This window comes from Salvelinus fontinalis, chromosome 42, assembly GCF_029448725.1.
Source record: "Salvelinus fontinalis isolate EN_2023a chromosome 42, ASM2944872v1, whole genome shotgun sequence".
Classification (NCBI taxonomy): domain Eukaryota; kingdom Metazoa; phylum Chordata; class Actinopteri; order Salmoniformes; family Salmonidae; genus Salvelinus; species Salvelinus fontinalis.
In genome coordinates this window covers 362,354-497,091 of record NC_074706.1, presented here as the reverse complement: position 1 = coordinate 497,091, position 134,738 = coordinate 362,354, and the positions used below count along the sequence as shown (strand labels likewise).

The window sequence follows — 134,738 nt, the reverse complement described above, 5'->3', positions numbered from 1 at the left end:
TTCCACAGTGGTGATGTCATGTTGTTCCAGAGTGACATGTTGTTCCAGAGTGGTGATGGGATGTTGTTCCACAGTGGAATGTCATTTTCTTCCAGAGTGGTGATGTCATGTTGTTCCAGTGATGTCATGTTGTTGTTGTTCCAGAGTGGTGATGTCATGTTGCTGCAGAGTGGTGATGTCACGTTGTTCCAGTGATGTCATGTTGCTGCAGAGTGGTGATGTCATGTTGTTCCAGTGATGTCATGTTGATGTTGTTCCACAGTGGGGATGTCATGTTGCTGCAGAGTGGTGATGTCATGTTGTTCCAGTGATGTCATGTTGATGTTGTTCCACAGTGGGGATGTCATGTTGTTCCAGAGTGGTGATGTCATGTTGTTCCAGAGTGGTGATGTCATGTTGTTGTTGTTCCAGAGTGGTGATGTAATGTTGTTCCAGAGTGGGTGGATTTATTTAAGTCAACTAACCAGGATGTCTAGCTGTTCATGTACAGGCATGGCATACTAACATGTATTTAGTCTGGGTACTTTACTCTGCAATTTGACAGGATTGTGGGGGAGGTGTGTGAGAGAGATGAAAGACTTGTGTGACAGAATGAATGTTTATATGTTGTAATCTAAGTGAGAATTTTTTTAATATATACGCTGCCTTCAATGCTGATTGGCTGACATCTAACCTCTAACCTCGTGCGCACCCCCCCATCCCATCCCCACCTCACCCCAAATGAACTTGCCATGACACAGTTCTACTGTTGTTATGTTGATATCATAGTCTGATTAAATCATTAAATGGTATCTTTAAACCACTGGCTTTCACCCGCCTGACTTTGGCTTTGGCATGCCTGTGTGTTTTCAACAGGCCCTGTCTGTCGGAATTGCACAAGTGCTCAGTCATACCAAGACCTGGTCTGGTATGCAGCTAGGGGATATACTACAGCAACAAGTTCTGACATGTTGTTGCCACAGGAGGGAAAACCAAATGTTTTGACAGAGATCAGATCATCCACTGATACTCTACTCCTCATGAAGCGCTAGAGAAAACATGAGGAGGATATAGAGACAGGAAGTGGTGCTTCAACAGTAGTAAGAGGCTATATATAGTAGAGGGGTGGGATTCATATTCACACACTCCTCATGTTTTCTCTACTTCTACATCATCAGAGTTAACAGAGACCTAACAGCTGGGGAGAGTTAACAGCACATGTTTCATTTGCAGTGGGCATTACTACCAGTCCTCAAAGATGAAATGACCCTACTGTTTGAGAATGTTTGACATTTTCATCACGTTCTCTCATCAAAGTAGATAAAAACACCCACAGTCAGGATGATCTGATCTCTGTCAAAACAAAAAAGATTTGAAAAGATTTGGTTTTCCCCACTGTGACAACATGTCAAAACATGTAACACACTCCTTCCCTGCTTCCTCGGTACCCAACAGTAAGACGTCACGACATAGAGAGAGATACAGAGTAATACAAATACTTGAATCACCTTTTACTGTCAAACGGATGTTAATTTCTTTGTCTGAGTAGATATTTTTGCAGTTTGCATATTTCATGTTTCAGATTATTATATGATTTACATATTCAGGTTACTTGGTACAGTTGCAGACAGTTAGATGGGTCATGATTTACATATTCAGGTTACTTGGTACAGTTGCAGACAGTTAGATGGGTCATGATTTACATATTCAGGTTACTTGGTACAGTTGCAGACAGTTAGATGGGTCATGGACACTCAAGGTCATGGGACATTTTTACATTGTACAAAGGCAGTGTTTCTCAATCCTGGTCCCGGGGACCAAAAGGGGTGCGCGCACTTCTGCCTCCGTCCCACAACACACCCAACCTCAATGAAAGGCTTTAGGATTAGTAGAATAGAGAGTGTGAGATGTGTAAATATAATCAATTCGTCTCAAAGTTTATGAGACAAAATCAAATGTTTTCAAAGACAGAAAAAAACAAAGGTTTTGACAGAGATCAGATTATCCACTGACTGGGGGTTTGTTTTTACTTTGATGAGAAAACATGATGAACATTTCAACCATTCTCAAACAGTAGTCATTTCATCTTGAGGACCTACAGTAATGCCCACAGCAAATTAAACATGTGTTGTTAACTCTCCCCAGCTGTTAGGTCTCTGTTAACCCTCCCCAGCTGTTAGGTCTCTGTTAACTCTCCCCAGCTGTTAGGTCTCTGTTAACTCTCCCCAGCTGTTAGGTCTCTGTTAACTCTCCCCAGCTGTTAGGTCTCTGTTAACTCTCCCCAGCTGTTAGGTCTCTGTTAACTCTCCCCAGCTGTTAGGTCTCTGTTAACTCTCCCCAGCTGTTAGGTCTCTGTTAACTCTCCCCAGCTGTTAGGTCTCTGTTAACTCTCCCCAGCTGTTAGGTCTCTGTTAACTCTCCCCAGCTGTTAGGTCTCTGTTAACTCTCCCCAGCTGTTAGGTCTCTGTTAACTCTCCCCAGCTGTTAGGTCTCTGTTAACTCTCCCCAGCTGTTAGGTCTCTGTTAACTCTCCCCAGCTGTTAGGTCTCTGTTAACTCTCCCCAGCTGTTAGGTCTCTGTTAACTCTCCCCAGCTGTTAGGTCTCTGTTAACTCTCCCCAGCTGTTAGGTCTCTGTTAACTCTCCCCAGCTGTTAGGTCTCTGTTAACTCTCCCCAGCTGTTAGGTCTCTGTTAACTCTCCCTAGCTGTTATGTCTCTGTTAACTCTCCCCAGCTGTTAGGTCTCTGTTAACTCTCCCCAGCTGTTAGGTCTCTGTTAACTCTCCCCAGCTGTTAGGTCTCTGTTAACTCTCCCTAGCTGTTAGGTCTCTGTTTACTCTCCCCAGCTGTTAGGTCTCTGTTAACTCTCCCTAGCTGTTATGTCTCTGTTAACTCTCCCCAGCTGTTAGGTCTCTGTTAACTCTCCCCAGCTGTTAGGTCTCTGTTTACTCTCCCCAGCTGTTAGGTCTCTGTTAACTCTCCCCAGCTGTTAGGTCTCTGTTTACTCTCCCCAGCTGTTAGGTCTCTGTTAACTCTCCCCAGCTGTTAGGTCTCTGTTCACTCTGTCTTCTTCTCTGACTATCGGTCTGTCTCTGAGCGTGCGGACGTGCAGATGTGCATGACTGTGTCTGTCTCACTGACTCACTAAATTAAATCAACTCACTGGTGCAATTATGCAACAATGTCTGTCTTCCAATGAATTAAAATGTTACATTCATTTCTGTTCAAAATCCACCAAGACAGAAAGTCCAATGATTCCAACAGCAAATAATTTGTAAAAGTATGGATGTCACCAGTTCTGGTCAGTCAGTACACAGTTGTCCAAAATAAATAATCCACATGATGAAACCCCAAATATATTCCAGTAGGACTAAATGCGTCCACATACACATGTTCTGTTTGCTCCTAACAGAACTTGGCGAAGCGAAGTGACTGTCTCATGCTCCCTAAAGACCTTCGCATGTAAAATTTGAAAAAAGCAGCAATATTACTGTTGTTTGTTCCTCTTGAGCCACCGTAGCAACAGCATAGACAGAAACAGCCAGAAACAGCAAAGCCAGAAACACTTCCTCAAAATTAATCTAGGCTAAAACAAGAAATCTGTCATTAATTTTGACGTTTTCGCTAAAGGTCTAAAGGTCTTAGTTGCGCAATTTTACATCGAGGTAACACTTCATGTTCCCCAACTTCTACTAGGAGTAGTAGTGCTGACCAATCACCAATGACTTCGGTTACCTAACCCTAATCCTAACGAAAAAAATGTAAGTGCACGAACAGCGGAAGACCAAAACTAACAAAAACATCATAAAATGTTATCATAATACATGCCCAAACTGTTTCAAATGTAAAGCAGACGGTAAGCTTAAGAAACAGCCATCCAAACTTGCAGTAACAGTAACAGGTGTGAGCAATCAGTTGGCACAGTCATTCCCATGAAGGACTACAATACTTGCCATTGTTTACGAGTACAGTATTTTTCCCAGTAAGGTTTTGCAAGCAGGAGAATAAGGGTTCCAAGGTTTCCAAAACACATGAACAGGAAAAGACTTGGTCCACCCCACATCAATGATGAGGATCTTAAAGTTGTTAATACTGTAGTTGAATGTTATCACAGTTAATGTCGTGAGTCATGAGTACCCTATTTACAAGTGGATTATTTTATGTAATTGAAAAAAATATAGGCCCAGTAGTGGCTTTCTGCCCACTAGAGTACCTGTATGGTACCTGTCTGTCTGTCTGTCTGTCTGTCTGTCTGTCTGTCTGTCTGTCTGTCTGTCTGTCTGTCTGTCTGTCTGTCTGTCTGTCTGTCTGTACATGGAAAAGAGTCATGGGTAATGTCACCAGATGCCACAATGACATTACATGTCACTCATCTAATTCTCCCTCCCACCTCTTTCTGTCACTCTCTCTCTCTCACTATTTCTCTCTTTCTGTCACCCTTTATCCTTATCTGTGTCTCTCTGTCTCCCCCCCCCCCCTCTCTCTCTCTCTCTCTCTCTCTCTCTCTCTCTCTCTCTCTCTCTCTCTCTCTCTCTCTCTCTCTCTCTCTCTCTCTCTCTCTCTCTCTCTCTCTCTCTCTCTCTCTCTCTCTCTCTCTCTCTCTCTCTCTCTCTCTCTCTCTCTCTCTCTCTCTCTCTCTCTCTCTCCAGAGCCCTACTGTCTAGCTCCTCCTCCTCTCTGGTCTGCCCTTTCTACAACAGCATATATACCACCCATTCATCTTTCCCTCCAGAGCCAAGACTTCAAACTCTCCTCCACCTCCTCATCACTCTCCTCCAGGATGTTCAACTCCTCCTCCTCTGCGGTCTGTCCTCTCCTCCAGACCATGCTGAACCACTCTCTGAACAACAACACAGGGGTCAACCTGGTGGTGGTGTGTGTCCACGGCCTGGTCTCCTGTCTGGGTATCCTGGAGAACGCTCTGGTCCTCTGGGTGGTCGGCTTCCGCCTGCGCCGCCGGTAGGTTGGCTGGTGGTGTGTGGTTGCTGTGTGTGTGTGGCGGGGGGTTTCTTTGTGTGTGTGGGGGGCTTGCTGTGTGTGTGTGGTGGGGGGTTTCTTTGTGTGTGGGGGGCTTGCTGTGTGTGTGTGGGGGGCTTGCTGTGTGACAGTGTGCATGTGTGTTCACAGCAGGGTTTGGCTCAATTCTAAAGGAAGGCAGTCAGTTCAGGAAGTGATTTGAATAAACAATGCAGAAATGTAAATCCTTTTGAAAGAAATAGCTTCTGCTTTTCAGTTTATTGAGAAGTTACTGAAAATAAATGTCCTTATTTTATACTATTGATTTGTAATTTTAGTTGACTTCCTGAATTGTCTGCTGCTTTCTGCCCTGATTCACAGGTAGTCTCAGTGTAGTGTTTTCTGCTTAGACAGTGTGTGTGGCGTCCGGAGGGACCAGAATAATGTTGTCAATAACGTGAATCCCCTTATTTTCTCTTCACAGGACCGTGGCCTCTGTGTGGGTTCTCAACCTGGCCCTGTCAGACTTCCTGGCTACTCTGACTCTCCCTCTCTTTACACACTACCTGCACTCCTCTCACAGCTGGGAGCTGGGAGGTAGGCCCATATATCAGTCACCATTAGCGGAGCTGCCAACAACCAGTTGGGAAATAACAGTTCAGGGATATAACCTAGCTTCCTTTTCTGCTCAAATCCAGAGGTGGGAACTCTGCTCAGGCATTTTATTCTATAACCGCTGCGTTGGGTAGATGTGAATTCTACTTCTATGTGACGTCCTAATAATAGCGGGTCCCAGATAAAATGGCGGACAAATTCTGCCATTCTGATGACATGGGGCTTTATGACATCAGCCTCTCCATTGTTGTGTCTATAGGTACGCCTACATTGAAATACATTAACAGCAATACGTAGGAGCTAAACTAGTCAGCCACTGACAGTGTGCATTAAATATATATGTATACTGTATGTACAAGATATGTATGGCATGGGTATTGGTAATGGGACACTACATACACAAAAGTATGTGGACACCCTTTCAAATTAGTGGATTTGGCTATTTCAGCCACACAGGTTTATAAAATCAAGAACACAGCCATGCAATCTCCATAGACATTTGCATTAGAACGGCCTTACTGAAGAGCTCAACGTGGCAACGTCATAGGATGCCACCTTTCCAACAAGTCAGTGTCACATTTCTGCCCTGCTAGAGCTGCCCCGATCCACTCTAAGTGCAGTTATTGTGAAGTGGAAACGTCTAGGAGCAACAACGGCTCAGTCACAAAGTGGTAGGCCACACAAACTCACATAACGGGACTGCTGAGGCGCGAAGCGCATAAAAATTGCCTCTGGAAGCCACTTCAGCACAAGAACAGTTAGTCGGGAGCTTCATGAAATTCGTTTCCATGGCAAAGCAGCCGTACACAAGCCTAAGATCACCATGCGCAATGCCAAGCATCGGTTGGAGTGGTGTAATGCTCGCTGCCATTGGACTCTGAAGCAGTGGAAACGCTTTCTCTGGCCTTATGCATCACGATTCAACATCTGGCAGTCTGATGGACGAACCTGTGTTTGGCAGATGCAAGGAGGACACTACCTGCCCCAATGCATTGTGCAAACTGTACAGTTTGGTGGAGGAGGAATAATGGTCTGGGGCTGTTTTTCATGGTTCGGCCTAGGCCCCTTAGTTCCAGTGAAGGGAAATCTTAACGCTACAGCGTAAAATGACATTCTCGACAATTCTGTGCTTCCGACTTTGTGGCAAAAGTTTGGGGAAGGCCCTTTGCTGTATCAGCATGACAATGCCCCCGTGCGAGTGGAGGATGTTATAGCAGCAAATAGGGAACCAACTCCATATCGATGCCCGTGATTTTGGAATGAGATGCTTGATGAGCAGGTGTCCACATACTTTTGGTCATGTAGTGTATAGATAGACATGCTAAATAATAGTGTATGTGTCACATTTTTTATTTAACCTGTATTTAACTAGGCAAGTCAGTTAAGAACAAATTCTTATTTACAATGACGGCCTACACCGACCAAACCCTCCCCTAACCCGGACGACGCAGGACCAATTGTGCGGCGCCCGATGGGACTCCTGATCACGGCCGGTTGTGAAACATCCCGTGATCGAACCCGGGTCTGTAGTGACGCCTCTAGCACTGCGATGCAGTGCCTTAGACCGCTTCGCCACTCGGCCCCACATGAGATACGCCATTGTTGTTTACTATACAGCAGTATAGCAGTACTGTTTTCCCTTCAGGAACAATAAAGTTGATCCTATCCTCTAGGTCCGCTGTGCACCGCCCAGTCCTCAGTCTTCTTCCTCAACATGTTTGTGTCAGCCTTCCTCCTGGCGGCCATTTCTCTGGACCGCTGTCTCCTGGTGGCGCGGCCCGTCTGGAGCCAGAACCACCGCTCCATTAGCGCCGCCTGGAAGGTTTTACTTTCTGTTTTGTTACGTCATTAGTTCTGTTACGTCATTAGTTCTGTTACGTCATTAGTTCTGTTACGTCATTAGTTTTTTTACGTCATTAGTTCTGTTACGTCATTAGTTCTGTTACGTCATTAGTTTTGTTCCGTCATTAGTTCTGTTACGTCATTAGTTTTGTTCCGTCATTAGTTCTGTTACGTCATTAGTTCTGTTACGTCATTAGTTCTGTTACGTCATTAGTTGTGTTACGTCATTAGTTCTGTTACGACATTAGTTTTGTTACGTTATTAGTTCTGTTACGTTGTTAGTTTTGTTCCGTCATTAGTTCTGTTATGTCATTAGTTCTGTTCCGTCATTAGTTCTGTTACATCATTAGTTCTGTTATGTCATTAGTTCTGTTACGTCATTAGTTCTGTTACGTCATTAGTTTTTTTACGTCATTAGTTCTGTTACGTCATTAGTTTTGTTACGTCATTAGTTCTGTTACGTCATTAGTTCTGTTACGTCATAAGTTCTGTTACGTCATTAGTTGTGTTACGTCATTAGTTTTGTTACGTCATTTGTTCTGTTACGTCATTAGTTCTGTTACGTCATTAGTTTTGTTAAGTCATTAGTTTTGTTACATCATTAGTTCTGTTACGTCATTAGTTCTGTTACATCATTCGTTTTGTTACGTCATTAGATTTGTTACATCATTAGTTCTGTTACGTCATTAGTTTTGTTACGTCATTAGTTTTGTTACATCATTAGCTCTGTTACGTCATTAGTTCTGTTACATCATTCGTTTTGTTACGTCATTAGTTCTGTTTTCGTACGTTGATGATGTAATTATATAATGTATTATGATGACCTGTGAGCGTTTCCAGTGTCTCTGTGTCTAATCATCAATAGGGTGTTGCCCGTTGTTGTAATATTGTGGACACTTTAATAATAACTATGTCTAAGGGGCATAAAGCAGAAGACGTTCTGTTAGACATCCATGCACTGGACAATAAAGTCATCTTCTAATCTTCTTTCTCTTCTTCCAAGGTGTGTGCTTTGGGCTGGTTGTGGGCGGCGGCCAACACCTTCCCTTACTTCCTGTTCCGGGCAGTGACGGAGAAGACGGACGGAAGGAAGCTCTGCTACCACCATTTTGGATTGTACTCGTCACCAGGGACGCTAGAGAGGGACTGTAGGGTACGGCAGGCGGCAACCGCCGTGTCCAAGACGTTCCTGGCGTTCCTACTCCCCCTAGTGGTGATTGCAGGGAGCTACGCTCTCTTTGGCATCAGTCTGAGCCAGAGGAGGAAGAGGAGGAGGAAGTACAGCAGTAGTAGACTCACCGGGGCTTTGATTGTTACCAATGTGGAACGCAGAGAGTCAAAACCCAACACAAACACAAACACCAAACGCTCCACCCCCAACCCAAAAGGCTCCACCCCTACCGCCACTTCCGAGCCCGGCCTATCCCGTGGCTTCACCAAAATGGTGACATCAGTCATCGCGACGTTCGCCCTCTGCTGGGCGCCCTATCACGTGTTCTGCCTCCTCGAGGTTGCCGCCCAGTACTGGCCGACCAAGGTCGTGTTGGTGGAGGTAGGGTTGCCAATGGCGACGACCTTTGCCTTCCTGAACCCGGTGTTAAACCCGGTGCTGTACGCGTTCAGCTGTCCCAACTTCTGCGTCCGGATCAGACAGAGTCTGGGGGCGCTGATGGAAGGACTGGTGGAGGAAGGAGGGATGGGTGGAGCAGGAGGAGGGGGGCTGAGTATCAGGAAGGGGTGGAGAAAGGGAAGGGGGAGCCTGGGGGGGAACTCATCATCGTCACCAAGCTGTCTGGGGACGCCAGGTTCTCCGTGTCTCCAGGTAGACCATCTGCCCTCCTCTGCCTCCATCAACCACAACTCCAAAGCCAGTTGTGGACACCTGAAGCAAGGAGAGGACACTCTGAACTGACTATATACTCTGAATGAGACAACGTTGTTGACATCAACTGAGACAATAAGAATCACCTCTGTTGTTCTGCTGGCCTCCAGGAGTCCTTCCTGTGCTGTATGTTACTACATCCTGTCCTAATGTTTAACTGCTCCAGTCCTTCCTGTGCTGTATGTTACTACATCCTGTCCTAATGTTTAACTGCTCCAGTCCTTCCTGTGCTGTATGTTACTACATCCTGTCCTAATGTTTAACTGTTCCAGTCCTTCCTGTGCTGTATGTTACTACATCCTGTCCTAATGTTTAACTGGTCCTCAACAACTGTGAGTGTTTAACAAGTTGTTTCTGTTTAACTTGAATTAGATTTTTTTTTGTGACCGTTTATAGAATATTAATATGATAACTAAATGATCTGGCACTTCACAAAGAGTTCATTCTCTGAAATCATTTTGGTGGATACTGTGTGTGTGTGTGTTCTTGAAAGCAGTTGTCTATCAATAAAGGAATCAATCAGAATGTGATAATCAATCCCTTTTTACATCAGCAGTTTCACTCTCCAGAGCGGTCTGTTTTCTGTATTTATATTGTGTATGATGCTGTTGACCATGTTGACTGCGTGTCTGTATTCTGTCTGGTCATTGTCTGTTGCTGGCAGCACCTGGCCACTAAGTCACATTCTGGGTTTGTGTTAATGTTCTTGGCAAATAAAGTGATTGTGATTGTATCACACCCAGAGAGCAGTAGATACATAATAGTAGGACCTGTCACATCCCAGACCTGTAGGCTAACAACACTCTCTGTTTAAACAGCTGAACCTTTCATCACATTTCAGCACGGTTGGTTTGGATGAATTAAATATATGATCCTCTTTAGCTTCTACCTGTTTCATCCTGCAATTGCTTTCTGCTTCACCTCTAGGTAATGTAAAATCATGTAAAACATGTTTTGATAAGGTATTGAATTTGGCCTTTACTACTAAAGCCTATAGTCACACATTAAATAATCCATTCATCATGTCAAAACGTTAGGTTTTAATGTGTCTGTCCTATATCTAGGAGATGTAAGAAAGCTCAGGAAATACAGTACCAGCCAAATGTTTGGACACACCTACTCATTCCAGGGTTTTTCTTTATTTTTTACTATTTTCTACATTGTAGAATAATAGTGAAGACATCAAAACTATGAAATAACACATATGGAATCATGTCGTAACCAAAAAAGTGTTGAACAAATCAAAATATATTTTATATTTGAGATTCTTCAAAGTAGCCACCCTTTGCCTTGATGACAGCTTTAGACACTTGGCAAAGAGTCTGGTTCTGGGGATGTCTTCTAGTCTGATTAACAGCGCTGTAGCTCTGCTATTTTCCACCTCAGATGTGAAGGCCGGTACAGGATTGAGACGTATTCCAAACCCCTGATATGTCTAGTTTAAACTGACAGATTTTGATGGGGATTTTTGCATTATGTTCAATAGATTCTTCATCAACCCTATCGCTTCTCTCTCTGTCTCTCTCTGCCTCTTTCTCTCTGTCTCTCTGTCTCTCTCTGCCTCTCTCTCTTTGCCTCTCTCTCTCTCTGCTTCTCTCTCTCCGCCTCTCTGTCTCTCTCTGCTTCTCTCTCTCCGCCTCTCTCTCTCTGTCTCTCTCCGCCTCTCTGTCTCTCTCTGCTTCTCTGTCTCTCTTTGCCTCTGTCTCTCTTTGCCTCTGTCTCTCTTTGCCTCTGTCTCTCTTTGCCTCTGTCTCTCTTTGCCTCTCTCTCTCCGCCTCTCTGTCTCTCTCTGCTTCTATGTCTCTCTTTGCCTCTGTCTCTCTCTGCTTCTATGTCTCTCATTGCCTCTGTCTCTCATTGCCTCTGTCTCTCTTTGCCTCTCTCTCTCCGCCTCTCTGTCTCTCTCTGCTTCTATGTCTCTCTTTGCCTCTGTCTCTCTCTGCTTCTATGTCTCTCTTTGCCTCTGTCTCTCATTGCCTCTGTCTCTCATTGCCTCTGTCTCTCATTGCCTCTGTCTCTCATTGCCTCTCTCTCTTTGCCTCTCTCTCTCCGCCTCTCTGTCTCTCTCTGCCTCTCTGTCTCTCTCTGCCTCTCTCTCTCCGCCTCTCTCTCTCTGTCTCTCTCTGCCTCTCTTCTCTCCGCCTCTGTCTCTCTCTGCTTCTCTGTCTCTCTTTGCCTCTCTCTCTCTGCCTCTCTCTCTCCGCCTCTCTGTCTCTCTCTGCCTCTCTCTCTCCGCCTCTCTCTCTCTGTCTCTCTCTGCTTCTCTGTCTCTCTCTGCTTCTCTCTCTCCGCCTCTCTCTCTCTGCCTCTATTTCTCTCTGCCTCTCTCTCCCTGCCTCTCTCTCCCGCCTCTCTCTCTGCCTCTCTCTCTCCGCCTCTCTCTCTTTGCCTTTCTGTCTCTCTCTGCCTTTCTGTCTCTCTCTGCCTCTCTCTCTCCGCCTCTCTGTCTCTCTCTGCTTCTATGTCTCTCTTTGCCTCTGTCTCTCTCTGCTTCTATGTCTCTCTTTGCCTCTGTCTCTCTTTGCCTCTGTCTCTCATTGCCTCTGTCTCTCATTGCCTCTGTCTCTCATTGCCTCTGTCTCTCATTGCCTCTCTCTCTTTGCCTCTCTCTCTCCGCCTCTCTGTCTCTCTCTGCCTCTCTGTCTCTCTCTGCCTCTCTCTCTCCGCCTCTCTCTCTCTGTCTCTCTCTGCCTCTCTTCTCTCCGCCTCTGTCTCTCTCTGCTTCTCTGTCTCTCTTTGCCTCTCTCTCTCTGCCTCTCTCTCTCCGCCTCTCTGTCTCTCTCTGCCTCTCTCTCTCCGCCTCTCTCTCTCTGTCTCTCTCTGCTTCTCTGTCTCTCTCTGCTTCTCTCTCTCCGCCTCTCTCTCTCTGCCTCTATTTCTCTCTGCCTCTCTCTCCCTGCCTCTCTCTCCCGCCTCTCTCTCTGCCTCTCTCTCTCCGCCTCTCTCTCTTTGCCTTTCTGTCTCTCTCTGCCTTTCTGTCTCTCTCTGCCTCTCTCTCTCCGCCTCTCTGTCTCTCTCTGCCTCTCTCTCTCCGCCTCTCTCTCTCTCTGCCTCTCTCTTGCGCCCTCTCGTGCTCTCTTCCTTTCTCTTTCTCTCTACAAGTAGTGCACCATTGAGGGAATAGGGCCATTTAGGACACAGGCAGACAGAGAGTGGAATCTCTAATCCCTGTGGAGGCAAGCCAGGTCAACACAACACAGAACCATGTTCACTCAACTCTGCTTTCACCCAGCATGGACAGATTATCCTCTCTCTCTCAATTCAATTCAATTTCAATTCTCTCTCTCTCTCTCACATGCCCCCTCTCTCTCTCCCTCTTTCCTTTCCTCCCTCCCTCTCCCTCTTTCTTTCTCTCCCTCCCATCACCCCTTCTTTCTCTCTATTATCCACCACATGCACGCAATGATCACTCAAGGAAAGAAGTAATTTCTAGTCGATATCATATTTCTGGGTTCCAGGAAAGAGCTAGTGATGACAGAGGAGTATGTTGTTACGAAGCCAGTCTCTCGTGACAGAGGGAAACATGCAGAGATCATTAAAACAACGGCAGTAAAACTCTTCCAGACCCTGGGGGTTGTCTGTTCCTAGGGGTGTGAGGTTGAGGGCAAGAGGTTACTCAAGGGTCTGTTACGAAACCACTCAGCCAGCCGACTGATGAACCCAGCCTTACTATGTATAGATCTTAGTATTGGACAAAGAATAAACACTTTCAATGGAGAATCTGCTTTGAACATGCTTTTTAGTCTAGGATTAGATTTAAATCTGGGAGACCCTAGGTATCCTAGCCCTTTTTACATCGACATCCGCCGAAACATCTACTCTATTACAACAGTGCTGAATGTCACTCTGAACTATCCATTCTAACCATGGCAGAGACAGAGAGAGGGCGGACAAACTCTCCAACAGAAACTAACTTTCCAACAGAGATCAGGATGAAAAACTGAGCGTAAATATATATATTGATTGCAATTATTCCCGAATGAGTGAGCGTTCATGTGCAAAGGATTAGCATTTAAATTGTTATAATTATCAACTTTGTAGTGTCTCATCTCAGTCGACCTCCACTTCCCTTTTGTTTAACAAGCCGCCATGCCGGTTTAGCCCACTAGGGCACATTCCCCTATCATTTCCTTGTAACCATATCTACTGTTTGATTGTGCATTCCTGTGATTATTTAGTTAGTAAATACATTATTTAAGACAATGGTATTGATGACTCATAGTGAAGACTGGGTTCGTGCAGATAACCAACAATTTACGACGTTTGGAATGAGACTAACGTGAGGTAAAGAATAATTCATTAATGAGAAGACTAATTGATCAGATATTAAAATATCTGAAAGTTATATTAGGAAGATTATAACTTTGTAATCTGAATATTTTCCTTGGTGCCCCAACTTCCTAGTTAATTACATCTACCTGATTAGTTAATCACGTAATAATAATTACAGAGAATTGATTTGATAAACTACAAATAAGTCTTCAGTTTAATGATGCCAAAGACATGACAGAAGTTAACTAGTTATGAGCTCTAGTTAGTTAACTAGTTATGAGTTCTAGTTAGTTAACTCGTTATGAGCTCTAGTTAGTTAACTAGTTATGAGTTCTAGTTAGTTAACTAGCTATGAGTTCTAGTTAGTTAACTAGCTATGAGCGCTAGTTATTTAACTAGCTATGAGTTCTAGTTAGTTAACTAGCTATGAACTCTAGATATTTAACTAGCTATAAGCTCTTGTTAGTAAACTAGTTATGAGTTCTAGTTAGTTAACTAGTTATGAGTTCTAGTTAGTTAACTAGCTATGAGTTCTAGTTAGTTAACTAGCTATGAGCGCTAGTTATTTAACTAGCTATGAGTTCTAGTTAGTTAACTAGCTATGAACTCTAGATATTTAACTAGCTATAAGCTCTTGTTAGTAAACTAGTTATGAGTTCTAGTTAGTTAACTAGCTACAAGTTCTGTTAGTTAACTAGCTATGAGCTATTGTTAGTTAACTACTTATGAGCTCTAGTTAGTTAACTAGCTATGGGCTCTTGTTAGTTAACTAGTTATGAGCTCTAGTTAGTTAACTAGTTATGAGCTCTAGTTATTTAAGTAGTTATGAACTCTTGTTAGTTAACTAGTTATGAGATCTAGTTATTTAACTAGTTATGATCTCTTGTTAATTAACTAGTTATGAGCTCTTGTTAGTTAACTAGCTATGATCTATTGTTAGTTAACTAGTTATGAGCTCTTGTTAGTTAACTCGTTATGAGTTCTAGTTAGTTAACTAGTTATGAGCTCTTGTTAGTTAACTAGTTATGAGCTCTAGTTAGGTAACTAGTTGTGAGCTCTTGTTAGTTAACTAGTTATGAGCTCTTGTTAGTTAACTAGTTATGAGCTCTAGTTAGGTAACTAGTTGTGAGCTCTTGTTAGTTAACTAGTTATGAGCTCTTGTTAGTTAACTAGTTATGAGCTCTTGTTAGTTAACTAGCTATGATATCTTGTTAGTTAACTAGTTATGAGCTCTTGTTAGTTAACTAGTTATGAGCTCTTGTTAGTTAACTAGTTATGAGCTCTTGTTAGTTAACTCGTTATGATCTCTTGTTAGTTAACTAGTTATGCATTCTAGTTAGTTAACTAGTTATGTGCTCTTGTTAGTTAACTAGTTATTAGCTCTAGTTAGTTAACTAGTTATGAGCTCTTGTTAGTTAACTAGTTATGCATTCTAGTTAGTTAACTAGTTATGTGCTCTTGTTAGTTAACTAGTTATGAGCTCTTGTTAGTTAACTAGTTATGAGCTCTTGTTAGTTAACTAGTTATGAGCTCTTGTTAGTTAACTAGTTATGGGCTAGTGTTAGTTAACTAGTTATGAGCTCTTATTAGTTAACTCGTTTTGAGTTCTAGTTAGTTAACTAGTTATGAGTTAGTGTTAGTTAACTAGATATTAGTTATAGTCAGTTAACTAGTTATGGGCTCTTGTTAGTTAACTTGTTATGAGCTCTAGTTAGTTAACTGGTTATGAGCTCTTGTTAGTTAACTAGCTATGAGCTCTTGTTAGTTTACTAGTTATGATCGCTTGTTAGTTAACTAGTTATGCATTCTAGTTAGTTAACTAGTTATGTGCTCTTGGTAGTTAACTAGTTATTAGCTCTAGTTAGTTAACTAGTTATGAGCTCTTGTTAGTTAACTCGTTATGATCTCTAGTTAGTTAACTAGTTATGAGCTCTTGTTAGTTAACTAGCTATGAGCTCTTGTTAGTTTACTAGTTATGATCGCTTGTTAGTTAACTAGTTATGCATTCTAGTTAGTTAACTAGTTATGTGCTCTTGTTAGTTAACTAGTTATTAGCTCTAGTTAGTTAACTAGTTATGAGCTCTTGTTAGTTAACTCGTTATGATCTCTTGTTAGTTAACTAGTTATGAGCTCTTGTTAGTTAACTAGTTATGAGCTGTAGTTATTCATACGCTACAACTAGGAGCCAGATCAAGTGACATGTAAAAACTCCTGGCCTGGTGTTTAGTTTGTTTGCTTTCATTGTATTATTGACTTGACTGTATTTGTTAACCAGCTAGGTGTGGTCACTGACGTGTGTGGTTACTGACGTGGAGCTAAGGTGGATTGAGACAGAAAACCGCATGACGAAAGAAATGGAGTGGGGGCAATCAGATATATATATATAGAGAGAAATATATATATACAGAGAGAGGTAAAGGGAGACAGAGAGAGAAAAAATGGAGTGAGAGAGAGACCTGGACCTGCTAGAGGAGTACTGCCAGACCTGGGCCCTGGCAGTAAACCCCAAAAATACTCAAATAAAGATTTTCCAGAGAAGATCTAGATCTCAGGGAATTAGACCAAAGTTCTCAAATGGAACAAAATATATAGAGTACTGCACACACTACAATAACTTAGGTTTAAAAATAAGCTCAACTGGACACCTTAATGAGGCAGTGAATGAACTGAGAGAGAAAGCATGCACGGCATTCTACGCCATTAAAAAGCCAATTCAAATTGAAATACCTAAAATTTGGCTAAAACGAATTGAATATGTCATTGAACCAATTGCACTTTATGGCAGCGAGGTGTGGGGTCCACTTGCAAAACAAATTTTCACCACATGGGACAAACACCCCATTAAAACCCTGCATGCAGAGTTCTGTAAGATTCTCCTACATGTCCAGAGGAAAACTACAAACTATGCATGCAGGGCAGAATTAAGCCAATATCCACTAATAATAAAAACTCAAAAAGAGCAATTCCGTTCTGAAAATGTCTAAAATACAGTGACCCCCTCTCATATCATTACCAGAACCTGCAATGCAAAGACCTGAGCAAAGAAAAGAGTCCCCTCATCCAGCTGGTCCTGAGTTCACAAACCAGTTCTACTAACACACTGAAGCCTGAAGACCAAAACATCAAATCAATCAGGATAAACCAAATTATAAGACAGTCAAAACAAAACTGCATTTCTTATTGGAAAACACAAGCACAAGCACAAAGCAAAATGCAGTGCTATCTGTCCCTAAATCAACAGTACACCGTGGCAAAATATTTGGAGAGAAGCAGATAGCTGTGGGTTGGCAGCGCACTACATTGCTAACTGCCTCAAGATGAGGGACAGTGTCTGACAGACCAACCAACCTGCACATGTCCTCTGTGCTTATTGTTATTGTTGAATGTAGGGTTATTTTGACCCTTGGTTACTGTTGCTACTGTTGTCCCATTGACAATTTTGATTCTTATTATTTGAATATTGTAGATATCTAAAGTAAGTGAGAGAGAGAGATAGAAAAAAGGGAGTGAGAGAGAGAGAGAGAGAGAGACAAAAGGGAGTGAGAGAGAGACTGAAAAAGAGAGGAAGGAAAGTGATATAGAGGGAAAGGCAGAGACAGAGAGGAGAGAGAGAGTAAAGGGAGACAGAGAGAGAAATAGGGGTTAATGCAGAGGGTTCACTTACTTATAGACAGACAGATGCACATGTGGTATTAAGGCCGAGTCGCGTGTCAGAGATACCGCTTAGATCACACACACACACACACACACACACACACACACACACACACACACACACACACACACACACACACACACACACACACACAAACACACACACACACACACACACACACACACACACACACACACACACACACACGTTTGATTCATGATTTGGAATGGCCTGAACCATCTCTAACTCCATCAGTTGGAAAACAATTTGAGTGTTTACATGCTCCAAATGTTAAATACGCAAGAGTATACGCATGCGCATGTGTGTGAGTGTGTGTTGGCACGCACGTGTGTGACTGTCTGTGTGTGCGAGCATTGTGTGGATTGACAAACAAACAAAAAAAATCTGCAAAATAACAATACACAGGAGTATGGAAATGTAAGAGGATTGGGGACAAATGAAGAGCGACAGAAAGCACCACTGCAACACAGAAAATAAGGGATTAATAGTGACATGTCACAGAGAGAGAGAGAGAGAGAGAGAGAGAGAGAGAGAGAGAGAGAGAGAGAGAGAGAGAGAGAGAGAGAGAGAGAGAGAGAGAGAGAGAGAGAGAGAGAGAGAGAAAAAGAGAGAGCGAGAGAGAGAGAGAACAGGGGAGAGAGAACAGTCTTTTTTTAATCTAACATTTCTACAGATGTCTTACTGACTCATTTGACTCCGACTACAACACCATTATCATTATGTTACAACATTTACATGACAACATAACACTTCCCATATATCATCAGGAGTCACGTAGAGAATAGACAGTGTTCTCACTGAGTCACTATAGTTATTTTATAGTTAACACTTCCAGACATAGTAGGGTGACTCAAAAATAAACAGAGACAGAAGTCAGATACACACCATGATGAGATGGAAGTGAAGAGGAGGAAGAGATGAAGAGGACTTGAACAAAGACACACATTGACAGAGGTAAGGGATTAGTTCATTCGTTGATATAAACTATGACATTCTGCTAAGCTGAGTGGTGAGAGAGAGACCGAGAGGGTGAGAGCGGGGCAGAGAGAGAGACAAAGAGAGACAAAGAGAGAGAGAGAGAGAGAGAAAGAGAGTGACAAAGAGAGAGCGACAAAGAGAGAGCGAGAGCGAGAGAAAGACAGAGAGAAAGACAGAAAGAGAAAGTGAGAGATACAAAGAGAGAGAGACAAAGAGAGCGAGAGAGAGAGAGAGAGAGAGAGAGAGAGAGAAAGGAGTGAGGGACAGGTGACAGAGATGGGAGAGATGCTCCACAGATGATCAACAGTGGCAGATGTACAGGGAGCGATATAGACGGAGTGGACAGAAGAACGAGAGAGTGACAGAGAGAGTGACAGATGAGACAGAAAGACATAGAGTGAACAAACGAATGTGAGTGAGAGTGACAGAACGAGACAGAGAAACACTATTTGAGTGACAGATGAAATTAGCCTGATATTTGTATTCGTTTGTTTAGAAGGATGAGTGAAGCCGGAAGCATCTTAACCCTGGAAGACATCCCTGAAGGAAGGTTGGAGAAAAAGGTAAGAGAGTGTGTCTGTATGTCATTTATGAAGTAGAGTCATTTGGACACTCCAATCATATCCATCTCACGCAAAACAAAGCTCAACACCTCATTTGAAATGCCAAGCCAATGATTCCATTTAAATGGTCATCTCTGTTAAGGTCATATACTGTCATGGAACATTTCCCTTAATAAATTCCGTAATCCTTGTTAGACACTGAATTGTTCTGTGTTTGTGTTTAAAGCTAGAATCTTCATCTGAAACAATAACAAAGCGTATTCCCCGGCCCTGTTTCGCTAAAAAGATAAGGGATGGGGCTGGAGAAATGTAACCACTCTCAAATTTATAGACAGAGCTATGGATGCAGGGGACTGAGAGTTCATCACATAACAATTATAGTTTTAACCATGTGTTGAAGCCGTTTGTTTACATTTATGTTGTTGAAAAACAGAGATAACAGGCTTACTTTGGGTTCTGATGGGGTACGACAGTTGAACTGAGCTCATGAGGCATTAGATTATAGTTAAATTCTTCAACAATCACTGGGTATTTAGAATAGCATTACTTTATACATCCTAAAACATATGTAGAAACTAAGGATTCTATCTTTAAGATTAAAAAACATGCACTATCCTGTTTGAATGCATGAAATAACTAGCAACTTCTAGTACAGTAGTATAGAGCCCTATTGTGAGTCTTCTAGTACAGTAGTATAGTGCCCTATTGTGAGTCTTCTAGTACAGTAGTATAGAGCCCTATTGTGAGTCTTCTAGTACAGTAGTATAGAGCCCTATTGTGAGTCTTCTAGTACAGTAGTATAGAGCCCTATTGTGAGTCTTCTAGTACAGTAGTATAGAGCCCTATTGTGAGTCTTCTAGTACAGTAGTATAGTGCCCTATTGTGAGTCTTCTAGTACAGTGGTATAGTGCCCTATTGTGAGTCTTCTAGCACAGTAGTATAGTGCCCTATTGTGAGTCTTCTAGCACAGTAGTATAGTGCCCTATTGTGAGTCTTCTAGCACAGTAGTATAGTGCCCTATTGTGAGTCTTCTAGTACAGTAGTATAGAGCCCTATTGTGAGTCTTCTAGTACAGTAGTATAGTGCCCTATTGTGAGTCTTCTAGTACAGTGGTATAGTGCCCTATTGTGAGTCTTCTAGCACAGTAGTATAGTGCCCTATTGTGAGTCTTCTAGCACAGTAGTATAGTGCCCTATTGTGATTCTTCTAGTACAGTAGTATAGTGCCCTATTGTGAGTCTTCTAGTACAGTAGTATAGTGCCCTATTGTGAGTCTTCACTCACACCTACTACATCACTGGAGGCTATATACTTTCTGTATCAGAACATACAGCACTGACAGTGTAACGGATTTGGTTTCTTTGCCGCTGTGGTTGGTTCCTCTCACGCTGCTTGATCCTAGGTTGGTGGGTGGTTCTGTAACGGATTTCGACAAAAATGCAGTGTTGGAATATGACATAATGATTTACTAAACAAGACGAAAACGAAACGAAATACACTTGATAAACTACAAAACAAATAAACGATGTAGACAGACCTGGACACGAACTTACATATAACGTGAAGAACGCATGAACAGGAAACAGACTACATACAAAACGAACGATACCGAAACAGTCCCGTGTGGCGCGACAAACACAGACACAGACACAGGAGACAACCACCCACCACAATCAATGTGAAAACATCTACCTTAATATGGCTCTCAATCAGAGGAAATGAAAACCACCTGCCTCTAATTGAGAGCCATACCTGGTCACCCTTTAACCAACATAGAAACACATAACATAGACTACCCACCCAAAATCACGCCCTGACCGTCAAACACATACAAAATAACAGAAAACCGGTCAGGAACGTGACAGACAGTTAATAACTCTCAGTTTGGATCCTGTATCAGAACATCAGTTACCTCTCTGTTTGGGTCCTGTATCAGAACATCAGTTAACTCTCAGTTTGGGTCCTGTATCAGAACATCAGTTACCTCTCTGTTTGGGTCCTGTATCAGAACATCAGTTACCTCTCTGTTTGGGTCCTGTATCAGAACATCAGTTAACTCTCTGTTTGGGTCCTGTATCAGAACATCAGTTAACTCTCTGTTTGGGTCCTGTATCAGAACATCAGTTACCTCTCTGTTTGGGTCCTGTATCAGAACATCAGTTAACTCTGTGTTTGGGTCCTGTATCAGAACATCAGTTAACTCTCTGTTTGGGTCCTGTATCAGAACATCAGTTACCTCTCTGTTTGGGTCCTGTATCAGAACATCAGTTAATAACTCTCTGTTTGGGTCCTGTATCAGAACATCAGTTACCTCTCTGTTTGGGTCCTGTATCAGAACATCAGTTAACTCTCTGTTTGGGTCCTGTATCAGAACATCAGTTAACTCTCTGTTTGGGTCCTGTATCAGAACATCAGTTACCTCTCTGTTTGGGTCTTTTATCAGAACATCAGTTAACTCTCAGTTTGGGTCCTGTATCAGAACATCAGTTAACTCTCTGTTTGGGTCCTGTATCAGAACATCAGTTAACTCTGTGTTTGGGTCCTGTATCAGAACATCAGTTAACTCTCTGTTTGGGTCCTGTATCAGAACATCAGTTAACTCTCAGTTTGGGTCCTGTATCAGAACATCAGTTAACTCTCTGTTTGGGTCCTGTATCAGAACATCAGTTAACTCTCTGTTTGGGTCCTGTATCAGAACATCAGTTAACTCTGTGTTTGGGTCCTGTATCAGAACATCAGTTAACTCTCTGTTTGGGTCCTGTATCAGAACATCAGTTACCTCTCTGTTTGGGTCCTGTATCAGAACATCAGTTAACTCTCTGTTTGGGTCCTGTATCAGAACATCAGTTAACTCTCTGTTTGGGTCCTGTATCAGAACATCAGTTACCTCTCTGTTTGGGTCCTGTATCAGAACATCAGTTAACTCTCTGTTTGGGTCCTGTATCAGAACATCAGTTAACGCTCTGTTTGGGTCCTGTATCAGAACATCAGTTAACGCTCTGTTTGGGTCCTGTATCAGAACATCAGTTAACTCAGTTTGGGTCCTGTATCAGAACATCAGTTAACTCTCTGTTTGGGTCCTGTATCAGAACATCAGTTAACTCTCTGTTTGGGTCCTGTATCAGAACATCAGTTAACTCTCTGTTTGGGTCCTGTATCAGAACATCAGTTACCTCTCTGTTTGGGTCTTTTATCAGAACATCAGTTAACTCTCAGTTTGGGTCCTGTATCAGAACATCAGTTAACTCTCTGTTTGGGTCCTGTATCAGAACATCAGTTAACTCTGTGTTTGGGTCCTGTATCAGAACATCAGTTAACTCTCTGTTTGGGTCCTGTATCAGAACATCAGTTAACTCTCAGTTTGGGTCCTGTATCAGAACATCAGTTAACTCTCTGTTTGGGTCCTGTATCAGAACATCAGTTAACTCTCTGTTTGGGTCCTGTATCAGAACATCAGTTAACTCTGTGTTTGGGTCCTGTATCAGAACATCAGTTAACTCTCTGTTTGGGTCCTGTATCAGAACATCAGTTACCTCTCTGTTTGGGTCCTGTATCAGAACATCAGTTAACTCTCTGTTTGGGTCCTGTATCAGAACATCAGTTAACTCTCTGTTTGGGTCCTGTATCAGAACATCAGTTACCTCTCTGTTTGGGTCCTGTATCAGAACATCAGTTAACTCTCTGTTTGGGTCCTGTATCAGAACATCAGTTAACGCTCTGTTTGGGTCCTGTATCAGAACATCAGTTAACGCTCTGTTTGGGTCCTGTATCAGAACATCAGTTAACTCAGTTTGGGTCCTGTATCAGAACATCAGTTACCTCTCTGTTTGGGTCCTGTATCAGAACATCAGTTAACTCTCTGTTTGGGTCCTGTATCAGAACATCAGTTAACTCTCTGTTTGGGTCCTGCATCAGAACATCAGTTACCTCTCTGTTTGGGTCCTGTATCAGAACATCAGTTAACGCTCTGTTTGGGTCCTGTATCAGAACATCAGTTAACTCAGTTTGGGTCCTGTATCAGAACATCAGTTAACTCTCTGTTTGGGTCCTGTATCAGAACATCAGTTAACTCTCTGTTTGGGTCCTGTATCAGAACATCAGTTAACTCTCTGTTTGGGTCCTGTATCAGAACATCAGTTAACTCTCTGTTTGGGTCCTGTATCAGAACATCAGTTAACTCTCTGTTTGGGGCCTGTATCAGAACATCAGTTAACTCTCTGTTTGGGTCCTGTATCAGAACATCAGTTAACTCAGTTTGGATCCTGTATCAGAACATCAGTTAACTCTCAGTTTGGGTCCTGTATCAGAACATCAGTTAACTCTCTGTTTGGGTCCTGTATCAGAACATCAGTTAACTCTCTGTTTGGGTCCTGTATCAGAACATCAGTTAACTCAGTTTGGGTCCTGTATCAGAACATCAGTTAACTCTCAGTTTGGGTCCTGTATCAGAACATCAGTTAACTCTCTGTTTGGGTCTTGTATCAGAACAACAGTTAACTCTCTGTTTGGGTCCTGTATCAGAACATCAGTTAACTCTCAGTTTGGGTCCTGTATCAGAACATCAGTTACCTCTCTGTTTGGGGCCTGTATCAGAACATCAGTTAACTCTCTGTTTGGGTCCTGTATCAGAACATCAGTTAACTCAGTTTGGATCCTGTATCAGAACATCAGTTAACTCTCAGTTTGGGTCCTGTATCAGAACATCAGTTAACTCTCTGTTTGGGTCTTGTATCAGAACAACAGTTAACTCTCTGTTTGGGTCCTGTATCAGAACATCAGTTAACTCTCTGTTTGGGTCCTGTATCATATGGTATCATGAACTTATCTCCATCTCTGTCTGTGTGTCTTTACCCAAGACACATACATGTCAACGTTCGTCTGTCTTTGTCTCCGTTTCCAGGACAGATGTGCTATCTTAATTTGACCCTGCTTTTCACAGCAGAAAACTAATCCTGCAGCAACAGGAAATGTATTAACTAATGGACATGTAGGGATTGATACATTTTAGTGGAAATTACAAACTTTAGAAGCCTTTTAAAACCTTGAATACACTACAATTTGCATTTTGCTGAGCAGGAAAATGATAGAGTGATCAAAATAAGATAGCACATCTGTATATTCTAACATCTCAGTCTGAGCGTCTTTACCAAGGACATACACTGTATCCTGATTCACATACGTCTCTGTCTCTGTCTCTGTCTTGGTCTGTGTCTGTCAGGGCTCCATCAAGAAGAAGATAGAGAAGTTGAGGAGATGGAGCTCCTGCAGCATAAAGAGGCCTTCTAAGAAGACTACGACCAGAAGCCTGTCCTCCGCTACAGAGGCACCAGAGGAGACCTGGGGGCTCAAGACCCCCGAGAGGAGGAGGCTCAAACCCATCATCGCCTCCGTCTTCGGACAGGTAAAATACTGGGACAGGTGGAGCGACTCAACTGTTGGAGTCTTTACCTGGGGGAGTCCTTACCTGAGGAAGTCCTTACCTGGGGGAGTCTTTACCTGGGGGAGTCCTTACCTGAGGGAGTCCTTACCTGGGGGAGTCTTTACCTGGGGGAGTCCTTACCTGAGGGAGTCCTTACCTGGGGGAGTCTTTACCTGGGGGAGTCCTTACCTGAGGAAGTCCTTACCTGGGGGAGTCTTTACCTGGGGGAGTCCTTACCTGAGGGAGTCCTTACCTGGGGAGTCTACATGGGGGAGTCCTTACCTGGGGGAGTCCTTACCTTGGGGAGTCCTTACCTGGGGGAGTCCTTACCTGAGAAAGTCCTTACCTGGGGGAGTCCTTACCTGGGGGAGTCCTTACCTGGGGAAGTCCTTACCTGAGAAAGTCCTTACCTGGGGGAGTCTACCTGGGGGAGTGCTAGCCTGGCAGTGTACTTGTCAAGGCATTTACTTGTAGGTCACTTGACTTGTGAGAATCCTTATACTTCAGGGACATCTTAACTGTTGGTCTGTCTCTGTACCTTTGGGTCTGTCGCTGTACCTTTGGGTCTGTCTCTGTACCTTTGGGTCTGTCTCTGTACCTTTGGGTCTGTCTCTGTACCTTTGGGTCTGTCTCTGTACCTTTGGGTCTCTTTACTTGGGACTTCTTTCAGTCTGGTTTCATGTGGTCGTATAGAAAAGAAGTTGGAGCACTCTGTTGTGATACAATTAAATGAGAGAAGACACTCACACACAAATAACAATTGTTTAGTCTGTTCAAACACTTTTCCTGGGTTTAGTTCCCAGACGGGGAGTACCTTCACCAAGACCAGAGACAGAGAACAAGAGAACGAGAGCAATATAGAGACGGGGAAATAAAGAGAAAGAGAAGAGACAGAATGAATGTCAGTGTCACTGACCCATTGTTCCCTGGGCCCAGTTGTCTGCAGGATTACATGCATTGAACATTTTTGAATAGAACAGGCATCCCCATTGAAGTCAATGATACGACAGTTCCATTAATTCTATTTCTAATCATCTAATCCTATCAGTGACCTCTTGTTCTCAGGGCATAATGAGTCAGACAAAAGTAATCACCCCAGCGTTGGGATGTAGCTAAATCAGACCTAATCAAATGCTCTCCGCACCCAACTGCCAGATTGGGAAAAAGCTGACTCAATAAAAAAATTCTGATTATGACACCAGGGTTGACCATACGTACGGAAGTGTGGTTATCTTATGTAAGCACTGTTCTTAGGGTTTATAGACAGAGAAAGCAGTAGAGTGTTTATAGACAGAGGAAGCAGTATAGTGTTTATAGACAGAGGAAGCAGTATAGTGTTTATAGACAGAGGAATCAGTATAGTGTTTATAGACAGAGGATGCAGTATAGTGTTTATAGAGAAAGCAGTATAGTTTTTATAGACAGAGGAAGCAGTATAGTGTTTATAGACAGAGGAATCAGTATAGTGTTTATAGACAGAGGATGCAGTATAGTGTTTATAGAGAAAGCAGTATAGTGTTTATAGACAGAGGAAGCAGTATAGCGTTTATAGAGAAAGCGGTATAGTGTTTATAGACAGAGGAAGCAGTATAGTGTTTATAGAGAAAGCAGTATAGTGTTTATAGACAGATGAAGCAGTATAGTGTTTATAGAGAAAGCAGTACAGTGTTTATAGACAGAGGAAGCATTATAGTGTTTATAGAGAAAGCAGTATAGCGTTTATAGACAGAGGAAGCATTATAGTGTTTATAGAGAAAGCAGTACAGTGTTTATTGACAGAGGAAGCAGTATAGTGTTTATAGACAGAGGAAGCAGTATAGCGTTTATAGAGAAAGCGGTATAGTGTTTATAGACAGAGGAAGCAGTATAGTGTTTATAGAGAAAGCACTATAGTGTTTATAGACAGAGGAAGCATTATAGTGTTTATAGAGAAAGCAGTATAGTGTTTATAGACATAGGAAGCATTATAGTGTTTATAGAGAAAGCAGTATAGTGTTTATAGACAGAGGAAGCATTATAGTGTTTATAGAGAACGCAGTACAGTGTTTATTGACAGAGGAAGCATTATAGTGTTTATAGAGAAAGCAGTACAGTGTTTATTGACAGAGGAAGCAGTATAGTGTTTATAGACAGAGGAAGCATTATAGTGTTTATAGAGAAAGCAGTATAGTGTTTATAGACAGAGGAAGCGTTATAGTGTTTATAGAGAAAGCAGTATAGTGTTTATAGAGAAAGCAGTATACTGTTTATAGACAGAGGAAGCAGTATAGTGTTTATAAAGAAAGCAGTATAGTGTTTATAGAGAAAGCAGTATAGTGTTTATAGACAGAGGAAGCATTATAGTGTTTATAGACAGAGGAAGCAGTATAGTGTTTATAGAGAAAGCAGTATACTGTTTATAGACAGAGGAAGCAATATAGTGTTTATAGAGAAAGCAGTATAGTGTTTATAGACAGAGGAAGCATTATAGTGTTTATAGAGAAAGCAGTATAGTGTTTATAGACAGAGGAAGCAGTATAGTGTTTATAGAAAAAGCAGTATACTGTTTATAGACAGAGGAAGCAATATAGTGTTTATAGAGAAAACAGTATAGTGTTTATAGACAGAGGAAGCATTATAGTGTTTATAGAGAAAGCAGTATAGTGTTTATAGACAGAGAAAGTAGTATAGTGTTTATAGACAGAGGAAGCAGTATAGTGTTTATAGACAGAGGAAGCATTATAGTGTTTATAGACAGAGGAAGTAGTATAGTGTTTATAGACAGAGGAAGTAGTATAGTGTTTATAGACAGAGGAAGAGGTATAGTGTTTATAGAGAAAGCAGTATAGTGTTTATAGACAGAGGAAGCATTATAGTGTTTTTAGAGAAAGCAGTATAGTGTTTATAGACAGAGGAAGCAGTGTAGTGTTTATAGAGAAAGCAGTATACTGTTTATAGACAGAGGAAGCAGTGTAGTGTTTATAGAGAAAGCAGTATAGTGTTTATAGACAGAGGAAGCATTATAGTGTTTATAGAGAAAGCAGTATAGTGTTTATAGACAGAGGAAGCAGTATAGTGTTTATAGAGAAAGCAGTATAGTGTTTATAGACAGAGGAAGCAGTATAGTGTTTATAGACAGAGGAAGCAGTATAGTGTTTATAGAGAAAGCAGTATAGTGTTTATAGAGAAAGCAGTATAGTGTTTATAGACAGAGGAAGCAGTATAGTGTTTATAGAGAAAGCAGTATAGTGTTTATAGACAGAGGAAGCAGTATAGTGTTTATAGACAGAGGAAGCAGTATAGTGTTTATAGACAGAAGAAGCAGTATAGTGTTTATAGAGATAGCAGTATAGTGTTTATAGACAGAGGAAGCAGTATAGTGTTTATAGACAGAGGAAGTAGTATAGTGTTTATAGACAGAGGAAGCAGTATAGTGTTTATAGAGAAAGCAGTATAGTGTTTATAGACAGAGGAAGCAGTATAGTGTTTATAGAGAAAACAGTATAGTGTTTATAGACAGAGGATGCAGTATAGTGTTTATAGAGAAAGCAGTATAGTGTTTATAGACAGAGGAAGCAGTATAGTTTTTATAGAGAAAGCAGTATACTGTTTATAGACAGAGGAAGCATTATAGTGTTTATAGAGAAAGCAGTATACTGTTTATAGACAGAGGAAGCAGTATAGTGTTTATAGACAGAGGAAGCAGTATAGTGTTTAAAGACAGGGGAAGCATTATAGTGTTTATAGAGAAAGCAGTATACTGTTTATAGACAGAGGAAGCAGTATAGTGTTTATAGACAGAGGAAGCAGTATAGTGTTTAAAGACAGGGGAAGCATTATAGTGTTTATAGAGAAAGCAGTATACTGTTTATAGACAGAGGAAGCAGTATAGTTTTTATAGAGAAAGCAGTATACTGTTTATAGACAGAGGAAGCATTATAGTGTTTATAGAGAAAGCAGTATAGTGTTTATAGACAGAGGAAGCATTATAGTGTTTATTGAGAAAGCAGTATAGTGTTTATAGACAGAGGAAGCAGTATAGTGTTTATAGACAGAGGAAGCAGTATAGTGTTTATAGAGAAAGCAGTATACTGTTTATAGACAGAGGAAGCAGTATTGTGTTTATAGAGAAAAGTGTGGTGTTTATAGAAAGAGGAAGCAGTATAGTGTTTATAGACAGAGAAAGCAGTATAGTGTTTATAGACAGAGGAAGCAGTAGAGTGTTTATAGACAGAGAAATCAGTATAGTGTTTATAGAGAGTGTAGCAGAGCAGCATAGATAGTAGGATTTATTGTTCAAATCAAATCAAAATCACATTTTATTTGTCACATACACATGGTTAGCAGATGTTAATGCGAGTGTAGCAAAATGTTTATGCTTCTAGTTCCGATCATGCAGTAATAACTAACACGTAATCTAACCTAACAATTTCACAACAACTACCTTATACACACAAGTGTAAAGGAATGAACAAGAATATGTACATAAAAATATATGAATGAGCGATGGCCGAACGGCATAGGCAAGATGCAGTAGATGGTATAGAGTGCAGTATATACATATGAGATGAGTAATGTAGGGTATGTAAACATTATATAAAGTGGCATTGTTTAAAGAGAATAGAGAGCAGAGAGCAGAGAGGTCAGATCCTGCATTTTTCAGCATTTTCTTTAAAAAATATAGATTTAGAGTTAGTTAAACTTGGATTTTTTGTCAGGAACACATACAGGATGCTACCCTCTACAACATAACCCTAAATTCAAATCAAAACTCAAAACCTACATCCTGATTTTGGACGGAATTACGGAATCACCTGAAAAATTCACAAATACCAAGGATTATTACACAGCAAATTCTCTGGAAAACAACAGAAACCTGAAAACACCACCCAACCTGGAACTGAGTGAGTAATGTTTAGTCTGAAACTATATTCTATTGCCAAAAGCCAAGAAGAAAAATACATGACATTACTTTATAAGCATTGAATGAAACATAATTGCCAAGCTTGACACAGCTTCAACTAGCACTGACGTGTCAAGTGAGAGGTGTCAAAGACCATTAGCCCAACAATGGCAGGAGAGTTGAATAGTCTACCCCAAACAAAGGGAGAGGCCTTAGAAGCTGCCTCCCGCTGTTCAGAGGTAATTGAAATACTCTACCCTGGGAGTGTGAAGAATGACAAGGCAAGAAAAGAGCACAAAATGAAGCTCCTTATGGAAAATCAAGAGACACTTTTTGCTGACTATTATAGAAATAGGAACATCAGCAACCTTATCTTCCACACAAACCATCCCCTGGCATGGCACAGTGCTATATTAGCACACTACCCCTCTGTTAAGAGAGGGGGGGTTAACGAGGGGTGGAAACTCAGGATTCTTGACAACGAGGACGAGGAGTCAGCTAATATAAATCTTTATAAGTCTGGAACAGTATTGGTACAGGGCAACCCAAAACAGTTTCAGCTGGACTTTCACCTAATCAAAGAATTAGCCCAGCAGGAGAAGCTCTCCCTTGATAAAGATACCCCCACCCCAAGCGGGTCAGACCAGACCTCCTCATCAGGACCCACAGACGAGCAACCCTCAGCAGACAGTCAACCTCCCAGCACAGAGTACTTCCCCCTCATTGAAATGAAGGATAAATTCACCCAGCTGGAGGTAAGGCAGGTTGAGCTGGAACAGCAGGTGATTACACTCCAGTCAGCACAGACCCAGACAACAGTCCAGCACAACAACACCCCCTTAACCAGACCTGGAGAGCTGGAGGTGGAGAGAGACATATCTGCACTCTGGACTGTGGTGAGACAATTTCAACAGGAGAAAGAGCAGAAGCAGGAGCAGAACAGAGCACTAGAGGAGAGGATCAGACTGCTGGAGGAGAGGGAGAGGGGGATGGAGGAGAGGATCAGACTGCTGGAGGAGAGGTGGAGGGGGATGGCATGTGACAGAGAACAACCCACTAGGGAGGTGGCCATCCCCACAGAGACCCTAGCAGAACAGCCCACCTCAGCACCCGACAAAAGTCTCAATACCACAGAAGAACAGTCCACACCAGACCCTGACCATAGAGTCGACATCACAGCAGAACAGACAAAAGAAAAACCCCAAGCCCAGCAGCTCTCACCCCCTCTGAGCACCCCCCCGGTCAGCCACCCTGATAGCCCTCCTGATAACCCCCCCACACCCACTGAGGACAAACACAAGACACAGATTGTCCTCCTTATGGACTCAAATGGTAAATTTATAGAAGAAAAAAAAACTTTTTCCCAAACACAGTGTGTCTAAACTCTGGTGTCCAAACACCCAGCGCGCCCTAGACCTTCTGTCTGAGGACAAACTAGGCTCACCTAGCCACATAATTATACACACAGGCACAAACGACCTGAGAGCACAGCAGGAAAGGGTGGCCACAGCACTGAAGGGAGTGATTGAAAAAGCTTCTTCTACGTTCCCCAACGCACAAGTGGTTATCTCCACCCTGCTACCACGAAAAGACTTCCACCCTGCTACAATACAGCGGGTAAACGCAAGCATTTCCCGTGACTGTGCTTCAAAACCAAATGTCTTTCTGGCCCACCACTCCACCCTGGACTTGAACAGCCTCTATGACCAGGTCCACCTCTACAAGGCAGCAGTGCCCACCTTTGCCCGGACTCTAAAGGACATCGCTCTCAAACGCAGCCCCAACAGCAACAGATCAATAGACACCCCACCCAGACCAGCGAGACAACCTCCAAGAACTTCAGGACCCCCCCCCCTGGACGTACACATAGAGGACCCACGCCAAGAGGACTTACATCCAGACCACAGCACCCCCAGACACATCCACACCCCCACCCCAACCAATCAACACCCCCCCACATCAACCATGCCCACACCCCATTTAGGCCCCCTCAGATCAGACCTATGCCACTCCTGCCCACCCCATGCACCCCACCCCCGCAAAGAGGGAATCAACATGGAAGTCACACATACGCCCAGGTAGTGAGCGGGCAAACAGGCCCAACCCTCACTCTTACACTCGTCCAAGCCAACGGCATGTACCAGATGCTCAGCAGGCTCTGCTCACACTTACTGGCCTGAGGCCAAACCATGACCAACAACATTGGACACTTTATGGAACAAAAAGCCTTCACTATATCATCCTGGAATATCCAAGGCCTGAGGTCATCTGCCTTTGGCCTAAAGAGCAAGAACCCGGACTTCACCAAAGAAATCGGTAATGCAGACATTGTCATCCTGCAAGAAACCTGGTATAGAGGAGACGGACTCACTGGTTGCCCTCTAGGTTACAGAGAGCTGGTAGTCCCATCCACCAAACTACCAGGTGTGAAACAGGGAAGGGACTCAGGGGGAATGCTAATTTGGTATAGAGCAGACCTAACTCACTCCATTAAATTAATCAAAACAGGAACATTTTACATTTGGCTAGAAATTCAAAAGGAAATTATCTTAACAGAGAAAAATGTCCTCCTGTGTGCTACCTATATCCCCCCACTAGAATCCCCATATTTTAATGAAGACAGCTTCTCCATCCTGGAGGGGGAAATCAATAATTTCCAGGCCCAGGGACATGTATTAGTCTGTGGCGACCTAAATGCCAGAACTGGACACGAACCTGACACCCTCAGCACACAGGGGGACAAACACCTGCCTGCAGGTGACAGCATTCCCTCCCCCATATGCCCCCCTAGGCATAACTATGACAACATAACCAACAAAAACGGGTCATAACTCCTGCAGCTCTGTCGCACGCTGGGTATGCACATAGTCAATGGTAGGCTTCGAGGGGACTCCTATGGTAGGTACACCTATAGCTCATCTCTTGGCAGTAGCACTGTAGACTACTTTATCACTGACCTCAACCCAGAGTCTCTCAGAGCGTTCACAGTCAGCCCACTGACACCCCTATCAGATCACAGCAAAATTACAGTCTACTTGAACAGAGCAATACTCAATCATGAGGCATCAAAGCCAAAGGAACTGAGTAACATTAACCTGTTGGGGATGGGGGCGCTGTTTAGACTATTTATGCTAATGTGGCTAATTTTTTAAACGGCTTCCCACAAAATCCTTGATCGTACAATATGCATATTATTATTATTATTGGATAGAAAACAGTCTATAGTTTCTATAGGAGTTGAAATTTTGTCTCTAAGTGGAACAGAGCCCATTCTACAGCAATTTCCCTGACATGGAGTCAGATTTGAGAAATGTTGGCCACTTTTCTGAAGTCAGTTAAAAGGGCACTGTCGTTGCTATGACTATACGGACACTTCTTACGTCTTCCCCTGGATGCCTTTACGTGATGACGATTCCAACGGGCTCGATTGCGCGTTCACAGGCCCTACAAATGAAAAAACTCTGAAGCTAGTCATTCTTTGGGAGCTGCGTAACGCGCGTGGAAGACACCGACCCTCTCCTGTTCCAAGCGTTAGTTTAGCCTGTTATATTTCTCCGGTCATCTTTTCACTCGTTATAGGAGTTACAAACATCACAAAGTAGTTAATTTAAAGCGTTTTATAGCAATTTATATCCGTTTAGTGCGATTTTGGGACATTTATTTTTGCAACGATGTGAAAAGTTGGGCACGCTTTTCAGTTCATCCCGAACGTAGTTGACATTTCCACATGGCAAGAGGACAGCTTTCCACCAAAAGACGATTTCTCCCAAGAAAGGATCCTTTGCCCAAGATACTGATGGAAGAACAGCTCAAGGTAGGACATTTTTATTATGATAAATCGTGTTTCTGTCGAAACATTTTAGTGGCTTAGGACGCCATGTTTTTTGACGTAGCTTCGCTTGGCGCAAACTGTATTGAAAAGTAAGGATAAATTAAAAAATGTAATAACGCAATTGTATTAAGAATTAAATTGTCTATCAATCCCTGTCCACCCTATATTTTTTAGTCACGTTTATGAGTATTTATGTATAAGAGTAGATCACTGTCTAAGTGGCGCAAGGACATTTTGTGACCAGCTGAGCTACATTTCACATTGTCTAACCATGATTTTGGTGGCTAAATATAAACATTTTCGATCAAACTGTATATGCATGTTGTAATGTGATGTTACAGGAGTGTCATCGGAAGAATTCTGAGAAGGTTAGTGAAAAAATTAATATCTTTTGGCGATGTTGACTTTTATCGCTCACTTTGGCTAGAATCAATGCTGGGCTGCTAATTGCTATGTGCTAAGCTAATATAACGATTTATTGTGTTTTCGCTGTAAGACACTTAGAAAATCTGAAATATTGTCTGTATTCACAGGATCTGTGTCTTTCGATTCGTGTATGCTGTGTATTTTTACGAAATGTTTGATGATTAGTAGTTAGGTAAACACGTTGCTCATTGTAATTATTCTAGTCCATTTGTGATGGTGGGTGCAATTGTAAACTATGCCATATACCTGAAATATGCACTTTTTTCTAACAAAACCTATCCCATACCATAAATATGTTATCAGACTGTCATCTAATGAGTTTTTTTGTTGGTTAGGGGCTATAAATATCTTAGTTTAGCCGAATTGGTGATGGCTACTGGTGTTGGTGGACAAATAAAAGATGGTGGATTATGCTAATGTGTTTTTAGGTAATAGATGTACATCTTTACATATTGTGTCTTCCCTGTAAAACATTTTAAAAATCGGAAATGTTGACTGGATTCATAAGATCTGTGTCTTTCATTAGCTGTATTGGACTTTAATGTGTGAAAGTTAAATATTTTAAAAAAATATTTTTTTTGAATTTCGCGGCACTGGTTTTTCAGTGGGGGGGGGGGGGGGTGCCGCTAGCGCCACGCTGATCCTAGACAGGTTAAGAAATGCTATAGATGGAAGGAATGCAGTTTGGAAACCTACCAAAAAACAATTAGGCAACAGCAAATCCAATCCCTTTTAGACAACTTCCTGGGTAAAACGTTCCACTGCAATAGTGAAGGTGTAAACTTGGCAGTAGAAAATCTTAACAGTATATTTGACCTCTCAGCTTCCCTATCAAATCTAAAAATCTCAAATAGAAAACCGAAGAAAATGAACAACAATGACAAATGGTTTGATGAAGAATGCAAAAATCTAAGAAATAAATTGAGAAACCTGTCCAACCAAAAACATAGAGACCCGGAAAACCTGAGTCTACGCCTTCACTATGGTGAATCACTAAAACAATACAGAAATACACTACGGAAAAAGAAGGAACAGCATGTCAGAAATCAGCTCAATGTAATTGAAGAATCCATAGACTCTAACCAATTCTGGGAAAATTGGAAAACACTAAACAAACAACAACACGAAGAATTATCTATCCAAAATGGAGATGTATGGGTAAACCACTTCTCCAATCTTTTTGGCTCTATAACAAAGAATAAAGAGCAAAAACATATACATGATCAAATACAAATACTAGAATCAACTATTAAAAACTACCAGAACCCACTGGATTCTCCGATTACCTTGAATGAGTTACAGGACAAAATAAAAACCCTCCAACCCAAAAAGGCCTGTGGTGTTGATGGTATCCTTAATGAAATTATCTAATATACAGACAACAAATTCCAATTGGCTATACTAAAACTCTTTAACTTCTTGATGATAGGGTGCAGAATTTTCACTTAGGGAAAAATAGCGTGCGCAATTTCAACTTCGTGCTACTCATCCCCAGAATATAAGATATGCATATAATTAGTAGATTTGGATAGAAAACACTCTGAAGTTTCTAAAACTGTTTGAATCATATCTGTAAGTATAACAGAACTTATATAGCAGTCAAAACCCTGAGGACTAACTTTTTTATTGTTAAGTTCCTCTATGTTCAATGGATTGTTTTGGGCAAACCAGAATTCTAATCAGTAAATGCGCAGTTTCTACTGCTTCCACTGGATGTCGCCATTGTATGGAAAATGGTTAAGGTTTTTTCTTAGTGAGGTGAACAAGATATTGACCCGGAAGTGGAGGGACGTCGTTTGTTTATGTTTGAGATTTGGGCAAGACGTGAAATGTTCCGTGAGTTTGTTGATATCCTGTATTGAAAACAGATTGACCTGTCTTCAATTTGATCGATTATTAACGTTTACAAATACCTTAAGCTGTATTACAAAGTACTTTGAAATGTTTTGGCAAAGTTTAGAGGTAATTTTTTTTAGATATTGTGTCGTGATTTTGTTCAAATTGAACGCTGTTTTTCCTGGTACAACGGCGCCAAATAAATGGACAATTTGGATATATATGGATGGAATTAATCGAACAAAAGGACCATTTGTGATGTTTATGGGACATATTGGAGTGCCAACAAAAGAATCTCGTCAAAGGTAATGCATGTTTTATATTTTATATTAGCGTTTTGAGTAGCGCTAGCATGGTTGAAATAGGCTACACTCTCTTGTTTACATTGGGCTATCATCAGATAATAGCATCTTATGCTTTCGCCGAAAAGCCTTTTTGAAATCTGACATGTTGGCTGGATTCACAACGAGTGTAGCTTTAATTTGATATCTTATATGTGTGATTTAATCAAGTTTAATTTTATATAATTTTTTTGAATTTGGCGCTCTACATTTTGACATGGCTGTTGGGACGCAAGCGTCCCATCTATCCCAGAGAGGTTAACCTGTCTAGGATGAGGGTGCCGCTAGCGGCACACCCCCCTCACATTCCACTGAAAAGGCAGAGCGCGAAATTCAAAAAAAATATATTTTTTAAATATTTAACTTTCACACATTAAAGTCCAATACAGCTAATGAAAGACACAGATCTTGTGAATCCAGCCAACATGTCCGATTTTTAAAATGTTTTACAGGGAAGACACAATATGTAAAGATGTAAATCTATTAGCTAAAAACACATTAGCATAATCCACCATCTTTTATTTGTCCACCAACACCAGTAGCTATCACCAATTCGGCTAAACTAAGATATTTATAGCCCCTAACCAAGAAAAAAACTCATCAGATGACAGTCTGATAACATATTTATGGTATGGGATAGGTTTTGTTAGAAAAATGTGCATATTTCAGGTAGCTGGCATAGTTTACAATTGCACCCACCGTCACAAATGGACTAGAATAATTACAATGAGCAACGTGTTTACCTAACTACTAATCATCAAACATTTCGTAAAAATACACAGCATACACTAATCGAAAGACACAGATCCTGTGAATACAGACAATATTTCAGATTTTCTAAGTGTCTTACAGCGAAAACACAATAAATCGTTATATTAGCATAGCACATGTGCAAACATTACCCCAGCATTGATTCTAGCCAAAGAGAGCGATAACGTAAACATCGCCAAAATATATTATTTTTTTCACTAACCTTCTCAGAATTCTTCAGATGACACCCCTGTAACATCACATTACAACATACATATACAGTTTGTTCGAAAATGTGCATATTTAGCCACCAAAATCATGGTTAGACAATGAGAAATGTAGCCCAGCTGGTGAGAAAATGTCCGTGCGCCATATTAGACAGTGATCTACTCGTATACATAAATACTCATAAACGTGACTAAAAAATATAGGGTGGACAGCGATTGATAGACAATTTAATTCTTAATACAATCGCGGAATTACATTTTTTAAATTATCCTTACTTTTCAATACAGTTTGCGCCAAGCGAAGCTACGTCAAAAAACATGGCGTCCTAAGCCACTAACATTTTTCGACAGAAACACGATTTATCAAAATAAAAATTTCCTACTTTGAGCTGTTCTTCCATCAGTATCTTGGGCAAAGGATCCTTTCTTGGGTCTAATCGTCTTTTGGTGGAAAGCTGTCCTCTTGCCATGTGGAAATGCCAACTGCGTTCGGGATGAACTGGAAGCGTGCCCAGAGATTCACAGCGTCTCAGAAATAAATGTCCCAAAATCGCACTAAACGGATATAAATTGCTATAAAACGCTTTAAATTGACTACCTTATGATGTTTTTAACCTCTACAGAGTACCTAACCCGGATCCGGGAGCACCCCCCACACCCCCCACACTGATTAGCATCGCTAGCATAGCGTCACAATTAAATAGTAGCATCTAAATATCATTAAATCACAAGTCCAAGACACCCAATGAAAGACACAGATCTTGTGAATAAAACCACCATTTCAGATTTTTTAAATGTTTTACAGGGAAGACACAATATGTAAATCTATTAGCTAAACACGTTAGCAAAATGACACCATTTTCTTACTCCAACAGTTTCTTACTCCATCAGGTGCTATCACCAATTCGGCTAAACTAAGATATTGATAGCCACTAACCAACAAAAAAATTCTTAAGATGACAGTCTGATAACATATTTATGGTATAGCATAGTTTTTTTTTTTTTAAATGTGCATTTTTCAGGTATAAATCACAGTTCTACATTGCAGCTGCAATCTGATATAGTGCTGATGCAGCTAGAACAATTACAGAGACCAACGTTATATAACTAATTACTTGTCTTAAAACATTTCAGAAAAAATACACAGCGTACAGACATTGAAAGCCCAACATCTGGTGAATCCAAACAATATTTCAGATTTTTTAAATGTTTTATAGCGAAAACAAAATGTATCGCTAATTAGCATAACCAGGCCAGCCAGAACCGGCTGGACGCGCCCGACCAGTTCACATGCACGACAGATATATGAAATAACATCGTAAATTGGGTCTTACTATTGCTGGTCTTTCATCAGAATGTTGATCAAGGTGTCCTTAGTCCTGATGAGTCGTTCAATCCATTCACAATGGCAACCTCCCCTCTTCATTTAGCCTGGGTACTGGTCGACTGGCACGGTCAATTCCCAAAGTTAAAAAACTCAAAGAACGGAACACGGCAAAACTCCCGAAAAAATTCTAATAATCTGATTAAACTATATTGAAAAAACATACATTACGGTGATATGGTCACATGTAGCAAACAAACTTCGACACGGAGATAGTTTTCATCCGTAACGTCAGCATAACAAAAGACAATGCCACCTCTGAAAACGCGCATCTCAGAAACCGGAAGTTGTCGGTCACGCTAAAGAAATAAGTCTTATTTCACGTCAGTACAAGATAAACAAAAAATTTCTCCTCTGACGTCTTCCAGACACCCGGAGGAAGAAGAAGGAAGTGTCATTCGGGTCATAGGTGGCGTGACCATATATAGGCAGAGCTTTGAAGCGAGCATACACATCTTGCAATCTTTTTCAGGCTCAGGGAAAGTGCTGTGAAATGACCTGTGTTTGACTCAGAGACTCAATTGGAACGGTTTTAGAAACCGTAGCTTGTTTTCTATCCAATGCTATATGGTTATATGCATATAGTAACAGCAATAATTGAATAAGAGGCAGTTTAGTCTGTAGAGGCAATTATGCTAATGCGAAATAGCACCCCCTGTATTCTCAAGAAGTTTTAACTCCTATAACGAGTCTTAACATGACCGGAGAAAGATTACTCCCAACACTAATGCTTGGAACAGGTGCGGGTCGTTGTCCTCCACGCGCATGACGCAGCTGCAAAAGAGTTACTAACTACAGGGTTTTTTAATTTATAGTGTCTGTGATTGCGCAATCGACCCCATTCAAATCGTCATCACGTAAAGGCATCCAGGGGAAGACGTAAGCAGTGTCCGTATACTCATAGGAATAACATTGGCTTTAAAACTGACTCCAGAACAGTGGCCAAAATATCTGAAATCTGACTCCATGTCAGGGAAATTGCTGTAGAATGGGTTCTGTTCCACTTAGAGAGAACATTTCAACTCCTATAGAAACTATAGACTGTTTTATATCCAATAATAATAATAATATGCATATTGTACGATCAAGAATTTTGTAGGAAGCCGTTTCAAAAATTACACGATTACCATAAATAGTGACAACAGCGCCCCCAGCTTTAACAGGTTAACATCGTCCTTAGCTCTGGCATCTTCCCCAATATTTGGAACCAAGGACTGATCACCCCAATCCACAAAAGTGGAGACAAATTTGACCCCAATAACTACCGTGGAATATGCGTCAACAGTAACCTTGGTAAAATACTCTGCATTATCATTAACAGCAGACTCGTACATTTCCTCAATGAACACAATGTACTGAGCAAATGTCAAATTGGCTTTTTACCAAATTACCGTACAACAGACCATGTATTCACCCTACACACTCTAATTGACAACCAAACAAACCAAAACAAAGGCAAAGTCTTCTCATGCTTTGTTGATTTCAAAAAAGCCTTCGACTCAATTTGGCATGAGGGTCTGCTATACAAATTGATGGAAAGTGGTGTTGGGGGTAAAACATACGACATTATAAAATCCATGTACACAAACAACAAGTGTGCGGTTAAAATTGGCAAAAAACACACACATTTCTTCACACAGGGTCGTGGGGTGAGACAGGGATGCAGCTTAAGCCCCACCCTCTTCAACATATATATCAACGAATTGGCGCGGGCACTAGAACAGTCTGCAGCACCCGGTCTCACCCTACTAGAATCCGAAGTCAAATGTCTACTGTTTGCTGATGATCTGGTGCTTCTGTCACCAACCAATGAGGGCCTACAGCAGCACCTAGATCTTCTGCACAGATCTTGTCAGACCTGGGCCCTGACAGTAAATCTCAGTAAAACCAAAATAATGGTGTTCCAAAAAAGGTCCAGTCGCCAGGACCACAAATTCCATCTAGACACCGTTGCCCTAGAGCACACAAAAAACTATACATACCTCGGCCTAAACATCAGCACCACAGGTAACTTCCACAAAGCTGTGAACGATCTGAGAGACAAGGCAAGAAGGGCATTCTATGCCATCAAAAGGAACATAATTTCAACATACCAATCAGGATCTGGCTAAAAATACTTGAATCAGTTATAGAGCCCATTGCCCTTTATGGTTGTGAGGTCTGGGGTCCGCTCACCAACCAAGATTTCACAAAATGGGGCAAACACCAAATTGAGACTCTGCATGCAGAATTCTGCAAAAATATCCTCCGTGTACAACGCAGAACACCAAATAATGCATGCAGAGCAGAATTAGGCCGATACCCACTAATTATCAAAATCCAGAAAAGAGCTGTTAAATTCTACAACCACCTAAAAGGAAGCGATTCCCAAACCTTCCATAACAAAGCCATCACCTACAGAGAGATGAACCTGGAGAAGAGTCCCCTAAGCAAGCTGGTCCTAGGGCTCTGTTCACAAACACAAACACACCCCACAAAGCCCCAGGACAACAGCACAATTAGACCCAACCAAATCATGAGAAAACAAAAAGACAATTACTTGACACATTGGAAAGAATTAACAAAAAAACAGAGCAAACTAGAATGCTATTTGGCCCTAAACCGAGAGTACACAGTGGCAGAATACCTGACCACTGTGACTGACCCAAACTTAAGGAAAGCTTTGACTATGTACAGACTCAGTGAGCATAGCCTTGCTATTGAGAAAGGCCGCCGTAGGCAGACATGGCTCTCAAGAGAAGACAGGCTATGTGCACACTGCCCACAAAATGAGGTGGAAACCGAGCTGCACTTCCTAACCTCCTGCCCAATGTATGACCATATTAGAGACACATATTTCCCTCAGATCACACAGATCCACAAAGAATTCGAAAACAAATCAAATTTTGATAAACTCCCATATCTACTGGGTGAAATTCTACAGTGTGCCATCACAGCAGCAAGATTTGTGACCTGTTGCCACAAGAAAAGGGCAACCAGTGAAAAACAAACACCATTGTAAATACAACCCATATTTATGCTTACTTATTTTAACTTGTGTGCTTTAACCATTTGTACATTGTTACAACACTGTATATATTTAATATGACACTCGTAATGTCTTTATTGTTTTGAAACTTCTGTATGTGTAATGTTTACTGTTAATTAGTTTTGTTTGTTTCACTTTTGTGTATTGTCTACCTCATTTGCTTTGGCAATGTTAACACATGTTTCCCATGCCAATAAAGCCCCTTGAATTGAATTGAATTGGATAGTGATACATTTATTACATCAATTTTTCATTATTAAAGTGGCTAGAGATGAGTCAGTATGTTGGCAGCAGGCACTCAATGTTAGTGATGGCTGTCTGATATCCTTGAGATAGAAGCTGTTTTTCAGTCTCTCGGTCCTCGTTTTGATGCACCTGTACTGACCTGGCCTTCTGGATGATAGCGGGGTGAACAGGCAGTGGCTCAGGTGGTTGTTGTCCTTGATGATCTTTTTGGCCTTCCTGTGACATCGGGTGGTGTAGGTGTCCTGGAGGGCAGGTAGTTTGCCCCCGGTGATGCGTTGAGCAGACCTTTCTACCCTCTGGAGAGCCTTACGGTTATCGGCGGAGCAGTTGCCGTACCAGGCGGTGATACAGCCCGACAGGATGCTCTCGATTGTGCATCTGTAAAAGTGTTTTTAGTGAGAAGCCAAATTTCTTCAGCCTCCTGAGGTTGAAGTGGCGCTGTTGCACCTTCTTCACCACGCTGTCTGTGTGGGTGGACCATTTCAGTTTGTCCGTGATGTGTACGCCAAGGAACTTAACACTTTCCACCCTTTCCACTACTGTCCCGTCGATGTGGATAGGGGGCTGCTCCCTCTGCTGTTTCCTGAAGTCCACGATCATCTCCTTTGTTTTGTTGACATTGAGTGTGAGGTTATTTTCCTGACACCACACTCCGAGGGCCCTCACCTCCTCCCTGTAGGCCGTATCATCGTTGTTGGTAATCAAGCCTACCACTGTAGTGTTGTCTGCAAACTTGATTATTGAGTTGGAAGCGTGCATGGCCACGCAGTCGTGGGTGAAAAGAGAGTACAGGAGAGGGCTGAGAACGCACCCTTGTGGGGCCTCAGTGTTGAGGATCAGCGGGGTGGATATGTTGTTACCTACCCTCAACACCTGGGGGTGGCCCGTCAGGAAGTCCAGGACCCAGTTGCACACAGCGGGGTCGAGACTGGGATATGTTCCGCATAGCGTCGAACAACAACATTGATGAATACGCTGATTCGGTGAGCGAGTTTATTAGCAAGTGCGGTGATGTCGATGATATTGTACCCACAGCGTCTATTAAAACATTCAACAACCAGAAACCGTGGATTGATGGCAGCATTCACGCAAAACTGAAAGGGCGAACCACTGCTTTTAATCAGGGGAAGGTGACCGGAAACATGACCGAATATAAACAGTGTAGCTATTCCCACCGCAAGGCAATCAAACAAGCTAAACGTCAGTATAGAGACAAAGTAGAGTCGCAATTCAACAGCTCAGATACGAGAGGTATGTGGCAGGGTCTACAGTCAATCACGGACTACAAAAGAAAAACCAGCCCCGTCGCGGACCATGATGTCTTGCTCCCAAACAAACTAAACAACTTTTTTGCTTGCTTTGAGGAAAATACAGTGCCACTGCCACGGCCCGCTACCAAAACCTGCGGGCTCTCCTTCACTGCAGCCAACGTGAATAAAACATTTAAACGTGTTAAACCTTGCACGGCTGCCGGCCCAGACGGCATCCCTTGCCGCGTCCTCAGAGCATGCACAGACCAGCTGGCTGGCGTGTTTACGGACATGTTGTCACGCCCTGACCTTAGAGATCCTTTTTATGTCTCTATTAAGGTTGGTCAGGGCGTGAGTTGGGGTGGGCATTCTATGTTTTGTGTTCTATGTTTTCTATTTCTATGTGTTTGACCGGGTGTGGTTCTCAATCAGAGGCAGCTGTATATCATTGTCTCTGATTGAGAACCATACTTAGGTAGCCTTTTCCCACCTACGTTTTGTGGGTGTTTTCTGTTTTGTGTCTGCACCAGACAGAACTGTTTCGTGTTGTTCTATCTTTTGGTTATTTTGTCTCAGTGTTCTGTTTTAATAAAGAAAGCATGAACACTTACCACGCTGCGCTTTGGTCCACTTCCTCATGCCACGATGACCGTTATACATATTCAATAAATCCTTATCCCAGTCTGCTGTTCCCACATGCTTCAAGAGGGCCACCATTGTTCCTTTCCCCAAGAAAGCTAAGGTAACTGAACTAAATGACTACTGCCCCGTAGCACTCACTTCTGTCATCATGAAGTGCTTTGAGAGACTAGTCAAGGACCATATCACCTCCACCCTACCTGACACCCTAGAACCACTCCAATTTGCTTACCGCCCCAATAGGTCCACAGACGACGCAATTGCAGTCACACTGCACACTGCTCTAACCCATCTGGACAAGAGGAATACCCATGTAAGAATGCTGTTTATCGACTACAGCTCAGCATTTAACACCATAGTACCCTCCAAACTCGTCATTAAGCTCGATCTTTCTGTTGTAATCGCTGTTCATCAGCCCTTCATGTTAACACACCGTACACTGAGAAACAACAGATTACGTGGTGGTGGAGGAAATTAACCATAATGCTTTGACCATGAAAAATAAAGCTTTGAATAAAATACAATGTTAATGTTCAATGTTCACTTAAAGAAGGAAGGAAGAAACCAGGATATAATATGATGCTCTTCAGCTCTTTATGTTCAAACTCCAGAGTGAAGATGAATGGACAGACACCTGAAGTAGATGGAACTGAAGATGAGATGAATGGACAGACACCTGAAGTAGATGGAACAGAAGATGAGATGAATGGACAGACACCTGAAGTAGATGGAACAGAAGATGAGATGAATGGACAGACACCTGAAGAAGATGGAACAGAAGATGAGATGAATGGACAGACACCTGAAGTAGATGGAACAGAAGATGAGATGAATGAACAGTCACCTGAAGTAGATGGAACTGAAGATGAGATGAATGGACAGACACCTGAAGTAGATGGAACTGAAGATGAGATGAATGAACAGACACCTGAAGTAGATGGAACAGAAGATGAGATGAATGAACAGACACCTGAAGTAGATGGAACAGAAGATGAGATGAATGGACAGACACTGGGAGAGAGAGAGAGAAAAAGAGGGAGGGAGAGAGAAAAAGAGAAAGAAAGAGAGAGAGAAGAGAGAGAAAATGAGAGAAAGGGGGAGAGAGAGCGAGGGAGAGGGAGAGAGAGAGAAAGAGAAAGAACGAGAGAGAGAGAACGAGAGAAAGGGGGAGAGAGAGCGAGAGAGAGGGAGAGAAAGAGAGAGAGAGAGGTGGGAGAGAGAGAGGGAGAGTAGTCATGTTCTTTATCTAGCATGTCCACAGATGTTCTACTGACTCATTTGACTCCAACTACAATATCATTTTCATTATGTTTCTACATTTACATGACAACATAAGACTTCCCATATATCATCAGGAGTCATGTAAAGAATAGACAGTGTTCTCACTGAGTCACTGTAGTTATTTAACACTTCCAGATCTAATAGGGTGACACACACATAAACAGAGAGAGAGAGATGGACTGTTGTCATTCAGAGAGAGAGAGAGAGAGATGGACAGTTGTCATTCAGAGAGAGAGAGAGAGAGATGGACATTTGTCAGTAATACTATGACTCCTGAGACTTCTCCTGAATGGATACAATGCTAGGGGCCTGCCAGCAATACGGACAATCAGACTGAATGGTACCATTAAAGGTGTGTTGTTATGGTAACAGTCATGGGTCCAGATTAGTGTTTTAGTGAGGGCTAGGCGAGTGTCTCAAATGGCTCCATATTCCCTACATAATGCACTACTTTGAAGGAGATCCCATAGGGTTCTGGTCAAAATTAGTGCACTATGTAGGGAATAGGGTGCCATTTGGGACACAGTTAGGTCAGTATAGAGTTACAGCAAAAAAAAAGATTTCAAAACATGATTTCAGAAAAGGGTGATTTCTATCTTTCATTCTTTCATTCTGCCTGTTTCTCTGCAAGTCATTGATCTCCATGGCAACAGAAATATTGACAGAAGGACAAAAACAGGAAAAATGGACAGAAAAGCTTGACATTGACATTTTAGTCATTTAGTAGACACTCTTATCCAGAGAGACTTAAAGGAGCAATGAGGGTTAAGTGCCTTGCTCAAGGGCACATCGGCTGATTTTCCACCTAGTCGGCTCCGGGATTCAAACACTCTCAACCGCTAGGCTACCTGCTGCCCTGGGATGAGGGAGAGGTGAGAAAGGGAGGATAGATTGATTGGGAAACATTGTGAGGGATGGAGGGAGGGTTATGGTGGTGAAATTAAACCACTCAGAGGATAAAATGATCTCTTTACAGACAGATTCACTCTCAGCTGAGACTAGGAGATGGTAATAGACTAGTCTTAGGACCTAGCATAGGAAAAACTACAGGAAATAGTTCAAATTAACACTTAGGACCAACTACAGGAAATAGTTCAAATTAACACGTAGGATCAACTACAGGTAATAGATCAAAATAACACTTAGGAAAAACTACAGGAAATAGTTCAAATTAACACCTAGGAAAAACTACAGGAAATAGTTCGAAATAACACTTAGGAAAAACTACAGGAAATAGTTCAGAATAACACTTAGGAAAAACTACAGGAAATAGTTCAAAATAACACTTAGGATCAACTACAGGAAAAGTAACATTAAGAAAGGAGATGGTTAAAATCTTTATGAGTTGATTGACACACTTGTCTGTTTAAGCTGGAGATATCTAACATGATGGGGTTCTCTGTTTTGCTCTAAGACCCGGGACAGGACTCGTCTGAAGGTAACCTGAAGGTAAACTTCCATTCAAATTATGAATGGAAGTATGGAAGTGACACAAATAAGGAGATAACGATGTGTCGAACAAATAAATATACACAGTATTTCCTGAGCTTCCTTGTGTCTCATAGATATAGGACAGACACTTCAAAACCTTATGATTCATTTTTGGACTGTTTGTTTTGCCTTTTTATGAATGTGTTAATTAATGTGTTTCTCTGGGTTATAGTAGTAAAGGCCATAGCTGTGGGAAGTACGGGTGCTGAAGGTGCTGTAAAAATAAGATAAATCATAAATATATACAGACAGACAGACAGACAGACAGACAGACAGACAGTTGAAACAAGCTGAGCTGATCTGACATAGTCGTTTGACAGCTGTCATACAGAATATAAGTGATTATCTCTCTCTATTTCTCTATCCCTCCCTCCCTCTCTCTCACTATCTTGTCTATCCCTCTGTTTCTCTATCCCTCCCTCCCTCTCTCTCACTGTCTTTCTATCCCACTGTCTTTCTCTCTGGTCTCGCTCTCCTTCTGTCATTGGGGCCCTATTGTAATCCATTCCAATCATTCTAGAACATACCAGACAACCCAAATCTCATATACAGTAGATAAAGAAAACACAATCATACGACACACTACAGGTCTACAGGTCTACAGGTCTACAGATCTACATGTCTATAGGGAATTATGGAGAATGTGGGAGTATCAATGGGAAATATGGAACAATCCAGTGAGAGAGAGGGAGAGAGTGAGGGAGAGAGAACGAGAAATAGAGAGTGAGAGAGAGAGAAATAGAGAGAGAGAGAGAGAGAGAGAGAAAGAAAGAGAAATAGAGAGTGAGAGAGAGAGAAAGAGAGAGTGAGAGAGTGAGAGAGAGAGAAATAGAGAGAGAGAGAGAGAAAGAAAGAGAAATAGAGAGTGAGAGAGAGAGAAAGAGAGAGTGAGAGAGTGAGAGAGAGAGAAATAGAGAGTGAGAGAGAGAGGGAGAGAGAGGGAGAGAGAAAAAGAGAGAGATAAATAGAGAGAGCGAGTGAGATGGAGATAGAATAGATAAGAAGAGAGAGAAAGACAGGAAGAGGGACCAAATTGTTAAAAAGTAACAGACTAGATCAGGGGTACGTAACCCTGTACCAGGAGTGCTGCAGGAACTGCAGGGTTTTGTTCCATCTAGGCTCCACACCTGACCAACTGAGCTAATTGATCAATTCAGTGATTGCCTAAATACAACACAAATAACTGCATAACCTAGACATGTACAATATTAGGAAAAGCCATCACTGTTGTGCTACAGCTTCCATCCACAATGGACATCTTTCACATCGTCTACATGTAAATAGAGAGATAAACACATGGGAGGGATATCCCAGTGCGTTAACAGTGTATGTATTAAACCGGCCCAGAGTGTACAACGCTATACATGCATGTACCTACACATGCAAGAACAAACACAATATATATATATATATATTGTGTTTCGATGCTGTTATCCTCTGTGATGACAATCGAAAACCTGTCAACTTCCATTTGAACCAGCAACGATATGCTGCTGCTGCTGTTGGCCTCAATTACTATACTATGTGTGTGTGTGTTTTTTTCACAGTTCATTCTGAGATATCTGATGCCTGGATATGTGTACTAGAGAGAGAGGAGGTAGGAGAGGAGGAGACGAGAGCAAGGAGAGGAGGAAAGAGAGGAAAGGTAGGAGAGGAGAGGAGAGAAAAGAGAGAAGGAGAGAGAGGAGAGGGGAGGAGGAGAGAGAGGAGAGGTAGGAGAGAGAGGAGAGGAGGAGAGAGGGGAGAGGTAGGAGAGAGGGGAGAGGTAGGAGAGAGAGGAGAGGAGGAGAGAGGGGAGAGGAGGAAAAATCAGGGCGATGAGATGTATCTTGCTGTGGAAAATATATGAATGTGTATTTTGATGTAAAACCCATGAGACAGATGAACTAGTGAATGAATGAGTGATGTGTGAGTCAGTAGGACTAGACAGATGATGACTAGATGTTACAACAGATGACACACACACACACACAAACCACAGCAGACTATTGCAGTTAACTTGATTAAAGATCCGCTCAACCTTCAAGAGGCTCAAAGGAAAGGGTCAGGAAGCAGTCACACACACACACACACACACACACACACACACACACACACACACACACACACACACACACACACACACACACACACACACACGCATACACACCTCTGTGCCTTTCCAGCATTATGATCCAGAGTCCAGGTTAAACCAGGGTCAGGATGGTATGTTGGGGATCCTTTCTTCTGAACACCGTCATAAAGTTGTTGACTTTGCGATATGAGATTGTTATTAAAATGTGTTTCTACCGTCTCTCCCATCATCCTACTATGTCTAAACCTGCGTCCCATTCTGGCACCCTATTCTCTACATAGTGGACTATTGGGCCCTGGTTAAAAGTAGTGCACTATATAGGGAATAGGGGTGCCTTTTGGGATACACCCTAAGACATCTGGTGTGTTTAATGCCGTTGAAAAGAGGAGACAATCACATTTCCTCAGCTGTTTGATCCGGGGTTACATGTGTTGTTACTTGACTGTAGGCTTTTTCCTCAGCTGTGAACACAACATGAAATTACACTGAGAGTCCGAGGACTATGGTTTTACATGTGAAGTTCTCTGCTGTTTGATGAATGTGGACGTTCTTTCCCTGTTCTGTATGTAGCCCTTCAGTTGTCAGACATTGTCATTCAGGGGTCGTTCCACAAAGAGTGCCTTTTGTCTCCCTTTGATATTTTAAGTAGAAATGATGCACGAATATTGAATTGTAAAATCTTGTTATATTAATTGAAGTGCCGTGTAATATAGACCACATGGAGAATTCAATAAATCAGATTTCTTTCTACGAATACTAAGTTGCTCCGTGCACCCTCTGTGACCTCTAGGAAGGTTTTAACCCACCTAACCCCCACATTTCTCCAAGTTTTCAGCATCATTGTAAAAGCCCTATTTATTTGTTGCTTTGAGAAAGTAATTTCTGAATATTATTATTTATTTGATGTGATTAGTGATTAATTTACATCTGTCTCTCATTTTAAAATCAACACCGTTACGTGAACTGAACTCTCCTTTTAATAAGATGAAACTATTCTCTTTCTTTTCTAAAGAAACGAGAAACGATCTTGTAAAAGCAGGTGAACTGGTTCTACTCTTCCTGGTCATTTTCTGCTGTTTTGTTTTGTCGAGCGTCCACCTGTAAACCATTAGACAGATAGAAATGCTTGATGAATGTAATGAAGAAAATACATATAGTGGGTTTAGTTGTCACTCCCTGTTGCACACAACACACTTCCATTCCTCCTGTCACAAGGAGATTTAGGGCAGACGAAATCGTCAACCCTGTTACAGTCAACCCTGTTACGGTCAACCCTGTTACAGTCAACCCTGTTACAGTCAACCCTGTTACAGTCAACCCTGTTATTTTATTTGACACTTACTAAAGTCATTTTTTTTAGTTAACCCTCATGAGATGGAAAACATGTTTTTTTATGAAGTTGAACATGTGCTCTTTACAGTGGAGGCTGCTGTGGGGAGGACAGCTCATAATACAGGCAGGAAACCATGTGTTTTATGAAGTTGAACATGTGCTCTTTACAGTGGAGGCTGCTGTGGGGAGGACAGCTCATAATACAGGCAGGAAACCATGTGTTTTATGAAGTTGAATATGTGCTCTTTACAGTGGAGGCTGCTGTGGGGAGGACGGCTCATAATACAGGCAGGAAACCATGTGTTTTATGAAGTTGAACATGTGCTCTACAGTGGAGGCTGCTGTGGGGAGGACGGCTCATAATACAGGCAGGAAACCATGTGTTTTATGAAGTTGAACATGTGCTCTACAGTGGAGGCTGCTGTGGGGAGGACGGCTCATAATACAGGCAGGAAACCATGTGTTTTATGAAGTTGAACATGTGCTCTACAGTGGAGGCTGCTGTGGGGAGGACGGCTCATAATACAGGCAGGAAACCAAGTGTTTTATGAAGTTGAACATGTGCTCTACAGTGGAGGCTGCTGTGGGGAGGACGGCTCATAATACAGGCAGGAAACCATGTGTTTTATGAAGTTGAACATGTGCTCTACAGTGGAGGCTGCTGTGGGGAGGACGGCTCATAATACAGGCAGGAAACCATGTGTTTTATGAAGTTGAACATGTGCTCTACAGTGGAGGCTGCTGTGGGGAGGACGGCTCATAATACAGGCAGGAAACCATGTGTTTTATGAAGTTGAACATGTGCTCTACAGTGGAGGCTGCTGTGGGGAGGACGGCTCATAATACAGGCAGGAAACCATGTGTTTTATGAAGTTGAACATGTGCTCTACAGTGGAGGCTGCTGTGGGGAGGACGGCTCATAATACAGGCTGGAAACCATGTGTTTTATGAAGTTGAACATGTGCTCTACAGTGGAGGCTGCTGTGGGGAGGACGGCTCATAATACAGGCAGGAAACCATGTGTTTTATGAAGTTGAACATGTGCTCTACAGTGGAGGCTGCTGTGGGGAGGACGGCTCATAATACAGGCAGGAAACCATGTGTTTTATGAAGTTGAACATGTGCTCTACAGTGGAGGCTGCTGTGGGGAGGACGGCTCATAATACAGGCTGGAAACCATGTGTTTTATGAAGTTGAACATGTGCTCTACAGTGGAGGCTGCTGTGGGGAGGACGACTCATAATACAGGCAGGAAACCATGTGTTTTATGAAATTGAACATGTGCTCTACAGTGGAGGCTGCTGTGGGGAGGACGGCTCATAATACAGGCTGGAAACCATGTGTTTTATGAAGTTGAACATGTGCTCTACAGTGGAGGCTGCTGTGGGGAGGACGGCTCATAATACAGGCAGGAAACCATGTGTTTTATGAAGTTGAACATGTGCTCTACAGTGGAGGCTGCTGTGGGGAGGACGGCTCATAATACAGGCAGGAAACCATGTGTTTTATGAAGTTGAACATGTGCTCTACAGTGGAGGCTGCTGTGGGGAGGACGGCTCATAATACAGGCAGGAAACCATGTGTTTTATGAAGGTGAACATGTGCTCTTTACAGTGGAGGCTGCTGTGGGGAGGACGGCTCATAATACAGGCAGGAAACCATGTGTTTTATGAAGGTGAACATGTGCTCTTTACAGTGGAGGCTGCTGTGGGGAGGACGGCTCATAATACAGGCAGGAAACCATGTGTTTTATGAAGGTGAACATGTGCTCTTTACAGTGGAGGCTGCTGTGGGGAGGACGGCTCATAATACAGGCAGGAAACCATGTGTTTTATGAAGGTGAACATATGCTCTACAGTGGAGGCTGCTGTGGGGAGGACGGCTCATAATACAGGCAGGAAACCATGTGTTTTATGAAGGTGAACATGTGCTCTTTACAGTGGAGGCTGCTGTGGGGAGGACGGCTCATAATACAGGCTGGAAACCATGTGTTTTATGAAGTTGAACATGTGCTCTACAGTGGAGGCTGCTGTGGGGAGGACGGCTCATAATACAGGCAGGAAACCATGTGTTTTATGAAGGTGAACATGTGCTCTACAGTGGAGGCTGCTGTGGGGAGGACGGCTCATAATACAGGCAGGAAACCATGTGTTTTATGAAGTTGAACATGTGCTCTACAGTGGAGGCTGCTGTGGGGAGGACGGCTCATAATACAGGCAGGAAACCATGTGTTTTATGAAGTTGAACATGTGCTCTACAGTGGAGGCTGCTGTGGGGAGGACGGCTCATAATACAGGCAGGAAACCATGTGTTTTATGAAGTTGAACATGTGCTCTACAGTGGAGGCTGCTGTGGGGAGGACGGCTCATAATACAGGCAGGAAACCATGTGTTTTATGAAGTTGAACATGTGCTCTACAGTGGAGGCTGCTGTGGGGAGGACGGCTCATAATACAGGCAGGAAACCATGTGTTTTATGAAGTTGAACATGTGCTCTACAGTGGAGGCTGCTGTGGGGAGGACGACTCATAATACAGGCAGGAAACCATGTGTTTTATGAAGTTGAACATGTGCTCTACAGTGGAGGCTGCTGTGGGGAGGACGGCTCATAATACAGGAAGGAAACCATGTGTTTTATGAAGTTGAACATGTGCTCTACAGTGGAGGCTGCTGTGGGGAGGACGGCTCATAATACAGGCAGGAAACCATGTGTTTTATGAAGTTGAACATGTGCTCTACAGTGGAGGCTGCTGTGGGGAGGACGGCTCATAATACAGGCAGGAAACCATGTGTTTTATGAAGGTGAACATGTGCTCTTTACAGTGGAGGCTGCTGTGGGGAGGACGGCTCATAATACAGGCAGGAAACCATGTGTTTTATGAAGGTGAACATGTGCTCTTTACAGTGGAGGCTGCTGTGGGGAGGACGGCTCATAATACAGGCAGGAAACCATGTGTTTTATGAAGGTGAACATGTGCTCTTTACAGTGGAGGCTGCTGTGGGGAGGACGGCTCATAATAGTGGAGGCTGCTGTGGGGAGGACGGCTCATAATACAGGAAGGAAACCATGTGTTTTATGAAGTTGAACATGTGCTCTACAGTGGAGGCTGCTGTGGGGAGGACGGCTCATAATACAGGCAGGAAACCATGTGTTTTATGAAGTTGAACATGTGCTCTACAGTGGAGGCTGCTGTGGAGAGGACGGGTCATAATACAGGCTGGAAACCATGTGTTTTATGAAGGTGAACATGTGCTCTACAGTGGAGGCTGCTGTGGGGAGGACGGCTCATAATACAGGCAGGAAACCATGTGTTGGATGTTGTTGATACCTTTACACTTATTCCGCTCCAGCCATTACCACGTGATCGTCCTCCCCAATTAAGGTGCCACCAGCCTCCTGTGGCTCTTTATGACAGATTGTTAAAATTAAATCTGATCAAAAGTGTTTTTGGGACCAAAAAGCTACAATTGTCAAAAGGTCCTGAACTGGTACAACGATCTTTATTTATTTACCCTAAGAATGGGTCAACCGGAGGAAGACATGTATATACATTGCTCAACAGCATTCACTATGATCTGACAGAGCTGGCCTGGTTGGAACCCAAGCTTGCACACTCAGTAGTCCTCAACCGGAGAGTCAGCCGGTGACCATTGATCTTCTGATTGTGTTAGACTGCCATCTAGTGGGGATTCTCTAGAATGACTGTCATCTAGTGGGGATTCTCTAGAATGACTGCCATCTAGTGGGGATTCTCTAGAATGACTGCCTCTAGTGGTCTAGATTGAGTACTGCAGCCTCTCATGCAAAACTGGGCTTGGTGCTGTAGTTAGTGTTGGGACGTTCCATTGCAGTTTGCTATAGATTGATACATAGAGGGGGAGAGGGAGGGAGAGAGCTCTATCAAAAGATGGAGATACAGAATACAGGAAGGGAGAGAGAGAGAGAGGCAGAGAGAGTGAGACAGAGGGAATGGTAGAGGGAGTGATAGAGGCAGTGATATAGGGAGAGAGAGAGAAGAAAGAGAGAGGGGGTGATACAAAGAGCGATAGAACAAGACAGAGAGATACAGAGGGAGGAGTGTGTGTGATTGCCTTTCCAATGTGACAATAGGGATTAGTGTTGTGGTGCCCAGCTCTACTCTAATGGCCTGGACACATTGCTACTCTCTACTGTAGTCACCACACTGCTGGGGGAGCACACACACACACACACACTTTCAGCACAAACTCACACTTACTCAAATTACATTGACGAGGATTTTTTTTTACCATTTCTCAAATGATCATAATGTACAACTTGAACATATTCCAGCAGCAATTTCAGGGCTTATTTGATCATGAAGATATGAAGTACATAATCGTTTTTCATAATACAACTATTACATCATAATTCACTGTGACATTTTCACCCTAATATTCTTCATCCATTTCTCATAATGCTGATACCATCTGTCTCATTTGTGCCGGAATCTTCTTCCCAATCATCCACGGCAAAACGAGACAATGTTGGCTTCTAAACGTTCCTAGACATTCTAACTGTTCCTAGACATTCTAACTGTTCCTAGACATTCTAACTGTTCCTAGACATTCTAACTGTTCCTAGACATTCTAACTGTTCCTAGACATTCTAACTGTTCCTAGACATTCTAAATGTTCCTAGACATTCTAACTGTTCCTAGACATTCTGAACATTCCTTGACATTCTAAACATTCTTTGACATTGCATTCTAAATGTTCTAAAGCAGTAGTCTCATGTAACCCCTGCTGGTTTAAGCAGTATTTAAACTGTATTACTACGGTGGTTGTTTGAATACAAGTAATGCCTTTATCTTCTGTTGGAACCCAAGTCCTGCTGGGTAGATCCACATAGAAAGAACAGCAGGCCAAGAACCCTAAACATCTGCAAGAGGAGAATATAGAAATAGAATAATGAGGTGTGAGGTTGACCATGAGGATATATTTTAACAGTGAGGAGGCAAAATGAGGTGTGAGGTTGACCATGAGGTTAGATTTTAACAGTGAGGAGGCAAAATGAGGTGTGAGGTTGACCATGAGGATATATTTTAACAGTGAGGAGGCAAAATGAGGTGTGAGGTTGACCATGAGGATATATTTTAACAGTGAGGAGGCAAAATGAGGTGTGAGGTTGACCATGAGGTTAGATTTTAACAGTGAGGAGGCAACGTGAGTTGTGAGATTGACCATGAGTGTCACGATCGTTATAAGACGAATGAGTGGACCAAGGCGCAGCGTGAAAGAAAGACATCTTCTTTTAATGAAGACAAACAAAACACTTATAAACGAACGTGAAGCTAAAACAAACTACGTGCACACATGCAACATAGACATAGACAATAACCCACAATCACCTAAAGCCTATGGCTGCCTTAAATATGCCTCCCAATCAGAGACAACAATAAACAGCTGTCTCTGATTGAGAACCAAACCAGGCAACCATAGACTTTCCTAAACCTCTCTACTGAACACAATCCCATACACTATACACAAACCCCTAAACAATACACACACCCTAAACTAGACAAAACACACAAACATCCCATGTCACACCCTGACCTAACTAAACTAATAAAGAAAATCAATATAACAGAGGCCAGGGTGTGACAATGAGGTTATATTTTAACAGTGAGGAGGCAAAATGAGGTGTGAGATTGACCATGGGGTTAGATTTTAAAACAGTGAGGAGGCAAAATGAGGTGTAAGGTTGACCATGAGGTTAGATTTTAACATTGAGGAGGCAAAATGAGGTGTAAGGTTGACCATGAGGTTAGATTTTAACATTGAAGAGGCATAGGAGGAAGATGTGCTTTATCTTGCCAATGTGAGGCTTTTTATTTGCAAAGGGAGGATAAACGAGCCGGGGAACTGTACAATTACTTACAAAATCACATAGGTGCTTCTACACCTGCATTTCTTGCTGTTTGGGGTTTTAGGCTGGGTTTCTGTACAGCACTTTGAGATATCAGCTGATGTAAGAAGGGCTATATAAATACATTTAATTTGATTTGATGATGAACAAAAAGGCAGGTCTGATAAACTGACACGATTAACATAAAACTCTAACAGAAGAACACCAAGGCTTCAATGCCTGTAAAGCCAGTAGCATGCCTGTCACGTTCCTGACCTGTTTTCCTTTGTTTTGTATTTGTTTTAGTTGGTCAGGGCGTGAGTTGGGTGGGTTGGTCTAGGTTTGATTTTCTATGTTGGGATTTTGTGTTCGGCCTGGTATGATTCTCAATCAGAGACAGCTGTCAATCGTTGTCCCTGATTGAGAATCATACTAAGGCAGCCTGGGTTTCACTTGTGTTTTGTGGGTGTTTGTTCCTGTGTCAGTGTTTTGGCCACACAGGACTGTTTCAGGTTAGTCACGTTTGTTGGTTGTTGTATTTTGTAGTGTTTGTTGTTTTCCCATTAAAATATGAATACTTACCAATCCGCATCTTGGTCCGATCCATGCTCCTCCTCGTCTGAGGAGGAGAACGACTACGACAGCCGTTACAGAAACACCCACCATAACAGGACCAAGCGGATTGGAGAAGGAAGGCAAGAACAACAGCAATGGGGAAAGGAGGAATGGACTTGGGAGGAAATCCTAGACGGTAAAGGACCCTGGGCAGAGCCAGTGGAGTGTCGCCGCCTCAAAGCGGAGCTGGAGGCAGCGAAAGCGGAGAGGAGGTATTATGAGGCGAGAGCAAGGCAGAGCGGCTGGAAGCCCGAGAGGCTCACCCAAAAATTTCTTGGGGGGTGGCTAAGAGGTAGTGGGCCGAGGGCAGGTAGGAGACCTGCGCCCACTTCCCAGGCTAACCGTGGAGTGCGGGAGTACGGGCAGACACCGTGTTACGCAGTAGAGCGCACGGTGTCTCCTGTACGTGTTCATAGCCCGGTGCGGGTTATTCCACCTCCCCGCACTGGTAGGGCTAGATTGGGCATTGAGCCAAGTGCCATGAAGCCGGCTCTTCATATATGGCCTCCAGTACGTCTCCTTGGGCCGGCTTACATGGCACCAGCTTTACGAATGGTGTCCCCTGTTCGCCTACATAGCCCGGTGCGGGTTATTCCACCTCCCCGCACTGGTCGGGCGACGGGGAGCATTCAGCCAGGTAAGGTTGGGCAGGCTCAATGCTCAAGGGAGCCAGTACGCCTGCACAGTCCGGTATTTCCGGCGCCACCTCCCCGCCCCAGCCCAGTACCACCAGTGCCTACTCCACGCACCAGGCTTCCAGTGCGTTTCCAGAGCCCTGTTCCTCCTCCACGCACTCTCCATGTGGTGCGTGTCTCCAGCCCAGTGCCTCCAGTTCCGGCACCACGCACCAGGCCTACTGTGCGCCTCAGCAGGTCAGAGTCGGCCATCTGCCCAACGCCGCCTGCGCTGCTTGCCTGCTCAGCGCTGCCTGAACTGTCTGCCTGCCCAGCGTGGTCTGAACTGTCTGCCTGCCCAGCGCTGTCCGTCTGCCCAGTGGCATCTGAGCCATCCGTCTACCCAGTGCCATCTGAGCCATCCGTCTGCCCAGTGCCATCTGAGCCATCCGTCTGCCCAGTGCCATCTGAGCCATCCGTCTGCCCAGCGCCATCTGAGCCATCCGTCTACCCAGCGCCATCTGAGCCATCCGTCTGCACAGCGCCATCTGAGCCGCCCGTCTGTCCCGAGCCGTCAGAGCCGTTCGTCAGTCAGGAGCCGCTAGAGCCATTCGTCAGTCAGGATCTGCCAGAGCCGCCAACCAGACAGGATCTGCCAGAGCCGCCAACCAGACAGGATCTGCCAGAGCCGCCAACCAGACAGGATCTGCCAGAGCCGCCAACCAGACAGGATCTGCCAGAGCCGCCAACCAGACAGGATCTGCCAGAGCCGCCAACCAGACAGGATCTGCCAGAGCTGCCAACCAGACAGGATCTGCCAGAGCCGCCAACCAGACAGGATCTGCCAGAGCCGCCAACCAGACAGGATCTGCCAGAGCCGCCCAACCAGGATCTGCCAGAGCCGTCCAACCAGGACCAGCCAGAGCCGTCCAGCCAGGACCAGCCAGAGCCGTCCAGCCAGGACCAGCCAGAGCCATCATCCAGCCAGGATCCGCCAGAACCAGCCAGCCAGGATCCGCCAGAGCCAGCCAGCCAGGATCCGCCAGAGCCAGCCAGCCAGGATCTGCCAGCCAGCCAGGGTCAGCCAGCCAGTCCGGTGTTGTCCCTCAGTCCGGAGCTGCCCCTTATCCTGGTGCTGCCCCTTATCCTGGTGCTGCCCTTTATCCTGGTGCTGCCCCTCAGTCCGGTGCTGCCCCTCAGTCCGGTGCTGCCCCTCAGTCTGTTAATGCTTTTTGGAATAGTGGGATTGACATGGAGGGTGGATATTGGGAGGAGGCCACGGAAGCGGGGGTTGACTATGGTGGGGTGGGGACCACGACCAGCGCCAGAGCCGCCACCGTGGACAGACGCCCACCCCGACCCTCCCCTAGACTTTGTGCTGGTGCGCCCGGAGTTCGCACCTTAAGGGGGGGGGTTCTGTCACGTCCCTGACCTGTTTTCCTTTGTTTTGTATTTGTTTTAGTTGGTCAGGGCGTGAGTTGGGTGGGTTGGTCTAGGTTTGATTTTCTATGTTGGGATTTTGTGTTCGGCCTGGTATGATTCTCAATCAGAGACAGCTGTCAATCGTTGTCCCTGATTGAGAATCAAAATAAGGCAGCGTGGGTTTCACTTGTGTTTTGTGGGTGTTTGTTCCTGTGTCAGTGTTTGGGCCACAAAGGGACTGTTTCAGGTTAGTCACGTTTGTTGGTTGTTGTATTTTGTAGTGTTTGTTGTTTTCCCATTAAAATATGAATACTTACCAATCAGCATCTTGGTCCGATCCATGCTCCTCCTCGTCTGAGGAGGAGAACGACTATGACAGCCGTTACAATGCCGTCCTGTTATATGTCTGTCTGTCTGTCTCTCTCCAACAATGGCTTGCTTCTTGTAGCAATACTTTTTACCCAGAATGCATCGCAAAACCTACCAATTACCTAATTGACAATCAACTTCAATAAAGGCATGAAAATGGTACACAAACACGTTCAGGTCATAAACATACATGTTACCATCAAACCACACTTTCAATAATGGTGTTCCCATGCTGTAAACATCAACAACATATGTCCCCGTGAATAAGCTACTACCGTAAAAACCCTTACCGCAAAAACCCTTACTGCAAAAACCCTTGCCTCCATTTGACATCACAACTATGAGCAGGAAATGGACCGAACCCTCTTGTGTCAATGAGTCAATAAAAGGTAATCGTTTACATTTATTTTGTTCTTGTAACGGCAGCCGTCCTCCTCTTCGGCCGATACATGGAGCTGGAATGTACCGCACCAGGCTAAGCACACGTACAGGAGACACCGTGCGCTTTTCCGCATACCAAGGTGTCTGCCCGTACTCCCGCTCTCCACGGTAAGCACAGGAAGTGGGCGCAGGTTTCCTACCTGACTTCGCCACACTCCTCTTTAGCCCCCCCCCCCCAAGACATTTTTGGGGTTTCTTCTCGGGCTTCCAGCCACGCTTCTGTGCTGCCTCCTCATACCACCGTTCCTGGGCTTTAGCTGCCTCCATCTCTTCACGAGAGCGGCGATATTCTCCAATGTTAGCCCAGTGTCCTTTACCCTCCAAAATTTCCTCCCATGTCCATGAGTCCTGTGTACTGGGCCGCTGCTGCTGCTGTTTCCCGTACCCACGCTGCTTGGTCCGAGATTGGTGGGTGGTTCTGTAACGGCAGCCTTCCTCCTCTTCGTCTGAAGAGGAGGTGTAGCAGGGATCGGACCAAGACGCAGCGTATTCCGTGTTCAACATGATTTTAATAAACAAGACGAAACTGTGAACACTTACAAAATAACAAACGTGGCTTACCGATACAGCCCTATCTGGTGCAGAGAAAACACAGAGACAGGAAACAACCACCCACAAAATCCCAACACAAAACAAGCCACCTATATATGATTCCCAATCAGAGACAACACAAAACATCTGCCTCTGATTGAGAACCATATTAGGCCAAACATAGAAACAGACAAACTAGACACACAACATAGAATGCCCACCCAGCTCACGTCCTGACCAACACTAAAACAAGCAAAACACACAAGAACTATGGTCAGAACGTGACAGTTCCACTATGCATGCAACTTGTGATCACTGAATGCACCCACAGAAAGAGTTATATTAACTGGAGATGCACCCGCTCAACTTTGGTTTTAGAAATGGGGGGGCATAACTGCTCTCTGAGGCGTCCGCACGGTCCTGAAGCACATGTTTTGTATCACAGTGCAATGATAAAACTGGGGGGGACAAACTTGCAATTTGAGAATGCCCCTGTGGAGATGCACAACAAAAGGTTTCAGCGCCAAACCAATAATCCTGACGCTCCAAAGTCAAACTCATAACAGGCAGGTTTCTTTGACAGGTGATCAACAATAACATGACTAACCCCACATTAGTACAATAAATACATGTGATTCTCAACCCCTACACCATGTCTGGTCATTTATAACAGCATGTCTTTAAATCAGGTGTCGTATGACATTATGACAATAGTCACATGGGGATTGTTATCAAAAGGCTTTAGGAAAGGCAAAACGCTTGTTCACTGAAGTAGCTACAACAGTATTTGTGTAGAGGACCATCAGCCTCACCTTTCTCCCATCCAATCTACAATGAACTCATCTCATATCCTTTCTTTCCTTTCCACTTTCTTTTTCTTCTTCCTTGTGAATTCACTCTTCCTATAGCTTATGTCCTGTTAGTATCTCTACATGTCCTTCCTCTCCTCTCTGATAGGTTACACTACCTATCATCCCCTCCTCTCCAACCCTGTGTTGCTCTCTTCTCAGGGCCAACCCCTCACTTTACCTCCCCCTCCTCTCTATCCCTCCCTTTCCTCTTTCTAGCATCCCCTCCTCCCTATCCCTCCCTTTCCTCTTTCTGACATCCCCTCCTCTCTATCCCTCCCTTTCCTCTTTCTGGCATCCTCTCCTCTCTATCCCTCCCTTTCCTATTTCTAGCATCCCCTCCTCCCTATCCCTCCCTTTCCTCTTTCTGACATCCCCTCCTCTCTATCCCTCCCTTTCCTCTTTCTGGCATCCCCTCCTCTCTATCCCTCCCTTTCCTATTTCTAGCATCCCCTCCTCTCTATCCCTCCCTTTCCTCTTTCTAGCATCCCCTCCTCTCTATCCCTCCCTTTCCTCTTTCTAGCATCCCCTCCTCCCTATCCCTCCCTTTCCTCTTTCTGACATCCCCTCCTCTCTATCCCTCCCTTTCCTCTTTCTGACATCCCCTCCTCTCTATCCCTCCCTTTCCTCTTTCTAGCATCCCCTCCTCCCTATCCCTCCCTTTCCTCTTTCTGACATCCCCTCCTCTCTATCCCTCCCTTTCCTCTTTCTAGCATCCCCTCCTCTCTATCCCTCCCTTTCCTCTTTCTAGCATCCCCTCCTCCCTATCCCTCCCTTTCCTCTTTCTGACATCCCCTCCTCTCTATCCCTCCCTTTCCTCTTTCTGACATCCCCTCCTCTCTATCCCTCCCTTTCCTCTTTCTGGCATCCCCTCCTCTCTATCCCTCCCTTTCCTATTTCTAGCATCTCCTCCTCTCTATCCCTCCCTTTCCTCTTTCTGGCATCCCCTCCTCTCTATCCCTCCCTTTCCTCTTTCTAGCATCTCCTCCTCTCTATCCCTCCCTTTCCTCTTTCTGGCATCTCCTCCTCTCTACCCCTCCCTTTCCTCTTTCTAGCATCTCCTCCTCTCTATCCCTCCCTTTCCTCTTTCTGGCATCCCCTCCTCTCTATCCCTCCCTTTCCTCTTTCTAGCATCCCCTCCTCCCTATCCCTCCCTTTCCTCTTTCTGACATCCCCTCCTCTCTATCCCTCCCTTTCCTCTTTCTAGCATCCCCTCCTCTCTATCCCTCCCTTTCCTCTTTCTAGCATCCCCTCCTCCCTATCCCTCCCTTTCCTCTTTCTGACATCCCCTCCTCTCTATCCCTCCCTTTCCTCTTTCTGACATCCCCTCCTCTCTATCCCTCCCTTTCCTCTTTCTGGCATCCCCTCCTCTCTATCCCTCCCTTTCCTCTTTCTAGCATCTCCTCCTCTCTATCCCTCCCTTTCCTCTTTCTGGCATCCCCTCCTCTCTATCCCTCCCTTTCCTCTTTCTGGCATCTCCTCCTCTCTATCCCTCCCTTTCCTATTTCTGGCATTCCCTCCTCTCCATCCCTCATTTTCTACTAGTCCCATCGCTCTATTCCTTTAATCTGAAATGTTGAGGATTAAAAAGGCTTCCCGTTTTCCCCTCTAATTCTCCCCCCCCCCCTCCCTCCCTCTCAATTCTGTCAAACTGGTGATTTGCAGAGTGAGTGAGTAAAAGAACGGTAAAGGGCTGATATGGACTACATTGAAGGGTAATCAAGGGAAAATAAATGGAGTGAAAGAGTGAGAGAGAGAGAGAGAGAGAGAGAGAGAGAGAGAGAGAGAGAGAAATAAACTGACAATAGAATCACCTTGCTCTCCTAACTTATCCTGCCAGTAGCACCATGTGTGAGGGTTTCCATCAATTCAAGGAGCTTTGACCAGAGACACATGGCGACCGCATGGCAACATAGTCTCTCAATAGACCAATTGGATCTTTGATTCAGCATTTAGGAGGACCTCATTGGCTGGATTATCATCTTCATTATCATCAACATCAGTAGTGTTCTGTTGGTGGCTGAAGAGCTCAATTCTGGGATAGATTAGAACTTTAGGTTTGGACCGGGACTTTGTCTGGAGAGGTTATGTAATAGCTAACTGGAGAGAGGGAGGGAGAGAGGAAAGGAGAGGGACGGGACAGAGGGAAAGAGAGGGGGAGGAGAGGAGGACTCAGATATAAAGAAAAACTGATGGGAAATAAGAGAAGCAAAATGAGGAAGGTAAGGGATTATTCTGCAATTATTTATTGTCGTTTAGATTATTTGGGGATTTAGTATTGGAGATCTATTGATTCTACAGATGTGTGAGAGACAGACGTATGTTTTCTTTTTTTTTTTTACTGTAGGCGGTGTAAAATTAACGTTTCTAAGACTTGCAATGTGCATGACTTTAAAAAATCAACATTGTTTCTTGTACATTGACTTTTAGCTGAATTTTAAATGTTTATTAGCATTGACGACACTGAGTTAACTGTACAGAATATTGGTTCATACACGCTGCTAGGAATGACTGAAACCAGGAAGCATTGCTACTTTAGTGACAGCATACTGGTTCATACACACTGGTAGGAATGACTAACACAAGGAAGCATGACTACTGTAGTGATCTAGTCTACAGCCTAGTGTGTCTTAGAACAATAAGGAACAAGGTTGAAGAACTACTTCACTCACCTGCCATTTTTATTGGCTAAACACACATTTTCTTATCATTCTGATTGGTTGGCATGTGGTTGGTTAATCGATTTGATTGGTTCCCCTCCCTAAGGGTGTATTGCCCTCGGAGGGGAGCGGAGCCCCATTGGCTGCGGCGGCAATGCTGGGGGGTGTGGGGCACTTGGAGGAAGAAGAGGAGGAAGATGAAAGGAGAAGAGTGTTTGAGGAGCCGTTGTGTGCTGTGGTCCAGAACTGCACCGTTCTACACAACATCGTGGGCCCCGCCTGCATCTTCCTCAGAGAGGCGTTCATTCAGAGCCAGCTCGTATGTAACCTTACAGAGATACACACACACCCTCTCTCACACACACACACACATACACACACACACACACACACACACACACACACACACACACACACACACACACACACACACACACACACACACACACACACACACACACACACACGCACGCACACACACACGCACACACACACGCACACACACACGCACACACACACGCACACACACACACACACACACTAATGTAAACAACATACTATACTGATATAATAGTCATCCATTTATCAATTTCAGACATTTTGTCTGAACAAATCACCAGGTTTCTGTGGTCCTTGACTAGCTTTTACAAGAGTGTAACACCATATGAGCTTGTACGTTCACCAAGACCTTACATCCATCCCATAATATCATTACCATCATGATCACTTCATCAAACATCACCCTGTCCACAGCTCTGATCCTATCCACAGCTCTGATTCTATCCACTCACCACCCTGTCCACAGCTCTGATCCTATCCACAGCTCTGATTCTATCCACTCACCACCCTGTCCACAGCTCTGATTCTATCCACTCACCACCATGTCCACAGCTCTGATCCTATCCACTCACCACCCTGTCCAGAGCTCTGACCCTATCCACAGCTCTGATTCTATCCACTCACCACCCTGTCCACAGCTCTGATTCTATCCACTCACCACCATGTCCACAGCTCTTATTCTATCCACTCACCACCCTCTCCACAGCTCTGATCCTATCTACAGCTCTGATTCTATCCACTCACTGCCCAGTCCACAGCTCTTATCCTATCCACTCACCACCCTGTTCACAGCTCTGACCCTATCCACTCACCACCCTCTCCACAGCTCTGACCCTATCCACTCACCACCCTCTCCACAGCTCTGATCCTATCCACTCACCACCCTGTCCACAGCTCTGATCCTATCCACTCACCACCCTGTCCACAGCTCTGATCCTATCCACTCACCACCCTCTCCACAGCTCTGACCCTATCCACTCACCACCCTCTCCACAGCTCTGACCCTATCCACTCACCACCCTCTCCACAGCTCTGATCCTATCCACTCACCACCCTGTCCACAGCTCTGACCCTATCCACTCACCACCCTCTCCACAGCTCTGATCCTATCCACTCACCACCCTGTCCACAGCTCTGATACTATCCACAGCTCTGATCCTATCCACTCACCACCCTGTCCACAGCTCTGATCCTATCCACTCACCACCCTCTCCACAGCTCTGATCCTATCCACTCACCACCCTGTCTACAGCTCTGATCCTATCCACAGCTCTGATACTATCCACTCACCACCCTATCCACAGCACTGATCCTATCCACTCACCACCCTCTCCACAGCTCTGATCCTATCCACTCACCACCCTGTCCAGAGCTCTGATCCTATCCACTCACCACCCTGTCCACAGCACTGATCCTATCCACTCACCACCCTCTCCACAGCTCTGATCCTATCCACTCACCACCCTCTCCACAGCTCTGATTCTATCCACTCACCACCATGTCCACAGCACTGATCCTATCCACTCACCACCCTGTCCACAGCTCTGATCCTATCCACTCACCACCCTGTCTACAGCTCTGATCCTATCCACTCACCACCCTGTCCACAGCTCTGACCCTATCCACTCACCACCCTGTCCACAGCTCTGATCCTATCCACTCACCACCCTGTCCACAGCTCTGATCCTATCCACTCACCACCCTGTCCACAGCTCTGACCCTATCCACTCACCACCCTGTCCACAGCTCTGACCCTATCCACTCACCACCCTGTCCACAACTCTGACCCTATCCACTCACCACCCTGTCCACAGCTCTGATCCTATCCACTCACCACCCTCTCCACAGCTCTGATCCTATCCACTCACCACCCTCTCCACAGCTCTGATCCTATCCACTCACCACCCTGTCCACAGCTCTGATCCTATCCACTCACCACCCTCTCCACAGCTCTGATCCTATCCACTCACCACCCTCTCCACAGCTCTGACCCTATCCACTCACCACCCTGTCCACAGCTCTGACCCTATCCACTCACCACCCTGTCCACAGCTCTGATCCTATCCACTCACCACCCTGTCCACAGCACTGATCCTATCCACTCACCACCCTGTCCACAGCTCTGACCCTATCCACTCACCACCCTGTCCACAGCTCTGACCCTATCCACTCACCACCCTCTCCACAGCACTGATCCTATCCACTCACCACCCTGTCCACAGCTCTGACCCTATCCACTCACCACCCTGTCCACAGCACTGATCCTATCCACTCACCACCCTCTCCACACCTCTGACCCTATCCACTCACCACCCTGTCCACAGCTCTGACCCTATCCACTCACCACCCTGTCCACAGCTCTGACCCTATCCACTCACCACCCTGTCCACAGCTCTGATCCTATCCACTCAATATCAGGTTATATTTCTATGACACCAGCATCTCCCCTGTGACAACATCTCCCCTGTGACATCCTCATCACCATTACAATCCCGAGCAGCATGGTTGGATTGGAGTCATCTCCACCAAAGATCATCTGCTATCTCTGTGAGTGTCCCATATCCATTGATGCTGCTATACATTGTTTTTAGTGATGACTTACTGTATTTACTTTACATATAGAGCACCGTACAACATTATTTTAGCAAGCAAAACTTTCTACGATAGACCACATCCTGCTGTTTTTTTATATTATAATCTCCCATCACGAGGTTGGAATAATACTGTGAAATTGTAACAATTATGATATTGTCCTATTAGTGTAAGAGCTGTTTGAAAAGAGCACCTGAAAATGCAGCTTGTTTTGCATGGGTGGATTTTTGGCCTGCCTGGCGACATCACCAGTTGATTTCAGTTAATTAACCAATAGCAAAGGGAGTTTCAAACCTCACTGCCAATAACAGCTATTTTTCAGGTTACATATCCCTCCCTTTTGCCTCAATTATACCCCTTGCTCAGACCACTCCCAGACATTTCTAGCAAAAGTATTGCTTGATAAATGTAATTTTGCTAAAAAGCCACTTTTGTTTATTTTTGATCATTTTAATTAAAAACAATTACAGTAAGGGATACTTCGGGATTTTTGCACTTCCCAAGAGTTAGATGAACTTGTGTATACCATTTGTATGTCTGCATGCAGTTTGAAGAAAGTTGCTAACTACCGTTAGTGCAATGACTGCATGCTAGCTGTACCTGTAGACTTCCAGCCATTGCTCTAACACTACTTAGCATTGGCTCGCAAAACTACCTCTAACTTCCTTAATACTGGACGCAGAGACATACAAAAAAAGGTATCAACGAGTTGATCTGACTCTGGGGAAGTAGATACAGGCAACATTGCCAACATCTCGAAGGATCCCTTTAATTGATACCTAGAAAGGATTTGATCGAGATAAAATCCTTTAAAGGTTCTACGTTTTGAGTAGAACAAAGAAAGATAAAAGAGAAGGACGGCCTAGAACAGAATGTACTATAGATGTTGTCGAAGAGTGTGTGGCGATGCCATGGTCAGTGCTCAGCCTGTTCCTCAACGTTGTCATTTAGACGATGGATTCATCTCCTGGTCACCGAGCGAGCAGCGTCTGATATGGCCTCCTATTCCAGATTAATGTCTTTGTTCGAGTGAGAGGAGATCATATTGGATTTGTCCCAAGTGGCACCCTATTCCCTATTTAGTGCACTACTTTTAACCAGGGCTCTGGTCAAAAGTAGTGCACTACATAGGGAATATGGTGCCATTTTATACACGCCCATAATCACACACACAGGGGAGTAATTTCCTGATAGCAACTATGCTAGGCTAATGCTAAGCGCTATTAGCTGGGTGTTTTGCCATTTGGGCCAGGTACTTAGAGTGACTGTGACTGACGAGCTAGCACTTGATAGTGGATCTGTCCTTAGATGGACTGTTGAGGAGAAATATAACATTATGTGGGGAGATGGTGTGGTTTTGATTCCGTCATTGTGAATTGGAGATGCTTATTAGTGGTGGGTATTTCCTGAACTAACGGCCTTTTTTGAACGGCTCTTTTTGATGAACGTTGGAAATCGAATCGCATCAGTGAAAGAGCTGTTCATTTGGCGCCCTGATTTGCATACTGCTGCTTTATGAGCTCAAAACAATGATTATCTGCAGATACGTTACAGCAACATTATCTAACGTTACAACATTATCTAAAGAAGGTGAATCCTCACTGCAGAAACAATACATAGTGGGGAGAGCACGTCATTCTGGTCGCTCATTTTAGCAATGCGTTAAAAAAAATTGTAACGGATCTACGTTAACACTTTGGCCAGGTAAAAATGCATTTGAATATGCATATAACAGTCTGATATAATGGTAGCATACTTTTTTGGCTTTACGTTAGAGATTTTCAATGTGTTCACGGTTCTAGGATTTTCAAGCATTTTTGAATGAAGAGCCGTTCGGCATCCAAACGATGCGACTCACAGAAACGTTTCAGGAACGCCCATCACTCATGTTTATGGGAGGCCAGGATAGAGACATGTGGGCAGTGATTGGTCAATTTGAAAGCGTTGGACCATTTGAACCAATCATAGAGTGTAGTACTGCTATCTATACAGGGCTGCCAATCAATCAGATCATTAGAACGTATTCTACACAGGTTTGACCTAAAAGCTACAAAGGCGAGGAGGGTAAATGGCAGGGTATTGGACCATTTGAACCACTCATGGAATTATGAGTTAGAATGGCATAAGGGTTAATAGTCTATTGATATGAAACACAAAGTACTGGTTATGTAATCCTACAATCCTCTGTTCTCTGAAATGGAGATGAAAGCTGATCTCATGTCTGAGACCAGTTGGAGGTGTCTGTAGGTCCAGAGTGGACTAAGAGCTGTGATGATGCATGTTGCTGGGGATATAAACCTATAAGAGCTATGATGGTGCATGTTGCTGGGGATATGAACCTATAAGAGCTGTGATGATGCGTATTGCTGGGGATATGAACCTATAAGAGCTGTGATGATGCGTATTGCTGGGGATATGAACCTATAAGAGCTATGATGATGCGTATTGCTGGGGATATGAACCTATAAGAGCTGTGATGATGCATGTTGCTGGGGATATGAACCTATAAGAGCTGTGATGATGCTTATTGCTGGGGATATGAACCTATAAGAGCTGTGATGGTGCGTATTGCTGGGGATATGAACCTATAAGAGCTATGATGATGCGTATTGCTGGGGATATGAACCTATAAGAGCTGTGATGATGTGTATTGCTGGGGATATGAACCTATAAGAGCTGTGATGATGCGTATTGCTGGGGATATGAACCTATAAGAGCTGTGATGATGCGTATTGCTGGGGATATGAACCTATAAGAGCTATGATGATGCGTATTGCTGGGGATATGAACCTATAAGAGCTGTGATGATGCGTATTGCTGGGGATATGAACCTATAAGAGCTATGATGATGCGTATTGCTGGGGATATGAACCTATAAGAGCTGTGATGATGCGTATTGCTGGGGATATGAACCTATAAGAGCTGTGATGATGCATGTTGCTGGGGATATGAACCTATAAGAGCTGTGATGATGCGTATTGCTGGGGATATGAACCTATAAGAGCTGTGATGATGCGTATTGCTGGGGATATGAACCTATAAGAGCTATGATGATGCATGTTGCTGGGGATATGAACCTATAAGAGCTATGATGATGCGTATTGCTGGGGATATGAACCTATAAGAGCTGTGATGATGCGTATTGCTGGGGATATGAACCCATAAGAGCTGTGATGATGCATATTGCTGGGGATATTAACCTATAAGAGCTGTGATGATGCATATTGCTGGGGATATTAACCTATAAGAGCTGTGATGATGCATATTGCTGGGGATATGAACCTACAGTATAAGAGCTATGATGATGCATGTTGCTGGGGATATGAACCTATAAATCCAACCAAGCCCCAACAACTTGGTTGGAAGGTGAAAGTCTAAATACAATTGTGTGTGTAAACAAGTCGATGGGCATAGTGCCGGCAGACAAATGAATGATCCAAATTAGGAGAAAAAACTATAATCATTAGTAATTTATCTCGATACAGTTTAGCATACATATAATCGCTGTCCTGTTCGCTCTAATCCAATCCTGTTGTATTACTATTCCTGGTGATGTGATTGGCTGTCAGTCACAGAACAGAGCAGAAGACAGAACACGTGTGAAACAAGGCTATTGGGACACATTCCAAACTCTCCAGACACTCTAGAAACACACGGCCGGGAGAAAGAGGGTGTGCTTAGGCAAATTGTTTCAACAAAAGTAGAGAAAAACTCTCAATTGCTGTGAATTAGAATCCGTTGTGCATTTAGATTACATTACATTACAAACACGGACGTCTCGGCTCATCAAATCAATCAAATCACATTTTATTTGTCACATACACGTGTTTAGCAGATGTTATTGCGGGTGTAGCGAAATGCTTGTTTGCGTGACAAAGAATGACAAAGCTTTTGATATCATTGAGATAAATGATGGACCTTGAATTTATGAATGAGAGATTTGTGCCTTGACTTTTAGCAAGCAGATGTTGCTTATTTGTCTGCGTCATCACCACAGCATCAGCTGAAGTGTTGTAACTATCCTCCACCATCAAAACTCAATATCTGACTGTAACATGCATCCTATAGAGGTATCTCTGGTTTAGGACTGAGGAGGTACAGGCTTGGTGCTATTAAAGAAGGTTTTCTGAGTGCATGCGTATGTGCACGTGTTCCTCACTTTTACTAAACACCCCAAATCTCCTCATCTCCATTTGGTGCCTGGCAACTCTGGCTCTGTAATCTGTTTGACATATGACCCTGGCTGCATGGCAACTCTGGCATGTAATCTGTTTTGACCTATGACCCTGGCTGCATGGCAACTCTGGCACTGTAATCTGTTTTGACCTATGACCCTGGCTGCATGGCAACTCTGGCTCTGTAATCTGTTTGACCTATGACCCTGGCTGCATGTCAACTCTGGCACTGTAATCTGTTTTGACCTATGACCCTGGCTGCATGTCAACTCTGGCACTGTAATCTGTTTTGACCTATGACCCTGGCTGCATGTCAACTCTGGCACTGTAATCTGTTTTGACCTATGACCCTGGCTGCATGTCAACTCTGGCACTGTAATCTGTTTTGATCTATGACCCTGGCTGCATGTCAACTCTGGCCCTGTAATCTGTTTTGACCTATGACCCTGGCTGCATGTCAACTCTGGCCCTGTAATCTGTTTTGACCTATGACCCTGGCTGCATGTCAACTCTGGCCCTGTAATCTGTTTTGACCTATGACCCTGGCTGCATGTCAACTCTGGCACTGTAATCTGTTTTGACCTATGACCCTGGCTGCATGTCAACTCTGGCACTGTAATCTGTTTTGACCTATGACCCTGGCTGCATGTCAACTCTGGCACTGTAATCTGTTTTGACCTATGACCTTTACTGCATGATGAAATGTTATTTGTCACATGAATGAAATATTATTTGTAACATGCTTAGTAAACAACAGATGTAGACTAACAGTGAAATGCTCACCTGGTCACTGACAGAACCCACTGAGTGAGTGAGTGAGTGAGTGAGTGAGTGAGTGAGTGAGTGAGTGAGTGAGTGAGTGAGTGAGTGAGTGAGTGAGTGAGTGAGTGAGTGTGCGTGTGTCCAGTCATTGGCAGAACCTACTGTTGTGTGTTTGAGACTGACTACAGTCCGATTGCACAACATCACTGATTACTCTACAAATCCCCTTGCAACAAACTGATCCCCTCTAACACGCTGCCTGTGTCTACCTCACACTGCTACATCCCAAATGGCACCCTATTCCCATATAGTACACTGCTTTGGATTGATGAGCCCTGGTCAAAGTAGTGCACTATACATGGAATAGGGTGCCATTTGGGACATAACCCCTTCGATGTAGCCTACCACTGACAGACAGAGCAGTGCAGCCAATCACAGGGGATGGAATAGGACTGTGTTGAGCGAACTGAGGGGTTGCTAAAGCCAGTCGGATCACATGCTGTGTAATCCTGTAACAAATCGCCAGTCTGGCTGCGTAACATGAATTGATGGGGTTTTAGAGATGAGGGAGGGAGGGAGGGAGGGAGAGGGAGAAGGAGGGAGGAAGGGGGGAGAGAGGGAGGGAGGGAGAGAGAGAGAGAGAGAGAGAGAGAGAGAGAGAGAGAGAGAGAGAGAGAGAGAGGGAGAAGGAGGGAGGGAGGAAGGAAGGGGGGAGAGAGGGAGGGAGAGAGAGAGGGAGGCAGGGAGGGGAGAGAGGATGCAACTTGTATGAGAGAGAAGTGAATGAATCCTCTGTATTTAGGTTTCTGCTGTCTCTCACTCTCAAACAATTCCCTATCAAATGATTCCCTATCAAATGAGTCCATATCAAATGTTTTACTACCTTCCAGGTCAGTCCGCAACATTCAGATGGAGCTAAATCAAAGATGTACAGTTCTCTTTGTTTTTATGAGGATGTTTCTCTGTCAGTCATTGTGTGTGTGTGCATTTCTGTTCATCTACACTACAGTATATTCAGTGTCCTTATCTTTGTGTGTGTGTCTGTGTCCGTGCGAGCTAACACACTGTGTCTGTCACTCTGTGTGTGTCCCCTCAAATCTGAAACCCTGCAGGACAGAGACCTACGGCCAGAAGAGATTGAAGGTACAGATATAAGAGACATTACACAGAGCCAGTCAACACCATCATCCTCCCTCCGTCATCCTCCCTCTGTCCCTGTTTCTCTCAGTCAACACTGTCATCCTCCCTCTGTCCCTGTTTCTCTCAGTCAACACCGTCATCCTCCCACTCCCTGTTTCTCTCAGTCAACACCGTCATCCTCCCTCTGTCCCTGTTTCTCTCAGTCAACACCATCATCCTCCCTCTGTCCCTGTTTCTCTCAGTCAACACAGTCATCCTCCCTCTGTCCCTGTTTCTCTCAGTCAACACCATCATCCTCCCTCTGTCCCTGTTTCTCTCAGTCAACACCGTCATCCTCCCACTCCCTGTTTCTCTCAGTCAACACCGTCATCTTCCCTCTCCTTCTCTGTTTCTCTCAGTCAACACCGTTATCCTCCCTCTCCTTCCCTGTTTCTCTCAGTCAACACCGTCATCCTCCCACTCCCTGTTTCTCTCAGTCAACACCGTCATCTTCCCTCCATCCCTGTTTCTCTCAGTCAACACCGTCATCCTCCCTCTCCTTCCCCGTTTCTCTCAGTCAACACTGTCATCTTCCCTCTCCTTCCCCGTTTCTCTCAGTCAACACTGTCATCCTCCCACTCCCTGTTTCTCTCAGTCAACACCGTCATCCTCCCTCTCCTTCCCCGTTTCTCTCAGTCAACACTGTCATCTTCCCTCTCCTTCCCCGTTTCTCTCAGTCAACACTGTCATCCTCCCACTCCCTGTTTCTCTCAGTCAACACCGTCATCTTCCCTCCGTCCCTGTTTCTCTCAGTCAACACCGTCATCTTCCCTCTCCTTCCCTGTTTCTCTCAGTCAACACCGTCATCCTCCCACTCCCTGTTTCTCTCAGTCAACACAGTCATCCTCCCTCCATCCCTGTTTCTCTCAGTCAACACCGTCATCCTCCCTCTCCTTCCCCGTTTCTCTCAGTCAATACTGTCATCTTCCCTCTCCTTCCCCTTTTCTCTCAGTCAACACTGTCATCCACCCTCTCTCCCTGTTTCTCTCAGTCAACACCACCATCCTTCCTCTCTCCCTGTTTCAATCAGTCAACACCACCATCATCCCTCTCACCCTGTTTCTCTCTCCATCTTCCTGTCTTTTCCATGCATACTCATATTTTCAACATACTGTATTTACTCCCAGACAACACCAATAATCCCAGTGATCTGGCTCTACTGTGTTGTCCTCCCTCAAACTTAAAGATACTTTGATGTGGCTGCAGGTGTTTCCACTGCTCATACAGGAGTAATAGAGACCTTGTTCACAATTGTGTATAACAAAATGTATCAGGGGGGCTGCAGGACCCGCATCACTCCTACTTCCTGCAGCTATGGGTGTGGCTTGTCCTCAGAGCCTAAAATGAATATAAGAAACAATGTCTATTTTTCTCATTTCTATTCAACACCCCTCCGCTCTCCCCTCCCCCCATTCCCCCATCCACCTCTCCTCACCCTTATCTACCCCTCTCTCCTCTCCCCCATTCCCCTCCTCCCTGTGCAGAGCTGAAGGAGGCGTTCGGGGAGTTTGATAAGGATAAAGATGGCTACATCAGCTGTAAGGAACTGGGAGAGTGCATGAGGACTATGGGGTACATGCCTACTGAGATGGAGCTCATCGAACTCAGCCAGAACATCTGTGAGTCACACACACACACACACACACACACACACACACACACACACACACACACACACACACACACACACACACACACACACACACACACACACACACACACACACACACACACACACACACACACATACATGCACACATTGTGAGTGTGCACACATGCAGCACACACACACACATTAACCAGAGAAGGCGAGGGCAGATCCTCTGTGTATAGTATTTGAAGCTCTTCAGCTCTTCATCACCCCTGTGACCATTTCTGTAATGACTCTTGTTTCCATCTAGGTGGCGGCAGAGTGGACTTTGAGGACTTTGTGGAGCTGATGGGTCCTAAGATGTTGGCAGAGACAGCAGACATGATAGGAGTGAAGGAGCTCAGGGATGCTTTCAGAGAAGTACGGAGAGACAATATTCATCTTATTATATCTGTTTATAATATAAGACCACAAATTAAATGACAAGTTATTTTCTCTTAACCTGCTCTTTCTATTCATTTAATCTCTCCTCTCCCCTCCCTTTCTACTACACTCTTCCCCTTTTTCTGTCCCTCGCTCCCTCACCTCACTTTACTTCCTCCTGTCCTCCTCCTCCTCCTCCTCGTCCTTCTTCTTCTCCAGTTTGACTCTAACGGGGACGGTCAGATAAGCCTGGCTGAACTGAAGGAGGCCATGAAAAAGCTGGTGGGGGAGCAGCTCAACCAACCAGAGATCGACGAGATCCTCCGAGATGTCGACCTCAATGGGGACGGCCTGCTCGACTTCGAGGGTGAGGGGAGGGGAGGGGGGGGGGGGGGATGAGGGGTAGAAAGTGAGGGGAGAATGGGAGGAGAAAATGGGACAGTTTGGGGGACTATGAGGGGGATGGGAGAGAGGTGGAGTAGGAGGGGAGAAAGGGGGAGGGAAGGGAGCGGGAGGAAAGGGTGTGGAGAGGAGTATGAAGAAACTAATAGAGAAAGAAGGAGAGAGAGGGGATAAGGGGAGAACTAATGGATCAGAGAGGAAAATGTGACATTGAGATACAATGCTATGTTCACCCTGTTTCACCATACTAAACTCACTATGTTGTGACAACCATGCTCACCATGTTGTCACTATTCTATTACTCACCATATTGTCACTATTCTATTACTCACCATGTTGTCACTATACTAATACTCACCATGTTGTCACTATTATTGCTCAGCATGTTGTCACTATTATTACTCACCATGGTGTCACTATACTAATACTCACCATGTTGTCACTATTCTATTACTCACCATGGTGTCACTATACTAATACTCACCATGTTGTCACTATTCTATTACTCACCATGTTGTCACTGTACTAATGCTCACCATGTTGTCACTATACTATTACTCACCATGTTGTCACTATATTAATACTCGCCATGTTGTCACTATACTATTACTCACCATGGTGTCACTATACTATTACCCACCATGTTGTCACTATACTAATACTCACTATGTTGTCACTATACTAATACTCTCCATGTTGTCACTATACTATTACTCGCCATGTTGTCACTGTACTAATACTCACCCTGTTGTCAATATACTAATACTCGCCACGTTGTCACTATACTAATACTTACCATGCTGTCACTATACTAATACTCACCGTGTTGTCACTATTATTACTCACCATGTTGTCACTGTACTAGTACTCACCATGTTGTCACTATACTAATACTTGCCATGTTGTCACTATACTAATACTCACTATGTTGTCACTGTACTAATACTCACCATGTTGTCACTATACTAATACTCACTATGTTGTCACTACTAATACTTACCATGTGGTCACTGTACTATTACTCACCATGTTGTCACTGTACTAATACTCACCATGTTGTCACTATACTAATACTCACCATGTTGTCACTATACTAATACTCACCATGTTGTCACTATACTAATACTCACCATGTTGTCACTATACTAATACTTGCCACTATACTAATACTCACCATGTTGTCAATATACTGATACTCACCATGTTGTCACTATACTAATACTCACTATGTTGTCACTATACTAATACTCACTATGTTGTCACTGTACTAATGCTCACAATGTTGCCACTGTACTAACACTCACCATGTTGTCAATATACTAATACTCACCATGTTGTCACTATACTAATGCTCACCATGTTGTCACTATACTAATACTTACCATGTTGTCACTGTGCTAATACTCACCATGTTGTCAATATACTAATACTCACCTTGTTGTCACTATACTAATGCTCACTATGTTGTCACTATACTAATACTCACCATGTTGTCACTATACTAATACTCACCATGTTGTCACTGTACTAATACTCACAGTGTTGTCAATATACTAATACTTACCATGTTGTCACTGTACTAATACTCACTATGTTGTCACCATACTAATAAAAATGTAGCTCATATTTTGTGTTCTTTCTACAGAGTTTGTCAGGATGATGTCTCGCTGACTCGCTTGGCCAGAAGATCATGATGACGTGACTTTTAGAGACTAGTAAACAACAAAACCTCCTCTGTTAGATGTTATGGACCAGTCCTCAGTATGTTGTTGAACATGTAATTACAGTACTATTGATGTACAAATATTTCATGTTGTTTTTAGGGTATTTGTTCTAACTTATTTTCATTACTATAGCAACAATTCCTCCTAATACTGTATGTTTTTGTTGTGTAACTGTAACATTGTAAAAAAAAATATATATATATTTGTAAAGTGCTTTTCATGTATTATGTTCAAAGTGCTACACTATGTTATCAGTTAGTATTTTTGTATAGTTTCAGCCAGTAATTTTAAAAGTGTGTATGTGTATTACAGCATCCATTTTGTATGATTTGTTACGTCCTACAAAATATCCATATAAAAAAAAATATATATACACAGTTGAAGTCAGAAGTTTACACACACTTAGGTTGGAGTCATTAAAACTCGTTTTTCAACCACTCCACAAATTTCTTGTTAGTGAATTTTGGCCCATTCCTCCTGACAGAACTGGTGTAACTGAGTGAAGTTCGTAGGCCTCCTTGCTCGCACACACTTTTTCAGTTCTGCCCACAATTTTTCTATAGAATTGAGGTCAGGGCTTTGTGATGGCCACCCCAATACCTTGACTTTGTTGTCTTTAAGCCATTTTGCCACAACTTTGGAAGTATGCTTGGGGTCATTGTCCATTTGGAAGACCCATTTGCGACCAAGCTTTAACTTCCTGACTGATGTCTTGAGATGTTCCTTCAATATATCCACATAATTTTCCTACCTCATGATGCCATCTATTTTGTGAAGTGCACCAGTCCCTCCTGCAGCAAAGCACCCCCACAACATGATGCTGCCACCCCGGTGCTTCACGGTTGGGATGGTGTTCTTCGGCTTGCAAGCCTCCCCCTTTTCCCTCCAAACATAACGATGGTCATTATGGCCAAACAGTTTTATTTTTGTTTCATCAGACCAGAGGACATTTCTCCAAAAAGTACGATCTTTGTCCCCATGTGCAGTTTCAAACCGTAGTCTGGCTTTTTTATGGCGGTTTTGGAGCAGTGGCTTCTTCCTTACTGAGCGGCCTTACAGGTTATGTCGATATAGGACTTGTTTTACTGCGGATACATATACTTTTGTACCTGTTTCCTCCAGCATCTTCACAAGGTCCTTTGCTGTTGTTCTGGGATTGATTTGCACTTTTACGTTCATCTCTAGGAGCCAGAACACATCTCCTTCCTTAGCGGTATAATGGCTGCGTGTTCCCATGGTGTTTATACTTGCACACTATTGTTTGTACAGAGGAACGTGGTACCGTCAGGCATTTGGAAATTGCTCCCAAGGATGAACCAGACTTGTGGAGGTCTACATTTATTTTTCTGAGGTCTTGGCTGATTCCTTTCGATTTTCCCATGATGTCAAGGAAAGAGGCACTGGGTTTGAAGGTAGGCCTTAAAATACATCTACAGGTACACCTCCAATTGACTCAAATTATGTCAATTAGCCTATCAGAAGCTTCTAAAGCCATGATATCATTTTCTGGAATTTTCCAAGCTATTTAAAGGCACAGTCAACTTAGTGTATGTAAACTTCTGACCCACTGGAATTGTGATACAGTGAATTATAAGTGAAATAACCTGTCTGTAAACAATAGTTGGAAAAAATTATTGTGTCATGCACAAAGTAGATGTCCTAACCGACTATAGTTTGTTAACAAGAAATTTGTGGAGTGGTTGAAAAATGAGTTTTAATGACACCAACCTAAGTGTATGTAAACTTCCGACTTAAACTATATATATATATATATATATAGTTTATTACGAATTGGAGGTGCTCCTCTTAATAAGGATCGGCCCCTTTTTTTAAAATGTTGCCTAAAATGACATACCCAAATCTAACTGCCTGTAGCTCAGGCCCTGAAGCAAGGATGCATATTCTTCGTTCCATTTGAAAGGAAACAGTGAAGTTTGTGGAAATGTGAAAGAAATGAAGGAGAATAAAACACATTAGATCTGGTAAAAGATAATACAAAGAAAAAAACAACTGTTTTTTGTAATTTTATTTGCACCATCATCTTTGAAATGCAAGAGAAAGGCCATAATGTATTATTCCAGCACAGCTGCAATTTAGATTTTGGCCACTAGATGGCCAGTGTATGTGCAAAGTTTCAGACTGATCCATTGCATTTCTGTTCAAAATGTTATATCAAGACTGCCCAAATGTGCCTAATTTGTTTATTAATAACTGTTCATGTTCAAAACTGTGCACTCTCCACAAACAATAGCATGGTATTCTTTCACTGTAATAGCTACTGTAAATTGGACAGTGCAGTTAGATTAACAAGAATTTAAGCTTTCTGCCAATATTAGATATGTCTAAGTCCTGGGAAATGTTCTTGTTACTTACAACCTCATGCTAATCGCATTAGCCTACGTTAGCTCAACCATTCCGCAGGGGACCCACCAATCCTGAAGTAGATCTCAGACTGCATCTTTAAGAAATGCAGATTTATTGAACAAATTGTACATTCTTTTCAGATTATTGATCAGATACTAAGAACAGTGTAACTGTCTGATTATATAATTGTGATGTAATTCACTAGAATTACAATAAATGTTCATTCAAGTAGTTTCATAAATAATAAAATGTATGTGTTTAATTTCCTAAAAGGGAAAAAATTAAAAATAACTTTGTGTCAATAAAATGTTTTCGTTAACAATAAATGTTGAACTATACATCCTTGTTAGTTTGATGTTTGGGAGAGGAATCATACAATGTTACATGCATTTTTCTACAGTAAAATAATGCTGCAATGTTTTTATTAAATCAGAGGTAAACACATTCTTTACGTTTGACAAAACTGACAAAAATAAACAAAAGAATAATGAACTTGTTACATAATCTTTTAGCATGCATGCAACTACAGTAGCCCTTAATACAATACATTTCAATACATTTGTATCAGACAAAGACCAGGACTATAAAGCCTTTTCCAATGTACAGTATGTATGCATCTGTTTGAGGCTTGTTGTCATGGTAATCTAAACATAATCACATGTCCATAGGTATAAAACTCTAATGGACCATTGACAATAACATGATGTACATTCTGTATGACGTTAGGATCCCTTTCAGCCCATCATTGGGCTGGTCTTTCAAATACTAAATGAATGACATACAATATCAAACTAAATCAAATCAAAGACAATACACAATATCAAAGATAAAGCAAAAAAATTACCTTAACTTCATTTTTACAGAGTTACACATTTATCTTGCACTGATATACTTGTAATCACAATCAACATTATCTACATTCACTTCTAATCAAGATGGTTATAAAAACAATTGTGAATATATTTGTCTAACATTGTGATTGAAGACTATACTCCAGTCCAAGTCAACAAGTAGTCAACAGTATGATTATAGTCTCTACTCGGCACAGCTAGAAGAGGACTGGAAACCCCTCAGAGCCTGGTTCCACTAGGTTTCTTCTTAGGTTCCTGCCTTTCTAGGGAGTTTTTTCTAGCCACCGTGACTCTACGTCTGCATTGCTTGCTGTTTGGGGTTTTAGGCTGGGTTTGTGTATAATTATCTGCTGATGTAAAAGGGATTTATTATAAACATTTGATTGATTGTGTATGTATGGTATAACTCCTCCATCCTTACTATACTGCAGGTATCTGTCAGTCTACAGTATGTATGGTATAACTCCACCTTCCTTCCTATACTGCAGGTATCTGTCAGTCTACAGTATGTATGGTATAACTCCACCTTCCTTCCTATACTGCAGGTATCTGTCAGTCTACAGTATGTATGGTATAACACCTTCCTTCCTATACTGCAGGTATAAGTCAGTCTACAGTATGTATGGTATAACTCCTTCCTTTCTATACTGCAGGTATCTGTCAGTCTACAGTATGTATGGTATAACTCCACCTTCCTTCCTATACTGCAGGTATCTGTCAGTCTACAGTATGTATGGTATAACTACACCTTCCTTCCTATACTGCAGGTATCAGTCAGTCTACAGTATGTATGGTGTAACTCCACCTTCCTTCCTATACTGCAGGTATCTGTCAGTCTACAGTATGTATGGTATAACTCCACCTTCCTTCCTATACTGCAGGTATCTGTCAGTCTACAGTATGTATGGTATAACTCCACCTTCCTTCCTATACTGCAGGTATCTGTCAGTCTACAGTATGTATGGTATAACTCCACCTTCCTTCCTATACTGCAGGTATCTGTCAGTCTACAGTATGTATGGTATAACTCCTTCCTTCCTATACTGCAGGTACCTGTCAGTCAGTGATGTCCACTCAAACACTACCCTTGCTACAAGGCCTTGATGAAGGTGTTTCCTGCAGCGACATGTGTTCCTACACTAATATGCCAATATAATAAAGGCTTTTTATCTGCAACTATCTGGTAAGATTTCCATGGTGTCTTTTGGATGGTCAGTATCCTAGTTTAGTCTAACATTTTCAATTTTTTTATGATTGTGAAAGGTGGTACCTTTTGATCAACAGTTGCTTCCTTCAACAGACCAATCAAGGGAAGGGAAAGGGAAAAAGTACCTGATCAGCAGTGCGATGGTGAAATTGTATTGGAATTAATTTATTTCACAAGTTCTTGGATCTGGCTTTTTGATAAGAAACGTTCATGCTTGGTGAGTTATTTCTGGTTGCCATGTCTGAAATCTTTAATAGGTCAATTTTATGTTTAAATCAAAAAGAGTCATGCTATTGTTTTCCACTTTATTTCACGTTGAACGCGTTTTTCAAGCTCTTCAATGCGTCATCACTTGTTAATGCCTTCCAGTCCTCTGGGATATCAGCAGGAAGTGCATTTGTGTCTTTAGCGATTCTCTCATTGAATGTGGCCATCACATACTTCCAGTAGTCTGAAGTCTTAATGCTGGGATCTCCAGTTATGGTCCAGTCAGGGAAATATGTCTGGTAGTCTTTGTAGAGGTGAGGTTTTCCTTTCCTTGTGTTGAATTGTCTGTCACTAATCACAGAGGATGAACAGATGTCAGTTCTTAACACACCTGTATTTAAATTCCTCCTACCACAGACACCTTGTGGACGGTGAATAGAGGTAGAGTGTTTGGTATGCTCCTTACCTCCTGCTTCACAGGGTGCACAGCAGAAAGGACATTGTTCTCCACATCCAAACAGACTGGTGAACATCATGTCCTGAGGCTTGAATGGCAGAGATCTGAGTCTCTTTTTGATGTCTCCTCCCTTATCATACTCAGCTGCCAGTGACTGTTCCATTTTTCCCACAAATGCTGTAAGGTCGTCAGCAAACTGTGCTATGTTAGTAGAATAGTTCAGAGTTATGATGGAATCCAGAGCATTCTTTGGAAAAACAAGCTTTTCTTCAAGGGCACAGCACATTTTCTGAATGAATGTCTTGATATCTTTTATAGTGCTTGTATTTGTAGTGCTTGCAGTGCTTGTATTTCTAATCGTTGAAATTGATTCAGTGATTATCTTGACTATCTCTGAAAGATGTTTCTTCTCCAATTTCTCCAGACTGCTGTTCTTTGAGAGTTGTTGGACAATCTGGTCAAACAGCCTGTCCTTCACAAACCTTTCATAATGGTTTATGTATTCTCTATATTTCTCATATTCTCCATCAATCAGAAGTTGTTGTAAAATGGAGAACTGGAAAGCCCCTCGGGTGCTGTAATCCTTTGACCCTTCACCCCTCTTCACTTCATCAACCACATCAGAACCAATCATTTTGGTCACATAGTCCTGTACAGCTGGCAGTAAGAGATGTGTGAACTCTTCAGCTTTGTTTTGGCACTGGTCTTGGTTATGAAACAAGTCTTTGAACTCCGTAAGATACTTGTTCTTATACCTCTCCAGACACTTCCGAGGGTCATTAAATGCAATGAAATGATTAATCATCTTCTGAAACTCTCTGGTTGCAATGCCACAGATGTGTAGCTTTAGACAAAGCTCACATTCTTCACTAACGTTACAATTCTTTCGTTGTTTCAATGTTTCAATCATTTTCAGCAGTTCTTTGATGTAAGTACTATGATAGCCTGTTTTGCTTCCCACCTTCTGGGTTATAAAGTCCTGACACTGGGTTATGATGTCATCACAGAAGTCCTGCTGTTTTTTCCTGTGATGGTCTGGATCCCAGTGCACCAGAAAGCCTTTAGCCTTCTCCCACAAACCCCCTGATTCAACAACAAAGACTGTTTTCCCACAATTCACCAAACGGCTTTCTACCAACATTTTATTGACATGACTGCCCTTTGTTGATAAGTTATCACGTAACATGAGGAAGGCATCCTGAGCCACATCTCTCTCTGGCAGTCCGCTAAAGTTGATCTCAGACAGAGTTTCCTCCCACATACCTTCAAACTCTTCTCTGAGGTCCTGTTCTGATAAATCAGATTTTTTCTGTCTACATGTTTGCAGAAAAGCCAGCACCTTATTTGCAAGTGTATTTGCCTGTGAACTATTGATGTCATCCAGTTCGGCCATTCCCTCTTTGATTTCAACAGCTCCTTGCAGTTTGTTCCTCACTGTGTTTTCTGTCTCTCGTCTCAGTATTTTAGCACTAGACACAAAGTCCTCCTTGTATTTTTCTACCAGATTTACATGGTCATCTGGATTTTCAAAGTATTTCATTAGATTGTCTTGGATTTCCATTTCTCTAACTGCCAGCTTCTCAGATGCTTCCATCAACAAGTCATTCAGCACATCTCTTATGCTCATTTGGGGATTTGGATCTGTTATGCCAAAATTTGAAATTTGGGTTTCAGCACTTACAATCCAGGAATATATCTCCTTCTGGAAGGTCCATTCCCAACCATTGTACTCCGAGCATAAACTGGAGTATGCATCTGCAACCAAGCTGTTTCGGAAACTAAAGATGAATTTCTCACATTTTACAGACTCCCACAAGCTTTCTGTCCACTTCAGGAAATGTGTAATGTCATCATTACTCGGACATTGTCTGAAATCCTCCATCAAGCTCTTCTTGAAGTCATACACAGCCTCACTGTAGCCAGCATTGACTGGAGCCATCGGGGGAGTCCCGTGCCAGAGTCCTGGGATATACCAGCTGCTTGTGTCTGGATCATACTCCATCACATCAGTGAACTTGGTGATATTCTCCTCCTTCTCCATTCTGGCTGCTGCCTGGGTCATTTGATTCATATGTTCCACCAACCTCTTCCTGTCCCTCATGTTGTTGTTTTGAGCAGATAGGTCAGGCACATTTTGGTGCACAAAATGACATATCGGCTTCTTCCCCACTTCCTTCATCCTGATAAAAGCATGAACAACAATCTGTAGAATGTCTTTCATCTCTGTGGAGTTCTCCATGGAGATGTTGATAATTGTGACATCACTGAGTCCTATCACCAGTGTGGCCAGTTCATTGTCATGTTCATAACTGTCATCTAGTTGAGACAACTCTGGTGATTTCAACCCCTCTGTGTCAATGATCATGATGAAGTCACATTTCAGCTCCTCCTTGAGGTCTTTGTTGACTTTTATCAGTAGCATGAAGGCCCCTCTGGTGCATCTTCCACTGCTGACAGCAAACTGGACCCCAAACATGGTGTTGAGGAGAGTGGACTTCCCTGTGCTTTGGACCCCTAAAACTGTGACCACCCGGATCTTGCTGTTAGAGTCCACAAGAGTATGAAGCTGAGTCAGTACAGCTGATATCCATTTCAGAGGGATATTTGATGCATCTCCATCCACAAGCTCAATGGGGAAACCATCCAACAGCATCTGAGCACACAATCCAGGGAGATGCTCCATCTGTTTCCTTTGAGGACTGTCTTCAGGGAGGGAGCAGGCAGCGTCATACAGCTGGCCCAACTCACGAATGAAGTGTTCAAGTCCCAAGGAACAATCAGACATTTGCCTATCTAAATCTGCAATGGCTTTTTTCTCTGGATGATTTTGGCAAAGATCTTTGTACTGCTCTCGCAAACCAGACAGGTTCTGCCGAGACAGATTGTCCAGATGAATCTGCATCCATTTGAGGAAATGGGATCGCTCCGCTTTTGAACTTGACATGCCAGTTATGAACTTTGTCATTGTGTCTGTCATACCAAAGCTTTGTTGCTTCTCCCTCAGTTCTTTTTCCTTTTTATTCAGAGAGCTCTTGTAGTGTTCAATTTCTTGACCTCCTGCTTTTCTCAGTCTACACCTCTCTTTTTCTAACTGGGAAAGCTCTTTCCAGATTGTTCCTTGTAAGGGTAGTTGATGGTCTTTGAATTTCACTGTGTCTTTGATGTTGCTGGTAATTGCATCTGCCATCTTCCTGGCATTCTGACACTCATCAATGTCTTCATCAACCAGAATCCCACTCTGACGAGCTACGTCAGCCATGTTTTCAATTGTCAATCTGTTTGGACTTGTTTTGATGATGTCACCCATAGTTGACTGCAGGGTTTTTACAAATTCTGCATCATTTTCAATTTCCTTAACAATCACATGTGCTGAATTGATACTGAATTCAGTGGTAAATGTCCTCAATTTGTCTTTGCTGAATGCTTTTCTCTGAGAGTTGACAACCAGAAATAACTCTGCTTTTGAGTCATCTTCCAAAACCTCAGAATCTGCCTTTAAATCATCACTGAAAATGAACACTGCAGCTGATATCTGACACAGAAAGTTAAACAGTTTTTTAAAGGAACTGATGTCTCCTCTGAGATTGGCCACCGCCACAGGCTTAGATAACCTATCTATGTTTCTGTTCCCACACGGGAGGTACCAGCTGATTTCAACCAGTCCATCTGAGATTCTGCGAGGGACGTTCCCACATTCCATATCATGATGAACAAATGTGTCATTGTGCTGTTGAGGGTTACTAAGCAGTTTGTTCAAGATCTGAGACTTGGACAAGCTACTTTCTCCTAACCTAACAAAGGACACCATATGAAGATCAGAGAGTACAATTATTTCCTCCACAAAAGCCTTTGTGGCCGTTTGGGAAGAGGGTCTAAACCTCTTCACTATGTCCCTCAAGGCCCACAGCATCAAAGTGCTTTGTTCTGTGTCACAGTTGGGCAGCAGCAGAGGAACAGCAAACTGACACATGGACATTTTCTGGATCATCTCCTGCTGCAGGAAACCATCTGAGCACAGACACAGGGCTGTGATAAGGTCTAGAGGGTTTACCTTCATTTGATCCTCCTTATCATTGGTGATGTACTTTACATCCCTTGCAGACACGTTCATCCTCATCAGTTCTTTCAGAAAACACCACGGTAGAGATTGAGGACTCAGAGTATGGTTCTTTCCTAACGTTAGGCTACTGATTGCAAGCACGGCATTCAGCGATAGTTTCTCCTCAAAATGCTGTGTCAGTCCCAACTTCTGCATAAAAAGTTTCAGAGGGAGCTCTGCAATAACAAAGGGAATTTTTTATATATTTTTTATATTCCAGTTCATTTTCATCTTGAAACTGCAATTGATTACTTACTTGTATGTAGGTTAGTACAGACTGGTTCACTCTCCATATTTCTCTCGTCAATGGTGCAGACAGTGATGGTGTACTTCTTCCCTGGTGTCAGATCAGTGACATTTCCACAGTTTTCTTCGGTGGTGAAGAACTCAATTGGACTGGCATTGTCACACCATGTCACCCTGAAGTGGTGCTGGATGTCCTCCATGCCATCAGGACGATCCCAGATGAGTTTGGCAGAGGTCGCACTATAAGACCTTATAACAAGATTTCCTGGAGGAGTAGGGTCTGTAGAACAACAGAAAAACACTGCATGAAAAGAGGGCTTTCTGAAAATGTTTCAACCTGTACACATTCCGTAAAATCTGATGTGCAAGCATTCAAACAGCACTGGTAAGATCCCATTGAACATTCACAGCTACCCTGTATACTAATACTGGGCTATACTGTATGCTCCAAAAAATGTGAACATTATATTATTTTACACTAATACAATTGCTCAGAGAAAGAGATTTTTATTTAGCAAGTAGGTATGGGGTTAATAGCCTTAATTTCTCAGAACAAGAATACACTGACGAGTTTCAGAAGAAAAGTCTTTGTTTCTAGACATTTTGAGCCTGTAATCGAACCCACAAATGCTGATGCTCCAGATACTCAACTAGTCCAAAGAAGGACAGTTGTATTGCTTCTTTAAATCAGGAAAACAGTTTTCAGCTCTGTTAACATAATTGCAAAAGGGTTTTCTAATGATCAATTAGCCTTTTAAAATGATAAACTTGGATTAGATAACCCAACGTGCCAATGGAACACAGGAGTGATGGTTGCTGATAATGGGCCTCTGTACGCCTACGTAGATAGTCCATTAAAAATCAGCTACAATAGTCACTTACAACATTAACAATGTCTACACTGTATTTCTGATCAATTTGATGTTATTTAATGGACAAAAAAGGTGCTTTTCTTTCAAAAACAAGGACATTTCTAAGTGACCCCAAACTTTTGAACGGTAGTGTATGTATTCTTAATTCCATTCCATTACTTTGGATTAGTGTGTATTGGTTGTATTGTTGTGAATTTGTTAGATATTACTGCACTGTTGGAGCTAGAAACACAAGCATTTCGCTACACTCGCAATAACATCTGCTAAACACATGTACTGTATGTAACTAATACATCATTTTAATTTCAGGGGGATTATTTAGACACCAAACCCACCAATGGTGTGCGTGGCCAAAGAGCCCAATTGTCATGTTATCCAACAAATGTAAATGCCTGGAGTTTGCTAAATGGCATTGGCACTTGGATTTGTACCGGTGCCATTGTCAGATTACCTTAAAATAGAGCTCTTTGGTCAACCACACTGGCGGTGGGTTTGGTGTCGAATGCATAAGCGCAAAAGAACCCCAAACCTACTGTAAAATATGGTGGTGGATCGTTGATGTTATGGTACTGTTTTGCTTACAATGGTCCTGGGGCCTTTTGTTAAGGTCGATAAAATAATGAATTACCAGCACATTTTAGCCAAAAACCTGGATGCCTCTGCCAGGAGGCTGAAACTTGGCCACAGTGACACGGAGCTTTTTTTCTAAAATGTTTTATGAGATTGGAGAACACATTGGGAGGGATCTTAGACCATTCCTCCATATATAATCTACCCAGATCCTTGGTATCCTTAGTCTGCGCTTATGGACTGCCCTCTTCAAATCAAACCACTGGTTTTTAATGAGGTTAAACTAACACTCATTAAAAAATATTGTGTCTTTACACATGATAGTGTCTTTATGTTTATTAATGCATTAAATCATACATAACAATATTATTTTATGTATTTACGCTGCCTCAAGAACAATGTTGGACTGTTATTGACTAAGCAACCCAGCCTGGCAAAGAAGGAGAAGCTGCATGGCGGAGTTGGAGGCGTGATAGTAGAGAGACAGACTGAAAAGCGCAGACCTTGATTTGGAGGCGTGATAGTGGAGAGACAGACTGAAAAGCGCAGACCCTGATTTGGAGGCGTGAGGGTGAGGAGACAGACTGAAATAGCGCAGAGCCTGCACCAGACACCTAGATTGTCAGGTCCAGCTTGGAAAAGCTCATCGGAAAAGTAGCACCAACTCTCCCAAGGCCATATCATCACAGCCAGTGTAACGTTCCTGACCTGTTTTCTGTTGTTTTTGTATGTGTATATGGTCAGGGCGTGAGTTTTGGGTGGGCAGTCTATGTTTTCTGTTTCTATGTTGGTTTTGGGTTGCCTGGTATGGCTCTTAATTAGAGGCAGGTGTTTTGCGTTTTCCTCTAATTAAGAGTCATATTTAGGTAGGGTGTTCTCACTGTTTGTTTGTGGGTGATTGTCTCCTGTGTCGTCAATGTATGTACCATACGGGACTGTTTGGCTGTTCGTTTGTTTTGATGTAGTCTGTTCCTGTCCGTGAGTTCTACGTTTAGTTAGTTTAATTCATGTTCAGGTTTCGTCTACGTCGTTTTCTTGTTTTGTAATTTTGTAAGTGTTTGTTTTCGTGTTGCCATCGTTTCAAATAAAGAGATGGCTTATTTCCCTAATGCTGCGTATTGGTCCACTGATCCTTCTCTCCTCTCCTCATCTGAGGAAGAGGAGGACAACACCCCTTACAGAATCACCCACCAACCTAGGACCAAGCGGCAAGGGAATGCTCAACAGAGCAACCAGGACTTCTGGACTTGGGAGGAGATCCTGGACGGTAAAGGACCCTGGGCTCAGCCAGGGGAATATCGCCGTCCCAAGGCGGAGTTGGAAGCAGCGAAGGCTGAGAGGCGCTGGTATGAGGAGGCAGCGCGGCGACGCGGTTGGGAGCCCGTGAGTCAGACCCAAAAATTTCTTGGGGGGGGGCACACGAGGAGTGTGGCACACGAGGAGTGTGGCAAAGCCGGGTAGGATACCTGAGCCAACTCCCCGTGCTTACCGTGGAGGTAGAAGGCGTCGTACTGGTAAGACACCGTGTTATGCGGTAAAGCGCACGGTGTCCCCAGTACGCGTGCTTAGCCCAGTGCGGGCTATTCCACCTTGCCGCACTGGGAGGGCTAAGTTGGGCATCGAGCTGGATGTCATGAAGCCGGCCCAACGCATCTGGCCACCAGTGCGTCTCCTCGGGCCGGCATACATGGCACCAGCCTTACGAATGGTGTCCCCGGTTCGCCAGCATAGGCCAGTGCGGGCTATTCCACCTTGCCGCACTGGCAGGGCTACGGGCACCATTCAACCTGGTAAGGTTGGGCAGGCTCGGTGCTCAAGAGCACGTGTCCTCCTTCACGGTCCGGTATACCCGGTGCCACCTCCATGTACCAGTCCTCCGGTGGCAGCCCCCCGTACCAGGCTGTCTCTCCGGGTTCTCTCTCCAGCTGTTTCCTCCTCTCCAGCGCAGCCAGTGCCTATACCACGCACCAGGCTGTCTCTCCTTCTCCTCCCTACAGAGCCGTCCTGCCATGACCAGCCAGTGCCGTCCTGCCATGACCAGCCAGAGCCGTCCTGCCATGACCAGCCAGAGCCGTCCTGCCATGACCAGCCAGAGCCGTCCTGCCATGACCAGCCAGAGCCGTCCTGCCATGACCAGCCAGAGCCGTCCTGCCATGACCTGCCAGAGCCGTCCTGCCATGACCTGCCAGAGCCGTCCTGCCATGACCTGCCAGAGCCGTCCTGCCAAGACCTGCCAGAGCCGTCCAGCCGGGACCTGCCAGAGTCCCTCAGCCGGGACCTGCCAGAGTCCCTCAGCCGGGACCTGCCAGAGTCCCTCAGCCGGGACCTGCCAGAGTCCCTCAGCCGGGACCTGCCAGAGTCCCTCAGCCGGGACCTGCCCCTTGTCCCGGTGCTGCCCCTTGTCCCGGTGCTGCCCCTTGTCCCGGTGCTGCCCCTTGTCCCGGTGCTGCCCCTTGTCCCGGTGCTGCCCCTTGTCCCGGTGCTGCCCCTTGTCCCGGTGCTGCCCCTTATCCCGGTGCTGCCCCTTATCCCGGTGCTGCCCCTTGTCCCGGTGCTGCCCCTTGTCCCGGTGCTGCCCCTTGTCCCGGTGCTGCCCCTTGTCCCGGTGCTGCCCCTTGTCCCGGTGCTGCCCCTTCTCCCGGTGCTGGCCGTTCATTTAGGGGATGTTAGTTTGAGGGTGGTCATTGGGAGGGGAAGACAGAAGCGGGGAGTGACTATGGTGGTGTGGGGACTGCGTCCGGAGCCTGAGCCACCACCGTGGTCAACTGCCCACCCAGACCCTCCCCTGGACTTTGTGCTGGTGCGCCCGGCGTTCGCACCTTGAGGGGGGGGTTCTGTAACGTTCCTGACCTGTTTTCTGTTGTTTTTGTATGTGTATATGGTCAGGGCGTGAGTTTTGGGTGGGCAGTCTATGTTTTCTGTTTCTATGTTGGTTTTGGGTTGCCTGGTATGGCTCTTAATTAGAGGCAGGTGTTTTGCGTTTTCCTCTAATTAAGAGTCATATTTAGGTAGGGTGTTCTCACTGTTTGTTTGTGGGTGATTGTCTCCTGTGTCGTCAATGTATGTACCATACGGGACTGTTTGGCTGTTCGTTCGTTTTGATGTAGTCTGTTCCTGTCCGTGAGTTCTACGTTTAGTTAGTTTAATTCATGTTCAGGTTTCGTCTACGTCGTTTTCTTGTTTTGTAATTTTGTAAGTGTTTGTTTTCGTGTTGCCATCGTTTCAAATAAAGAGATGGCTTATTTCCCTAATGCTGCGTATTGGTCCACTGATCCTTCTCTCCTCTCCTCATCTGAGGAAGAGGAGGACAACAGCCCTTACAGCCAGGTCTTAATAATTTCATATTACATGGGTTTGAAATATGTTTCAGGGAAAGTAGGTACTGCTTACTATGTTGATCTTTAAGGAATATATACATGTCTATTCAATATTTAAACCCTTGCAAAGAAGAACCATACATACTGTCGTGGCCAAAAGTTTGGAGAATGACACAAATATTAATTTTCACAGTCTGCTGCCTCAGTTTGTATGATGTCAATTTGCATATACTCCAGAATGTTATGAAGAGTGATCAGATGAATTGCAATTAATTGCAAAGTCCATCTTTGCCATGCAAATTAACTGAATCCCAAAAAAAACATTTCCACTACTTAGCATTTCAGCCCTGCTACAAAAGGACCAGCTGACATGTCAGTGATTCTCTCGTTAACACATGTGTGAGTGTTGATGAGGACAAGGCTGGAGATCACTGTGTCATGCTGAATGAGTTCGAATAACAGACTGGAAGCTTCAAAAGGAGGGTTGTGCTTGGAATCATTGTTCTTCCTCTGTCAATCATGGTTAACTGCAAGGAAACACGTGCCGTCATCATTGCTTTGCACAAAAAGGGCTTCACAGGCAAGGATATTGCTGCCAGAAAGATTGCACCTAAATCAACCACCTCCTAAAGTTGTTTCAGCTGCAAGATCGGGGCACCACCAGTACAGAGCTTGCTCAGGAATGGCAGCAGGCAGGTGTGAGTGCATCTGCACGCACAGTGAGTCGAAGACTTTTGGAGGATGGCCTGGTGTCAAGAAGGGCAGCAAAGAAGCCACTTCTCTCCAGGAAAAACATCAGGGACAGACTGATATTCTGCAAAAGGTACAGGGATTGGACTGCTGAGGACTGGGGTAAAGTCATTTTCTCTGATGAATCGCCTTTCCGATTGTTTGGGGCATCCGGAAAAAAGCTTGTCCGGAGAAGACAAGGTGAGCGCTACCATCAGTCCTGTGTCGTGCCAACAGTAAAGCATCCTGAGACCATTCATGTGTGGGGTTGCTTCTCAGCCAAGGGAGTGGGCTCACTCACAATTTAGCCTAATAACACAGCCATGAATAAAGAATGGTACCAACACATCCTCCGAGAGAAACTTCTCCCAACCATCCAGGAACAGTTTGATGACGAACAATGCCTTTTCCAGCATGATGGAGCACCTTGCCATAATGCAAAAGTGATAATTAAGTGGCTCGGGAAACAAACATCGATATTTTGGGTCCATGGCCAGGAAACTCCCCAGACCTTAATCCCATTGAGAACTTGTGGTCAATCCTCAAGAAGCGGGTGGACAAACAAAAACCCATACATTCTGACAAACTCCAAGCATTGATTATGCAAGAATGGGCTGCCATCAGTCAGGATGTGGCCCAGAAGTTAATTGACAGCATGCCAGGACGGATTGCAGAGGTCTTGAAAAAGAAGGGTCAACACTGCAAATATTGACTCTTTGCATCAACTTCATGTAATTGTCAATAAAAGCCTTTGACACTTATGAAATGCTTGTAATTATACTTCAGTATACCATAGTAACATCTGACAAAAATATCTAAAGACACTGAAGCAGCAAACTTTGTGGAAATTAATATTTGTGTCATTCTCAAATCTTTTGGCCACGACTGTAGATGTTCATATTGGTCCATTCTCAGATTCTCAAATAGTTCAGGGAATTTGATGGTTAAAAGATATTTGAATCATACCCTTCCATACCCAAATCATTACACATATTATTTTCTTGTTTAATCACCCCCCCTTCCCCCCTCCCACTCCAAAGGATTCACTTGACACCAGCTATAACAGTTATAAAAAGCATCTGCCAAATGGTATATATTGATAATAGTTAACTAAGTACATACATGTATTAAAGGTTGTTGACACCAGTTGACTTTGCACCCCATTTTCCAGCACAGTGCAGACAGTGACAGAGTACTGAGTACCAGGTTTCAGGACATGGAGAGTGTTGCTTTGTAAGGATGTAGTAATGATGTGTTTCTCTTTCCCAGTGCGGTGGTAGGAGATCTGGTAATGGTGTTGGGTTTCTTCAAATTCATGTGACTGGTTCCATCTCACAGTAGCTGATGAGGTGGTTACTGAGTGAACATTCAGACTTTCTGGAGCAGGAACAACTAGGAGCAGAGAAGTATTGTAATTTACTGAATAGTTATTAGTGAACTACAAACATCTATGACTAAAAGTAAAACAGAGCCAGGGTAAACATTGGTCTCTGTATAAGTGGCTAAAGTGCTTTGAAAGGCGGGCAATTGGCTTCAGACCAAAACGCTTAATTAGTGTTGTTAATTAGTTGTGATAAAGACATCTGTCACTTGCTCCACTCACATTCTATTGTCCACAGTCTTCTAATGAACTAAAACAAGATGAGGCAGATCTCTTACTAGTGTAGATGGTTGTAGAGATGGGTTCACTCTGTTTCCCATTGTTCAGCACAGTCGAGACATTGATGGTGTACTCAGTACCAGGTTGTAGATAGGATAATGTTTTGTGGCAGTCTTCAGTATGTATTGCCTTGAGCCCAGTTCCTGGGCTGCAGTAGGATATGAGGAAGCGTTGTGTGACTTTATCGATTCCTTCAGCCTTGGTCCAGCTGAGAGTGAAGGAGGTGTCTTTCAACTGGTCTATATTTAAGTCTCTGGGAGCTGGCACCACTGGAATGAAAATTACAATTTGTTACAAGGAATGGGTGCAGAGTTTGTTTTCATTTGAGAGATAATATCAAAGATATTCCATAATGATATATCTCCAAAACCTTTAAGACAAGTTACTGTACCTGTGAATACAGATCCCGAGACACATCTACTTAAACTTCCATCATTCCCCTCAGTGGCTACGTTGAACTGGTACTTTTCACCAGGTTTCAGTCCATCTATTTCCATTTGATGCATGTATTTCACATCTAGACTGTGATGTTCCCCATCACTACATTCCCAGGTCACTCTGAACTTCTGTGGTCCTTTAACCCCCCGAGGAGAACCCCAGCTCAGAGACACAGAGTCTGACTTCACCGACAGGAACTGAATCTCACCAGGAGGGGGCAGCACTGGCAAAGGAGTGAATAAGCAATATAGTCCATACGGTTGTTAATTACAAATCATAATCTCAAAAACATCAACATATTTCTGTAATGACTTACTATTTGCTTCAACTAAGACAGTGAAATATGAGTTTTCTAAAGCTTGAATACCAACCTTCAATTAAAGTCTGACTTTGGTCATGGTCTTCATCTTGAGTCTTTGGTGGAAATAAATGTTAATTAAGAAAAAGCAGAATTTGTTTTAGCATAATGATACATTTAAAATCTTTAAATTAGTAGATAAATGTAATATCCACTGTAATTCTGACAATATGGTTAGTGAGAATTGCCTTGTCATATCAACATAACCAATATTGGCCTTGCTTAATATCCAGAATGCAGGCATTGAGATCTTTGAACATTGCATTCTACTGATCTGATATGACTCTGCACTAATTTGCTTAGCAAATATTAGATTTTACATGATGATGACATTGTGCTACAAATCACACAAACAAGTAAATGCTGCAGCCTCAAAAGACTTGAATTATATCCTGCCTTTTCTTTAGGAACTGGGTCTCACACTAGTACTGGAATCCTAAGATACAAGCATACTATATTACTTTGTTTATCTCAAGAAAGAGCACAAAGGCGTAGCCCCTACCTGTCTTCCAGCTTGTTTTATCTCCTCATAGACTACATCATGTCCTTTGTGCTTTGTCACAGAACACAGACTGCAGATCAGTATCTGGTCTGTCCTGCAAAACACCTCCAGAGCTCTGTGGTGTTTCTGACAGAGTCTCTCTTCCAGGTCTCCAGTCACCTCCACCAGGGTGTGTCTTTGTAGTTTAGGTACTGTGTAGTGCTTCTTAACGTGGGTCTCACAGTAGTACAGGTTGCAGGTCAGACAGGACTTCACAGCTTTGACCTCACAAATATCACAGACCACCTTTCTTGGCCTGATGATACAGAAGTGGAATACCACACAATTATCAACATTATAATATATTTAATAAAATACATTATTCTATTAGATTCCAGTCCTAATTCTTCCCCCCTCCTTCCTATAAACACAAGTCTAGCAGCCTTGTCTTCATCACAAGTTTATGCCTTTGTCATACTGTTACATCCTTGAAAGTGTTGTGAAGTACACTATATATACAAAAGTATGTGGACAGCCCTTCAAATTAGTGGATTTGGCTATTTCAGCCACACCCGTTGCTGATGGGTGTTTTAAATCGAGTACACTGCCATGCAATCTCCATAGACAAACGTTAGCAGTAGAATGACCTTACTGAAGAGCTCAGTGACTTCAACGTGGCACCACCATAGGATGCCACCTTTCCAACAAGTCAGTTTGTCAAATTTATACCCTGCTAAGGCTGCCAGGTCAACTGTAAGTTGACTGGGTGACCTTCTATTGTGAAGTGGAAACGTCTAGGAGCAACAACAGCTCAGCCGTGAAGTGGTAGGTCACACAAGCTCACAGAACGGGACCGCCGAATGGTGATGCGTGTAGCGTGTAAAAAACACGAGTCCTCGATTGCAACAATCACTACCGAGTTCCAAACTGCCTCTAGAAGCAACGTCCGCACAAGAACTGTTCATTGGGAGCTTCGTGAAACGGGTTTCCATGGCCGAGCAGCCGCACACAACCCTAAGATCACCATGCACAATGCCAAGCGTTGGCTGGAGTGGTGTAAAGCTCTCCGCTATTAGACTCTGGAGCAGTGGAAACGCGTTCTCTGGAGTGATGAATCACGCTTCACCATATGGCAGTCCAACCGATGAATCTGGGTTTGGCGGATGCCAGGACAACGCTATAGGCCGGAATGCATAGTGCCAACTGTAACGTTTGGTGGAGGAGAAATAATGGTCTGGGGCTGTTTTTCATGGTTCGGGCTAGGCCCCTTAGTTCCAGTGAAGGGAAATTTTAACGCTACAGCATACAATGGCATTCTAGACGATTCTGTGCTTCCAACTTTGTGGCAACAGTTTGGGGAAAGCCCTTTCCTGTTTCAGCATGACAATAACCCAGTGCACAAAGCGAAGTCCATACATAAATGGTTTGCTGAGATTGGTGTGGAAGAACTTGACTGGCCTGCACAAAGTCCTGACCTCAACCCCATCGAATACCTTTGGGATGAATTGGAATGCTGAATGCGAGCCAGGACTAATTTTCCAACATCAGTGCACGACCTCCCTAATGCTCTTGTGGCTGAATGGAAGCAAGTCCCCGCAACAATGTTCCAACATCTAGTGGAAAGCCTTCCCAGAAAAGCTGTATCTGTTACTGTGCCTGCTCTTTACTCAATGCCATTCTGGATTAAAAAGGCTGAACGATCAATGGGTGAGTTTATTATCTTCGCCTTATTCCCTACAATTTGCAAACTCTCCAACGAGACCATCATATCAATACCACCAGGAACTTGTTCTCTCTCTGCAATTACATGTGTACCACTCTCAAGCACAACTGGACCTACACTTGATGGTATACTTCCAAAATCTCAAACTATTGAATTACTTTTTTTCTGTGTCGAAAGTCTCGGTTCGTTTTATTGACAATGGTGCAGGCTCCACCAAGTCCTCACGCATTGGGCAACTGAGATATATTGTTATGCTATTATTGTTGATCTCTGGTAACGTGCGACCAAACCCTGGGCTGGTAGATACCATGCAATCTCTACTGACTCCCTATGATTGTAAAATCAGAGCAGGTTTTGGCCTCTTGCATGTTAATGTCAGATGTCTATTTCCAACAATAGACATGATTAGAATATGGGCCAAAACGATGAATGCAGACATAATGGTTTTATCAGAAACTTGGCTAAAGAAATCTGTGTCAAATAACTTGATTTATATTGTTGGGTACATGGTTTGTAGAGCTGATCGAATGAGTAAAGGAGGAGGGTTTGCAATTTATGTTAAATCCGAGTTTAACACCTCTGAAATTCTCTCGATTACCAAAGCCAAACATTTTGAATTGCTTGCGGTTAAAGTGAAAGTATATAAGGACTCCCACATCACTGTAGTCAGCTGCTACAGACCGCCCTCAGGTTCGGAAGACGCACTTAACTCTTCCTGATATCCTGCACAAGTTAAATGACTCTGAATTCGTTCTTTTAGGAGATTTGAACTGGGATCGGACTATTTTAAAGAACCGTGTGACTCTGAATCTCGCTCAATTAATTCATGCACCTACAAGACCGAATCCCAGAGCACCTAACAAATCAACTCTATTGGACATTATTCTAACGAATACCCCTCACAAATACACATCGACTGGGATATTCTGTAATGTTGTGATCACTGTGCAATTGCTTGTGTTAGAATTACAAAAATTACCAAAGCCAAACCACATTATATTTTTAAAAGACATTTTAGACAGATTGATGAGCAAGCGCTCTTATATGATCTGTACCATAATATTGACAGAGTAAGTCTGATTCCTGATGTTGACACTGCCTGGGACTATTTTTATATGAAATTTGTGTCCATTTTTGATAAGCATGCCCCTGTGAAGAAATGTTTAATCAGTGGTAGGGACAATCCCTGGTTTTCAGATAACTTGGCAGAATGAATTAGAAAGGGAAATGTCTCTTGGGCTCAAGCTAGACATACAAATGCTCCTGTTGACTGGACCTCCTTCAGAGCACTAAGAAACACATGCTCCTGTTGACTGGACCTCCTTCAGAGCACTAAGAAACAAATGTTCCTGTTGACTGGATCCTCCTTCAGAGCGCTAAGAAACAAATGCTCCTGTTGACTGGGCCTCCTTCAGAGCACTAAGAAACAAATGCTCCTGTTGACTGGGCCTCCTTCAGAGCACTAAGAAACACATGCTCCTGTTGACTGGGCCTCCTTCAGAGCACTAAGAAACAAATGTTCCTGTTGACTGGGCCTCCTTCAGAGCACTAAGAAACAAATGCTCCTGTTGACTGGACCTCCTTCAGAGCACTAAGAAACAAATGTTCCTGTTGACTGGGCCTCCTTCAGAGCGCTAAGAAACAAATGCTCCTGTTGACTGGGCCTCCTTCAGAGCACTAAGAAACAAATGCTCCTGTTGACTGGGCCTCCTTCAGAGCACTAAGAAACACATGCTCCTGTTGACTGGGCCTCCTTCAGAGCACTAAGAAACAAATGTTCCTGTTGACTGGGCCTCCTTCAGAGCACTAAGAAACAAATGCTCCTGTTGACTGGGCCTCCTTCAGAGCACTAAGAAACAAATGCTCCTGTTGACTGGGCCTCCTTCAGAGCACTAAGAAACACATGCTCCTGTTGACTGGGCCTCCTTCAGAGCACTAAGAAACACATGCTCCTGTTGACTGGGCCTCCTTCAGAGCACTAAGAAACAAATGCTCCTGTTGACTGGGCCTCCTTCAGAGCACTAAGAAACAAATGCTCCTGTTGACTGGACCTCCTTCAGAGCACTAAGAAACAAATGTTCCTGTTGACTGGGCCTCCTTCAGAGCACTAAGAAACAAATGCTCCTGTTGACTGGACCTCCTTCAGAGCACTAAGAAACAAATGTTCCTGTTGACTGGGCCTCCTTCAGAGCGCTAAGAAACAAATGCTCCTGTTGACTGGGCCTCCTTCAGAGCACTAAGAAACAAATGCTCCTGTTGACTGGGCCTCCTTCAGAGCACTAAGAAACACATGCTCCTGTTGACTGGGCCTCCTTCAGAGCACTAAAAAACAAATGTTCCTGTTGACTGGGCCTCCTTCAGAGCACTAAGAAACAAATGCTCCTGTTGACTGGACCTCCTTCAGAGCACTAAGAAACAAATGCTCCTGTTGACTGGACCTCCTTCAGAGCACTAAGAAACAAATGCTCCTGTTGACTGGGCCTCCTTCAGAGCACTAAGAAACAAATGCTCCTGTTGACTGGGCCTCCTTCAGAGCACTAAGAAACAAATGCTCCTGTTGACTGGACCTCCTTCAGAGCGCTAAGAAACAAATGCTCCTGTTGACTGGGCCTCCTTCAGAGCACTAAGAAACAAATGCTCCTGTTGACTGGACCTCCTTCAGAGCGCTAAGAAACAAATGCTCCTGTTGACTGGACCTCCTTCAGAGCGCTAAGAAACAAATGCTCCTGTTGACTGGACCTCCTTCAGAGCACTAAGAAACAAATGCTCCTGTTGACTGGACCTCCTTCAGAGCGCTAAGAAACAAATGCTCCTGTTGACTGGGCCTCCTTCAGAGCGCTAAGAAACAAATGCTCCTGTTGACTGGACCTCCTTCAGAGCACTAAGAAACAAATGCTCCTGTTGACTGGGCCTCCTTCAGAGCACTAAGAAACAAATGCTCCTGTTGACTGGACCTCCTTCAGAGCACTAAGAAACAAATGCTCCTGTTGACTGGGCCTCCTTCAGAGCACTAAGAAACAAATGCTCCTGATGACTGGACCTCCTTCAGAGCACTAAGAAACAAATGCTCCTGTTGACTGGACCTCCTTCAGAGCACTAAGAAACAAATGCTCCTGTTGACTGGGCCTCCTTCAGAGCGCTAAGAAACAAATACTCCTGTTGACTGGACCTCCTTCAGAGCGCTAAGAAACAAATGCTCCTGTTGACTGGACCTCCTTCAGAGCGCTAAGAAACAAATGCTCCTGTTGACTGGACCTCCTTCAGAGCGCTAAGAAACAAATGCTCCTGTTGACTGGGCCTCCTTCAGAGCACTAAGAACCAAATGCTCCTGTTGACTGGGCCTCCTGCAGAGCACTAAGAAACAAATGCTCCTGTTGACTGGACCTCCTTCAGAGCGCTAAGAAACAAATGCTCCTGTTGACTGGACCTCCTTCAGAGCGCTAAGAAACAAATGCTCCTGTTGACTGGGCCTCCTTCAGAGCACTAAGAACCAAATGCTCCTGTTGACTGGGCCTCCTTCAGAGCACTAAGAACCAAATGCTCCTGTTGACTGGGCCTCCTGCAGAGCACTAAGAAACAAATGCTCCTGTTGACTGGGCCTCCTGCAGAGCACTAAGAAACAAATGCTCCTGTTGACTGGGCCTCCTGCAGAGCGCTAAGAAACAAATGCTCCTGTTGACTGGGACTCCTTCAGAGCGCTAAGAAACAAATGCTCCTGTTGACTGGGCCTCCTGCAGAGCACTAAGAAACAAATGCTCCTGTTGACTGGGCCTCCTGCAGAGCACTAAGAAACAAATGCTCCTGTTGACTGGGCCTCCTGCAGAGCACTAAGAAACAAATGCTCCTGTTGACTGGGGCTCCTTCAGAGCGCTAAGAAACAAATGCTCCTGTTGACTGGGGCTCCTTCAGAGCACTAAGAAACAAATGCTCCTGTTGACTGGGCCTCCTTCAGAGCGCTAAGAAACAAATGCTCCTGTTGACTGGGGCTCCTTCAGAGCGCTAAGAAACAAATGCTCCTGTTGACTGGGGCTCCTTCAGAGCGCTAAGAAACAAATGCTCCTGTTGACTGGGGCTCCTTCAGAGCGCTAAGAAACAAATGCTCCTGTTGACTGGGCCTCCTGCAGAGCACTAAGAAACAAATGCTCCTGTTGACTGGGCCTCCTTCAGAGCACTAAGAAACAAATGCTCCTGTTGACTGGGGCTCCTTCAGAGCACTAAGAAACAAATGCTCCTGTTGACTGGACCTCCTTCAGAGCACTAAGAAACAAATGCTCCTGTTGACTGGGGCTCCTTCAGAGCACTAAGAAACAAATGCTCCTGTTGACTGGGCCTCCTGCAGAGCACTAAGAAACAAATGCTCCTGTTGACTGGGGCTCCTTCAGAGCACTAAGAAACAAATGCTCCTGTTGACTGGGCCTCCTTCAGAGCGCTAAGAAACAAATGCTCCTGTTGACTGGGCCTCCTTCAGAGCGCTAAGAAACAAATGCTCCTGTTGACTGGGCCTCCTTCAGAGCACTAAGAAACAAATGCTCCTGTTGACTGGGGCTCCTTTAGAGCACTAAGAAACAAATGCTCCTGTTGACTGGGGCTCCTTCAGAGCACTAAGAACCAAATGCTCCTGTTGACTGGGGCTCCTTCAGAGCACTAAGAACCAAATGCTCCTGTTGACTGGGGCTCCTTCAGAGCACTAAGAACCAAATGCTCCTGTTGACTGGGGCTCCTTCAGAGCACTAAGAAACAAATGCTCCTGTTGACTGGGGCTCCTTCAGAGCACTAAGAACCAAATGCTCCTGTTGACTGGGGCTCCTTCAGAGCACTAAGAAACAAATGCTCCTGTTGACTGGGGCTCCTTCAGAGCACTAAGAAACAAATGCTCCTGTTGACTGGGGCTCCTTCAGAGCACTAAGAAACAAATGCTCCTGTTGACTGGGGCTCCTTCAGAGCGCTAAGAAACAAATGCTCCTGTTGACTGGGGCTCCTTCAGAGCACTAAGAAACAAATGCTCCTGTTGACTGGGGCTCCTTCAGAGCACTAAGAAACAAATGCTCCTGTTGACTGGGGCTCCTTCAGAGCACTAAGAAACAAATGCTCCTGTTGACTGGGGCTCCTTCAGAGCACTAAGAAACAAATGCTCCTGTTGACTGGGGCTCCTTCAGAGCACTAAGAAACAAATGCTCCTGTTGACTGGGGCTCCTTCAGAGCGCTAAGAAACAAATGCTCCTGTTGACTGGGGCTCCTTCAGAGCACTAAGAAACACATGTTCCTGTTGACTGGACCTCCTTCAGAGCACTAAGAAACACATGCTCCTGTTGACTGGGGCTCCTTCAGAGCACTAAGAAACACATGTTCCTGTTGACTGGGCCTCCTTCAGAGCACTAAGAACCAAATGCTCCTGTTGACTGGGCCTCCTTCAGAGCACTAAGAAACAAATGCTCCTGTTGACTGGGGCTCCTTCAGAGCACTAAGAAACAAATGCTCCTGTTGACTGGGGCTCCTTCAGAGCACTAAGAAACAAATGCTCCTGTTGACTGGGGCTCCTTCAGAGCACTAAGAAACAAATGCTCCTGTTGACTGGGGCTCCTTCAGAGCACTAAGAAACAAATGCTCCTGTTGACTGGGGCTCCTTCAGAGCACTAAGAAACAAATGCTCCTGTTGACTGGACCTCCTTCAGAGCACTAAGAAACAAATGCTCCTGTTGACTGGGGCTCCTTCAGAGCACTAAGAAACAAATGCTCCTGTTGACTGGGCCTCCTTCAGAGCACTAAGAAACAAATGCTCCTGTTGACTGGGGTTCCTTCAGAGCACTAAGAAACAAATGCTCCTGTTGACTGGGGCTCCTTCAGAGCACTAAGAAACAAATGCTCCTGTTGACTGGGGCTCCTTCAGAGCACTAAGAAACAAATGCTCCTGTTGACTGGACCTCCTTCAGAGCACTAAGAAACAAATGCTCCTGTTGACTGGGGCTCCTTCAGAGCACTAAGAAACAAATGCTCCTGTTGACTGGGCCTCCTTCAGAGCGCTAAGAAACAAATGCTCCTGTTGACTGGACCTCCTTCAGAGCGCTAAGAAACAAATGCTCCTGTTGACTGGGGCTCCTTCAGAGCACTAAGAAACAAATGCTCCTGTTGACTGGGGCTCCTTCAGAGCGCTAAGAAACAAATGCTCCTGTTGACTGGGGCTCCTTCAGAGCACTAAGAAACAAATGCTCCTGTTGACTGGACCTCCTTCAGAGCACTAAGAAACAAATGCTCCTGTTGACTGGGGCTCCTTCAGAGCACTAAGAAACAAATGCTCCTGTTGACTGGGCCTCCTTCAGAGCGCTAAGAAACAAATGCTCCTGTTGACTGGACCTCCTTCAGAGCGCTAAGAAACAAATGCTCCTGTTGACTGGGGCTCCTTCAGAGCACTAAGAAACAAATGCTCCTGTTGACTGGACCTCCTTCAGAGCGCTAAGAAACAAATGTTCCTGTTGACTGGGGCTCCTTCAGAGCACTAAGAAACAAATGCTCCTGTTGACTGGGGCTCCTTCAGAGCACTAAGAAACACATGTTCCTGTTGACTGGGCCTCCTTCAGAGCACTAAGAACCAAATGCTCCTGTTGACTGGGCCTCCTTCAGAGCACTAAGAAACAAATGCTCCTGTTGACTGGGGCTCCTTCAGAGCACTAAGAAACAAATGCTCCTGTTGACTGGGCCTCCTTCAGAGCGCTAAGAAACAAATGCTCCTGTTGACTGGACCTCCTTCAGAGCGCTAAGAAACAAATGCTCCTGTTGACTGGGGCTCCTTCAGAGCGCTAAGAAACAAATGCTCCTGTTGACTGGACCTCCTTCAGAGCGCTAAGAAACAAATGTTCCTGTTGACTGGGGCTCCTTCAGAGCACTAAGAAACAAATGCTCCTGTTGACTGGGGCTCCTTCAGAGCACTAAGAAACACATGTTCCTGTTGATTGGGCCTCCTTCAGAGCACTAAGAACCAAATGCTCCTGTTGACTGGGCCTCCTTCAGAGCACTAAGAAACAAATGCTCCTGTTGACTGGGGCTCCTTCAGAGCACTAAGAAACAAATGCTCCTGTTGACTGGGGCTCCTTCAGAGCACTAAGAAACAAATGCTCCTGTTGACTGGGGCTCCTTCAGAGCGCTAAGAAACAAATGCTCCTGTTGACTGGGGCTCCTTCAGAGCACTAAGAAACAAATGCTCCTGTTGACTGGGGCTCCTTCAGAGCACTAAGAAACAAATGCTCCTGTTGACTGGGGCTCCTTCAGAGCACTAAGAAACAAATGCTCCTGTTGACTGGGGCTCCTTCAGAGCACTAAGAAACAAATGCTCCTGTTGACTGGGGCTCCTTCAGAGCACTAAGAAACAAATGCTCCTGTTGACTGGACGTCCTTCAGAGCACTAAGAAACAAATGCTCCTGTTGACTGGGGCTCCTTCAGAGCACTAAGAAACAAATGCTCCTGTTGACTGGGCCTCCTTCAGAGCACTAAGAAACAAATGCTCCTGTTGACTGGGGCTCCTTCAGAGCACTAAGAAACAAATGCTCCTGTTGACTGGGGCTCCTTCAGAGCACTAAGAAACAAATGCTCCTGTTGACTGGGGCTCCTTCAGAGCACTAAGAAACAAATGCTCCTGTTGACTGGACCTCCTTCAGAGCACTAAGAAACAAATGCTCCTGTTGACTGGGGCTCCTTCAGAGCACTAAGAAACAAATGCTCCTGTTGACTGGGCCTCCTTCAGAGCGCTAAGAAACAAATGCTCCTGTTGACTGGACCTCCTTCAGAGCGCTAAGAAACAAATGCTCCTGTTGACTGGGGCTCCTTCAGAGCACTAAGAAACAAATGCTCCTGTTGACTGGGGCTCCTTCAGAGCGCTAAGAAACAAATGCTCCTGTTGACTGGGGCTCCTTCAGAGCACTAAGAAACAAATGCTCCTGTTGACTGGACCTCCTTCAGAGCACTAAGAAACAAATGCTCCTGTTGACTGGGGCTCCTTCAGAGCACTAAGAAACAAATGCTCCTGTTGACTGGGCCTCCTTCAGAGCGCTAAGAAACAAATGCTCCTGTTGACTGGACCTCCTTCAGAGCGCTAAGAAACAAATGCTCCTGTTGACTGGGGCTCCTTCAGAGCACTAAGAAACAAATGCTCCTGTTGACTGGGCCTCCTTCAGAGCGCTAAGAAACAAATGCTCCTGTTGACTGGACCTCCTTCAGAGCGCTAAGAAACAAATGCTCCTGTTGACTGGGGCTCCTTCAGAGCACTAAGAAACAAATGCTCCTGTTGACTGGGGCTCCTTCAGAGCACTAAGAAACAAATGCTCCTGTTGACTGGGCCTCCTTCAGAGCGCTAAGAAACAAATGCTCCTGTTGACTGGACCTCCTTCAGAGCGCTAAGAAACAAATGCTCCTGTTGACTGGGGCTCCTTCAGAGCGCTAAGAAACAAATGCTCCTGTTGACTGGGGCTCCTTCAGAGCGCTAAGAAACAAATGCTCCTGTTGACTGGGGCTCCTTCAGAGCGCTAAGAAACAAATGCTCCTGTTGACTGGGCCTCCTGCAGAGCGCTAAGAAACAAATGCTCCTGTTGACTGGACCTCCTTCAGAGCGCTAAGAAACAAATGCTCCTGTTGACTGGGGCTCCTTCAGAGCGCTAAGAAACAAATGCTCCTGTTGACTGGGCCTCCTGCAGAGCGCTAAGAAACAAATGCTCCTGTTGACTGGGGCTCCTTCAGAGCGCTAAGAAACAAATGCTCCTGTTGACTGGGGCTCCTTCAGAGCGCTAAGAAACAAATGCTCCTGTTGACTGGGGCTCCTTCAGAGCGCTAAGAAACAAATGCTCCTGTTGACTGGGCCTCCTGCAGAGCGCTAAGAAACAAATGCTCCTGTTGACTGGACCTCCTTCAGAGCGCTAAGAAACAAATGCTCCTGTTGACTGGGGCTCCTTCAGAGCGCTAAGAAACAAATGCTCCTGTTGACTGGGCCTCCTGCAGAGCGCTAAGAAACAAATGCTCCTGTTGACTGGACCTCCTGCAGAGCGCTAAGAAACAAATGCTCCTGTTGACTGGGCCTCCTTCAGAGCGCTAAGAAACAAATGCTCCTGTTGACTGGACCTCCTTCAGAGCGCTAAGAAACAAATGCTCCTGTTGACTGGACCTCCTTCAGAGCGCTAAGAAACAAATGCTCCTGTTGACTGGGGCTCCTTCAGAGCGCTAAGAAACAAATGCTCCTGTTGACTGGGGCTCCTTCAGAGCGCTAAGAAACAAATGCTCCTGTTGACTGGGGCTCCTTCAGAGCGCTAAGAAACAAATGCTCCTGTTGACTGGGGCTCCTTCAGAGCGCTAAGAAACAACTGATCCTGTTGACTGGGGCTCCTTCAGAGCGCTAAGAAACAAATGCTCCTGTTGACTGGGGCTCCTTCAGAGCGCTAAGAAACAAATGCTCCTGTTGACTGGGGCTCCTTCAGAGCGCTAAGAAACAAATGCTCCTGTTGACTGGGGCTCCTTCAGAGCGCTAAGAAACAAATGCTCCTGTTGACTGGGGCTCCTTCAGAGCGCTAAGAAACAAATGCTCCTGTTGACTGGGGCTCCTTCAGAGCGCTAAGAAACAAATGCTCCTGTTGACTGGGGCTCCTTCAGAGCGCTAAGAAACAAATGCTCCTGTTGACTGGGGCTCCTTCAGAGCGCTAAGAAACAAATGCTCCTGTTGACTGGGGCTCCTTCAGAGCGCTAAGAAACAAATGCTCCTGTTGACTGGGGCTCCTTCAGAGCGCTAAGAAACAAATGCTCCTGTTGACTGGGGCTCCTTCAGAGCGCTAAGAAACAAATGCTCCTGTTGACTGGGGCTCCTTCAGAGCGCTAAGAAACAAATGCTCCTGTTGACTGGGCCTCCTTCAGAGCACTAAGAAACAAATGCTCCTGTTGACTGGGCCTCCTTCAGAGCACTAAGAAACAAATGCACAGGATTGATCAGGAAGTCCAAATCAGATTACCAGTAAATGCAGTCACAGAGAACCTACAAAACCCTACCAAGTTCTGGAAGCTAATCAAATCAGTGTCAGGTTCTAATGTAGCCTCTGGCCTTCCTGACCATTTAATGATGGATTCTAATTAAGTGAAAGATGAAGCCGATATTGAAGGGGTTTTTAACAAGCACTTCACATCTGCTGGTTCAGTTTATTATTTATTTCACCTTTATTTAACCAGGTAGGCAAGTTGAGAACAAGTTCTCATTTACAACTACGACCTGGCCAAGATTAAGCAAAGCAGTGCGCCACATACAACAACAACACAGAGTTACACATGGAATAAACAAACGTACAGTCAATAACACAATAGAAAAATAAATCTATATACAGTGTGTGCAAATGAGGTAAGATTAGGGAGGTAAGGCAATAAATAGGCCGTAGTGGCGAAGGAATTATAATTCAGCAATTAAACACTGGAGTGTTAGATGTGCAGAAGATGAATGTGCAAGTAGAGATACTGGGGTGCAAAGGAGCAATAAATAAATAAATAAATAACAAAATGGGGATGACATAATTGGATGGGCTATTTACAGATTAGCTATGTACAGATGCAGTGATCTGTGAGTTGCTCTGACAGCTGATGCTTAAAGTCAGTGAGGGAGATATGAGTCTCCAGCTTCAGTGATTTTTGCAATTCGTTCCAGTCATTGGCAGCAGAGAACTGGAAGGAAAGGCGGCCAAATGAGGAATAGGCTTTGGAGATGACCAGTGAAAAATACCTGCTGGAGCGCGTGCTACAGGTGGGTGCTGCTATGGTGACCAGTGACCTGAGATAAAGCGGAGCTTTACCTAGCAAAGACTTATAGATGACCTGGAGCCAGTGGGTTTGGCGACAAATATGTAGCGAGGGCCAGCCAACGAGGGCCAGCCAGCACACAGGTCGCAGTGGTGGGTAGTATATGGGGCTTTGGTGACAAAACGGATGGCACTGTGATAGACTGCATCCAATTTGCTGAGTAGAGTGTTGGAGGCTATTTTATAAATGACATCGCCGAAGTCAAGGATCGGTAGGATAGTCAGTTTTACGAGGGTATGTTTGGCAGCATGAGTGAAGGATGCTTTGTTGCGAAATAGGAAGCCATTTCTAGATTTAACTTTGGATTGGAGATGTTTGATGTGAGTCTGGAAGGAGAGTTTACAGTCTAACCAGACACCTAGGTATTTGTAATTGTCCACATATTCTAAGTTAGAACCGTCCAGAGTAGTGATGCTGGACGGGCGGGCAGGTGCGGGCAGCGATCGGTTGAAGAGCATGCATTTAGTTTTACTTGCATTTAAGAGCAGTTGGAGGCCACGGAAGGAGAGTTGTATGGCATTGAAGCTCGTCTGGAGGTTAGCTAACACAGTGTCTAAAGAAGGGCCAGAAGTATACAGAATGGTGTTGTCTGCGTAGAAGTGTATCAGAGAATCACCAGCAGCAAGAGCGACATCATTGATGTATACAGAGTTGGCCTGAGAATTTAACCCTGTGGCACCCCCATAGAGACTGCCAGAGGCCCAGACAACAGGCCTTCTGATTTGACACACTGAACTCTGTCTGAAAAGTAGTTGGTGAACCAGGCGAGGCAGTTGTTTGAGAAACCAAGGCTTTTGAGTGTGCCGATAACAATGTGGGGATTGACAGAGTCGAAAGCCTTGGCCAGTTCGATGAATACGGCTACACAGTATTGTCTTTTATCAATGGCAGTTATGATATCGTTTAGGACCTTGAGCGTGGCTTAGGTGCACCCATGACCAGCTCGGAAACCAGATTGCATAGCGGAGAAGGTACGATGGGATTCGAAATGGTCAGTGAACTGTTTGTTAACTTGGCTTTCGAAGACCTTAGGTAGGCAGGGTAGGATAGATATAAGTCTGTAACAGTTTGGGTCTAGAGTGTCTCCCCCTTTGAAGATGGGGATGACCGCAGCAGCTTTCCAATCTTTGGGGATCTCAGGTTGTCTAGCCCAGCTGATTTGTAGGGGTCCAGATTTTGCAACTCTTTCAGAACACCAGCTGTCTGGATTTGGGTGAAGGAGAAATGGGGGAGGTTTGGGCAAGTTGCTGTGGGGGGTGCAGGGCTGTTGACCGGGGTAGGGGTAGCCAGGTGGAAAGCATAGCCAGCCGTAGAAAAATGCTTATTGAAATTCTCAATTATCGTGGATTTATCGGTGGTGACATTGTTTCCTAGCCTCAGTGCAGTGGGCAGCTGGGAGGAGGTGCTCTTATTCTCCATGGACTTTACAGTGTCCCAGAACTTTTGGAGTTTGTGCTACAGGATGCAGGATGCGTTTTCTGTTTGAAAAAGCTAACCTTTGCTTTCCTAACTGCCTGTGTATATTGGTTCCTAACTTCTCTGAAAAGTTGCAATAATGGTGGGGCCCAGGCCTCTAATGTAAGCTCTGTTACAGTCAACTATGATATAGGCCCTCGAGAACTATATTAACCTTGAGACTGTTTCTTATACTGATGCCTATAAAGGCAATAGATACTAAAACATCTGCAGGTCCAGACAACCTGGACCCCTGCCTCTTAAAGATAGCAGCTGGTATTATTACTGAACCTGTGGCTCACATTTTCAACTTGAGTCTCTTGACCAATTCCATACCCAGCATTTGGAAATCAGCTTAAGTCCTCCCACTGCTAAAGGGAGGAGATCCCTCAGATGCTAATAACTATGGTCCTCTCTCTAAACTCCCTATCCTGGCCAAAGTCTATGAATCCCTAGTGAACTCACAGTTAAAAAACGTCTTAATTGAAAAGAACATACTGAGCGGGGTTCAGTCTGGCTTTAGATCAGTGGCACAGCACCACAACTGCAGCTTAGGCAATGGCAAATTACATCATTAATGCACTTGATAAAAAGCAAACATTGTGCTGCTCTGTTTGTGGATTTATCAAAGGCATTTGATTCAGTTGACCATGAATTGTTGCAAGCTATACTCAGAAACATTGGTCTCAGTCAAGGGACAGTAAATTGGTGTAGGAATTATCTTTCTGACAGAACACAATGTGTATGTACTGACAATCACAAGTCTAGCCTTCTTGAGATGAATACAGGTGTGCCCCAGGGTTCCATTTTAGCTCCAGTGTTGTTCTCAATTTTTATTAATGATTTGGGAAATGGGATACAACTAGCAAAGTTACATCTATATGCAGATGATACAGTCATATATTCATGTGCTCCTTCTCTGGTTCAGGCTGTTGAAGAGCTCCAGACTGCTTTTCAGTTACTGCAGGCCTCCCTTTATGGTCTCAAACTGGTCTTGAATGTACAAAAAAATTAATTCATGACCTTTACCAGAGCTAGAACTCTGCCAGAGAATGTTAGCATTGTCACATCTGGTGGCTTATCCATTGAAAAAGTGTCATCCTACAAATACCTAGGTATTTGGTTGGATGACAAGTTGTCCTTTAAAGTTCATGTGGATAATCTTGTGACAAAGCTTAAATTGAAATTGGGTTTTGATTTTCATAATAAGACTTGCTTCCCGCTTATGGCCAGAAAGAAGCTTGTTCAGGCCACTTTTCTCTCTGTAATTGATTATGGTGACTTGTTGTATATGCATGCAGCCTCCTCCGTCTTACAGAGACTGGACTCTGTTTATCATGCATCCTTGCGCTTTATTACAAATGCCAAGTCACTCACTCACCCACTATTGCACCTTGTACCAAATGGTAGGTTGTACCTCACTTTATATGTGCAGAAAGATACATTTGTATGTGTTCATCTACTAAGACCTTTTGGGTGAACTCCCTCTTTACCTCTGTAGTCTGGTCTCCTTCAACACCAGCAGTTACCATACCCGGTCTGCTAGGTGGTTGCTACTTACAGTCCCCAGGACATTCACAGTATTAGGCATGACTGCCTTCTCTTTTTGTGCACCAGAGGCATGGAATAGTCTACAATCCATGATTCATCTAGATATGTTGGTGCCACTGAATGAATTTAAAACATTGATGAGAGACTCTGTTTCAGAGGAGTGTAAATGCTTTTTTTAGGCTGGATCATGTTGTTGTATTGTATTGTTGTATGTTTAAATTATGTAGATATTCCATTAAAAATCATCAGTTTCCAGCTACAATAGTCATTTACAACATTAACAATGTCTACACTGTATTTCTGATCAATTTTATGTTATTTTAATGGACAAAAAATGTGCTTTTCTTTCAAAAACAAGGACATTTCTAAGTGACCCCAAACTTTTGAACAGTAGTGTGTATATATATATATAACTTTTTTTCTTCTGTTTTGCATGTTATGTTGGCATTAATATGTGTCACATACCAGTTTGCAAACAATGTAAAAAATTATAATGATTGAGTTAATAAAGCTGCATAGTTCCAGTTAAGGGAAATGGGCTCCTGAGTGGCGCAGTGGTCTAAGACACTGCATCTCAGTACAAGAGGCATCGCTGCAGTACCTGGTTCAAATCCAATGAGCATTGTGATTAGGAGTTCCTCAGGGTTGTGCACAATTGGCCCAGTGTCATCTGGGGATTGCAGGGGTAGGCTGTCATTGTAGATAAGACTTTGTTCTTAACTGACTTGCCTAGTTAAAAAAAGCTTCAATACAAACATGGTTTCTTTCTTGAGGGAGACAGCTCCAAAATACAGGTGTTTCAGCCTAGCTCAGTGCCTTCTGTGGTGGGGCAGCCAGCGGAAAATACAGAGCTTAGGGGTTGATAATGTTGCTCTCCTTCTCCGTGGCCAATGTGAGTAAAACATTTAAACGTGTTAACCCTCGCAAGGCTGCCGGCCCAGACGGCATCCCTAGCTGTGTCCTCAGAGCATGCAGGTATATCTGTCACTCATGGGGACACTGAAAATTCAAGCCCTGCCATAGACTTTCATAAGAAGTGCCCATCCAAGAAGGCTCACGGTTATTGGCCACAGATAAAATCACCTTATATATACCTTAGCTTTGATTGAATTGATTATATCAACATCATACTTTCAAAATCTTAGCTATCAAGCTAGACAAGCAGTCATCGTCAATCTACTGGTAAGTCCATGTCATATGAAGATAAATTATAGATAAAACATATCAGTGCTCATTGGCCATAGGTATAAACATTACACAACAAGTTGGAAATCGCTAAGGCGCCACTGCAGCCCCAGGTTCAATCCCAGGCTGTGTTACAGCCGGCTGTGACCGGGAGGCCAATGAGGCGGTGCACAATTGGCCCAGCGTCGTCTGGTTAGGGGAGGGTTTGGCCGGCCGGGATGTTTTTGTCTCATTGTGCTCTAGCGACTCCTTGTGGTTGGCCGGTTAATTTTGGTCATTTGAGGACAATACAGTGCCACTGACGCGAACCGCTACCAAAGACTGTGGGCTCTCCTTCTCCGTGGTCGACGTGAGTAAAACATTTTAACGTGTTAACCCTCGCAAGGCTGCCGGCCCAGACGGCATCCCTAGCTGCGTCCTCAGAGCATGCACAGACCAGCTGGCTGGTGTGTTTACGGACATATTCAATCAATCCCTATCCCAGTCTGCTGTACCCACATGCTTCAAGATGGCCACCATTGTTCCTGTTCCCAAGAAAGCCAAGGTAACTGAACTAAATGACGATCGCCCTGTAGCACTCACTTCTGTCATTATGAAGTGCTTTGAGAGACTAGTCAATGATCATATCACCTCCACCCTACCTGACACCCTAGACACACTCCAATTTGCTTACCGCCCCAATAGGTCCACAGACGATGCAATCGCCATCACTCTGCACACTGCCCTAACCCATCTGGACAAGAGGAATACCTATGTAAGAATGCTATTCATTGACTACAGCTCAGCATTTAACACCATAGCACTCTCAAAATTCGTCATTAAGCTTGAGTCCCTGCGTCTTGACCCCCCCTCTCCACTCTACTGATCCTCCACAGTGGGGCCCCACAAGGGTGCGTCATCAGCCCCCTCCTGTACTCCCTGTTCACCCACGACTGTGTGGCCATGCACGCCTCCAGCTCAATCATCAAGTTTGCAGACGACACAACAGTTGTAGGCTTGATTACCAACAACGACGAGACAGCCTAAACAGGGAGGAGGTGAGGGCTCTGGGAGTGTGGTGTCAGGAAAATAACCTCTCACTCAATGTCAGCTAAACAAAAGAGATGATTGTCGACTTCAGGAAACAGCAAAGGGAGCACCCCCCTATCCACATCAATGGGACAGCAGTGGAGAAGCTGGAAAGCTTTAAGTTCCTCTGTGTACATATCACCGACAGACTGAAATGGTCCACGCACACAGACAGCGTGGTGAAGAAGGTGCAACAGCACCTCTTCAAACTCAGGAGGCTGAAGAAATGTGGCTTGTCACCAAAAACCCTCACTAACTTTTACAGGTGCACAATTGAGAGCATCCTGTCTGGCTATATCACTGCCTGGTACGGCAACTGCACCGCCCACAATCACAGGGCTCTCCAGAGGGTGGTGCGGTATGCACAACATCACCGGGGCAAACTACCTGCCCTCCAGGACACCTACAACACCCGATGTCACAGGAAGGCAAAAAAAGATAATCAAGGACAATAACCACCCGAGCCACTGCCTGTTCACCCCGCTACCATCCAGAAGGCGAGGTCAGTACAGGTGCATCAAAGCTGGGACAGAAGTATTGAAAAACAGCTTCTATCTCAAGGCCATCAGATTGTTAAACAGACATCACTAGCACAGAGAGACGGCTGCCTACCTACAGACTTGATATCATTGGCCACTTTAATAATAATACCACTTTAAAAATGTTTACATATCTCGCATTACTTATCTCATATGTATATACTGTATTACTATTCTGTATACTATTCTCTACTATCTATTGCATCTTAGCCGCTCTGTCACTGCTCATCTATACATGTTATATTTATATATTCTTATCCCATTCCTTTACTAGATTGTGTGTATTAGGTTTTGTTGTGGAATTGTTAGATATTACCTGTTAGATACTGCTGCACTGTCGGATTTAAAAACATAAGCATTTCGCTACACTTGCAATAACATCTGTTAACCATGTGAATGTGACCAATAAAATTTGATTGATTTGATTTGATCAGTTCAACAGTGTTTCTCCGACAGATTGGTGCGGCTGGCTTTGGTGTTAAGCGAGTAGTGTGTCAATAAGCAGTGCGGCTTGGCTCTCGACCTTCGCCGAGCCCATAGGGGAATTGCAGCGATGAGACAAGATCGTAACTACCAATTGGATATCATGAAAACAGAGGGTAACACCATAGGCCAGGAAAGACTTCAGTGAGTTCAAGACAACTGGGAACTCGGATAAAACTAGATTCGACTGGGAAAATACGGAAAATAATTTTGAGCGGTCATCCAACTCTGAATTCCAAGTCAGGATTTCGGGCCTCTTTCTACAGCTCACAAAAAGGACCTCCACACCACCTTCCTGTTCAAGTGAGCACAGCACAACAAGTTGAGTCCAAAAATGTCTTAAATGCTGCTGCATAAATGATGTAATATGCCAGGGAGATATGTATACTGTAGCTAAGAAAGTAATACTACGTGGGTGTTGTGTAGTAAGCTGTTAGCAACCCATGTGCCTCACCCTAATAATTTGCTCCCTTTTCACCTCATAACTTAGCCTACTGTTCTGACTTGGTGGTGCACATTTAGCCTATAGCCTGTTTAAGAGAATCGTCATCATCAAATATTGTAAGAACTTTCCTTGTCTGCTTATATGCCCCCTTTATTTATCCTACAGTTCTGGGTTGGTGTACAGGAGTACACTGTAAGAATTCTGAATTCTGTCGTAGTACATTTCAGAAGTGCTGAACAAACAAGTTATATTGACTACATCCATCCTAGCTCGCTCATTAATGTCTTAAACGAAATTACAGATTGCCTCTTATCCGCTCGTAGTCCCGTTATGGCATAGTTTGTACATCTCAATTGTCAGCAGAACCCACATGTCTTTAGGCAAGTCAGCCATATCAGCTATGTTTTTTTTAAAGGCAGTAAATGAGTCTGTCAGACAAGGCTCAGCTGGTAGCCAGGTGTAGCAGTGGTAAGGTGTTGGGACTGCTGTTGGGACTCTGCTGACAGCTTTATGTAGGCCCTAACAGTTTGCCGGCACCGTTTGTCACAGTTATAGTGCAATTCATGTATTGTTTAGTGTTGTGTTGTGTAGTGTAGTGGCTTTGCTGGAATGCATCTACCATTTGCCCCACCAAGATTTACATGCTAAAATTGCCACTTTAACCTGTTGAGGACAGAGGGCGCTGTTTTCACTTTGGGGGAAAATCGTGCCCAATTTAAACGGCCTTGTACTCAATTCTTGCTCGTACAATATGCATATTATTATTACTATTGGATAGAAAACACTCTCTAGTTTCTAAAACCGTTTGAATTATCTCTGTGAGTAAAACAGAACTCATTTGGCAGCAAACTTCCTGATCAGGAAGTGGAAAATCTGAAAACGATGCTCTGTTCTAGGGCCTGCCTATAAATGGGCTTGAGATTTATGACGATACATGCACGTCATACACCTTCCACTAGATGTCAATAGGCAGTGAGAGAAGAAATGGAGTGTTTATCTTGGTCTGAGGTGGAATTAAACCTCTTGGCATGACGTGTCACACATTTCCTGTTTTCTGGAAAGCGCCAGGAGGGACCTGGGATTGCCTTCTGAAAAGCTGTCGTTATAGACGACTAATATCTCCGGCTTTGATTTTATTTGATACATGTGACAATATCATCGTAAAGTATGTTTTTTCAATATAGTTTTATTAGATTATTGAAAATTTTTCGGGACGTTAGGCGTGTTGCGTTGTGTGCCTTTGTTCAGGAAGGAGAGCTTCGCGCCACTTGGCTAGTGTGCTTGCTAATTCAAGAGGGAAAAAGGACGTTCTAAAACCAAACAACGATTGTTCTGGACGAAGGACCCCTTGTACAACATTCTGATGGAAGCTCATCAAAAGTAGGACCCATTTTATGATGCTATTTCATATATCTGTCGAACTTGTGAACTATTAGTTTTGCGCCCAGGTTTTGGGCACTCTCTCGCCATAACGTAAGCCTTATGTCGTAATGAAGTTATTTTTAGAATTCTAACACGGCGATTGCATTAAGACCTAGTGTATCTATCATTTCCTATACAACATGTATTTTTTAGTAAAGGTTATGAATAGTTATTTGGTCAGAATAGGTGAGAGTCTAATAGAAATATCCGCACATTCTGGGAAAAAGATGCTACGTTAGCACAATGTATAACCACTGATTTCAGCTCTAAATATGCACATTTTCGAACAAAACATAAGTGTATGTATAACCTGATGTTATAGGACTGTCATCTGGTGAAGGTTTATGAAGGTTAATGAAAATTAATATATTTTGCTGGTTTATTCGCTAACGCTAAAGTGCCTATTGCTATCGCTAACGTGCCTTGATGAATGAATGCGGTAGTATGGTAGGCTATTGTAGTAAGCTAATATAATGATATATTGTGTTTTCGCTGTAAAACACTTAAAACATCTGAAATATTGGCTGGATTCACAAGATGTTTGTCTTTAATTTGCTGTACACCATCGATTTTTCAGAAATGTTTTATGATGAGTATTTAGGTATTTCACATTGGTCTCTATAATTACTCTGGCTGCGTCGGTGCTATTTTTGACGGTAGCTGTGATGGTAGCTGCAATGTAAAACTGATTTATACCTCAAATATGCACATTTTTCGAACAAAACATAGATTTATTGTGTAACATGTTATAGGACTGTCATCTGATGAAGTTGTTTCTTGGTTAGTTTGGTTGGATCTTGGTTAGTTATGTTGGTTTTGTGCATGCCACCTGTGCTGTGAAAAATGTCTGTCCTTTTTTGTATTTGGTGGTGAGCTAACATAAATATACGTGGTGTTTTCGCTGTAAAACATTTAAAAAATCGGACATGTTGGCTGGATTCACAAGATGTGTATCTTTCATTTGCTGTATTGGACTTGTTAATATGTGAAAGTTAAATATTTCAAAAAAATATCTTTTGAATTTCGCGCTCTGGCTTTTCAGTGGAATGTGGGAGGAGTTCCGCTAGCGGAACCCCAGAGTCAGACAGGATAACCTTAAAATAAGCACCGACCTCTGCTGTCAGAGCACTGCCGCTTATACTTAGCAAGTTTTTAGGATTTTACATGTTGTGGTGGTCATCTGGTTGCTTCCGCGGGTTGCAAAAAGCAAAATTAACATGACACAATCTGAATTAAATGTAAAAAGCTTTGAAAATGAAAAGCCTGCTGTGCGCTCAGTGCGCCGTTGACATTTCACAGAGATACGCTGGTTTTGTGAGAAATCTTTGAAAAATAACAGGAATTTCTAATTAATATGAAAAGCGTGTACTAAAATATAAAAATAATACATGTCATGTCCTCAAAATCTTTATCTATCTTACTTTATATTGTTTAATGCCCTCCGGATTCGAGAAGAAAGATTACATGTTCAACGGTGAGGAAGTCAGTAAGACTTAATTCTAATATTCTCTACCATGTTTTTTACCCTTTTTTTTACCCTGGCCTCCATTGACTTAGCCACCCAAATCTGCCCATCCTACAAGGTTTAAAACTTCAATAACTTTTTAATGGATTATGATAGAGACATGAGGTTTGGACCATTCTTAGAGGAGAATCTACACGATTAACCCATAACATGATGCTGCCACCACAATATTTAAAAATTGAGAGGTTTTCACTCTGTTGTGTTGTATTGGATTTGACCCTGTATTTTTTTATTTAGGACAAAAAGTACATGTTTTTGCCGTGTTACCTTATAGTATTACTTAACAGCCTTTTTCACACAGGGTTCCTTCTTTTCACTTTGTCACACAGGCCAGTAATATGGAGTGAATGCAATATTGTTGATCCCTTTGTGTTTAAGTATTGTGGTGGCAGCATCATGCTATGGGTATGTTTGTCACAGGCAGCAACTTGGGAGTTTGTTAGGATCAGAAGAAATATGAAAGGCACAAAGCCCAGATAAAATGTTAGAGGAAAACCGAATTCAGTCTTCTGAAATCTTAATCTTGGGATTGAGTTTTATTTTCAGCGAGACAATAACACAAGTTGATATTCCAAATACACACTAGAATGGCTTTCCAAGTGGTGTTGAGTGTTCCTGAGTGGTCTAGTCTCAGTCCTGATTTAAATGTGCTTACAAATCAGAGACAAGGTTTGAATATGTGACTCGTCTCAGGAAACTAGACGTATATCGCGGGTCACTACTTCACAGGAGAGCCGTTTGAAAATAAAGTATATTTTTTTGTGGCAAAAATGCCTTCTCAAACATGTGAACTTTCATGTGCCTTAATAACAAATTTATTAACGAAAAAAAGTGTTAAATTACGAGCCTAGATGGTTTAGCCACAGAAAAAGCGAGCAACCTTCCCGCTAGCCATGATTGGCTGAGATAATGAGTGGGCTGGACATGGCGAGAGATGAGTTTGGATTGGTCTGTCATATTGCAAGCTTCTGTCTATTTGAGCTGGTCAGTACGTCTAGGTAATCCTCTCGGACATTTTATTTTTCACGTAGCAAAACTGCATAAGCCTAATGTCAAGTTAAAGTGTACCGTTAGCTAGCTAACATTATGTGTATGCTCTCCACTTTCTGGAGGACCGCGTTTTGAAATCAGTGGAATTCGAGTATGATAGGAGATGGAGAAAACACCTGTCTCCGGATTACATCTTCAAACTAAGGGCAACCATGGCATCTGACAGGAGACGCGTCCATCAATGTATACAGGTGAGATAGTCTAGCTTGATACATTTTCAGATATTACACTAATTCAAATATTATCTAATTTGGAGAAAGTGGTTTCATTTTATACTGTTAGCTAGCTAATGTTAGCTGGCTGGCTCGCTAGCTAACGTTACGTGTATGATCTTAATATTTGTATCTCAGAGCTATTTGCTTAACCAGTTATAGCCTAAGGTTAGCCAGCTAACATTGAACCTGGTTGGTTAACTACCTGCAGATTCATGCATGGTAGTAACGTCATGAGCTGGTATTATGGTTCATTGTTTAGCTAGCTAGCTACATGTCTTCATTTTTTTAGAAGCTATTTTTTTAAGCTTTTGATCCTCTGTGGCTAAATTATGCTCTCTAGTGTAGTATTTTTAATGGTTTCATTTTTTTATTTAGGGGGTAGATCGTTTGTAATATTGCAGAGAGATTGTAGCTTCCATTGTCTACATAATTTCCAATCCCTCATATATTTTTGGGGTAATATATATTTTTTAAATATAGATATATTTTTTTATGTTCCCCTAACCCTACCACCCGTTCCCTAATTGGAGTAAACTAATGGACAACAACACTTAGGCTTCTAACTGCCTTCATTTTGATGGACCCCAAGAAGAGTAGCTGCTGTCTTGGTAGGAACTAATGGGGATCCATAAAAAATACAAATACTTCCAGCTTATACATACTATATACATTTTACGAACATAGTATATTTTACAATAGTTATATTAAAAATATATATTCCTTTCAGCTACCCTCAACCCCTCCAATCTATCAATGAACACCATCCAGTTTTGATTTCTATTTGCCTTATATTTTTAACTGTGCTGTGATGTTTACAAACGTTCTGAACCTTTCTATTCTCATAGTTTGTACAGATTGTAAAATAAAGATTTAAAACATTCTGATTGTATTTGTCTGTTCAGACAAAAGTAATACAATTTTGGGGGAAATTATTTATAATTTTGGAAATATTTCAATTTATCATGGTGTGCTGCAGCACCTCCACAACCCCCTACTTCCCACAGCTATGTCCATAGTCAAATATAGCCTATTACAATCAACAACAGTTAATTAATTACATCAAATTGTATAAAATGCCATAAACAAAATGTATCATCTCACTCCTGTTTTTGAGGTAAGTCTCCCTCGAAGAAAAGTGAGGTAGACATAGATGTGTCACTCTTCATTGATAGATAACTGGGGGTTGGTGACATTGGTCTCTCCAGGTTGGTCCTGCAAGCAGTAAAATAAAGTCCCACAATTCAATCAAACTTACTGTACATTAAACAGCCGCACGTGTTATACATGTTACATAGAGGTCTACCATGTCATGCATGTTAAATACAGGTCTACTATGTCATACATGTTAAATACAGGTCTACTATGTCATGCATGTTACATAGAGGTCTACTATGTCATGCATGTTAAATACAGGTCTAATATGTCATACATGTTATACATAGGTCTACTATGTCATACATGCTATATATAGATCTACTATGTCATACATGTTATATATAGGTCTACTACAGTATGTCATACATGTTATATATAGACCTACATGTTATATACAGACCTACTATGTCATACATGTTATATATAGGTCTACTATGTCATACATGTTATATATATAGGTATACTATGTCATACAGCTCTGCATAGGTTGTACTGGTTTACCTTTCATCTCTGATTTGGTCTCCATCATCACTTAGGTCTATGCTTGAATTCCCTGACTGGGCGCTCTGGACACTCGTAGACATATGACTAACTGAACGTGGATGGAGATTCTTCAAAATGCTGTGAACATTAAAAAAAAGGTACTCACATTTTTAATAAAACATTAAAAAAAAACTGTGACTCAACTGTGAATTGTGAGGTAATCAAGAAAAAAACATCAGATACACAACTAATTATAATTAGAACACCTTAGTTCTCCGTCACTCTCCAGTGTTCTAGTGGACTCCCAGCTGGGTGTAGGAAATTCTGTCTTATGCACATGGACACTGTGAACAGGGAATATTTGTAGCTCAGATTTAGCTGAGAACTTAGCTGAGAACTGAGAACTTTTCTGATAGTGATATGGTGAACAAAGAGAGTATTAGTTTGATGGAAATGAAAGACTGCAGTGCATACTGAGGATTAATTAGGGGAAACTGAGTTCCACCATTAGACGACAGCATACAGTCGAATTTGAAATGCATTCCAAAACAGATTGACGACCCACAACATTTTTAAAAATCTATTACCATACCTTGCTAATAATACCTCTAATTACTAATAAATATAATAAACATTCATCCTAATAACTGAATTGGAAACATGCTTAATTGGACACACCCACCTCTTCATATCAGGGTCCGTGGTCTCATCAAGTTCCTTGTATGGTGACCCATCCTTCTGTCTTTCTTTATGGATGGCTCCACCCTCAGTCCCCTGATAACTCATTATAACTCTCAGAGAGGAGGTCTCACAATCCTGAGGAGGACTGGTCTAGTCCAATATCAATCTGTAAATAGAACAAATAAAAAATAAGATATTGATACAACAATTTAGACACAAAAACACTGCTGACCTTCTAGAACCATTTTGTGACAAATGCTATTGGTAAAAAGTACAATACACATTGTTACCTGGTGTATAATCTTATTGTTATAAGAATGGACGTTGGGCATCTGATATCATTTTTTGAACTTTACCCAAAAGCATTGTAGAGATACATGCATTGAGATATTCCCAATAATTTTTTTATTTAACTAGGCAAGTCAGTCAAGAACAAATTCTTATTTACAGTGACGGCCTACCAAAAGGCAAAATGCCTCCAAAACACACATCACGACAAGAGAAATACCACAACACTACATAAGGAGAGATCCAAGACAACAACAGCATAGCATGGCAGCAACACATGATAACACAGCATGGTAGTGTAACAGTATAACTTTACGTCCGTCCCCTCGCCCCGACCCGGGCGCAAACCAGGGACCCTCTGCACACATCATCAACAGTCACCCACGAAGCGTCGTTACCCATCGCTCCACAAAAGCCGCAGCCCTTGCAGAGCAAGGGGAACCACTACTTCAAGGTCTCAAAGCGAGTGACGTAACCGATTGAAACGCTATTAGCGCGCACGACCGCTAAATAGCTAGCCATTTCACATCCGTTACAGTAGCAACATGACAACAACATGGTAGCCACACAGCATGCAAACAGCACAACATGGTAGCAGAACAAAACATGGTACAAACATTATTGAACACAGACAACAGCAGCACAAAGGGCAAGAAGGTAGAGACAACAATGCATCACACAAAGCAGCCACAACTGTCAGTAAGAGTGTCCATGATTGAGTCTTTGAATGAAGAGATTGAGATAAAACTGTCCAGTTTTAGTGTTTTTTTTCAGCTCGTTCCAGTTGCTAGCTGCAGCGAACTGAAAAGAGGAGTGACGCATGAATCTGTGTGCTTTGGGTACCTTTAACATAACGTGTCTGGCAAAATGGGTGTTGTATGTGGAGGATGAGGGCTGCAGTAGATATCTCAGATAGGGGGGAGTGAGGCCTACGAGGGTTTTATAAATAAGCATCAACCAGTGGGTCTTGAGACAGGTATACAGAGATGACCAGTTTACAGAGTAGGAGAGTGCAGTGATGTGTCCTATAAGGCGCATTGGTGGCAAAACTGATGGTTCTGCTCAACTCCTCTCGTCCTCTTCTCTGTCCTCCCCTCTCCTTTTGAAAACGGTTAAAGGTAATTGTGGAGGGTAGTTGAGGAAACAAGGAAACAAATGCGCTTGTGGGACACATGTTGTCAGAGTTTTGGAGCGCGCCCCTGGCTATCTGTAAATAAAATGGTGCCTTCTGGTTTGCTTAATATAAGGAATTTGAAATAATTTATACTTTTACTTTTGATACTTAAGAAGTATACTTTAGCAATTGCATTTACTTTTGATTCTCAAGTATATTCAAACCAAATACTTTTAGACTTTTACTCAAGTAGTATTTTACTGGGTGACTTTCACTTGAGTCCATTTCTATTAGGGTATCTTTACTTTTACTCAAGTATGACAATTGGGTACTTTTTCCACCACTGGTGGTTGGTTAGGTGAATTAGCAGTGGCAGGTTAGGACAGACAAACGTTTTGGCTCACGCCCCCTTATACGTATTTTGAAATCCCTAACACTTTACCATGACGTATTCACAGACATTTGTTTGCATTTCACTTCACACTATTATTTGGCAATTTACATGAGTAATAACCAGAATCTCTCTATACATAAACCTATTCTTAATCCATCTATAGTCACTCGAATGAATGAGATGGATGAGCCCGATGCTGGGAACACGGCATTTGAATTCTGGCCTTTATGCTTGACAGGATAAGCGTAGTACATCTTCCACATTCGTGAGGCGTGACTGTTGCTTGTTCTTAATGTATGTAAGTGCGAAAAAAGAGATAGCTCGATGCAAAAGTGATCAGTTTATCCAATGCGATTTCAGATAATCCTGGGAATTATCCTGCATTTTCAGACATAATACATCAAGCGGGCTGCACGGTGGATCCTGTCAATGGATAGGTCCAGGAGTGAGTCATTTAGCTCCGATGACAGGTAGCTGCCAGAGTGGTGGTTTTCGTGCGTCTCCTCTTGAAAATACTGTACCTCCTGAAATGTCCAATAAATCATCGGAGGTGATGAGTGATCATTTATTTTGTTGCATCAAGGTATAGTTCTACTTTTTTTGATTAATCAATAAACTGACTGTGTCTTTTGCCACATCATATATTCGCCGGGGAACAGTGTTATCAGACAGAGGGATTTGTTTGAGCTGACTCGCTATTTTCTCACCATACATACATAGTTTAACACATTGCTATTGCTACAAGGAGAGTAGTAGATACAAGTAATAATAGTACCACAAGTAATAGTAGTATATATATATATATGTGTGTGTGTGATATATAATGCACAATAAATTTAAATAATCGCCCCTGATTCTTTGCAACGGAGTGGAATCGTGAACAGTGGTTTCTTTGTTATGCTCGCCGTTATCCCCGGATTTGCCTTTTTGTCAGCACATTCACCACTCTGCCAATCAACTAACTCCGCCCAATCGGGACACAGGTTTACGCGAAACCAACCAACCCAGTTCGTAGTCTGCTCAACAGGCAGTGGAGGTAGCTGAGGTTTAATCTCTCAAATGGCTAAAGACGGCCGCATACTTTCCTCCCAGCTGTAACAGTTTGAAAGAGTATTATGACGATATTTTGTGAAGTTTTTGGTTATTTTGGACATTGGAAATGTTTTATTTCGGCTGTTCGGGCACACTATTTTTTTAAACGAGGCGACTCGTTTTCATGCACTTTTTTCCATTGTGATATACTGCACCAAACATCTTAGTTCGATGTAAAATTGCGCGACTAAGATCTACGCACAAACGTATGACAGATTTCTTGAGTTATGTTCGATTAAATCTGACTATTTTGAGGAAGTGTATACTGGCTACGGCGTTTCAAAATGGACTAGCAGTATTATTGCCGCTTTTTTCTTGTTTCTCAAGCTAAGGTCTTTTAAGGGAGTATACAAGTGCCAACCGAAATGAAGCATGCTGACGACGCATTAACTCTGCCCTCACCGAGGGCAACTAGTCTAGAGATGCTACTGACAGTGATTGGGAGATGCCGGACAAAATACTATTTTAAAACCACCCGTGACTCCTGCTGTGACTACAGAACAGAGGATGTTGGTGGGAGGGGCTATAGGAGGACGGGCTCATTGTAATGCCATTGATGAAAACGAGTCAAAAACACATCACATTTATGGAAACCACGTTTGACGCGTTCCGTGTATTCCATTACAATGAGCCCGCCTTCCTATAGCTCCTCCAACCAGCCTCCTCTGCTACAGACACCCCCAAGCTCAAACTAACATTAAAAAACAACCTAGCGTGTAAACAAAACGTTGTAAATAGCCAATAAACATGACGACAAAGTCACACTTTAGTAGACTTTCGGGTAAATTCTGCCAACTTCTATGCCTGTGCCCTTATTTGTGTGATTAGCTACCATGGCCTCATTAGCTATGAAGAAGCAGAGGTCCGGACTTCACAAAACAATTATTTTGTTTGTATATATATATGCACACACACAAATACAGTGTGTGTGTGATATATATATATATATAGTACATAATACATACAGGTCAACATCTAAGCATTGCTCCCAGTGTTGATAAAGTTTTCGCTTATATTCTTGATCTGACTGAGTTATTATCGCACCTGCTTCTTTGCGAAGGAGCGGAATCATGAAAAGTGGTTTGTTCGTTATGTTCTCCCGCGTCCACCGGATTTGCCTTTTAGCAGCATATTCCCCACTCTCTCAAACAACTAAATCCGCCCTCTCGTGGCACAGGCCGACGTGAAACGAACTACCCCAGTTCGTAGTCGGCTCAATAGGAATTGGAGGCTGCTGAGACAGTGGATGATGCTGAGGAAGCGCGGCTCATAGCAAAAAATATGCTAAGTAAAAGTAACTAATAATGATAACGTTTACTTGTTCTTGCTGTTCTCCAAATAGCGTTTTAACGTTTTTTTTATTATATAGAAATGCAGTAAATAAGCTTCAATCTTAAGGGAGAAACTCCTCCATTCACCTACCAATTTACACTTTCCTCAACCACTTACCGGTTTACAATTTATGGTTGAAAGGAAGATGGAGGAGTCGAGGACAGGACAAACTTTTTCTAATTGAGAATCTCCCATCATTGTTCACTACACCTGTATCTAACTAGTGCATGAATAAAGCATGTAATGGAATGCTGAGTGCGTCAGTTATCAGTATAATGAAAACATGGACTGGACTACCAGTAATGTTCACTAGTAGGATACACTACAGTAGTTTTCAGTATAATGAAAACATGGACTGGACTTCAGTAATGTTCACTAGTAGGTTACACTACAGTAGTTATCAGTAAAATGAAAACATGGACTGGACTTCTGTAATGATCACTGTAGACTACAGTACACACATAAATAAGAGTGTCTTAACAAATCAAGGTATCTGTCCAGCACTGCCTCAATACTGTCATAATATAATGCTGATGGCTGCTGTATTAGGCTAGTGTGATAAATCAGTTGATTTAGGATAGACTACTTGTAAAGGTGCACCATCATCATGTGATTTAGTTGATCATTTTCTTGTCAGTCATTTTTTAATGAAATTATAGTTAACAATTGTAGAGTTTCATTTTTTTTATAGACAGTCTACCACTCTGCCATTGTAGGGCATATTTATCTGACACAGACAAGTGAATATTGTCCTCAGGTGGCCGCCCTGCCCTTAGTCTGCCTCCTGTCACCATGGATACACCTTCCTGAAAACAATGGCACTATACGCTGCTTAAACCTGTTCTGCCAGTTCATGTCCCAAAAGATTAGAATGTTCCAATGTGGTTAGTCAAAAAGATGACAGTTCACACAGTCAACACCTAGAGTTGCTATCAAACAGATATGTCATATTTCTGGTTCGTCCATAACTTGTTTCCTGCTTGTAGCAGGGCATGGTTACAGGAGTCGTTCAAACTATAAGTCACATGATTTCTTGAGAAAAGTTTTCTGCGGTGAGGGTGTGTAAAGCAATTCAAGGTGTCGTTGGATGAATGTCAAAGAGATGCATAACCAGCATTGTTAAAATAACAATGTTTTAATTCAATCTGTTCATGCCCTAAAACCCTCAAATTCAAAATCTGGACCTCAAAGCCAGTTTCATTGCTTATCGCCCTCATTCATCCCCTCTATCAGGGACTGATTTAGACCTGGGACACCAGGTGGGTGCAATCAATTATCAGGTAGAAGAGAAAACAGCCCCATTTCAAGATTTGAATACCCCTGCCCTAAAATAAGACTATGTTCAAATGTAGTCCATGAAGAGGTAGGCCTATTAGGATTATGTGCACAGCTATTAACCTCACATGTAGCTATAGCAATTGGGCCAGGGGTATTCACATGTTACCCTACGAGGACTACTGCTGGTTTTCTGTTCAACCTGATAATTGATGGCACCACCTGGTGACCCAGGTCTAAATCAGTCCCTGATTAGAGGAATACTTTTAGAAAAGCAGTGGAACTGGTTTAGAAATCCAGATTTGAATTTGAGGGGATTAGGCCTACAGCTCTGGTCCAGATTTGAATTTGAGGGGATTAGGCCTACAGCTAACTACATTGAGAGAAAGATGGTGCTCCAGATCGTCTTTTTCTGTATAGGAACATTACATCTCACAACGCCTGGAGGAGTATGTATCACGTCAGGAAACCCATTCATGTGACATATTATTGCAATCTCCTGAGACTCGCAGCGCAACCGCAAAAAAAAAGTACCTGGAAGGCTGCCAGACAGTTTGCAAGTATTAACAAAAATAACATTAACATTTGACAATTGTTCCATGTATGCTAAGAACAAATAAAACCATTTTTCTAAACTTCCTTACATTCTGTCATCATTCGAGATCTGGGCCATTTGATTTTTACTTGTTCAAATTACCTGAGAGGAATTGCAATTTTTTACAACATTGTGAGTTCTAAAGTCTTCCCCAGTTTGAATAAGAGTTAGCCTACCTGCCAGTCATCAAAACATATCTTAACCTGACACTTCACAGTGGTGTAAAGTACTTTTTGGGGTATCTGTACTTTACTATTAATATTTTTGCCAACTTTTACTTCACTACATTCCTGAAGAAAATAATGTACTTTTTACTCCATACATTTTCCCTGACACCCAAAAGTACTTGTTACATTTTGACAGGAAAATGGTCCAATTCACACACTTATCAAGAGAACATCCCTGTTCATCCCTACTGCCTCTGATCTGGCGGACTCACTAAACACAAACGCTCCGTTTGTAAATTATGTCTGAGTGTGCCCCTGGCTATCCGCCAATATAAATAAAATAAAATTGTGCCGTCTGGTTTGCTTGATATAAGAAATTTGAAATGGTTTATACTTGTACTTTTACTTTTGATATTTAAGTACATTTCAGCAATTCCATTTACTTTTGATACGTAAGTATATTTAAAACCAAATACTTTGACTTTTACTCAAGTAGTATTTTACTGCGTGACTTTCACTGTTACTTGAGTCATTTTCTATTAATAAGGTATCTTTACTTTAACTCACGTATGACAATTGAGTACTAATTCCACCACTGCACTTTTATAAAAACATGTTGACTTACCATTTTCCTGCTGCATTCAGAGTAGCCTGGAGCATGTACTGACAGGGTTATAACAAAAGGGTTGAAACCTAAGCTGCTGTTTCAGAGGTGAGACGAGGAAGACAGGAGGTGAGGGGAGGAGCATCTGTGCACGCATCACATGGGACAACTTTAGCAAATATGGTGAGCATGCTTTCCCCTGCGTGAGCTCACAGTTCCTCCATAATATCTGGCATGCTCACTCGAGAGAGTTTACTTATTGTCACATCCTGCTCGCCCCACCCACACTGCCCCGACCAGAAAGAATTTGCCAGTGAGAAGTCTCACCCAGGGGCACCCCTCCATGTGGAGGGGCAATAAGTAGTCCACTCGAGTGGCCCCTCCCTAATCCAAATAAATTAGGGAGTGGGGTCTCGCTTTCTCTACCGTCTCTGGCTTTAGATATCCCTGTTTTTCTACAGTGAAAAGACTATCTACAAGGCAATCCATGACAGCAGTTGTTTAACATAGCAGTCAACCTATTTCCTGTAGTCTCAAAATGGTTCAACATTTTGTTTAAAGTAATAAAGTGTATTTTTAATGTCTACTTCAAAATGGAGCACACTTTATTAATAACATGCATTAAATCATATGAAATATGTTGACTCACCCACATAATTATACCTGGATGCAAATATATCAACTCTGAAACATGGTTTCTTCGTTTAGGTTAATGGCTATGCTAATGTGGCGTCTACCTGAGGACAAGGCACTTGGTAATAGCCTACAATTCTCATCTGCCATGTATACAAAAATATAAACGCAACATGCAGCAATTTCAAAATTTTACTGAGTTACAGTTCATATAAGGAAATCAGTCAATTGAAATAAATTCATTAGGCCCTAAACTATGGATATCACATGACTGGGCAGGGGTGCAGCCATGGTTGGGCCTGGGAGGGTTTAGGTCCACTCACTTGGCAGCCAAACCCACCCACTGGGGAGCCAGGCCCAGCCAATCAGAATGAGTTTTCCCTACAAAAGGGCTTTATTACAAACATGAATACTCCTCAGCACCCTCCCCTACGACGATCCCGCAGATGAAGAAGCCAGATGTGGAGGTTCTGGGTTGGTGTGGTTACACGTGGTCTGTGATCGTGAGGCTGGTTGGACGTACTGCCAAATTCTCTAAAACGACATTTGAGGCAGTTTATGGTAGAGAAATGAACATTCAATTCTCTGGCAACAGCCTCTGGTGGACATTCCTGCAGTCTGCATGCCAATTGCACGCTCCCTCAAAATATGAGACATCTATGGCATTGTGTTGTGTGACAAAACTGCACATTTTAGAGTGGCCTTTTATTGTCCCCAGCACAAGGTGAACCTGTGTAATTATCATGGTGTTTAATCAGCTTCTTGATATGCCACACCTGTCAGGTGGATGGATTGTCTTGGCAAAGGAGAAATGTTCACTAACAGGGATGTAAACACATTTGTAGAGGTGCTGAAGGTGCTGCAGCACCCCCTGCTAAATCAAAATGAAATAAATACAAATAAAAGTCTTTATTACTCCTGTATGAGTGGACAAACATTATTCTTGCCTTAGTTCAGGTTGGAGCCCAAAGACTGTAGCCATAGAGATAGATAGAGGACTGATCTTTATATCTGTGCAATTTTAGCGTTTGTGACATCTTGGGCAGCCCCACTAAAGCTACAACCCATAGAAATCCACACCCAATTGACTACTTTAAAATAGTATCAGCCCTCAATGGCAATATCCATGCTATAACAGGTTATATCTATGATGAGTCCTCTATCTAACTCTATGAATATAGCCTATTTTCAGTTTCGTCCGCGACGACATCATTTAGGAAATACATTTAGCTTGGCCAGAATCATTTGTATATATTACATTATAAATTCAGGACAAACAACTTTCCAACAACATTAACCTATTAAAAACGGTTCTGTAGGAATGAGGTCTGTGCAGTAGGCCTAATACATTATCACAGCATATTGGCTATATGCCTGGCCTGACAATATTGTTCTTCTCAGACCACATTATATTTCAAAACTCGAGCTTTGATAACATAATATATCAGTTGGTGTAGCACTTGCAAGGCACAGCTGAGCATAAATTGAAGTAAGTCGTTTTTCTATTTTACTGGACGGATGGTGCCTGCGTCTGAAGTGCATGGTGCTTTCAAGACAACTGGGAACTCGAAAAGAAAGTGGTACAGTTATGACGTCAGTGATCTTCAGGTTGGAAAGTCGGAGCTCTAGAAAGATGCCCGAGTTTCCGACTTGGAATTCCGCACTTAAATCGGAGATTCCCTCGGAGCAGAGGGAACACCTCTCACGGTCCATGCTCTCTCCTTCCTTTCCTCCGGTGAGACTGACCAGAGAGAGGGGATACCGTCTCCACATGATGGCGAAACTCGAGTCGCACCGCAGCCGCCTCATTGCACAGATGCATGTTGACCAGAGAAAGTGAAAGACTCCTCTATCAAAATAGACTGGGCTGCTAATAATAATACAAAAGCGCAGGGCTATCGATACACTTGGCTTCTCATTCATTTCAGCTGCAGCGCACGTGGTAGTAAGGCGGAGTCTGTCTTTCCAGACAAAAGAAGCGGTTAATCTTGGTAACGCTTTGCCTACCAGGTGCGCAGGGCTTCTGAAACAAGTTCTCCTACCACCTACTGCGCAACACCAACAAACAAAAAGGAGCGCAAGCCTTCATAGTTGGCTTTTCTAAAGACATGTTTGGTGATCAACTAAGAATGCCGTGAAGATCGACCAGTTGATGGTGACCACTGCTTTATGGTATAGCGTGTTTTCTGGTAGGGAAACTGAGACAGATGCATTTTCTGGTCGGGAAACTGAGTCGGATGCACTCTCATGCACAGATAAAGATCATAGCGACAAAGCATTTCAAGCAAAACGTCTGAAGCACACTTACTCAATCTAACATAATCAAAGTTATACCAAATCGTTTCTTTAATTTGTCGGCCTTATTTAAAATGACTTTGATATAGGGGTAAAGTGAAGCTAGTTTAACGGGGGTGCTGTTTAGCAAATGTTAAATTGTGAAAGCAAGATGTGTTACAGTCATGACATACAAACACATACGCACACACGTTCACAGTAATATCTACGTGAGCTTGATGTGTTTCATTAGATATATTGTCAATTTAAAAAAGTGTTCAATAGCTACATTTACTTGGTCTATCCCCACATTCTTTATCTTTTTAACTTTTTCAGTAGCTATATTACAGTGATTTTTGAAGACCCTGTGTAAAAACAACAATCACTGTAATAATGGCTGGTAGACTTTTTTGTGTGCCACTAGTAGATAATGAATCCAGTGTGATGACTATTGTATACTATAACATGCCCATATTATGCTTAAAGGGAAATATCTAAAATGTTCAACTTCATATTCATCATCTCCAGCAACACCCCAACATCAACATGTGAAAATGGAGCTTTTCTATGTTTTGGAGTAAAGAAGATAGAAGATAAGCGTTTCCAATGACATCGTCAACCAATTAGCAGGCAGTTAGCAGGTAATGCCTATTCATAATTGGTTAAAATCATATGATGATGTCATTGGAAACACATCTTCCTCTATGTTTTTTACTCCAAAACATAGAATGTGCAATTTTCACAGATGTTGATGGTGGTGATGAATATGAAGTTGAAAAATTTAAAAAAATGTTGCATTAAATATGTTTTGGAGTAGATCAATAATCCATTGGCATTAAAATTGTAAAGCATGACATGTCCATATTATGCCAGCTAAAAGATTGGAAGAACACTAGTTTACAGTGAACTTTGAATGGTAAACATAGATCAATAATACAGTGTGATTAACATGACACACCACTAGTAGATCAATAATACAGTGTGATTAACATGACACACCACTAGTAGATCAATAATACAGTGTGATTAACATGACACACCACTAGTAGATCAATACTTTCAGTGTGATTAACATGGCAGACCACTAGTAGATCAATAATACAGTGTGATTAACATGACACACCACTAGTATATCAATAATACAGTGTGATTAACATGACACACCACTAGTAGATCAATAATACAGTGTGATTAACATGACACACCACTAGTAGATCAATAATACACTGTGATTAACATGACACACCACTAGTAGATCAATAATACAGTGTGATTAACATGACACACCACTAGCAGATCAATAATACAGTGTGATTAACATGACACACCACTAGTAGATCAATAATACAGTGTGATTAACATGACACACCACTAGTAGATCAATAATACAGTGTGATAAACATGACACACCACTAGTAGATCAATAATACAGTGTGATTAACATGACACACCACTAGTAGATCAATAATACAGTGTGATTAACATGATACACCACTAGTAGATCAATAATACAGTGTGATTAACGTGACACACCACTAGTAGATCAATAATACAGTGTGATTAACATGACACACCACTAGTAGATCAATAATACAGTGTGATTAACGTGACACACCACTAGTAGATCAATAATACAGTGTGATTAACATGACACACCACTAGTAGATCAATAATACAGTGTGATTAACATGACACACCACTAGTAGATCAATAATACACTGTGATTAACATGACACACCACTAGTAGATCAATAATACAGTGTGATTAACATGACACACCACTAGTAGATCAATAATACAGTGTGATTAACATGACACACCGCTAGTAGATCAAAAATACAGTGTGATAAACATGACACACCACTAGTAGATCAATAATACAGTGTGATTAACGTGACACACCACTAGTAGATCAATAATACAGTGTGATTAACATGACACAACACTAGTAGATCAATAATACAGTGTGATTAACATGACACACCACTAGTAGATCAATAATACAGTGTGATTAACGTGACACACCACTAGTAGATCAATAATACAGTGTGATTAACATGACACACCACTAGTAGATCAATAATACAGTGTGATTAACATGACACACCACTAGTAGATCAATAATATACTGTGATTAACATGACACACCACTAGTAGATCAATAATACAGTGTGATAAACATGACACACCACTAGTAGATCAATAATGCAGTGTGATTAACATGACACACCACTAGTAGATCAATAATACAGTGTGATTAACATGACACACCACTAGTAGATCAATAATACAGTGTGATTAACATGACACCACTAGTAGATCAATAATACAGTGTGATGAACATGACACACCACTGGTAGATCAATAATACAGTGTGATTAACATGACACACCACTAGTAGATCAATAATACAGTGTGATTAACATGACACACCACTAGTAGATCAATAATACAGTGTGATTAACATGACACCACTAGTAGATCAATAATACAGTGTGATTAACATGACACACCACTAGTAGATCAATAATACAGTGTGATTAACATGACACACCACTAGTAGATCAATAATACAGTGTGATTAACATGACACACCACTAGTAGATCAATACTTTCAGTGTGATTAACATGGCAGACCACTAGTATATCAATAATACAGTGTGATTAACATGACACACCACTAGTAGATCAATAATACAGTGTGATTAACATGACACACCACTAGTAGATCAATAATACACTGTGATTAACATGACACACCACTAGTAGATCAATAATATAGTGTGATTAACATGACACACCACTAGTATATCAATAATACAGTGTGATTAACATGACACACCACTAGTAGATCAATAATACAGTGTGATTAACATGACACACCACTAGTAGATCAATAATACACTGTGATTAACATGACACACCACTAGTAGATCAATAATACAGTGTGATTAACATGACACACCACTAGCAGATCAATAATACAGTGTGATTAACATGACACACCACTAGTAGATCAATAATACAGTGTGATTAACATGACACACCACTAGTAGATCAATAATACAGTGTGATAAACATGACACACCACTAGTAGATCAATAATACAGTGTGATTAACATGACACACCACTAGTAGATCAATAATACAGTGTGATTAACATGACACACCACTAGTAGATCAATAATACAGTGTGATTAACGTGACACACCACTAGTAGATCAATAATACAGTGTGATTAACATGACACACCACTAGTAGATCAATAATACAGTGTGATTAACGTGACACACCACTAGTAGATCAATAATACAGTGTGATTAACATGACACACCACTAGTAGATCAATAATACAGTGTGATTAACATGACACACCACTAGTAGATCAATAATACACTGTGATTAACATGACACACCACTAGTAGATCAATAATACAGTGTGATTAACATGACACACCACTAGTAGATCAATAATACAGTGTGATTAACATGACACACAGCTAGTAGATCAAAAATATAGTGTGATAAACATGACACACCACTAGTAGATCAATAATACAGTGTGATTAACGTGACACACCACTAGTAGATCAATAATACAGTGTGATTAACATGACACAACACTAGTAGATCAATAATACAGTGTGATTAACATGACACACCACTAGTAGATCAATAATACAGTGTGATTAACGTGACACACCACTAGTAGATCAATAATACAGTGTGATTAACATGACACACCACTAGTAGATCAATAATACAGTGTGATTAACATGACACACCACTAGTAGATCAATAATATACTGTGATGAACATGACACACCACTAGTAGATCAATAATACAGTGTGATAAACATGACACACCACTAGTAGATCAATAATACAGTGTGATTAACATGACACACCACTAGTAGATCAATAATACAGTGTGATTAACATGACACACCACTAGTAGATCAATAATACAGTGTGATTAACGTGACACACCACTAGTAGATCAATAATACAGTATGATTAACATGACACACCACTAGTAGATCAATAATACAGTGTGATTAACATGACACACCACTAGTAGATCAATAATACAGTGTGATTAACATGACACACCACTAGTAGATCAATAATACAGTGTGATTAACATGACACACCACTAGTAGATCAATAATACAGTGTGATAAACATGACACACCACTAGTAGATCAATAATGCAGTGTGATTAACATGACACACCACTAGTAGATCAATAATACAGTGTGATTAACATGACACACCACTAGTAGATCAATAATACAGTGTGATTAACATGACACCACTAGTAGATCAATAATACAGTGTGATGAACATGACACACCACTGGTAGATCAATAATACAGTGTGATTAACATGACACACCACTAGTAGATCAATAATACAGTGTGATTAACATGACACACCACTAGTAGATCAATAATACAGTGTGATTAACATGACACCACTAGTAGATCAATAATACAGTGTGATTAACATGACACACCACTAGTAGATCAATAATACAGTGTGATTAACATGACACACCACTAGTAGATCAATAATACAGTGTGATTAACATGACACACCACTAGTAGATCAATAATACACTGTGATTAACATGACACACCACTAGTAGATCAATAATACAGTGTGATTAACGTGACACACCACTAGTAGATCAATAATACAGTGTGATTAACGTGACACACCACTAGTAGATCAATAATACAGTGTGATGAACATGACACACCACTAGTAGATCAATAATACGGTGTGATTAACATGACACACCACTAGTAGATCAATAATACAGTGTGATTAACATGACACACCACTAGTAGATCAATAATACAGTGTGATGAACATGACACACCACTAGTAGATCAATAATACAGTGTGATTAACATGGCACAACACTAGTAGATCAATAATACAGTGTGATTAACATGACACACCACTAGTAGATCAATAATACAGTGTGATTAACATGACACATCACTAGTAGATCAATAATACAGTGTGATGAACATGACACACCACTAGTAGATCAATAATACAGTGTGATTAACATGACACACCACTAGTAGATCACACCACTAGTAGATCACACCACTAGTAGATCAATAATACAGTGTGATTAACATGACACACTACTAGTAGATCACACCACTAGTAGATCAATAATACAGTGTGATTAACATGACACACCACTAGTAGATCAATAATACAGTGTGATTAACATGACACACCACTAGTAGATCAATAATACAGTGTGATTAACATGACACACCACTAGTAGATCAATAATACAGTGTGATTAACATGACACACCACTAGTAGATCACACCACTAGTAGATCACACCACTAGTAGATCAATAATACAGTGTGATTAACATGACACACCACTAGTAGATCACACCACTAGTAGATCAATAATACAGTGTGATTAACATGACACACCACTAGTAGATCAATAATACAGTGTGATTAACATGACACACCACTAGTAGATCAATAATACAGTGTGATTAACATGACACACCACTAGTAGATC

At 43.0% G+C, this 134,738-nt stretch overlaps 3 protein-coding genes across 3 annotated transcripts; 2 read left to right on the top strand and 1 right to left on the bottom strand.

The window, feature by feature from the left end:
• Positions 1–4,629: 4,629 nt before the first annotated feature.
• On the top strand, positions 4,630–9,798 carry LOC129841528 (prostaglandin D2 receptor 2-like; the record flags this gene model as incomplete). Its single annotated transcript, XM_055909833.1, is given in 4 exon segments — positions 4,630–4,937; positions 5,419–5,531; positions 7,223–7,371; positions 8,395–9,798. Coding segments are annotated over 4 exon segments (1,350 nt in total). The 3' UTR covers positions 9,304–9,798.
• A 33,841-nt stretch (positions 9,799–43,639) lies between these two features.
• LOC129841034 (calcium-binding protein 2-like) lies at positions 43,640–75,854 on the top strand. Its single transcript, XM_055909147.1, has 7 exons — positions 43,640–43,996; positions 62,656–62,883; positions 71,545–71,575; positions 73,096–73,230; positions 73,513–73,622; positions 73,845–73,992; positions 75,673–75,854. The coding sequence occupies exons 1-7, from the start codon at positions 43,640–43,642 to the stop codon at positions 75,696–75,698; spliced, it is 1,035 nt and encodes a 344-aa protein (XP_055765122.1). The 3' UTR covers positions 75,699–75,854.
• A 3,838-nt stretch (positions 75,855–79,692) lies between these two features.
• LOC129841356 (interferon-induced very large GTPase 1-like) lies at positions 79,693–126,360 on the bottom strand. Its single transcript, XM_055909595.1, has 12 exons — positions 126,283–126,360; positions 119,402–119,566; positions 118,986–119,063; positions 118,738–118,857; positions 118,183–118,293; positions 93,629–93,923; positions 93,140–93,182; positions 92,722–92,991; positions 92,330–92,599; positions 91,793–92,062; positions 85,193–85,462; positions 79,693–85,112 (listed from the first exon to the last, which is right to left on the bottom strand). The coding sequence occupies exons 2-12, from the start codon at positions 119,503–119,505 to the stop codon at positions 80,479–80,481; spliced, it is 6,465 nt and encodes a 2,154-aa protein (XP_055765570.1). The 5' UTR covers positions 119,506–119,566; positions 126,283–126,360; the 3' UTR covers positions 79,693–80,478.
• Positions 126,361–134,738: the final 8,378 nt, after the last annotated feature.

Coding starts and splice junctions, on each gene's coding strand:
- LOC129841034 (XM_055909147.1), top strand. CDS start 43,640: ATGAATGGACAGACACCTGAAGTAGATGGAACTGAAGATGAGATGAAT. Junction 43,997..62,655: donor TGAATGAACAGACACCTGAA/GTAGATGGAACA, acceptor TCGATTTGATTG/GTTCCCCTCCCTAAGGGTGT. Junction 73,623..73,844: donor TCAGGGATGCTTTCAGAGAA/GTACGGAGAGAC, acceptor CTTCTTCTCCAG/TTTGACTCTAACGGGGACGG.
- LOC129841356 (XM_055909595.1), bottom strand. CDS start 119,505: ATGAGTTATCAGGGGACTGAGGGTGGAGCCATCCATAAAGAAAGACAG. Junction 92,600..92,721: donor CTCGGGATCTGTATTCACAG/GTACAGTAACTT, acceptor TTTTCATTCCAG/TGGTGCCAGCTCCCAGAGAC. Junction 85,463..91,792: donor GTCAACAACCTTTAATACAT/GTATGTACTTAG, acceptor GTTGTTCTACAG/ACCCTACTCCTCCAGGAAAT.